This window comes from Meleagris gallopavo, chromosome 6 (genome assembly GCF_905368555.1).
Source record: "Meleagris gallopavo chromosome 6, MGAL_WU_HG_1.1, whole genome shotgun sequence".
NCBI classification, from domain to species: Eukaryota; Metazoa; Chordata; class Aves; order Galliformes; family Phasianidae; genus Meleagris; species Meleagris gallopavo.
Window position 1 is genome coordinate 394138 of NC_139409.1, and position 127129 is coordinate 521266.

At 61.8% G+C, this 127129-nt stretch overlaps 18 protein-coding genes and 1 long non-coding RNA gene across 32 annotated transcripts in view; 9 read left to right on the plus strand and 10 right to left on the minus strand.

Annotated features, from left to right (window-relative positions):
* The first annotated feature begins 1008 nt into the window (after window positions 1-1008).
* On the plus strand, window positions 1009-7863 carry LOC104914585 (uncharacterized). The gene is made up of 11 exons (XM_085226932.1): window positions 1009-1100; window positions 1539-1665; window positions 1965-2060; window positions 2474-3314; window positions 3499-3572; window positions 4076-4580; window positions 5162-5259; window positions 5352-5483; window positions 5583-5681; window positions 5900-5992; window positions 6147-7863. Exons 1-11 carry the CDS (start codon window positions 1092-1094, stop codon window positions 7508-7510), a joined length of 3438 nt encoding a protein of 1145 aa, XP_085083058.1. The 5' UTR covers window positions 1009-1091; the 3' UTR covers window positions 7511-7863.
* Window positions 7864-8902: 1039 nt separating this feature from the next.
* Window positions 8903-11377, plus strand: LOC104914582 (GTPase IMAP family member 7-like). Of its 2 annotated transcripts, XM_031557057.2 has the most exons (3): window positions 8903-9623; window positions 9917-9968; window positions 10236-11377. In XM_031557057.2, exons 2-3 carry the CDS (start codon window positions 9947-9949, stop codon window positions 10880-10882), a joined length of 669 nt encoding a protein of 222 aa, XP_031412917.1. In that variant the 5' UTR covers window positions 8903-9623; window positions 9917-9946; the 3' UTR covers window positions 10883-11377. The 2 variants fall into 2 exon arrangements, with proteins under 2 accessions (XP_031412917.1, XP_085082921.1); XM_085226795.1 differs by lacking the exon at window positions 8903-9623 and having other exon boundaries at window positions 9700-9968.
* A 3601-nt stretch (window positions 11378-14978) lies between these two features.
* On the minus strand, window positions 14979-17212 carry LOC146544037 (GTPase IMAP family member 7-like). The gene is made up of 2 exons (XM_085226933.1): window positions 17166-17212; window positions 14979-16458 (listed from the first exon to the last, which is right to left on the minus strand). The coding sequence occupies exons 1-2, from the start codon at window positions 17210-17212 to the stop codon at window positions 15591-15593; spliced, it is 915 nt and encodes a 304-aa protein (XP_085083059.1). The 3' UTR covers window positions 14979-15590.
* A 279-nt stretch (window positions 17213-17491) lies between these two features.
* LOC100543547 (GTPase IMAP family member 8) lies at window positions 17492-25177 on the minus strand. The gene is made up of 5 exons (XM_085226791.1): window positions 24934-25177; window positions 24599-24646; window positions 21345-21976; window positions 18555-18606; window positions 17492-18270 (listed from the first exon to the last, which is right to left on the minus strand). The coding sequence occupies exons 2-5, from the start codon at window positions 24618-24620 to the stop codon at window positions 17624-17626; spliced, it is 1353 nt and encodes a 450-aa protein (XP_085082917.1). The 5' UTR covers window positions 24621-24646; window positions 24934-25177; the 3' UTR covers window positions 17492-17623.
* Window positions 25178-26647: 1470 nt separating this feature from the next.
* On the minus strand, window positions 26648-28325 carry LOC146544038 (uncharacterized). Its single transcript, XM_085226934.1, has 2 exons — window positions 28136-28325; window positions 26648-28050 (listed from the first exon to the last, which is right to left on the minus strand). Exons 1-2 carry the CDS (start codon window positions 28323-28325, stop codon window positions 26771-26773), a joined length of 1470 nt encoding a protein of 489 aa, XP_085083060.1. The 3' UTR covers window positions 26648-26770.
* Window positions 28326-28342: 17 nt separating this feature from the next.
* Window positions 28343-30453, minus strand: LOC146544039 (GTPase IMAP family member 1-like). 2 transcript variants are annotated; one of them, XM_085226794.1, is made up of 2 exons: window positions 29775-30453; window positions 28343-29155 (listed from the first exon to the last, which is right to left on the minus strand). In XM_085226794.1, exons 1-2 carry the CDS (start codon window positions 29938-29940, stop codon window positions 28428-28430), a joined length of 894 nt encoding a protein of 297 aa, XP_085082920.1. In that variant the 5' UTR covers window positions 29941-30453; the 3' UTR covers window positions 28343-28427. The 2 variants fall into 2 exon arrangements, with proteins under 2 accessions (XP_085082920.1, XP_085082919.1); XM_085226793.1 differs by having other exon boundaries at window positions 29661-30453.
* A 494-nt stretch (window positions 30454-30947) lies between these two features.
* On the minus strand, window positions 30948-34473 carry LOC146544040 (uncharacterized). Of its 3 annotated transcripts, none has more exons than XM_085226800.1 (2): window positions 34449-34473; window positions 30948-33220 (listed from the first exon to the last, which is right to left on the minus strand). In XM_085226800.1, exon 2 carries the CDS (start codon window positions 33183-33185, stop codon window positions 32457-32459), a length of 729 nt encoding a protein of 242 aa, XP_085082926.1. In that variant the 5' UTR covers window positions 33186-33220; window positions 34449-34473; the 3' UTR covers window positions 30948-32456. The 3 variants fall into 3 exon arrangements, with proteins under 3 accessions (XP_085082926.1, XP_085082924.1, XP_085082925.1); XM_085226798.1 differs by lacking the exon at window positions 34449-34473 and adding an exon at window positions 33861-34157; XM_085226799.1 differs by lacking the exon at window positions 34449-34473 and adding an exon at window positions 33666-33822.
* Window positions 34474-35729: 1256 nt separating this feature from the next.
* On the minus strand, window positions 35730-56541 carry LOC100544421 (uncharacterized). The gene is made up of 10 exons (XM_085226935.1): window positions 56238-56541; window positions 55925-55989; window positions 55684-55782; window positions 55488-55586; window positions 53982-55359; window positions 44517-44789; window positions 42237-42396; window positions 41298-41574; window positions 40553-40666; window positions 35730-40288 (listed from the first exon to the last, which is right to left on the minus strand). The coding sequence occupies exons 2-10, from the start codon at window positions 55956-55958 to the stop codon at window positions 37539-37541; spliced, it is 5184 nt and encodes a 1727-aa protein (XP_085083061.1). The 5' UTR covers window positions 55959-55989; window positions 56238-56541; the 3' UTR covers window positions 35730-37538.
* Window positions 44948-48544, minus strand: LOC146544041 (uncharacterized). 2 transcript variants are annotated; one of them, XR_014884067.1, is made up of 4 exons: window positions 48416-48544; window positions 47486-47568; window positions 45727-45860; window positions 44953-45458 (listed from the first exon to the last, which is right to left on the minus strand). It is a non-coding gene; the product is annotated as an uncharacterized LOC146544041 (long non-coding RNA). The 2 variants fall into 2 exon arrangements; XR_014884066.1 differs by having other exon boundaries at window positions 44948-45860.
* On the plus strand, window positions 48546-50323 carry RARRES2 (retinoic acid receptor responder 2). 2 transcript variants are annotated; one of them, XM_085226801.1, is made up of 5 exons: window positions 48546-48812; window positions 49393-49497; window positions 49736-49840; window positions 49930-50056; window positions 50134-50323. In XM_085226801.1, exons 1-4 carry the CDS (start codon window positions 48648-48650, stop codon window positions 50041-50043), a joined length of 489 nt encoding a protein of 162 aa, XP_085082927.1. In that variant the 5' UTR covers window positions 48546-48647; the 3' UTR covers window positions 50044-50056; window positions 50134-50323. The 2 variants fall into 2 exon arrangements, with proteins under 2 accessions (XP_085082927.1, XP_010725285.2); XM_010726983.2 differs by having other exon boundaries at window positions 48547-48812; window positions 50157-50323.
* On the minus strand, window positions 50476-53981 carry LRRC61 (leucine rich repeat containing 61). The gene is made up of 2 exons (XM_019611151.3): window positions 52490-53981; window positions 50476-51555 (listed from the first exon to the last, which is right to left on the minus strand). The coding sequence occupies exon 2, from the start codon at window positions 51510-51512 to the stop codon at window positions 50736-50738; it is 777 nt and encodes a 258-aa protein (XP_019466696.2). The 5' UTR covers window positions 51513-51555; window positions 52490-53981; the 3' UTR covers window positions 50476-50735.
* Window positions 56542-58033: 1492 nt separating the features above from the next.
* Window positions 58034-92915, plus strand: LOC100542252 (SCO-spondin). Its single transcript, XM_085226765.1, is given in 107 exon segments — window positions 58034-58131; window positions 58221-58427; window positions 58515-58597; window positions 58684-58854; window positions 58925-59124; window positions 59259-59361; window positions 59523-59681; window positions 59783-59868; window positions 60016-60138; window positions 60208-60370; window positions 61140-61380; window positions 61471-61609; window positions 61677-61803; window positions 61883-62055; window positions 62128-62349; window positions 62420-62585; window positions 63418-63670; window positions 64303-64483; window positions 65042-65136; window positions 65201-65457; window positions 65526-65660; window positions 65748-65950; window positions 66031-66158; window positions 66252-66259; window positions 66262-66360; window positions 66537-66686; window positions 66759-66852; window positions 66936-67336; window positions 67458-67688; window positions 67766-67951; window positions 68141-68377; window positions 68548-68670; window positions 68756-68847; window positions 68995-69232; window positions 69858-70010; window positions 70090-70224; window positions 70318-70500; window positions 70571-70721; window positions 70828-70987; window positions 71088-71142; window positions 71231-71341; window positions 71467-71685; window positions 71797-71894; window positions 72225-72366; window positions 72448-72634; window positions 72723-72792; window positions 72881-72965; window positions 72968-73078; window positions 73300-73428; window positions 73509-73679; window positions 74270-74434; window positions 74943-75122; window positions 75259-75381; window positions 75474-75603; window positions 75693-75818; window positions 75894-75985; window positions 76103-76276; window positions 76444-76608; window positions 76680-76932; window positions 77008-77054; window positions 77146-77316; window positions 77699-77827; window positions 78155-78300; window positions 78382-78476; window positions 78548-78600; window positions 79163-79321; window positions 79414-79493; window positions 79574-79743; window positions 79860-79906; window positions 79989-80189; window positions 80269-80439; window positions 80552-80734; window positions 81421-81517; window positions 81627-81850; window positions 82366-82518; window positions 83174-83340; window positions 83525-83685; window positions 83792-84012; window positions 84090-84125; window positions 84212-84385; window positions 84466-84675; window positions 84778-84945; window positions 85260-85391; window positions 86004-86244; window positions 86334-86486; window positions 86910-86956; window positions 87052-87240; window positions 87308-87454; window positions 87742-87872; window positions 88262-88386; window positions 88478-88524; window positions 88798-89019; window positions 89093-89254; window positions 89327-89443; window positions 89531-89669; window positions 89789-89991; window positions 90063-90227; window positions 90303-90430; window positions 90501-90646; window positions 90746-90792; window positions 90873-91037; window positions 91283-91491; window positions 91573-91668; window positions 92199-92259; window positions 92359-92489; window positions 92572-92722; window positions 92793-92915. Coding segments are annotated over 107 exon segments (15780 nt in total). The 3' UTR covers window positions 92816-92915.
* Window positions 92916-93363: 448 nt separating this feature from the next.
* Window positions 93364-95101, plus strand: LOC146544042 (GTPase IMAP family member 1-like). The gene is made up of 2 exons (XM_085226792.1): window positions 93364-93785; window positions 94288-95101. The coding sequence occupies exons 1-2, from the start codon at window positions 93506-93508 to the stop codon at window positions 95022-95024; spliced, it is 1017 nt and encodes a 338-aa protein (XP_085082918.1). The 5' UTR covers window positions 93364-93505; the 3' UTR covers window positions 95025-95101.
* A 17-nt stretch (window positions 95102-95118) lies between these two features.
* LOC146544043 (uncharacterized) lies at window positions 95119-96805 on the plus strand. The gene is made up of 2 exons (XM_085226936.1): window positions 95119-95308; window positions 95394-96805. The coding sequence occupies exons 1-2, from the start codon at window positions 95119-95121 to the stop codon at window positions 96671-96673; spliced, it is 1470 nt and encodes a 489-aa protein (XP_085083062.1). The 3' UTR covers window positions 96674-96805.
* Window positions 96806-99282: 2477 nt separating this feature from the next.
* On the plus strand, window positions 99283-101976 carry LOC116217484 (GTPase IMAP family member 1-like). Of its 2 annotated transcripts, none has more exons than XM_031557054.2 (2): window positions 99283-99440; window positions 100317-101976. In XM_031557054.2, the coding sequence occupies exon 2, from the start codon at window positions 100375-100377 to the stop codon at window positions 101137-101139; it is 765 nt and encodes a 254-aa protein (XP_031412914.1). In that variant the 5' UTR covers window positions 99283-99440; window positions 100317-100374; the 3' UTR covers window positions 101140-101976. The 2 variants fall into 2 exon arrangements, with proteins under 2 accessions (XP_031412914.1, XP_085082923.1); XM_085226797.1 differs by lacking the exon at window positions 99283-99440 and adding an exon at window positions 99497-99593.
* A 2382-nt stretch (window positions 101977-104358) lies between these two features.
* LOC104911307 (GTPase IMAP family member 7-like) lies at window positions 104359-106377 on the minus strand. Its single transcript, XM_010712204.4, has 2 exons — window positions 106188-106377; window positions 104359-105501 (listed from the first exon to the last, which is right to left on the minus strand). Exons 1-2 carry the CDS (start codon window positions 106222-106224, stop codon window positions 104855-104857), a joined length of 684 nt encoding a protein of 227 aa, XP_010710506.1. The 5' UTR covers window positions 106225-106377; the 3' UTR covers window positions 104359-104854.
* A 161-nt stretch (window positions 106378-106538) lies between these two features.
* LOC100545886 (uncharacterized) lies at window positions 106539-115433 on the plus strand. 4 transcript variants are annotated; one of them, XM_085226788.1, is made up of 6 exons: window positions 106539-106832; window positions 107790-108423; window positions 111651-111777; window positions 112448-112558; window positions 113144-113245; window positions 113325-115433. In XM_085226788.1, the coding sequence occupies exons 2-6, from the start codon at window positions 108367-108369 to the stop codon at window positions 114536-114538; spliced, it is 1611 nt and encodes a 536-aa protein (XP_085082914.1). In that variant the 5' UTR covers window positions 106539-106832; window positions 107790-108366; the 3' UTR covers window positions 114539-115433. The 4 variants fall into 4 exon arrangements, with proteins under 4 accessions (XP_085082914.1, XP_010710510.1, XP_010710507.1 ...); XM_010712208.4 differs by having other exon boundaries at window positions 106539-108436; XM_010712205.4 differs by having other exon boundaries at window positions 106539-108423.
* A 4906-nt stretch (window positions 115434-120339) lies between these two features.
* Window positions 120340-121970, plus strand: LOC146544044 (uncharacterized). Its single transcript, XM_085226802.1, has 5 exons — window positions 120340-120511; window positions 121183-121254; window positions 121437-121496; window positions 121603-121671; window positions 121784-121970. Exons 1-5 carry the CDS (start codon window positions 120407-120409, stop codon window positions 121829-121831), a joined length of 354 nt encoding a protein of 117 aa, XP_085082928.1. The 5' UTR covers window positions 120340-120406; the 3' UTR covers window positions 121832-121970.
* Window positions 121971-122879: 909 nt separating this feature from the next.
* KRABD3 (KRAB domain containing 3) overlaps window positions 122880-127129 on the minus strand; it is a 4838-nt gene continuing 588 nt past the window's right edge. Inside the window, exons 2-9 of one of the 4 annotated variants that reach the window (XM_085226786.1) lie at window positions 126083-126209; window positions 125760-125951; window positions 125572-125679; window positions 125168-125311; window positions 124548-124712; window positions 124080-124196; window positions 123769-123906; window positions 122880-123683 (exon numbers count right to left, since the gene is read on the minus strand). In XM_085226786.1, the coding sequence (XP_085082912.1) occupies window positions 123085-123683; window positions 123769-123906; window positions 124080-124196; window positions 124548-124712; window positions 125168-125311; window positions 125572-125679; window positions 125760-125951; window positions 126083-126209 (1590 nt within the window). In that variant the 3' untranslated portion in view covers window positions 122880-123084. Of the gene's footprint in view, window positions 123684-123768; window positions 123907-124079; window positions 124197-124547; window positions 124713-125167; window positions 125312-125571; window positions 125680-125759; window positions 125985-126082; window positions 126210-127129 lie in introns of all 4 variants that reach the window. The other 3 variants (XM_085226784.1, XM_085226785.1, XM_085226787.1) reach the window with 3 other exon arrangements.

The following is a 127129-nucleotide window of genomic DNA, read 5'->3' on the forward strand; positions in this document are numbered from 1 at the left end:
CCCAATGCATTCTTGTCCCAATTCATCCCTGACCCAATGCATTCCTGTCCCAACTCATCCCTGACCCAATGCATTCCTGTCCCAACTCATCCCTGACCCAATGCATTCCTGTCCCAACTCATCCCTGACCCAATGCATTCCTGTCCCAACACATTCTTACCCCAATACACTCCTGCCCCGATGCATTCCTGCTCCCTGTCCATGTCCTGCTGTCACCCCACTGCACCCTAGGAGCACCTGCCCAGCTGCGTGCCCATCACCCACCCCCCATTGCCCCAATAACTGTGCACCCCAATACCTCAGTATTGAGGCTACCTCAGTAATGAGGCACACAAACAGCCTGGCATCCCAATAACTAAGCAGCCCATTAACTGGGCTCCCCAATAAACCAGCTTCCCAATAACAAGGGCACTCCAATTACCTGAAGGCCTCAAGAACCAAGCACCCCAATGATCAGGAATTACATCAGTGGGGCACCCCAGTAACCAGGTACAGGCCATATATAAACCGAGAACCCAACAGCACCTCAGTCGGTGGTGCACCACAACAACCTGGCACCCAGTAACTTTGCATCCCAGTAACTGGGCACCTCAATAGCCTCTGATCCCAATGACTGGGCACTCCAATACCCCAATAACTGGGCAACCCAATAACTGGGCGCCCCAATAGCTGGGCACCCCAATAGCTTCTGATCCCAATAACTGGGCACCCGAGCAACTGGGCGCCCCAGTGGTGGCACGATGATAACCTCACCCACCAATCACCCGAGATTCCAACAACCCGGATACCCCAATACATTTGCACCCCCAAAAAACAGACACCCCGTGGGGCTGCGTGCCTCAGTTTCCCCATTTGCTGCCCCTCGCCCGGCACACAGAGCCCGGCGGTTCTGTTCCCCCAGCACTGCTGGGGGGAACCGCCTGATCTCTGCAGCCATTGCCCGCAGACGGCAGATCCGAGCGCTGCCACCGCCCGCGATGCTCCGCTCCGCCCCGTCCCGCCCCCACCGTCACCTTCCGGGCCCACCCCGGCTGTGGCTCCGCCGTCATCGCAGCGGTATCGCCCTTCCCCGGCCCCCAGCGCCGGCAGCGATGCAGCGGGTGAGAGCCAAACGCGCCCCATCCCAGTACCCACACCGCATCCCGATACCGACACCCCATCCCGGTACCCGGACCGCATTCCAATACCTACTCCCCATTCCGGAGCACGTATCCCATCCCGATGCCCACACCCCATCCTGATACCGACATCCCGGCACCCACACCCCACCCCGGCACCCACACCCCAACCTCATACCCATACCCCATCCCTATACCTGTGCCCCATCCTGATAACCACACCCCACCCCAGTACCCGTACCCCATCCAGATACCCACACCCTATCCTGATGCCTGCGTCCCATCCTAATACCCACATCCCATCCCAGTACCCCCACCCCATCCCAGCACCCACAGCTCTACACACCCCAGGCCACAGGGCTCTGGGCACCGTGGGGTCCCGGTGCCAGCCGTGCCCTCAGCCCCCCCAATTCCCCAAAGGCTGCGGTGGCATTTGAAGACGTGGCCCTGTATTTCTCTGCTGAGGAGTGGGCGCTGCTGGCGCGGTGGCAGCGGGAGCTGTACCAGGAAGTGATGATGGATAACTACGACCTGGTGGCGTGTCTGGGTAAGGAGCAGTGCTGCACAGCCCCCCCCAGTGCCCCTGGCCACAGGTGTGCCCCTGCTCCCACTGCATCCCAGTTTGCTGCCACGACTGGGGGTGGCACAGCAGCATCCTGCACATGGCAGTCCTGTGTGGCACTGCAGTCCCCAGCTGGCACCTCATGGGCACCTCGGTGATGGTGACACCCCCAGGGCACATCCCCAGTGTCTCAGTGACATTTCTGAGGGCAGCTCTGAGGTCCGGGTGATGGTGATGTTCCTGTGGGTGTCTCTGGGGGGTGCTGAGGACTCTCACTTCCCCAGACTCTCTTGACATCAAACCCCCCAATGTCTACGGAACGGACCGTGGGGAGACGTCAAATGGAGGGGACACAGAGACACTGGATCCTGCAGGCAGCGGTGAGTGCGATGGGGCAGAGCTGGGGGCAACAGGATGGGGACTGCAGGGGGGTGTTGGGCACATAGTGGATGTGAGCCCTATGCTGTGCCATGAGCCATGCCATGAGCTGTGCCATGAGCTGTGCCATGAGCTGTGCCATGAGCTGTGCCATGAGCCGTGCCGTGAGCTGTGCCGTGAGCTGTGCCATGAGCCGTGCCATGAGCTGTGCCGTGAGCTGTGCCGTGAGCTGTGCCATGAGCCGTGCCATGAGCCGTGCCATAAGCCGTGCCATGAGTCATGCCATGAGCCGTGCCATGAGCTGTGCCATGAGCTGTGTGCAACAGGGAGTCCTACAGGAACTCCCCTGCTGCGTGCCCACCCATGGCATACCCACGGGGATGTGGCCCTGACCCAGCGTCTCCACTCCCTGCAGCCCCGTGGGATGAGGACATACCGGGTGATGCCATCCAGGGACACCATGTGCCGCTGGAGCCGGGATGCCCCAAGCTGCATCCCGAATGGGGGGAGCGGGAGCCGGCAGGGGCTGTGGGGCCGCAGATCCGCAGGGTCTGTGGGCAGAGCTTTGAGGACGCGGCGGCGCAGAGCGCACACCGGGCAGAGCACGGGGACCCGATGCCCGGCCACGAGTGCGTGGCATGCGGCAAAGTGTTCCGGCACCGCCGCAACCTCCTGGCGCACAAGAAGCAGCGGGGCCAGCAGCGGCACTCCTGCGGCGAATGCGGCCACAGCTTCTGCCTGAAGGGCGACCTGCTGCGGCACCGGCACCGGCGCGACCCGCAGGAGAACGGCGAAGGGCAGCCGGCACGGCGGCAGTGCCCAGAGTGCGGGCGGCACTTCGAGGATGAGCTCAGCCTGAGCCAGCACTGCGCGCAGCACGGCGAGGAGCGGCCCTTTGCCTGCGGGCGCTGCGAGCGCCGCTTCTCCTGGAAGGAGAGCCTGCAGCTGCACCTGCGCAGCCACGCGCCCGAGCGCCGCCACAAATGCCTGCAGTGCGGCCGGACGTTCAGCCGCAGCAGCAATCTGCTGCTGCACCAGCGTGTGCACACGGGTGAGCGGCCCTACGCCTGCACGCAGTGCGACAAAGCCTTCAGCAGCAAGGCCAGCCTCACCACGCACCGCCGGCTGCACCGCCGCTGCAGGACCTTCGTCTGCGCGCTGTGCCGCCTCGGCTTCGGCTCCAAGAGCAAACTGCGACTGCATCTGCGCGGCCACAGCGATGGCGGCGGCCTCGGGGTGGGGAGTGGGCAGCCCTGACCCCAAAGGGCCTTATGGGATGTCCCAGAGGACCCCGTGAAATCCACTGAAGGACCTTATGAGGTGCCCCAAAGGACTCTGTAGGGTCCCCAAAGGACGTTGTGGGATCTCCCAGAGAATCTCATGGGATCCCCCAAAGGACATTTGGAGTTCTCCTGAAGGACCCTCTTGGATCCCCCAAAGGACATTGTGGAATCCCCCAAAGAATCTCATGGGATCCCCCGAAGGACCCCCTATTAGATCCTCCGAAGGACTCAGTGAGACTCCTTGAAGGACCCTATGCGATCTCCTTAAGAATTCCATAGGACATTTGGAGTTCTCCTGAAGGACACTACTGGATCCTCCAAATGACACTCTGGGATCCCCTACAGAATCTCATGGGATCCCATCCCAGAGGACATTTGGAGTTCTCTTGAAGGACCCCATTAGATCCTGCAGAGGACCCAATGAGACTTCTTGAATGACCTTATGGGATCTCCCAAAGGACCCCAGGAGACCCCCTGTAGGAGCTTATGAGGTGCCCCAAAGGACTCTGTGGGATCCCCCAAAGGACATTTGGAGTTCTCCTGAAGGACCCTATTGGATCTTCCAGAGGACCCAATGAGACTCCTTGACGGACCCTATGGGATCCCCCAAAGGACTCTGTAGAACATTTGGAGTTCTCCTGGAGGACTCTGATTTGGATCCTCCGAAGGACATCGTGGGATCCCGTAAAGAATCCTATGGGATCCCCTGAAGAACCCCATGGGGCCACCCTAAGGACCCCAGTGGGGTGTGTGCCATGGGGCGGAGACAGATGTTGGTGGGCTCCTGCCCCACACCCGTGCCCTCGGCCCGCCCCATCCGCTCACCCCGCAGTACGGGGGTCTGCTGAAGCCCCTTCGTTTTGGGGGCCATTCTGTGGCTCAGGACAGCCCTTTTGGAGACATGCAAAGCCGGGTGCGGTGCCCATGGGGTCTCTCTCCAGCTTGGAGGACCCTACAGAGACAGGGATGGGGCATCCCTTCCCCGGGTCCCGTCCTCGTGCCCTGTGCCCCCTCGTGCCCTATATCCCTCTTTGCCCCGTGCCCCCCAGTATCTCCTGTCCTCCCCGTGCCCTGCGGTGTCCCCGCATCCCGCACCGGGCGCTGCGGGCGGGGCGCTGCGGGCGGACTACAGCTCCCGGCACGCACCGGGCAGCCTTTGTCTGCGCTCCCGCACCTCCCGCACCTCCCGCACCCCGCGGCCGTCGGCGGTGCCCCGCGGCAGCCCCCCGAGCGGCGCCGGTGAGAGCTGGGGGGGGCTCGGGAGCGAGGGAGGGGGGTCACAGCGCGGGGGGGCAGCGGAGGAGGGGGAGGGGACGGGGCGGGGGAGAGCGGTGCGGTGCGGGGGGTGCGGTGATGCTGTGCGGTTGTCACTCTCCCCAGAAATGGGACCCCCGACCCTAAAGCACGGACCCAAATAAAAGTGCCGCTCCTCCCTCCCTCCCTCCGCTGTGAGTTCTGGGTGTGCCCCAAGGGGTGCGGACAGGAGTGCAGAATTGAACAAATCGCGGTTGGGTTGGAAGAGACCCCACAGTCCCACCCCTGCCGTGGGCTGAGTGCCCCCCACGCCCTCAAACTGCCCAGGGTCCCCCAGGGCTGAGGCTGCTCCGTGTCCTCCATTCCAGGGGGTGGGGATGGGATGGGGGTGGGGGTGGGGTTGGGACGGGATGGGGATGGGTTCAGATGAGGATGGGGTTGGATGGGATGGGATGGAAAGAGGGGAATTGTGGTCAGCATTGCAAAAGGACCATTCCTGAAATATCCAGAGCCCTGTTGTGCCCACTGCCCAGCTGCTTATGCCTGGGCTATTGTTGCATTCCCAGGGCCCAGGTGGAGATTTCTTGTTGCCACCCTGCAATGGAGGCAGGGGAGGACCCCCAGGATGGGAGGCATAGGGGATTCACCACTCCCCATGGCACAGGTGAGCTGCAGGATCCTCGGGTACGGGTTCATCCCCCCATGCCCAGCATAGTTCTCACACAAGGAACCCAAGAGTGGCTTTCTCTTCCCCAGGAAAGAACTGGGCTGGTGTGAAGCACGAGATTGTGGTGAAGATGGAGCCAGAAGATGAGTCCTACACTGGGTACCTGCAGGACCTGGGGGCACGGGCCAGCATCCCCAGTGTCCCCAGTGTTCCCAGTACCAGTAAGTGACCACAGCAGGCAGCTGGGCAGGGCAATCCCATGCACTGTGAGGTGTTCCATGGGGACGTGGATGAGCTCCACTGCATCTCTCCTTCCATAGGAGTAAAAATGGAGGTGGTGGTCAAAGCGGAGCCTGAGGATGACTCATACAGCAACCACTGCTACCAGGAGGAGAAGAACCGCTCCGACCCCACTGCTGGTGAGCAGGGCTGGGTGCCCACAGTGGCTGGGGCCGTGTTATGGGGTTCCTGCATGTGCCCACAGCCCTGTGGGCACCCTGGGGATGCTGACGCTGTCCTGGGGATGGTGGCACTCTGCCCTGTGCCAGCACCCTGGGGATGGTGGCACCCCCTGGGGTCACACAGGGCCCAGCCCGCTCCACAATAGCTGGCACAGATGCACTCTCTGCCCATGCAGGCGATGCCAAGCCCGAGGTCATTGTGAAGGTGGAGCCGGGGGAGGCAGTGTGCATCTTGTGTCCCCAGGGCCCAGGTGACAAAGGCGCTCTGGGTGAGTGCAGCTGTATCCTGTGGGGCTGCGTGGGGATGGGGGGCTCCGGGTCCGGCAGTGATGTGCTGGGCTGCCTTGCACTGTGGATCCAGCTGGGTGCCCGGGGTGGCCCTATGCCATACCCACGACACACAGCGTTCCCTTCTGCGGGCAGATGGCGAGAAGCATCCCAAGGAAGAGCTGGAGGATGTGGAACCAGAGAGGGCCCTGCAGGCTGTGCCTGGGCACCGCATCATCCACGTGGGCATGGGCACAGTGCCTGTCCCACCGGCGAGCACCGCTGGGCACCGACCCACCACGTCCCCCAGCACTGAGCCGGCCCGGCGGCCCTGTGGCACCGAACGTCCCTTCGGCTGCGGTGAGTGTGGGAAGAGCTTCCAGCACAGAGGGAACCTCATCACCCACCTGCGTGTGCACACCGGGGAGAGGCCATTTGCATGCGGCGTCTGCGGGAAGAGCTTCAGCCAGAAGGGCGACCTGATGCGGCACCAACGCACCCACACGGGCGAAAAGCCCTTCGAGTGCACCGTCTGCGGGAAGAGCTTCTGCTCCAAGCAGACCTTCGTGCTGCACCAACGCATCCACACTGGGGAGAAGCCCTTCTCCTGCGGCGACTGCGGGAAGAGCTTCAACCGCAAGGCCAACTTGGTCACGCACCAGAAGATCCACCGCGGCGAGCGGCCCTTCGTCTGCGCCGAGTGTGGGAAGGGCTTCTGCGCCAAGAAAACCTTCATCCTGCACCAGAAGATCCACGTGGGAGAGCGGCCCTTCGGCTGCTCCCAGTGTGGGAAGAGCTTCAGCCGCAACGGCGACCTGACGCGGCACCTCCGCATCCACACCGGCGAGCGGCCCTTCGCCTGCGCCGACTGCGGGAAGAGCTTCAGCCACAACGGGGAGCTGATCAAACACCGGCGCATCCACACGGGCGAGAAGCCCTTCGCCTGCACCGAGTGCGGGAAGAGCTTCAACCGCAAGGGCACGCTCATCACCCACCGCCGCATCCACACCGGCGAGCGGCCCTTCGTCTGCGCCGAGTGCGGGAAGAGCTTCAACCTGAAGACGACGCTGATGAAGCACACGCGCATCCACACGGGGGAGCGGCCCTTCGCCTGCACCGACTGCGGGAAGAGCTTCAAGTACAAAGGCAACCTGCGGACGCACCGCCTGACGCACGCGGTGCAGCGCGTCTACCCCTGCACGGAGTGCGGCCAGGTCTTCAGGCACAGGAAGGAGCTGAGCGGGCACCAGGGCGCGCACGCTGGGCAGAGGGTCCCGTCCTGTTATCGGGACGGGGAATCCTTCCGACCCTTCATCCCCGCACGCCCGCTGCTCGTGCCCCGCACGCAGACGCAGCTGCCGCTCTCCGAGTGCGAGGAGGGGGAGCGCACGGACGGAACGGGGTGCGGGAGCGGCAGGAAGGAGCCGCGCGGCGGCGGCGGTAGTGGGTGCGCGCGGAGCGCAGAGGGACGGTGCCCTCCGGTGGGCATCGCGCGGCGCTCTGAGCGGTGTGTGCCGTAGTGTCGCCGAGCGGTGGGCGCAGAGCCCTCCGAGCGCACGTCTCCTTCCCGCAGCCCGACGCCACATCCAACCCGACCTTCACCGCCTGCGGGGATGGGGACCCGCGGCGCGTCCCACCCCCCCAGCGCGAAGAGACCCTCCGTACCCCCGAGCTGCCCGCGGAGAGGGGCCGCGCTCCGGGAGCTGCGGTGTAAGGGAGCCCCCCTGGAGCCTCGGGGACCGGGTAAACCTCGGGGACCGCGCGCCCTTAACGCCCCACTCGCTGTCTTTTTTCTGAGCTGGAAAAGAATAAAAAGCGAAAGCGGCCGCGGGGAGCGGATCTGCCGGCAGGGTGTGCTGCTGCCCCGGCGAAGGGACGCGCGAGAAAATCGCTGCAGCTGCACAACGCAGGCACACGTGAGCTCCGCTGCAGCTCCACACCTCGGTCGCGCTCTCCAAATGCCGTGCGCGTTGCTCACCGCCAGACACCGTGTCCCCCGGCTGCGCGGTGTCCCATGGCCACCAGAGCTTGGTGAGAAGCCGTGCCAAAGCCCTGCGCCCTCACACTGGGTCGCTCATCGCCAGGCTTTCAGCTCCCGTCCATCCCAAACCTTTCCACGATCCCAAGGTTTATCATACACTCTGTAAGGGCGGTGCTGCCCCGGTGCCCTGCCACTTCAATCAATGTCCTTCCCCAGTTCAGGAGCACAGGAGGCCCTGTGACCTCAGTCCCTCCAGCAGAGCCGCCCCAGGCACTGCAGCACTCGCTGGCCCCGTGCTGCTCTCTCCCCGGTGTGCCCCAGGCTGTCCTGTGCTGGGGGCCCAGGGCTGGACCCAGTGCTCTCTGTGCAGCCGCACCACTGCCGAGCAGAGGGCAGGATCCCACTCGTCCCACTGCTGGCAGTGCTATCCCAGCACAGCCCGGACAGCCTCAGCCTTTGGCCGATGGCCACAGCCACTCCGTGTCCCCTCGGAGCCCAGCGGCACCCAGAGCCCTTCTGCAGAGCTGCTCCCAGCACAGGCCCTGCTGTGCCAGCACGGAGCCGCGCTCCCACAGCTCCTCTTCCTCGGCACGGCACCGAGGTGGGCTGGCAGTGATGGGGGCCGGGACACACAGCCTGGTGAGGAGGGGGTGATGGGGGCTGCAGAGAACGGGCTGTGGTGGAGCTGCCCTTGGTGCAGAGCTGAGGCTCTGCCTCCCGGCGCTCTCAGTCTGGTTCTCTGCAGTGCCCGGAACGCGGTGCGTTTACAGGAATAGCATTTTGTGCAGCCTTCGGCCTCACCCTGCGTGTCTGTGTGTGATAGCGTGCTCTCCTGGCTCGGGGCACCCACAGGGCAGCACAGGACGAGTTTTTGGGGAGGATCCAACCTGCCCCTCCCCTGGCGCAACCCGAGGCCACAGGCACAGAGAATGGATGTATTGCTTTGGTATCCCCTTCCGAGAGGAGCCCTCCCCAACTGCCCTGGGCTGACCGAGGCTTTCCCTGCTGCTCCCTAAGCTGGCAGTGTCCCCCGGCCCCTCTCTGTCGCTCAGCAGCCCCCGCTCAGTGCTGTCCCATCGCTGTCCCCATCCCGCTCTCCTCAAAGTCTGTCCCACAGCCCCGAGCGCTGCCTCACGCACGCACTGCACTCCTTCCCCTGCTCCCATCTCCTCCTCCTTCCCGGCTCCCCGTCCCCAGATGGGAGGACAGAGGACAACACTGCCTGCATTCCCGATCCCTTGCACATCGTTCCCAGGGACAAAAGCTCTCTCTGCACACTTCGCTGTGCCCACATCGCAGCCTCACGCAGCCCTGCATGGAAGGACAGCGATGGGCAGAAGTCCCCATTCAGACCGAGCCCCATCCCCTCATCCAAAGGAGATCTTTGCCCCCCAGCTACGTTTGCTGATGGCTGTGCGGTTTCCACACTCGGCCAGCAGTGGCTCAGCACAGGAGCTCCTGCAGCACTTTGCATTGGGGCTGTTTGTGGAGCAGTGCCATCTGTGATCCCAGCACCGCCCTCCTCCTGAGCTGCCTCTAAAAGCGCTGCTGAGCTGCACAGCGGTTCCAGCCCCGGCCCTGCTGTGCAGGAGGAGAGCAGGAGCAGCACAGTGCAGCAGTCAGACCTGGGGACACAGCGCAGCGCTGCTTCGGTGAGTTGCCTGCAGCTCTGCTGCCACTACCGGAAGAAATTCCAAGGAAGCAGAATCTGCTTCCGAGGAGTGGGCTCTGACTTCCACGAATGAGGGTCAGCCAATATTTCTTACCTAACATGAAGAGAGTGTCGATGGAGATGGGTAACTTCAATGCCATTTGGCTTTCTCCACGCACACACGGCTGTGGGACAGACCTGAGTCCCCAGAGATCGTCTGTGTCACCTTCATTGGCACAGGGAGGGAAGCAGGGGAGGTTTGTGCCGCTCTCACTGAAAATCTCTCTCCTCCAGGCTCCCGGTGTGAGTGTGAGCGCTCTCCCGATGGCAGGACGTCGCAGAACAGGTGAGTGTCTGCCCTGTTCCCTGGTCGTGTGTGTCCTGAGGCTGCCTCCCATCTCCCCGCTCTGAGAGCTCGCAGAGCGAGGCTGAGGGCGGATGGGGCCGAGCGAGCCCTGTGTGCCTGCTGGCAGCCGGCTCCAGCCCGTGCCCCGTCCCGTCCCCGCAGTGCACAGCGTGGCTTGGGGACACCTTTCCTCGTGGCCCCGGGCACTCCGTGGTGAGCAGTGCCTTGGCACTGCAGGGCTCACACGTGTCTCTGCTTGTTCCACAGGGTCCCAGCTGGGGATATTGCTGGTGGGCAAGACGGGGAGTGGGAAGAGTGCGACAGGGAACACCATCCTTGGGAAGGAGGCATTTCATTCTACAGTGTCAGCACAGTCGGTAACCCAAGACTGCAAGAAAGCTGAAGGCCTCTGTGCTGGAAGACCAATTGAAGTTGTTGACACTCCTGGCGTATTTGATACAAGGGAGGCCAATGAAAAAACAGCTGAAAAGATTAAGAATGCCTTTCAGTTCCACTGTGCAGGGGTCCATGCCATCATCCTGGTGATGCAGCTGGGCCGAATCACTAAGGAAGAGCAGGAAGTGGCTGAGTGGGTGACCAAGATTTTCCATACTAAAGCACAGAAGTACACAATCCTGTTATTCACCCGAGCAGAAGAGCTGCAGAACCCAGAAGACCTGGAGGGTTTCATAGAAGGGAGCCCATACCTCAAGGGGCTGGCAGCCAAGTGTGGAAATCGGTACATCGGTTTCAGCAACAGAGCCACTGGGGAGGTGAGGGATCGGCAGGTTGCAAAGCTCATCAACATGATTGATGCCATGGTAGAGAAGAATCGTTGTGCTCCACATTACACGCGAGTAATGCTGGAGGAAGACACACGGACCTTCTTTGAAAAGTTTTGTACCATCCTGTAGGCAGCGAGGGGTTCGGACTGGGAGGCGACGTCTCCCCCGCAGTGCCGTCCCTGCTGTGCTCTCCTTCCTCGCTTGCAGTTCCCATCCTTCCCCCCACGCCCTGCGCTTTCCCCCGCCCTGCGTGGCCTCTTTCCCCACGGGCTGCAGGCGCTCCACGTGTGCGCGCTGCTGCGGCGCCCCGCTCTGCCGCTCTCGGCTCCGCCGCGCTGCTCCCCAGCTCTGCGGGCGCGGATGAGCCGAGACGAACGGGAGCGCGGGGCTGCGAGATGCGCCCCTCGGGAGGGGGCTCGGCACGGAGCGCTGCTGCGGGCCGGAGCCGTCGGCATCCCGCCGAGAGCCGGGGCTGGAAGCAGCTCTGCGGGGCCGGGGCTCGTGGTGCCGGGGTCCGTCCCGCCGCAGCGGGGGCTGTGCCTGCAGGGGCGATGCGGGGCGTGCTGTGCTGCTGGGCCGGAAGGAGCTCTCAATAAACGCTGAGCTTGGCTGTGCGGTGGAGAACCTGTCCCAGATCCATCTGTCATCCACACGGGGCGTGGGAAGCGGCTGTGAGCGGGCAGGGACTGCAGACCCGCAGAGGGGCTGAGGATGGGGACTCAGCCGAGCCGGGCTGGCAGCGATGGGGGCCGGGACACACAGCCTGGTGAGGTGGGGGTGATGGGGGCTGCAGAGAACGGGCTGTGGTGGAGCTGCCCTTGGTGCAGAGCTGAGGCTCTGCCTCCCGGCGCTCTCAGTCTGGTTCTCTGCAGTGCCCGGAACACGGTGTGTTTACAGGAATAGCATTTTGTGCAGCCTTCGGCCTCACCCTGCGTGTCTGTGTGTGATAGCGTGCTCTCTTGGCTTGGGGGCTCCCACAGGGGCGGGCTGCAGCCCCAGCACCACACAGCCCCAGGCTCTGCCCTCCTGCTCCCCTCAAGCAGCCCAGCACCACGCTGCTGCTTGCAGGCACTGCCCATCTGGGTTGTTGAGCAGTGGGAATGGCAATGGTGCGAGGCTTTGTTCTGGATAATGGTGGAACCATTTAACTGCCAGGGTTGGAAAAGACCTCTCATATCACCCCATCCAACCGTTCACCTTTCAGCAGTATTTTCATAAACCATGTGCCTCAGTGCAGGACGTCAAAGGGCAGTGACCTCCCACCTCCATGGGCAGCCTCTTCCAGCACCAGGGGAAGTATTTCCTGACATCCATCCTGAGCCTTCCCTGACACATCTTGAGGCCATTTCTTCTGGTCCTACCACTGTCACCTGGGAGCAGAAGCTGACCCCCACCTCAACACCACCTCTTGCAGGAGTTATAGAGAGAATTAAGGTCACCCCCGGGACAGGGACAGGGATGTGGTTGTCCCTCTCTGCTCTGCCCTCATGTGTCCCCATCTGCAGCACTGTGCCCAGCTCTGGAGCCCCCAGTACAAGAAAGACAGGGAGCTGTTGGAGAGGGTCCAGAGGAGCCACAAAGATGAGCAGGGGGCTGCAGCAGCTCCCTCCAAAGCCAGGCTGAGGGAGCTGGGCTTGTTCAGCCTGGAGAAGAGAAGCTGCGGGGTGACCTCAGTGCAGCCTGCAGGACCTCAAGGGAGCCTTAAACAGGAGGGGAGTCAGCTCTTGGAAAGGGGAGAGAACAGCAGGACAGGGGAATGGTTGGAAGGTGAGGGAGGGCAGATTTCAGTTGGCTGTCAGGGGGAAGTTGTTTGGTGTGAGAGTGGGGAGGTGCTGGAACAGCTGCCCAGAGAGGCTGTGGATCCCCGTCCATCCCTGGAGGTGTTCAAGGCCAGGTTGGATGGGGCCCTGGGCAGCCTGGGCTGCTGTGAGATGTGGAGGTTGGTGGCCCTGCGTTGGTGGGGGTTGGAGCTTCGTGATCCTTGAGGTCCCTTCCAACCCAAGGCATTCTGTGATGCTGTGATGTTGAACAGGACAGGCCCCAGTACTGATTCTCAGGAGGGAAGGTGAGTGGTTACCAGCTGGATTTAAAACTCCATTCCCCAAAACTCTCTGGGCTCAGCCTTGCAACCAGCTCTTTACCCAGCAAGGGGTGGATCTGTCCAAGCCCCGGGTTACCAGCTTCTCCAGGAGAAAGACAGAAAAATTGGTAAAGCAAAATCAAAGCCTTCAGCTAAGCAGGAATTGCAGCTTCTTCACCTGTCTTCAGCAACAGTGACCCACTAGATTGGGTTTGGGGACCCTCAAAGAACGTGTGAAAAAGAAACTCTTCAGTTTCAAGGCACTGCTATCAACAAGAAGGAAAGTATCTTGTGAGTGTCTGTTGGGCTCCTGAAGGGATAATTACAGACTGCAAACCACCTCCATTGCTGTGGAAGGGAGATTAAAATGAGACAACTGCTATCCTGTCTCAAATACAGATCTTGGTGGGCTATAATGTGCCTGCCCAGCAAAGATTATAGCAATCTATTATGCTTTTGTCCCTGGGAACGATGTGCAAGGGATCGGGAATGCAGGCAGTGTTGTCCTCTGTCCTCCCATCTGGGGACGGGGAGCCGGGAAGGAGGAGGAGATGGGAGCAGGGGAAGGAGTGCAGTGCGTGCGTGAGGCAGCGCTCGGGGCTGTGGGACAGACTTTGAGGAGAGCGGGATGGGGACAGCGATGGGACAGCACTGAGCGGGGGCTGCTGAGCGACAGAGAAGGGCCGGGGGACACTGCCAGCTTAGGGAGCAGCAGGGAAAGCCTCGGTCAGCCCAGGGCAGTTGGGGAGGGCTCCTCTCGGAAGGGGATACCAAAGCAATACATCCATTCTCTGTGCCTGTGGCCTCGGGTTGCGCCAGGGGAGGGGCAGGTTGGATCCTCCCCAAAAACTCGTCCTGTGCTGCCCTGTGGGTGCCCCGAGCCAGGAGAGCACGCTATCACACACAGACACGCAGGGTGAGGCCGAAGGCTGCACAAAATGCTATTCCTGTAAACGCACCGCGTTCCGGGCACTGCAGAGAACCAGACTGAGAGCGCCGGGAGGCAGAGCCTCAGCTCTGCACCAAGGGCAGCTCCACCACAGCCCGTTCTCTGCAGCCCCCATCACCCCCTCCTCACCAGGCTGTGTGTCCCGGCCCCCATCGCTGCCAGCCCACCTCGGTGCCGTGCCGAGGAAGAGGAGCTGTGGGAGCGCGGCTCCGTGCTGGCACAGCAGGGCCTGTGCTGGGAGCAGCTCTGCAGAAGGGCTCTGGGTGCCGCTGGGCTCCGAGGGGACACGGAGTGGCTGTGGCCATCGGCCAAAGGCTGAGGCTGTCCGGGCTGTGCTGGGATAGCACTGCCAGCAGTGGGACGAGTGGGATCCTGCCCTCTGCTCGGCAGTGGTGCGGCTGCACAGAGAGCACTGGGTCCAGCCCTGGGCCCCCAGCACAGGACAGCCTGGGGCACACCGGGGAGAGAGCAGCACGGGGCCAGCGAGTGCTGCAGTGCCTGGGGCGGCTCTGCTGGAGGAGAGAGCTGGGCAGGCTCAGGGGGATCCACTGCAACCACAAATCCCCGCAGGAGCCATGAGGGTACGGAGCTGCGCTCTGCTCAGTGCTGCCGGGGCAGCGCGCGGCGCTGGGCACAAACTGCAGCCCAGGAGCTCCCTGCACACAGCTCCGCACGGGGACAGCGGCTGCGGGCTCTCCTCCTTGGGGATCTCCCACCCCACTGTGCTCTGGGGGGCCCCATCTTCGCCCCCTCTGCGGGTCTGCAGTCCCTGCCCGCTCACAGCCGCTTCCCACGCCCCGTGTGGATGACAGATGGATCTGGGACAGGTTCTCCACCGCACAGCCGAGCTCAGCGTTTATTGAGAGCTCTTTCCGGCCCAGCAGCACAGCACGCCCCGCATCGCCCCTGCAGGCACAGCCCCTGCGGCCGCGGCACCGGCTGCGTCCCACGGCTCCTTTCCAGAGCGCAGCAGGAATGGCACGATGGAGGAGACGTCTCCTCTCTGTCGGAATCCTTGCTGCCTGTTCTGTGGCAGGAGAGGCCCAGCCTCCTTTACTGGTGCACTACGAAGTCCTTTATTGTAGGACCTTTAGAACCCCTTGGTCACAGGCACAAACCAGGCACGTCGTGTGTGCTTATGTCTGGCACAAGTTGCTGCCGAGCTCATTTATTCTTTTTCAAGGTCTTTTGTTCATTATGTCTTTCTTTTTCCCACTATGGGAGGCAGAGAGATCTTCTGCTCTCGCTCGAAGAAGAACGATGCAATTTATTGAGCTTCCTGTCAACAACCGATCAACTACTTTGAGGCAAAATGAGGCAGCTTTCTAACAGTGATTAGTAAGCATCATGGATAAGGGTGTTGGTGTAGGCTCCAGTTCCTTATCAACTACTTTAAGGGAAAGCAAATAAAAGAAAATGGAGAAGAAAAAGAGGGAGAGAGATTTGAGGCAGGTATATTTCACCACTCCTGCATCCAGCGCAGCCCTGAGCATGGCAGCCCAGCTGGGTCTAGAAGATCTGCGAGCTTTCCACAAGGGTCTCTGCTGGTCGTCTTTACCAGCTGTGAGGGGCCGTGAGAGGAAGTGAAGATAAGCTGTCTGCCACTCTGCCTCCGCAGAACGAGGGCCCGCAGACCTTACAGCTTCCAGCTTCTGCTGGTAAGGCTCCATGCAGTCCAGTTGTTTGAGTCAACCCGTCCCTTGCTGGTCCCAGACGGCCCGTCACCACACACCACCTCCTGCATCGGCACGCCAGGGCAGCAGAGATGGCGCAGAGGAGAAGGTGTGTCCTGATTGAACTCTTCTTCCCTAGAGAACAGCACAAGGCTTCTCAACAACATTAGGTAAACCCTTCAGCAGCATTTGTTGTGTATGACGTGGAGCATCGCCATTCTGCTCCACCATGGCATCAATCATGTCGATGAGCTCTGCAACCTGCCGGTCCCTCGCCTCCCCAGTGGCTCTGTTGCTGAAACCGATGTACCGATTTCCACACTTGGCTGCCAGCCCCTTGAGGAATGGGATCCCTGCTATGAAACCCTTCACATCCTCTGGGTTCTCCAGCTGTTCTGCTTGGGTGAATAACAGGATTGCGCTCCTCCCACCTTCAGTATTGAATACTGTGGTCACCCACTGAGCCACTTCCTTCTCTTCCTCAGTGACTCGGCCCAGCTGCATCACCAGGATGATGGCATGGACCCCTGCATAGAGGTACTGAAAGGCATTCTTAATCTTTTCAGCTGTTTTTTCATTGGCCTCCCTTGTATCAAATAGGCCAGGAGTGTCAACAACTTCAATTGGTCTTCCAGCACAGAGGCCTTCAGCTTTCTCATACTCTTGGGTTACTGACTGTGCTGACAGTGTGGAATGAAATGCCTCCGTCCCAAGGATGGTGTTCCCTGTCGCACTCTTCCCACTCCCCGTCTTGCCCACCAGCAATATCCCCAGCTGGGACCCTGTGGAACAAGCAGAGACCAGTGTGAGCCCCGCGGTGCCGGGACAGTCCTGCTCACCACGCACTGGCACAAGGACCCAGAGACCCTTGTGGGTTCTCCTCCTTGGGACATGAGTGTCTGTAGGGCCATGAGGAGCTGTAGGGCCATGAGCCCTCCCCTCAGCCTCCTCTGCTCTGGGCACAACAAACCCAGGGCCCTCAGCTCTCCTCACACCCCTTGCCCTGCAGACCCTTCCCCGTCTTCACAGCCCTCCTTTGGATGCTCTCTAACAGCTCCGTGCCCTTCTCACACAGCAGCACCCCACGCTCGAGGTCAGGCTGCAGCACAGAGCGGAGGGAATGGTCCCTTCCCTCACCAGCACCGCTGGGCCTGCTGCACCCCAGGGGATGGGGCCCTTTTGCCTGCAGGGCGTACTAATGGCTCACATCCACCGGGCTGTCCCAGAGCCCCCATAGCCCTTCTGTGGGGCTTCCTTCCAGCCTCTCATCCCCCAGTCTGTACGTGTATCCAGGGCAACCTCATCCCAGGTGCAGAATGGAGCTCTTGCTTTTCTTCACCTCCATTCAGTTGAGCACTGCCGGGCCATCCCTCCCACCGCTCAGGGTCTCTCCGCAAGGCCTCTCCACCCCTGACAAAGTCAGCAGCTCATCGCGTTGCAGTGTCATCCACAACCTTCCTTACTGCACCTTAGAGACAGTATTCCAGTCATGGAGAGAACACTGAAGAGAATCAGCCCTGACATGGAGCCCCGTGGAACCCCCCATGACTGCCACCAGCACAGTGCCCCCCCGTCCCAGATCCTGGAGCCCAGGTCTTCACCCGCAGCACTGTGTACGTGTGTAGCTGTGTGCTGAACGTTTTATCCTGACAATTCTTCCAGGAATATGCTGCCCGTTCTGCTGCTGCCTCCGAGCTGCAGATCACCCACATCACCTGCACACATGCCAGGTGAGGCTGATGGTCCCACAGACGCATTTCCCGTAAGTGTGCTCCATTCCAAGCAGTGCAGGTAACACATCTAAGAGCAAAGGCTGCTGGAGAACCTCAGCTCTCGCACCAAGGGCTGCTCCCACATCCCCACCATCCTCCAGAACAGCCTGCATGCCCACAGCCACATGCACCAGCCCTCCACATCCCATCCCCCGCAGGCACAGCCGGCACTGGGCCTCGTCCCGACTGCACCGTGTGTGCGACCACCTCCTGCCAGCACTGCTCAGCACAGCAGAACCCAGAGCACAGATGGACGCTCGCCAAGACAGCAATGCTCAGTGTTTATTGACAGCTCCTTCAGGCCCATCACCACACACCGTGCCTCCCGGAGCCCCATAGAGACAGCAGGAACGCACAGCAGAGGAGGTGCCTGCTCTGGGACCGACCCCTTGCTGCCTACAGGATGGTACAAAGGTTTCCACGTAACGCCTGTGTGTCTTCATCCATCATTTCCTCTGTGTAACGCGGAGCACTGCAATTCTTCTCTACCATGGCATCAATCATGTTGATGAGCTTTGCAACCTGCCGATCCCTCGCCTCCCCGGTGGCTCTGTTGCTGAAACCGATGTACCGATTTCCACACTTGGCTGCCAGCTCCTTGAGGTATGGGCTCCCTTCTATGAAACCCTTCAGGTCTTCTGGATGCTCCAGCTGTTCTGCTCGGGTGAATAACAGGATTGTGTAATTCTGTGCTTTAGTATGGAAAATCTTGGTCACCCACTGAGCCACTTCCTTCTCTTCCTTAGTGACTTGGCCCAGCTGCATCACCAAGATGATGGCATGGACACCTGCATAGAGTTTCTTAAAGGCATTCTTAATCATTCCAGCTGTTATCTCGTTAACTTTCTTAGTGTCAAAAAAGCCAGGAGTGTCGACAACTTCAACTGATCTACCACTGAAGAAGCCTTCTTCTTTTTCATACTGTTGGGTTACCGACTGTGCTGACAGTGCAGAAGTGAATGCTTCCCTCCCAAGGATGGTGTTCCCTGTCGCACTCTTCCCACTCCCCGTCTTGCCCACCAGGATGATGCTCAGCTTGGATCCTGTGGACCAAGCAAAGACACGTGTGAGCCCTGCAGTGCCAAGGCACTGCTCACCACACACCGCCTCGCGGGCGGAGGTGCCCAGGGCCATGAGGAAAGGTGTCCCCGAGCCACGCTGTGCACTGCGGGGACGGGACGGGGCACGGGCTGGAGCCGGCTGCCAGCAGGCACACAGGGCTCGCTCGGCCCCATCCGCCCTCAGCCTCGCTCTGCGAGCTCTCAGAGCGGGGAGATGGGAGGCAGCCTCAGGACACACACGACCAGGGAACAGGGCAGACACTCACCTGTTCTGCGACGTCCTGCCATCGGGAGAGCGCTCACACTCACACCGGGAGCCTGGAGGAGAGAGATTTTCAGTGAGAGCGGCACAAACCTCCCCTGCTTCCCTCCCTGTGCCAATGAAGGTGACACAGACGATCTCTGGGGACTCAGGTCTGTCCCACAGCCGTGTGTGCATGGAGAAAGCCAAATGGCATCGAAGTTACCCGTCTCCATTGACTTTGTCTTTGGAAAGAAATGTTGGCTGACCCTCATTCATGGAAATCAGAACCCACTCCTGGAAGCAGATTCTGCTTCCTTGGAATTTCTTCCGGTAGTGGCAGCAGAGCTGCAGGCAACTCACCGAAGCAGCGCTGCGCTGTGTCCCCAGGTCTGACTGCTGCACTGTGCTGCTCCTGCTCTCCTCCTGCACAGCAGGGCCGGGGCTGGAACCGCTGTGCAGCTCAGCAGCGCTTTTAGAGGCAGCTCAGGAGGAGGGCGGTGCTGGGATCACAGGTGGCACTGCTCCACAGTTGGCCACATCTGAGCTGCCCCACTGCGGGGACACCGCCCACTGTGCCAAAGCCACATCCAGCCTGGACTCCGGCACTGCCAGGGATGGGACAACAACAGCTCTTCTGGGAAACTTGATTTACAGCCTCACCACTCTTGTCTTGAAGAATTTCTTCACGATACCTACCGGTTTCTGATAGCCTTATTTTTCACTTTCTGGCATATTACACATCCCCTACAGACCTGCTTAGCCAGAGTATACATCCCTATGCTTACTATTTTTGTAGCACAGCATCACACATGGCTTGTATTCCCCAATGACAAATGGAGTCATTGGTGTGGTTTTTGCTCAGCGTGTGACTTTTGTGAATGGAAAGCTTGCCCAGGGTGGGGGCATGGAGCATCCCTGCGCTCCTCCTGGGTGCCTTGACAATGCTGAGATCACAGAATATATGCAGTTGTAAGGGTCCCCTGGCTTCACCTTCTGCAAGCCAAACCCAAACCAAGCGTCCTGAGCAGGTCAAAGTCCGCCCTGTTGAAGTTCAAGATAGCAGTTTTGCTAGTCACCCTTCTGATATCTGCAAGAATAGAGAATTCTACAATTCCATGGTCGCTCTGCTCAAGACAGTCCCCAGCCTTCACATCTCCCAGCAGTCTTTTTCTGTTAGTGAAGAGCAGGTCTAGCAGGGCATCATCCTTGGTAGGCTCTCCTACCAGCTGCATAAGGAAGCTATCTTCCACACACTCTAGAAACCTCTTGGACTGCTTCCTCTGCGCTGTATTGTATTTCCAACATTTATCAGGGAAACTGAAGTCTCCCATGAGAATGAGTGCTGGCGACCGCGCGACTTCCACAAGCTGCTCATAGAATGCCTCATCCAACTCTTCATCCTGCTCTACAACAGACCCCACCAAGATGTCGCCCCTACAGGCCTTATCCCTGACCCTTACCCACAGACACTCAACTTTATCATTCCCAACCCCAAGCTCTTCAACATCAAAACAGTCTTTAATATAAAGGGCCACTCCACCACCCTTCCTTCCTCGTCTATCCCTTCTGAAGACCTCGTAGCCATCTGTCATAGCACTCCGGTCATGGGAGTGGTCCCACCGAGTTTCGGTAATAGCAACTAGGTCATAGTTAGCCTGGCACACAGTCGCTTCTAACTCCTCCTGCTTGTTGCCCATGCTGCACTGGTGTAGATGCACTTCAGCTGAGCCCCTCGCCTCACTCCTGATCCCACTACCACTCCCCCAGGCTCATTTCTAGTGGGCCTGGTTTTATCCCCTTCCCCCTTCATATCTAGTTTAAAGCCTTCTCTTCAAGTCCCGCCAGCTCCTGGGCAAGGATCCGTTTCCCCCTTTGGGATAGCTGATACCCATTGGCAGACCTCATGCCAGGTGCTGAGTAGACTGCCCCATGATCAAAGAGCCTGAAATTCTTGCGTTTGCAAGAAGTAAGAAGTAGTATGGAAGGCACTGCAGAAACCCAAGACGGTTACATCTACAGGCTCCCCTTGGTCTACTCAGTGAGTGAGATGTCCCAAAGGAGATGAAGCTGGCGAAGAGGTGAGCTGGCAGCACAGTCCTATCGGCCTGCAGGTCAGAAGGTGGCTCCTCGAGCAGCAGCCCAGCATCAGGTGTGGGGCTTTGCATCCCAAGAGCTGCAAGAGCAACCAGTGCAATGTGCACATTCTGCAGGTGCCTCAGAGCTGGGGAGCTCCCATTCCTGCCTACAGACATGGAGAGGCTGCCAGTGTGGGGCCAAAGATCCCACAAACATAGCATTCCCATAGATACCCTTGGGGCTGATAACAAAACTAAGAGCAAAGGGAGAGAGCATCTCAGCTCTCACACCATGGGCATCTCCCCCTCACCATCAAGGACTTGCCGCATCCCTGCACCACAGCAGGGCAAGGGCTGATGGCCCCAAAGGGACTGTGCTGCACATTGGGCCGCCCACCAGACTTTCCCTGCCGGCTGCTCTCACCCAGCGTGGAGCGAGGCCTTGTGCCACACACAGCTCAGCACCAGCTCCATGAGACCCAGCATGAGGCAGCCAGCACTGGTCCTAATTACATCAGCTGTGTGACCACCTTCTCCCAGCACTGCCCAGCACAGCAGAACCCAGGGCATGGGCAGACACTCCTCCAGACAGCAAGGCTCAGCGCTTATCGAGAGCTCCTTAAGGCCCACCACCACACAACATGCCCTGAGTGTACTGTAAGGGCAGCAGGAACAGCATGGTTGAGGAGATGTTTCCTCTCTGACCGACCCCTTCCTGCCTACAGGATGGTACCAACCTGTTCAGGAGATTTCTTTTCATGTTTCTCCAACATCTCTCGCGTGTAACGCGGAGCACTGCGATTCTTCTCTACCATGGCATCAATCATGTTGATGAGCTTTGCAACCTGCCGATCCCTCGCCTCCCCAGTGGCTCTGTTGCTGAAACCGATGTACCGATTTCCACACTTGGCTGCCAGCTCCTTGAGGAATTTGTTGTCTTCGATTAAACCTTTCAGATCTTCGGGCTTCTGTAGATCTTCTGCTCGGGTGAATAACAGGATGGTGTACCTGTGTGCTTCAGCATGGAAAATCTTGGTCACCCACTCAGCCACTTGCTTGCATTCTTCAGTGACCTGGCTCAGCTGCATCACCAGGACGATGGCATGGACCCCACCATAGAAATTCCGAAGGGCATTTCCAATCTTTTCAGCTGTTTCTTGTAGAGTGACTCCTCTAGTGTTAAAAAGACCAGGAGTGTCAACAACAACAATTGGTCTTCTCTGGAAGTCACTCTCAGCTTTTTCATAGTCCAGGGTTATTGAACATAGCGAAACCGTAGATTCAAATGCCTTCTTCCCAAGGATGGTGTTCCCTGTCGCACTCTTCCCACTCCCCGTCTTGCCCACCAGCAATATCCCCAGCTGGGATCCTGTGGAACAAGCAGAGACCAGTGTGAGCCCTGCAGTGCCGGGACAGCCCTGCTCACCACGGAGTGACCGGGGCCACGAGGAAAGGTGTCCCCGAGCCATGCTGTGCACTGCGGGGATGGGACGGGGCACGGGCTGGAGCCGGCTGCCAGCAGGCACACAGGGCTCGCTGAACTCTTCCTGGCCCTATCATAGAATCTTAAAATCCTAGAACAGCCTGGGTTCCAAAGGCCCACGGTGCTCATCCAGTCCCAACCCCCTGCTGTGTGCAGGTCACCAACCAGCAGCCCAGGCTGCCCAGAGCCACATCCAGCCTGGCCTTGGATGCCTGCAGGGATGGGGCATCCACAGCCTCCTTGGGCAACCTGTTCCAGTGCCTCACCACCCTCTGGCTGAAAAACTTCCTCCTCACATCCAACTTAAACCTCCCCTGTCTCAGGTTAAAACCATTCCCCTTGTCCTATCACCACCCACCCTCACAATCAGCCGTTCCCCTTCCTGCTTATACACTCCCTTCAAGCACTGGAAGGCCACAACCAGGTCTCCTCGGAGCCTTCTCTTCTCCAGTCTAAACAAGCCCACTTCCCTCAACCTTTCCTCACAGCAGAGCTGCTCCAGCCCTCTGACCATCTCAGTGCCTCCCTTGGACCCACTCCCACAGCTCCACGTCCTTCCTGTGCTGGGTTCCCCAGGCCAGGACGCAGTGCTGCAGGTGGGGCCTCACAAGAGCTGAGCAGAGGGGGACGATCACCTCCCTGTCCCTGCTGCCACCCCTTTTTAATGCAGCCCAGAACACAGCTGGCTGCATTCCGGGCTGCAGGCGCACACTGCCGGCTCATGTCCAGTGTCTGGTCCACCAGGACCCCCAAGTCTTCTCTGCAGGGCTGCTCTCAAGGAGATCTTCCCCAGTCTGTATCAATACCTGGCATTTCCCCGACCCAACAGCAGCACCCTGCACTTGGCCTTACTGAACCCCATTGGGTTCACATGGGCCCACTTCTCCAACCTGTCCAGATCCTTCTGCATGGCTTCCCTTCCTTCCGTGTATTGACTGCACCGCTCAGCTTGGTGTCACTTGCAAACTTGCTGAGGGTGCACTCGATGCCATCGTCTGTCACTGATGAAGATGTTGAAGAGCACCGGTCCCAAGACCGACCCCGAGGGACACCGCTTGTGGCCAGCCTGCACCCTGACACAGAGCCATTGATCACAGCCCTTTGGCTGCATCCAGCCAGCCAATTCTTAATCCATTGATCAGTTCGTACTTCAAACCCACACCTCTCCAATTTAGAGAGCAGGATGTGGTGAGGGATCACGTCAAAGGCCTTGCAGAAGTCCAGGTAGATGACATCCACCGCCCTTCCCCCATCCACCAATGTCGTCACTCCATCATAGAAGGCCACCAGCTGGTCAGGCAAGATCTGCCCTTGGTGAAGCCATGCTGGCTGTCTCAAATAACCTCTTATCTCATATGTGCCTTAACACAGCTTCTAGGAGGATCTGCTCCATGATCTTCCCAGCATAGAGGTGAGACTCACCAGTTCCCCGGATCATCCTCTCTCTCTTTCTTAAAAATGGGAGTAACGTTTCCCTTTTTCTGGTCACCAGGGACTTCAGCAGACAGCAATGATTTTACAGATATGATGGAGAGCAGCTTGGCAACCACATCAGCTGTCTCTCTCAGAACCCCAGGATGGATATCATCTGCCCCATGGACTTACGCACATTCAGTTTCATGAAGAGGTTCTCGGACCACTTCCACCATTACCGTGGGACGAAATACACTCCTCTCACCCACACCTGGAGCTTCAGGATCTGGTAGACATGGGAAGGAGCCTCACCACCAGTGAAGACATCTGTCAGCTCTCCCACAGGAAAACAGATCGTGCCCAGCAGGAAGCCAAGCCCAAACAGAAGGTTCTGACCAAAGGATCCTCTGGAAAAGGGACACGAAGCCCCACGGCTGGACGGAAATGGGCACAGCACGGCTCCCACCGACACCTTCCCCACACCATGGAGAAGCAGCTGGGAACTGCGGCCAGTGGAGCAGCTCCTCTGGGTTTGGTACCAGACAGCCAACAGTGGCACCCACTGCCCCAAGATCTGCTCCAGCTTCAGCCCAGCGCCAACAACATGCTGTGGGCAGCCCAGCTCCCCTGCCCCAGTAGTGGTCCTCAGGGTCAGCCCTAAGGGTGCCCAGGGCTGTCCAACTCCAGGCTTCTTAAATGGCTGCACCCAGGGCTCTTCTGATAGAAGAAACAGAAATTGAAAGCGATCTCACGGATCCCCAAGTCCCAGGGATGCACGGGGTAAACAGAAACCCAGGCTGAACTCTCCCTTTCCAAGCAGTCACACACTGAGCAGATAATGCAGCAGTGTTTGTGAACGTTGTCCTTTCAGCTCCTTCCTGCCCTGCACAGCTTCAGCTGGGCATGGCTTCCATGCAAAGGTCACAGAGACAGAGAGGTTTGGGGTACGACTTTCCCTTCTGCACTGCATCTCAGGCTGTATCCACCGCACACCACTGCTCCATCTGCCTCAGCCAAAATCTGCGCAGCTCTCAGAGTGGTGAGATGGAAGGCAGCCTTGAGATACACAAACTGTGCAGTAGGTGAGACACTCACCTTTGATTGGGATTCCAGCCATTGGAAAAGCTCACTCACACCGGGAGCCTGGAAGGAGAGAGATTTTAAGTAAAAATGACAAAAATCTGCCCTGCTTCCCTCCCTGTGCCAATGAAGGTGACACAGACGATCTCTGGGGACTCAGGTCTGTCCCACAGCCGTGTGTGCGTGGAGAAAGCCAAATGGCATCGAAGTTACCCATCTCCATTGACTTTGTCTTTGGAAAGAAATGTTGGCTGACCCTCATTCATGGAAATCAGAACCCACTCCTGGAAGCAGATTCTGCTTCCTTGGAATTTCCTTCAGTAGTGGCAGCAGAGCTGCAGGCAACTCACCGAAGCAGCGCTGCGCTGTGTCCCCAGGTCTGACTGCTGCACTGTGCTGCTCCTGCTCTCCTCCTGCACAGCAGGGCCGGGGCTGGAACCGCTGTGCAGCTCAGCAGCGCTTTTAGAGGCAGCTCAGGAGGAGGGCGGTGCTGGGATCACAGATGGCACTGCTCCACAGTTGGCCACATCTGAGCTGCCCCACTGCGGGGACACATCCAGCCTGGACTTGGGCACTGCCAGAGTTGGGGCATCAGCAGCTCTTCTGGGAAACTTGATTTACAGCTTCACCACCCTTCCTCTATTTACGTCAGTGCCATTCACCTATGACCTGTCACTACACTCTCAGATAATGAAAGCACTGTTGTGCCATGCAGTGCTGCAGCACTGGCAAAAGGACCCCGAGGCTGTGGGGTCTCTTCCTTGGAGCATAAGGAACTGTAGGGCCATGAGCCCTCCCCTCAGTCTCCTCTGCTCTGGGCACAACAAACCCAGGGCCCTCGGCTCTCCTCACACCCATTGCCCTTCCCCACCTCCACAGCCCTCCTTTGGACGCTCTCTAACAGCTCCATGCCCTTCTCACACAGCAGCACCCAACCTGCACTCTGTGCTCGAGGTTAGGCTGCAGCACAGAGCAGAGGGAATGGTCCCTTCCCCCACCACCACTGCTGGGCCTGCTGCACCCCACAGTTGGCCACATCTGAGCTGCCCCACTGCGGGGACACCGCCCACTGTGCCAAAGCCACATCCAGCCTGGACTCCGGCACTGCCAGGGATGGGACAACAACAGCTCTTCTGGGAAACTTGATTTACAGCCTCACCACCCTTGTCTTGAAGAATTTCTTCACGATACCTACCGGTTTCTGATAGCCTTATTTTTCACTTTCTGGCATATTACACATCCCCTACAGACCCGTTTAGCCACAGTATACATCCCTATGCTTACTATTTTTGTAGCACAGCATCACACATGGCTTGTATTCCCCAATGACAAATGGAGTCATTGGTGTGGTTTCTGCTCAGTGTGACTTTTGGGAATGGGAGCGGCTCAGCCCGGGCTTTGGTTCACCCGAGGGCCACAGGAGCAGCAGGACTGCTTTCACTTTCTGTTGGGACAGAGCCCAGAGCTCAGCAGCCCCGCGATCCCTTGGGGGCTCCAGTTCCTCCTGACGGCTTCAGGGAACAACAGCTGCAGTTCCTCCTCCCTTTTCCAGAGGCCCCTCGTGGGGACGGGCTGTGTCCGGGCACTGATTCCCGCTGGTTTCAGAACAGTGCTGATGCTGCTGACAGCATCCTGGGTCACTGGGAGCAGTAGGAAGCAATGATGCATGCAGAGTGCTAATTAAAACACAAATATTACACTAATTACCGTAATTATCCTTTAGTCCCTCCATGTGCCGTGCTCAGGGATCTCCCCAAACCCTGTGGGGATGTGAGGGCAGTGAGGGCCCTGTGACCGACCCCATCCCCACCCTGAGCTGAAGTGGGATGGATCCCTTCCCGTGGGTGTAGTCCCCATCCCGTGGGCACTGCTCCCATCCCATGAGTGCTGCTTCCTCTGCCCGGACACTCCATGCTCTCCCAGCAGCATGAGGGCATTGCCAGACACCCGCTGTCCATCTCTGTCCCTGACACAGACCCAACACAGCCAGGCCACACTGTTGGCTACAAACGGGGACGAAGCCACAGCACAACACGGCAGGCTCACACTTGCTGATGCTGTATTCACACCGAGATGCACAGCCCGGATGGGGCTGCAGTGCCGTCGGGAGGAAAAGCAGCTGCGTGTTTGTGGGGCAGCACTGCAGCGTGCCTACCAGGGAAAGGCAGCACAGCACAGCTCTGCTGGCTAACGCACAAAGCGGTGGTACAGCCAGAGAACGCTCTGCCAGCCCCATGAGAGCACACGGCGCAGGGTGCGCCCGAGGGCCAGCAGTGCTGCAAGGATGCAGCGGCAGCAGAAGCACACGCACCGCGCACACCGCGTGCTGCGCAGCCACCGCACGACAGCGTTGCGCCGCGGCCGCTCCGGGAGCCGCGTGTGCCACCGCCCCCGCAGCCGCCGCTCCACGTCCTCGGCCAGGAGATCGCATTTCTCCTCCAAGTCGACGTCCGGGCGCTCCAGGAGTCGCGCGGCGCGGTCGTAGAGCTCGTTCCGGTAGCGGGCGCTCAGGTCTCCCCCCAGCACGCCCAGCACCGTCTCCAGCAGCTCCCCGACCCGCTCCTCCCCCGCCGCCCCGGCCGCCCGGTTGTCGAAGGCGCAGCCCCGTCCCCCGCAGTCCCGCAGCAGCTCCCGCAGCGCGGCGGTGCCGGTTTCCTCCACGTGCCGCCGCGGGGAGCCGCCCGTCAGCTCGTCCCCGCGCGTGAAGACCACGACGGTGCGCTCGGCGGCGCCGCGCCCGAACAGCCGCCACACTTGCCGGACGGCCGCCTCGTCCTCCTGCGTGAAGCGGCCCAGCTGCGTCACCAGCAGCAGCGCGTGCGGCCCCGGCGCCGACAGCAGCGCGCAGCGGGCGATCTCGCGGCGGCACCGGGCGCTGCGCTCCGGCGAGGCGAAGGCGTCGGGCGCGTCCACCACGTGCACGCTGTAACCCCTCCACCAGCCGCTCCGCCGCTCGCTCCTCTGCGTCACCGCGCGCGTGGACAGCCGCGACTCGAAGGCCGCCCGCCCCAGGATGCTGTTCCCCGTCGCGCTCCTGCCGCCGCCGCTCTTCCCGACGAGCAGCAGCCGCGGCTCCGGCGGCCGTTCGGCAGCAGCGGCGGGAAGGGCTCTGCGGGGGAGCGGCGGGGCGCGAGGCGCCGTCCGGGGGCACCCGCAACCCCTGGGGCCGCCCGCCCCGCGCCGCGCTCCCGCGGACCCGGTCCCGTTCCGGCCCCGCCCGCCCCGCCGCCCCGCGCTCCCGCGGCGCCGCGTCCCCCGGCCGAGCTCCTCCGCGCCGCGCGGCCCCGGGGGTCGCCGCCCTCCCTGCCGGCCCCGCCCGCGCCCCGCACCCGGGCCGAGCTCCCGGGGGCTCCGGGGTGGCCGGCCGCTTCCCGACCCGCCGCGACGCGACGCGCTCCGCTGGGGCTGCCGGCACCGGGGCTGCTCGCGGGGCGGCTCCGAGCCGGGGCGGCTCCTCGGTGCCCGCACTCAGCCGGCGGCGTTCGGCCCCGCCCGCAGCAGCGCAGCCGTCGCGGTTTCGTGGTTTTTTCGTCGTTATTCCACATTCCCTGCGTCGTGCAGCGATGGGAGTTAAAGAGGCGATGCGGCGGCTCCGAAGAACGCTCTGCAACTCCCAGAACGGCACAGCGCTCCCACAACACTTGATTTTGTTATTTCCATCTTCCAGGGGGAGGCAGTGATAGCAGAACTGAAAGCTCACAGCAGCGCTCTCCTTTGCTCCCTGTGTGTCACAGCTGCTCATAGCATCAGCATAAGAGCTTTGGGTTTTGGAAACTCTCGTTTATTTATTAGCTTCGATTCCAATTAAATTGCATTTCGCTAATATGATTAGAAAACTAAGCATTTATTTCCTTAGCTCGTTGCTGTTTCTTCCCTTGTCTGGGTCCGTCTCCTCCCCCCCCCCCTTTTTGGGCATGGACCCGCGGGTCTTGTCATGGACATCAGTCTTTGCCCTGAAAACCCTCCGATACCACTTGCGCCGGGACCCCTCGCGCTTCCCGCGTGCGATGCTCACAGCCTTCTCCAGCACCTCATCAGCCTGCACATCCCGGTCCTGCCTCGGCGCTCTGTTGCTCACAGCACAGTACTGCTTCCTGCACGCCTTCACCAGCTTCCGCAGCGCTCCGTTCTCGGCCGCCTTCACGTATTCATCCAGCGAGCCGCCCCCCAGGTCTTCCTTCCTGGTGAACACCACCATCATGCGCTTCTTAGCGCCCTTCCCAAAGAGTTTCTGCACGCTCTTCTGCACCTCCCGGTCCTCCCGTGTGTAACGGCCCAGCTGTGTCACCAGCACCAGCACGCAGGGCTCATGAGCGGCGAATTCGAGGCAGCGCTTGCGCTCCTCGGCCAAATGCTGCTTGTCCCACTGTGAGCCCCCGAAAATCGCCGGGGTGTCCACGACCACCACGCACCACTGGCGCCAATCCCGCCTGCCATCGCTGCATGTGGTGGTGACGGGTTGGGACGCCAGGTGGGACTCGAAGCGCTCCTCGCCCAGCAATGTGTTGCCGGTGGCGCTTCGCCCCGCTCCGCTCCGCCCCAGCAGCACAACGCGCAGCTCCTGGCGCTCACCTGCGGGGACAGCGGGACACGGGTTGGACGGGGCGGACAACAACTCCTCCCGGAGAGCGGCCGGGCGGTGGCACGGGCCGCCCGGGGAGCGGGGAGCGGCATCCCCACGGGGGCTCCCCAACCACGGGGATGCGGCGCTGCAGGACCCGGTCAGTGGGCACCGCTGGTGGGAGGTGGACGGCCGGAGGCGGTGACCTCAGAGGTGTTTCCCAACTTTAAGGATTCAACAGCTACCGTGATTCTACGGCCGCAAGTGGAGACGCTGCGGGAACGCCTCCTGACGGGGAGTGAGGGCGCTGTGGACCCCCGCTGGGGAGTGAGGGGCTGGGGAGCCTGTCCTGCAGGGAGCGAGGGCAGCCGTGACCCCATCCCGGCTCCCCAGCGCAGCGCAGCCCGGTGTGCGCCTGCGGGTCGGATCCGGCCGCTCGGACACCGCCCGCCATCTAATCGGGGCCGCCCGCGACTCTCCGCTCCCCCGTGGTTCCCGACTCGCGGCCGCGCTCACCTCCGCCCCCGGGCGCGCCGTCCGGCGGCTCCCCGCTCTTTTCCGCCGTGCTCCCGCACGCCCCGTCCCCGCTCTCGTCCCCTTCCCTCCGCCCGGCGCTCTCGGCTCTCGCACCGCTTCCCCTTCGCTTCGACTCGCTGCCGTCGCGGCCGCCCTCCCGCCGCGGCTCTTCCCCGCCGTCCTCCTCCCGCCCCGGCCCGGCCGCCTCTGCGGGGGACTCGGAGGAGGTACGACCCCGGGGGGGAACCGCCGCTCCCGTCTCCGCGGCGCGGTCCGCCATGGGCGCGGAGCTGCGGCCGCCTCGGTTCCGCTCCCTGCCCGCTCCGGCACCGACGGCTCCGCTCAGCCCCCGCTCAGCCCCCGCTCGGCGGACGGCCGCGCTCTGCGGGACGGGGACCGCCTATGGGCGGGGAGGGGCGGCCGCGGAGCTCTTGGGGCGGAGCCGCGGTCCCCGGTGTCGGTGCGGGGAAGCGCGGAGCCGGGGCGGCGGGGAGGAGGGGGACACGGGGACGTGTGGACACTGGGACATTGGGGCAATGGGACAATGGGTGTCAGGGACACGGGGATACAGGGATTTTGGGACATTGGGACTTCAGATCACATGGGCTGCTGACACAGGGACGTCGGTAACGTGAATAGCGGGACTATCGGGACACATTGGCACGGGCAGCTCGGGCCATCGAGCGACAACGATGCCGGGACCACAGAGATCGGGGGGTGCTGACACTGCAGAGAGCTGAAAGAAACCGGCGTGAGAGCTGCGGTCTGCAAACGAGGCGCTCCGGAGCAAACCGCGATCTCTGGCCGCTGACCTCCGGCTCCGGCTGAGCCCGGCGCTGCCCGTCGCCCCTTCGGGAGCTCGGAGGTCGCAGCGGCACCGCAGAGCCCGCGCGTGTCCGGGCCGGGCGGGCGCAGAGCAGCGGCTCCACCCGACGGGGCTGCGCGTCCCCCCCGTCCTCAGCGCTGCCTGCGGAGCTCCGCACAGCGCACGGGTCGCGAACGCCCTCTGGAGCACCGAGCGCGTTCCTCCTGCCACCCCTTTTCCTGGGGGAGAACGGCGAAACGAGCCGAACCCGACGGAACCCGACGGAGGCGGAAGCGGCCCCGGCTCTCCTCGGCCGGGTCTCATCAAAACCCATCGCAGCCCGAGGGGGACGGAAGCTCCTGGACACCGGCCCGGCTCTGGAGGCGGCGGAGGGCCCCGTGGCCGTGTGCCGCTGACCCCGGTGTCGGAGCCGGCCGAGCCGCGCGACCCTCCCGAGCTCTTAGCAAGACGGAGACGCGGCGTTTTCCAGGCGTTCATTAATTTAATTAATACACATCGGCAGTGCCTGCATTTCCACACACACAGCGGCAGGGGGACACGCGGGCGGACGCGGGGCGGGGATCGCTCGGCACGGGTGTTTGCGGGGGGCTTCGCCGTTCGCGGGGCCGCGGGCACGGGGCGGGGAGCGGCGGGACGGGGGGAGGAGGAACAGCTCCCTCGGGGGTCGGGAGGAGCCGTCACCGGGAGCTGCGGCGGGCCGGGTGTCAGCTCCCCCCGCAGCCGCGTCCCGACGCACCGCATCACCCCGAGGGGCAGCGCGGTGCGGTGTGAGCAGAGTCGGCAGCGGGAAGCGTCGGCAGGGAAAGCTGGTTTTCCCCTGCAAGCGGCGGGGCAGCAGCGGTGCGGGTGAGGGGCGCGCAGCCTGGATGCAGCCGTGAGTTTGCCTCATCCCAGCTCACCGAGCGCCGTCCCGGCTCAGAGTGCAGGACGGCGCGCACGGATGGAAGCCCCGCGGATGGCGGCCGCCGTCCCGCAGTGGCACCCAGGAGCGATCCCAGAACGCTGCGGCTTACACGGGGCACAGAGGTGATGCGGGATTTGCACCATCCCACGTGCCGCGGGGCTGCGGTGCCGCCTCTTCCCCTTCCCCGGTGCTTGGGGACCGCAGAGCGGGACAAGGGGCAGAGACGTCCCACCCCAACCCTCGCTTCTCCCGGCCGTGGCTGAGCACCGGCACGTCTTCACCCCGCCGGGTGCCCACAGTGCTCCCATCACCACGCATCCACCCCCGGTTGCACCGCCCAGGCCGGGCTCTCTGCTGCTCCGGCCGCAGCCCCCGCCTCGCCACAGTCCCTCCTCCAGGCTGGAGCTGCCGCTGCCCTTGGGAAGCAGTCTGCACCTGTGAGCTTTGCGGTTTTGTTTTCATTTTGCATGATTTCTCTGTTTCAGGACTCTCTGCAACACTGCAGCAGCACCAGCCTGGATGGGGGATGGGGTTTACGGGAGGAATGGGGGGCACGAGGGGCACGGGGGGCACACAGCAGTGCTGTAGGAAACCCCCCCCGCTGCTCCTCACTCAGGGGTTCCACCTGTGGCCCCAGTGTGCACCCAGCTGCAGTGCTGAGGTGCTGGGAGTGGAGGGGAGGAAACCCCCCAGAGAACTCTGTCATTTCCAGAGGCGGCTGCCTCGCTCAGCTCCTCCCAGTGCCCCGGGGGGTGGCAGAAACCCAACAGGCGCCCAGCAGCCCGGGAGCGCCTGAGGTGAGGAGCAGGGGCAGCTGATGGGAGAGACCTCGTGGTGATCAGGAGAGAAGCTCTGTGGAGGGAGCACGGCGGGTGCCTGGGGGAGCTAAGGCAGAGCTGGCACCGACCACGCCGTCACAACAGCACCGAGGGAACGGCGCCCACTGAAATGCCCAGCGGCCCCGAGCCCCCATGCAGCGCTTGGAGCCACAGAGCAATGCTGGGGGGGCTCAGGGCACGGAGAGCCCCGCGGGGCAGCCGTGGGCGGGGGTCCGGGGCGCGGGGGCTCACGTGAGGGCGTTCTCGGCCCTGTGGGTGCGCTGGTGGAGCTTCAGGGAGCCCTTCTGGCTGAAGCTCTTCCCGCACTCGGCACAGGCGAAGGGCCGCTCGCCGCTGTGGGTGCGCTGGTGTGCGGCCAGGCTGCTCCGGCAGCCGAAGCCCTTCCCGCAGCGGGTGCAGGAGAAGGGGCCACCTGCTGCCGTGGGACCACCGGCTTCTTCATGCGGCTCCGAGCCCGGCGAGCGGCTGCAGGCGGCGGCGCTGGTGGCCCCGGGTTGGTCCTCGGCGTGGGTGCGTTGGTAGTTGAGGAGGAAGCGCTGCTCGCGGAAGCGCTTCCCGCAGCTCCCGCAGGAGAAGGGCTTCTCGCCGCTGTGGATGCGCTGGTGGGTGAGCAGGTTCTGCTTCAGGCTGAAGCTCTTCTGGCAGACGTCACACTGGTAGGGCCGCTCCCCGGTGTGGATGCGCTGGTGGATGATGAGGTTGTGCTTGAGGCTGAAGGCCTTGCCGCACTCGGCGCAGATGAAGGCGCGCTCCCCGGCGTGGTGCTTCTGGTGCCGGGCGAGGCTGGGCTGCTGGCCGAAGCACTCCCCGCACAGGATGCACTTGAACTCCTTCCCCGACGCCTCCTCCTCCGCCTGGCTGTGGATCACCAACGCCTTCTCATCCCCAAAGCCCTCCTCGCCGCCGCCGGGAAAGGCGAAGCTGTTCTCACCCGCGGGCGATGCCAGGTCCGTCATGGGCGCACAATGCCCGGCTCAGGGCGCCCGCATCCCTGGGGGGCACAGAGAGGGGCGGCTGCAGCTCCCAGCCATAACCCGGCGGGGTCCAACGACACCCAGCACTACCCGCGGCGCCGCTCCGGGTGGCTCCGGATGCCCTCATGGTGGGTGGGTTCCCCCCTGCGAAGCTCCACGACCACACCTGACCGTGAGGGGCTAGAGGGGGCCCGGGGCCGGGGCCGTTCTACGGCATCATCCCACCGGGGAGCGGCGCTGGGGCTGCAGGCTCGGGGCCGGGGGGGGGGGCGCGACGCGATCTCGGCGGATGGGCACGGGATGGGGTCCGGGTGGGGCCGAGACGGTCCGGATGGGGCTGCGACAGAGCCGGGATGGGGCCGGGCCGCGCCGCATTGCGCTTCGGCTCCGCGCTGCCGCACCGCCCCCCCGGGCCGGGCCGAATCGAGCCGTTCCCCACCCCCCCCCCCGGGCCGCCCCTACCTGCCCCCAACGCTGCGCTCCGGGCCCGGCTCTCTCCGTGCGCTCCGTGTGCTCGCTGCGCATCCCCCGCCCCGCGCGTGACCGCGGCGCTCCTACGCTCGGGGCCGGGCCGGGCCCTGCGCGGTGCCGCCCCCAATCCGCGATCCCCCCCCCTCCATCCCTCCGCCCTCCGCTGCCGTGCCCCCCGGTGCCGACCTGCCCCGCTCCGCGCTTTGTGCCGCCCGCTCCGGCCCCGGCTCGTTCCTCCGCCCGCGCTCCCGGCATCGCCCCGCGGCCGCGGTCACGCGTGGGCTCAGCGCCCGCCCCGCAGCCTCGGCCCCAGCGGAGGGAGGGACGCCCCCCCGGCGGGATCGGGTCGGGTCGACCCGATCCGCCCACGAGTGGAATTTCTGCTCTTTTGCAAAGGGAAACCCCGAGCGGGTGGAAAACAAAGGGGTTTCCACGCTGCAGCCCGCGCTGCTGGGCCGGGAACAAAGGGTTCTAGGGAGGTTCTGCGGGTTCTGCCGGGAGCTGCAGTCCGTGCCGTGAGGCTCTGTCGGCACCCTGCGATGCACGGAGCTCCCTCATCCCCCCCCCCCCCCCGCTGACCCCCGAGGGCGCAGCCCCCGCCGCAGCTCCCGGCGCTGTGTTGGCAGCGCCGGTTGGCACCGGAGGACGGTGGCACATGGCAGAGGTGCTGCCGAGCGTTGGGGTGCACAGCGGGAGCAAAATGGAGATCCCACGCGTCAGTGGGAAGGGCCCTATAATTCGGTGGGACCGGCACGAGGCTGCAGCAGGGCTCACCAGAGCAGCCAGGGCCACGAGCAAAGCGCAGCACTCGGGGTCCCATGTAGGATGGGCATTGCTGGGATCAGGCCTCAGGCGCCCGGTGCATGCAGGCTGTGGCTTGCCAGCACTGCTGCACCCTGCACAGCTTCCTGTTGCGCTGTTGCCCAGACCTGCCTGGCCATGCAGGCCTGCATTCCTGGAGCAGCTGCTGACACTTCCCCAGCACAGCACAGCGGCAGGACGAGCCTTTGTGCCACCAGCGTGCTGAGTTGGCTGCTTTGCTGCCGTGGGGATGGAAACAGGAACTCAGCTCCAAGGATCTCAGGCTGGCAGCAGGAGCCTGGGAGCTGGGGCACAACGAGGGACACGTAGGGTTGGATATTAGGAAAGTTTCAGGTTGGATATTGGAAGGATTTCCTCTCCAAAGAGCAGTTGGACACTGGCACAGCTGCTCGGGGGGTGGGGGTCACTGTCCCTGGGGGTGTTCAAGGACCGTGGGGATGTGGCACGGGGAATGTGGTCGGTAGGCATGGTGGGGGTGGGGGGTTAGACTCTCAGAAGTCTTTTCCACCCCCCCCTTTTTCTACGACTCCCCTTCCCAATGGGATTGTGACCACAGCCAGACAGGGGTGGCAGTTCAGGGAAGGGTGAGGATAGTGTGGATACGGAGCACAGCCCAGGTGTCTCCTGCCTTTTGGTGGGAGGTGGAGCAGCAGGATGGGATGGGGAAGGAGCAGCGTGGGACAGGACAGGGCCTGCACGTCTCCACACACCCAACGAGCAGCATTCCAGCAGCTCCGCACTCCAGGATCCCATCCCAGCCACCCAGCAGGGACTGCAGCCAACAGAATGGGAAGGAGAGCAAAGGCCCACGGCGCTCAGAAGGCTGCAGTGGCAGGGAAGTGAAGGAGCTGCTCATGGGCAGGTGTGTGGGGGACCAGGGCCTGCCTTGATGTACATCTCACAGAATTACAGCACTGGGGGGGTTGTCGACTCTTGGTGGGAAATGATGGGGAGAACAAAGCACAGCCCTGTGAGGGGCAGCCCCAGCTCAGCTGCTGGGAAGAGTCCCGGCTTTAAAAAGCACCACACATCCAATGCAGCTTTACTGACAAACTGCTGCCTTCACCTCTTCGCTACGTGAGACTTTTGCTAAGAGATGCAAAAGCCAAGAAGGCCTCTGCAAGCAGCTCTGCCAGCAACATGGTCATAAACTGCACCAAAAGGGATGGACGAGTGGCTCCCACCCCGAGGGCTGGGGCACAGTGCTGCCCCAGGAAGGAGGAGGCAGGAACCTGCTGTGAGTAAGCTTTTATTTTAAATAACCTCAAAAAAATAGTTGCAAGGACCTGCAATGTCGCTGGAGCGTGATGGTGGGTGAGCGGGGCTGAGTGCTGGAGGGAGCAATGCCCACTCCCTGCCTGGGGATGGAGCCAGGGACCCCAAGCCAGGATGCCACCATCCCTCGTGTGGTCGTGCCACCAGCTGGGCGCTTTGCTAACGGAAAACATCCTTACCCAGCATGCAGGGACCATCCCGGTGCGCCCTCCTGGCTGCTCCAAGTCCTGGGGCTGAGCAGCTCTGGTTATCGCCTGCTCCATCCCTGCCCACTGGGGCCACCGCGCCCACTGCCCCAGGCTGTGTCCCTTTGGGTGTTGGACATCTCCAGGAATGGAGACCCCACCTCTGTGCTGGGCAGTCGGTGAATGCTTGCTGACTGCACAGCAAGCAGTGCTCCCTTACGCTGTGCCCCGAGGTATGCCCCAGAACACAGGGGAGGAGGCGGTGGCAGGCAGAGCGCACCCAGGACGGCGCCGCACCAGGCACCGCTAACAGCATCCCGCATGTCCTCAGCGAAGGTCTGTGCCAAACCATTGTAGCAAGGAGGCTCTGCAGCTGAGCGAAGCGAGACAGGGGTGTGCTGCTAGGGCTGGGGCTGGCTGCACAGCTCACAGCACGAGGGGAGCAACGGCAAGCCGGCCTCTCTGGACACAGCAGGCAAGATTTGCTTCCCCTTTTATGCGAAGCGCGTTTCCAAGCAGGAACAGCTTCCAGGCCAGCGGTTCCCATCCCTAAAGCTCTGCCCCACAGCCCTGCCCCAGCCAGACAGCTCCACACTGCTCGCCCACGAGCACGAGCGCAGCTGTGGGCAGTGCAGACACCACAGCCCAGCACTCCTGGTTATCTATGCAGAAGTTAGGTGAGTACCAGAAAGAGGTGCTAGTCAGAAAGGTTATCCATAGAGCAAGTACAGAAGCAGAAGCTACATTCCCCATCCCCACCCCCCATATTCACCCTGTATTACCCCTCCCGGCTCGGAGGAGATACTCAGCTGTGATCCTCAAGGGTCCTCGAGGCAGGAAGGGACCCATCGCTGCCCTCTGCAGCTCACTCATCCCCCAGCGAAGCTACTCCTTCTCTGCCCACGCTGGTGGGCAGCCAATAGCAGGGGCACAGCTCCGGCCCTCAGACATTTTGTGGAGGGACATCAGTCTGGATGATGAGGACAAAGGGCTCCAGCAGAAGCTCCGAGCCCACCAAGGCCCCTCTCCGCCCCACACCAGGTCTGCATGTTGCACGACTGCAACGCTCAGCCTGGAGCCAGGCCCCAGCAGACATGCCTCTGCCCGGCCCCCTGCACAGCAGAAGCGATCCTTAAGTCAGCATGCAGGATCCCGAGCTCCTCCCCACCCCTCACAATCCAACTCTCCACAGGCAGGTGTTGGCAGAAGTGCTGCAGACCCATGATCCAGCACCTGCTGCCCCTCAGCTCCACCTGCCTTATAAATTTGGTATGTTCAAAACACAGAAAGCTCACGCGTTGTGTCCAAGTCCATCCACTGCCTCATGACCAACCTGCCGCATCTCACACCCCACCTCCAGGGTGCTTCACTTGCAAGTGTCCTGTTCACAAGAACCACCACGGTCCTCCTGAGCCCCGCAGGCTTGGACTCGCAGCCTGCCCTGCCTCAGACTCGCACAGGTCCGCAGTAGGTCAGCAGTTGGCTCTTGGCATGAGCTCCCACCTAGCCAGGTTTGGTGTCCCTACTGCAGGAGCAACAAGGTACAGTCCCCTGCTTGGGTGGGCTCGTGGCAGCTGGCGTGTTACAAGCAGCTCGGGCACGGCGAGGTTTTCTCTTCGCTGTGCGCTCTCTCAGGCACTCTCAGGACTCTCTTGTCCTCAAAGCTTCTTCCACAGCCACCGTACTTGCACCAGATCTCAGCACGGCAGTCATGCTGGGGCTTCAGCAGCAGCTGCCTCTGGGTCACGCAGTCGGCGCAGCAGCACTGCGGCTGCAGGCTGGGCTTCCCAGCCAACCCTTCCCCACCCTCGGAGCACTTGCAGGGGCACTGCCCAGCGGGTGCCTCCTGTGGGTGCTGCGAGCCGGACACCAGGTGCTGCTCTTCCTGCATCAGCTGCAGAAGGATGTCTGCGGCCCCGGACGGGCTCTCTGCTCTGTTTGGGCCGGGCTGCGCTCCCGGCCGCAGCTCTTCCCGCGGCAGCGATCCCTGCACGGCTCCACGGGAGCAGGGCGGCAGCAGCGTGCCAGGCGGTGCGGGGCCCTTCCCCAGGGCAGCGTTGGCGTCCGGCTCGTCGCGGTGTGCCGGGCAGGTCCCCTCGCAGCAGGAGGGTGGCACACCACCGGTGTGCGTCCGGCGGTGCCGGAGGAGGTGAGCCTTCTGGCTGAAGCCCTTCCCGCACTCGGCACAGTGGAAGGGCCGCTCCCCGGTGTGGGTCCTCTGGTGCACAGCCAGGTTCACCTTCTGCCGGAAGCGCTTGCCGCACTCGGCGCAGGCGTGAGGCCGCTCGCCAGCGTGGCCCTGCCGGTGCAGCTGCAGCTCGCCGTGCTCCTCAAAGGACTCCCCGCAGAGCGAGCAGGGGTACGGGCTGCCGGGGTGGCTCTGCAGGCTGGGCGGTGTCTGGCCGGGGCCCGGCTCGCTCTGGGGCCGCTCCACCACGTGCACGCGCTGGTGGACCCGGAGGGAAAGCTTGCTCTTGAAGCGCTTGGGGCACTCCAGGCAAGTGAAGGGCTGCCTGCCCGAGTGGGTCTTCTGGTGGGCGATGAGGTTGGGCTTCTGGGCGAAGCGCTTGCCGCACTGGGTGCAGGCGAAGGGGCGCTCCCCGGTGTGCGTGCGGTAATGCGTCACCAGGTTGCCCTTCTGGTTGAAGCGGCGGCCGCAGACGCCGCAGGTGAAGGGCCGCTCGCCGGTGTGGATGCGCTGGTGAGTCACCAGGTTGGTCTTCAGGCTGAACCTCTTCCCGCAGACGTCACAGCGATAAGGACCCCGGCCCCGGTGGTTCTGGCGGTGCTTTACCAAACGCTCATACTGCACAAAACTTCTCCCACACTCAGGGCACAGCCAGGCTCTCCCCTCCATGTCTTTCTCCTGGGGAGATTTGGTGGACAGCTCATCTCCGGAGCTCTTGTCGTGCTCAGGGCACTGGTAGGACTTCTGCCCCACGTGAGTCTTCTGGTGAGCAACCAAGGAGATCCACAGGCCAAAGCTGTTGCCACACTGATTGCAGATAAAGGGCTTCTCCGCTCCGGGGGTGGGCGGTGTGGGGGCCGTGCCGTCCCCGAGGACGGGCTGCACCCCGAGGTGCCCCAGGAGGTGCGGGCCGGGGCTGAAGCCTGCAGTGCAGCCAGCAGGAGCCTCTGTGGCGGGGCCATGCTGCGGCCGGAGCAGAGTCACCTTGGGGCAAAACCCCTCCCCACACTGCACGCAGGGGAAGGCCTGCTCCCCTAGATGGGCCTGCTGTGTGGGCAGCAGCTGCTCCTTCGAGGGGAAGCCCTTTTCCGTGCACGAGTATAGCTCCTGGCCTTCGGGGATCTTCTGAACAGGCAGCGGTGGCATGGAGCTGAAAGGAGCCTCCTGCTCCAGGCTGCCTGGCTGCAGCAGTGTGGGTGCAGCCCCGAAGGGTAGGGTGGGAGCTGGACCCCGGCCCGGGCACCTCCGCTGGCGAGGGGCGTGTGTCTTCTGGTGGGCTTTGAGGGACACCTTGTCCTTGAAGCACTTCTGGCACTGCCCGCAGGGGTAGGGGCGGACATCAGTGTGGGTGCTCTGGTGTGTCACGAGGTTGGTTTTCTGTGTGAAGCGCTTGCCGCACTGGGTGCAGGCGAAGGGGCGCTCCCCGGTGTGCACGCGGTAGTGCGTCACCAAGTTGGTCTTCTGGTTGAAGCTCCTGCCACACAGGAAGCAGGTGAAGGGCCGCTCGCCCGTGTGGATGCGCCGGTGCGTGATGAGGTTGGGCTTCTGCCGGAAGCTCTTCCCACACTCAGGGCACACAAAAGGGGTGTCGTCCTGGTAGCTGCGCTGCGTAGCCCGCAGCTTCGGTTTGCCGGAGCCACCGTCCTCCTGCTCACCCCCTGCCAGCGCCTTCTCGTTGGCGGCGTGGATGCGCTGGTGGGCCAGGAGGTTGGCCTTCTGGCTGAAGCTCTTGCCGCACTGCGTGCAGGGGAAGGGCCGCTCCCCAGTGTGCACACGGCGGTGGGTCAGCAGGTTGGGGCGCTGGCTGAAGCTCTTCCCGCAATCCCCGCACCTGTAGGGTTTCTCCCCGGTGTGGATCCTCTCGTGAGTGATGAGGCTCTGCTTCTGGCGGAAGCCCTTCCCGCACTGGGCGCAGCGGAAGGGGCCATTGCCAAGCTGGGGCACCCAGCAGCCCACCCTGGAGGGCAGCGGGCTGAGGCCGGCCGCGCCGTCCCGCTCCGTGCCTGCCCGCTCGGGTGCGCGCTGCCCGCCATGGAACCAGCGGCTGGAGCTGCTGGCACCGGTGGGGTACAGCTCCAGAGAGCCTGCAGCAACCCCGGGCTTCTCATCAGGCTGCTCCACCTTGTTCGTTCGGACAGGCTCAACTAGATGTCAAAAAGATTCAGGGCGTTAACGTCAGTGTCTTTCGCTTGGCTTCAAGCACCCTAATTAACCAGGGGGTTTAGGACCCTTTCCAGAGCCCTATTCCCCCGTGTCTTGGTGAGTGCAGTGCTGGCAGACAGCAGTAATGGCAAACAAAATCCCGTTAGCTGGCCTCAAATGGCTGCAAGCAGCTCTCCAACAAGACCATCATTCCCCCGCCAAGGCCAATTTCCAGCAGCCCCACTGAGGACACACGCAACACCTACCTGCACAGGGGCTCACGAGGATCTTGCTGTCCTCCTGCATCTGCTGGCCTTCAGGGAACGGCTCCTCCGACTGTTTAATACCGAACAAGCCACCGGGCTTGAAAAATCTGTAGCCTGGTTGAAGGGATAAGAGCTGGTCACCATGAACTGTCACACTGCAAAACACGCATTTGGCATACACATCATTATGCTGGAGATGCCTGCGTTAATTCACAAATAAGCTAAAATTAACTAAGCCTCAGGGCATCGCTTTCATCTATTTTAAGCTTCTGCTGCCTGAAGCATAATTAAAGATAAAAAGAAATATAAGCTCCACGCTCCCTCCTCCTGGCAACGTGTGCTCCAGTGAAAGGTGAGAGAGAACACCGTTCCTCAGCAAACAATGTTCTTTCCAAAGTCTTTCACAAACTCGCCCAAGTATCCTTAGATCTTACCTGATGCTTTTATGACAGGATTTCAAAGGCTACCACAAAAATGCAATTAATTACAACAAGAGCCTCCCAAACAGAAGAAAAGGCTACATCTGTACAAGAAGGAGCCCCGCTGCCAGAGCGGCTGCAGTGCAGGTGGGGGGTTTCCTCCCTGGGTGCCACACTTGCACACATTTATGTATGGTTTCTACTCCTCCCTCTGCTCCTTCCACCCCTGCTGCAGCCCCTCCACCAACTGCACTCCAGAGAATGCAGAAACGCAGCACCAAACTCACTCCCTTGTGGGTGAGCCCCCACCAGCCCTGAGCCCTCACCTGTGCAGGGGTCAGAGGGGATCTCTGCACCCGCAGAACCCAGTTCATGTCCAGCCCTGGGCACCTCGTTCAGCCTGGGGTAAGGCAGCAGGTTCAGGATGTGGGCAGGCTGCTCCAGGAGAGAGGAGATGTGTTTCAGCAGCTGGCCATCGCTTTTCTGGTTTGGTTCGGTTTGGTTTTCTCTGTTCTCTGGGTTTTCACCACGCACAGAAGTGCTTGGCAGCATCCTGGCACCCTGAGCGCTTCCTTGGTCTTTCCCTCGTGCAGGAGTCGGGTGCTAGGAGGTTTCACAGGACCCTGTGATATTTCCCACTGTGCCTCTGACTTGTTTCAGCACAACACAGCTCCCTCAGCTTCCCTATCAGCAGAGCATTGCTTGGCACAGATCCTCAAGAGGAGCTTGCTCTGGGCTGATGCCCCGTGCCCACCGCCCTCCTGACCTGGGGTGATCCACCCAGGCTACCTGCAGCTGTGACCGCTGAGCCTCAATTCCCAACCAACCCAGGGTCAGGACCAGAGGAGGAGCCCAAAGCATCTCTCCTGCAGAGCTCAGCACCCATCCCACCCACCTTCCCTCCCCAGGACTCCTCTCTTCCTCCCTCAGAGCTCTGCTGCAGTTTGGCAGGAACACAAGGAGAACAGATGGCACAAGGCACTGAGACCAGCCAGCGCTCCGATGACTGTCACAACTTCAAGAAGTGACAATTTAAAAGGAAAAGTCTTGCACAGGACTAGCGGTGCTTCCTTGGGTTACAGCATTTCTAAACGACAAGAAAAGCAAGAAACCACCAGGGGGGTTTCCAGCCCCCGGGAAACCACCAAAAAGCCGCCACCATGGAAGCGCCGCAGCACAAAAGAGGATCAGCAGCTCAGCCTCCCCCCAGCGCGCTGCAAGCGGCCCTCAGGGATGGAGCACGCCCCGCCACCGCCACGCCGTACCTGGGGAGCCCCCCCCGCAGACATGGTTCCCCCAGGGCCCAGATGGCACACGGACGGGACGCAGACTCTCGGGGTGACGCGGGGCGGCGGCTGTCCTCTCCTTCCACCTTCCAGTGCCGGTTTGGAGCTTCCCCAACTTCCTCCAAATGGCTGCGGGTCCCTGCGAGAGCAGAGCAGTGTGAGCGCGGCACGGAGCGGCGCGCAGCGGGGAGCGGCTGGGCGGGCGCCCGGACCCTCCTCCTCCTCCTCCGAGCTCTCCGAGGGGAAAGGAAGGAGCCAGCGGCGGGGTCTGGCCTGAGTTCAGAGCCTCTGTTTACAGTGCAGCCTCCCGCAGCCCATGGTGCTGCTGGGATTTGTAGGCGCAGGGAGGGGGAAGCCGCAGCTGAACGGCCCCGCGGAACGCGGCCATGCCTGGCCAGACTCGCTCTGCTCAGAGCCTGGCACCAATGCTGCGTGCCCCAGCTGCAAGGCATGCCTGGCTGCAGGCTGAGCTGCCTTCATTCCATCTCACGGGGTGATGCTGGTTTTAGGGAAGCCTCAGACAGAAAAAAAATACATCTGCTTTTGCTGAAGGGCCGCAGGGCTCGCTGCTTCCTCCAGTGGCAGCCCAACACGACACAGTCCCTGAGGACACAGTGACAGCCACAGCGCTCCCACGAGTCCCACATCACTTTACAAAGACTCCAGGGTTCACACATGTCCCCGCCCAGGCCCAGCTAGCACAGGACCCTTGATTCAAAAGTGATGCTGTCAATTATGGAACATGATGGCATCAAGAAACCACTGCAATCTCACAGCCTGGGAAACTTCGCGTTTCCAGCCAGCTGCCCAGCATCCAAGGCAACACCAGTGTTCCCAAACAGTGCCCAGGGCCGGAGCAGAACAACACTGTCTCATGTTCAGTACTTCCTGGGCCCCACGTCTGTGCTGCCTGTGCCCTACAGACATAATGTGGTGAGAAACCCGAGTCCTTGTGAGGCTTTGTGTGAAAACACCATCTTATGAGCAAACAAGGCCACGTCTGGAAATAGTGCAAGGTGGGTGTGTGACTCTCTTCCTGCTCAATGGTTACAGCAATCTTGTCCAGTTCTGCAGGGCCACAATTACTACAAGGAAATACATTCTCTTGAGCCCCAGCTGTGTTGGGGATGCCTTGATAAGCACCTACCCTTAATTAGGAGGGCTATTTGGGGAGATCTGCTGCTGCGAGTACTAGTGGTTCAGTGTGAAAGAAGGTTGGGCTATGAGCTGCTTTATGCAGTTTGCTGTAACTAATGGCTCCGAGTCCTCGAGTGCACCTGACTGTGCCACTCAGCTAAGAGCTCAGAAACTCTGCATCCTGTGGGCATTGCCACTCAGACATTGTGACACCGCGATACTCTTAGCCACATCCATCAGGTGTCAGCCATCACAAGGGGACCAGCCCAGCAGAGGTGAGTGCAATGGGGGTGGGGGCTGGGATCCCCTTGTTCAGGACTGCTTTGTGGGGCTCTGAGGCCTCTTGGCAAGCCTCTAAGTATCCAGGCAGATGCGTCTGCCTCTCAAATTAAACCGGATAGCTTCTTAATCTCGAGGTCTATCGATCTCTATACGTCTCTATGCCTTGTACCAGACCTACCTCTGGGTCTGCATGCCTCTAGGTCTCTTGGCTGGACTGTGGCCTCTCTCCAGGCCTCCCGGCCATCCTCTTGGTTTTACACCCCCTGGCCTCCCTGTGTGCTACGAGCCCTGTTTGGCCTCGAGATCTCCCTTTGGTCTGAAGGCTTTAAGGCCTTCTGTCTGCCTTCCTGCCTCCCCCCTTGCTCTTCAAGCCTCCAGGCCTCCAGGCCCGCGCTCCACGTTGCTTGTAGATGTCTCAGCCTTGGGACAGATGGAGAAGAGAGTTCTGAAGCGTGGCAGAAGTTCGTTCGCGACGGCCCCGCGGCCGACGCCCGCGTTTCAGCCTCGGTGCCGCGGCGCGGGGGCACCCACACGACATCTCCTCAGCGTGCCCATCCTCGCGGCGCGGGGCGAACGGGACGAGCGGCGAGAGCGGGCGAGGCCGGGCCTCATTCTACGGGCGGCCTGCGGAGGGCGCCGGGGCGGCCCGCACCGGGCTCGGTCGCTGCCCCCCACCCCTCCCGGAGCCCGGCCACCGCCCCGGCCCCCTCCCGCTCTCCTCAGCGAGGCCTCGCCGCCCCCCGGCCCGCCCCCCTCACCCTGGATCCGGCCGGGCCCTCGCGTTGCCGTGGCGACGCCCCCCTCCCCTAGGCCCCGGGCCGCCTCCCCGGGGGAACTCACGGCCGCCGGCGTCCCGCGACGCGCTGACGTAGACGCGGCGGTGACGTCAGCGCGGCGGCGACGCCGGGAGGCGCGCGCGCGACTGCGGGGGAGGGGGGTGGGAAGGAAGAGGCGGCCGTTGCTCTCCTGCAGTCTCGCGAGAACGCCTCGCCCCGCACTTCCGGCTCAGCGCGCCTGTCCTGCGGCGGCACTCGTAGACCCGGGGGGAGGGGAGGAGCGGAAGTAGCGCGCGGCACCATAGACAGCAGAGCGCTGCCAGAGCGCCCGGAAGTGCTACCATAGAATACCGGAAGTGGGCCAGAGCGTCCCACGCTCACCCCCCTCATTGCCCACTACCAATGGGAGTTTCGGCCTGTTTTTGGGGATCCCCACAGATGTGTCCCGGGGGCTCGGATGAGCTTAATTCAGGGAACCCGACGATCGCCCTTATCAACCTGAGCCGTCTGCTGGGTGGTTTTAGGAGCTGTTCTGATCCCACAGCTCCCACGCCACCCCCTCAGGTGTCCGCCTCGCCCCGAGGCAGCACACAGGATCCCCCCGCGGTTCTCTTCGTTTATTTCTGTAGGGAACTCTGTGCATTTACACAAATAAATGAAGGGTAGGAGGAGTAAAGCTGGGGTTGCAAAGTCAGGGAGTGCAGCCCCGGAGCAAAGTCCGGCCCTGAGCAGGCATTCATGCTGCTCCAAGTGCAGCTCGTGTGTTTCTTTTCATTTTTATCCTCAGGAAATCCATCTCTCCAGCTCCCCATCTCTCCCGTGGCTCTGCCTTTGTCCTGGTGCAATGAACCCACGAGTCAATCCCTTTTGCTGCCATATCTGTTGCTAGGAGTACCAGATCCTGTCCCTCTCTGGGCCAAAGGTTTGTTGTTCCAAGCTCAGAGATGCCCTCGGTCCTCCGTTTAAAGGAACGTCCAGAGCTCCTGGAGCACTTAATTGCACGTATCTGTGGAGGGAAGGAAGAAGTCTTGCCAAAGACAAGAGATACTCAGTATTTGATCACCAGCCATGTGCATCTGATCACCTTTTCCAGTCAAATTTGTAGGATATGGTTTCCCATACAAGACTTCAGAAGGACCAGCTCATTCCCTAACTCTGGGGGTTGTTTGAATTCTCAGCCAAATGCCAAAAAGAGAATTTCCACCTGTTTCAAATTTTTTTCTTGGCATAATTTTCCAGTCTGCCCTTTTTAATGTTTGGTTCCTTCTTTCTACCTGATCTCCCGACTGCTGTCTCCATGGGGTACGTGAGTCCCTCTTCATTTGCAGGAGCCCAGATATTCCTTGGGTGATTTCTGCTACGAAATGAGGTCCTCTATCTGATGATAGTCCTCCTGGAGTGCCAAATCCTGCAATAATTATTTCTTTCAGTAAAACTGTGGGTATTTCTCATGCTTTGTTGGTTCAGCACAAGAGTGCCTCAAAGCACCCAGAAAGGTATCAGCCAATACTGATATTTACACTCATTACACTTCAGTAATTCAGAAAACAAATCCATTTGCCAATATTCCCTGCATACAGAACCTCTTTTTAACTCAACTGGGGAAGATCTACTCATAATTTTATCACATAAATCCTGTGCCTCTGGACAATACTTTTAGCAGTCAATAACACTGATTCCTACAGCATGTCTTCAGCACGAGCTTCTGTCCCCATATGAATGCTCTTGTGTGTCCTTTCCATTTACTGTTTCATTGTGGGAGGGGTCGCTACTCACTGTCCATCAGGTGTTGCCCACCATCCTTCAGCTGTTGTAGCACACCTTAACAGCTCTGCTAACTCAGCCTGTGTTTTCATACAAACAGGAGTCTTAATACTTTGGAATGTCTCAGGAAGTGAGGCTCCTCGTTACTGACAGTGACGTTTCCTTGGCAGCTTCATCTGCTCCTCTCTTCCCTTTGATGACTTCGGTGTGTTGGACTGGTCGGCCTTGCAGTGAATCACCACCACTTCTCTTGGTTTGATAATTGCATCAACTAATCCCATAATTTCTGCACTGTGCTGTGTAGGATTGCCTTGAGATGGTAGTAACCCACTTTCTTCCCACGTAGCTTCTCGCACACAACAGTGCCAGGTTTAGAAGGCTCAGCATTTGTAACGTCACATCATTAAAGTAGCCACATCTTGTTCTTATCATAAGTTGTCTGAGGTATAATTTGTTCAACAAATCCCATCCCATGAGAGGTGAAGGGCATTCTGGCATTTACAAAAACTCACCTGTTAAAATCTAATTTCCAGTTTCACATCTATTTGATTGCAAAAAGGTTTAAGCTCTTGCTTTCCCATGGCCCAACTACCAGCACAGAATACTTCAATGTCCTTCAACACTTTACAGCAGAAGAAGTAGCTCTGGTATCTGCTAAGAAGACAATAACTGAATTCCCTGAGACCTCTACATGTTCCTCTTGTTCCTCAGCTTATGGCTTGCATTATAGCAGCCTGGCTGCATTCTGCTGCTGTTCAGTTTCTCTCTTCGTTCCTTCCCTACTTCCCCATTGTTATTTACCCTATAGACCATTTCACTCCATCATGAAGCAGACATCCCCAAAATCCCATCAGCTTTCCGCCGGGTCTCCCAGATTTCGGGGCCGACTGCCCAATGAACAACACATCCAACAACACAGTTTTATTCCCTTGCCCTTCCAGATGGAGGTCAGCCCATAACGCGCTCGGCCCCTTGGCTGAGCCCTGTGTCACCCTCTGTGATTTGGAGCTATTTGGGTACCCCATGTTGTACCCCATACATTGTTGAGTATTAATGCCGTTTCATCGTTAGCCCCCAAGCTCTTTCCACCAACTTACATTTCCATCTGATATCATCACCATTTTGTAACACAAATCAACATGCTGAATTTCATCCCACTCACCTACACAACAACATGAATTACAGTATTGCATTATAATTCCAAGTTCCCATTTCAGCCCCCATCACCCACTGTATCCACTGCCCAGCGCTGCAGACAATAGCACCCACCTTCAAAGACAACTTTAGTCATGTTGTGACTAAGACTTCCTCTAATTAATCACTTTGGCAGTTGTGAGGGTGGTTGTCCTCACCTGCATAGAAGCACAAATTGCTGTGTGAGGGTACACATATGAAGAGTTGGCTAAAGATCAGTTCTTGGCTGACAATGACGTGAGGTTGTTTTGTTTCTATCACAGCAGTGGTTAAAACAAGTCAGCCAATTAATTTCCTTACAATCCAGCTGTCTGCAGGGGTTGGCACTGAGCTGCTCTGGAGGTATTTGGACACTGCTTGTCTGTGCATGGTGTAACTCCTGTGTTGCCCTGTCCGGAGCCAGGTTGGACTCGATGCTGGACCCAGTGATGCTGCTGGGTCCCCGCTTTGCCCTGCAACCCTACCCCATCCTCACAGCCCCCCATGGGTGCTCTCTGATGGGTTTATGGCCTTGTACTGTGATGCCCCATCCGTGGAGGCATTGAAGGCCATGCCGGATGTGGCTCTGGGCAGCCTGGGCTGCTGGTTGGTGACCCTGCGCATCGCAGGGGGTTGGAACTGGATGATCTTTGAGGTCCTTTGCAACCCAGCCATTCTGTGATTCTGCTGCAATGCCCAACCTGCACACAGTGCTGGAAGAAAGCACTGCTGCCTCAGAGACAAACTCAGCCCTTTCAATCCAGAAAAACTATGGAAAGCAGCCAAAAGCGGAGAAAAACTGTAAGCCGTGGGACTGCTCGGAATGGCAGAACCCAGAAAGTGCCCCAAAAGTGCCAACTCTGTGCTCTGCTGCTTGCAGGGCTCCTGAGAGTGGGGGGCTTTGAGCTGTTGTTTGCCGTCCCATCCCCACCGTGGGGCTCAGTTTGGGGGCCCCCAGCAGCCCCAGAGCCATCGCTGCTGTGCTGCCCGAGGACAGATCTCCGCCCTGTCTCTGCTCCCCTTCACCTCTCCCCACTGTGCCGTGCTGTGCTGGGGACGGAGCTGACGACGCCGATGGGGTCAAGGCTGCCGCCATCCATCCTGCGCGCCTCTGGCCACCGCTGCGGCCCCTCCTCTGCGGGGGCTGTGCAGGGCCGTCCGATGGGCGGAAAGGGGCAGTTCCCAGGAAATTGGTTAATGAGAGACCAAAATCAACAAGCGGTGGTGGGCAGCAGGCTGGCCGGGCTGCGCGGCGGGGATGAAGCGGCTGCTGGGCATCGCCGTGGCCGTGCTGGCGTTGGCGGCCGCCGGGCAGAGCCCGCTGCAGCGGCGCGTGGTGAAGGATGTGCTGGACTACTTCCACAGCCGCAGCAACGTCCAGTACCTCTTTAGGGAGCAGTCGGTGGAAGGGGCCGTCGAGAGAGTGAGTGCTGGGGAGGCACGGGGGTCCTCATCCTGCTCCAGGCTGTGGAATTGTGTGGGGTGAGGGGCGAGCTGTCACCGAATGGGGGGGATGGGGGTGGCATGGTGTCACTGCTGGGGATGCAGAGCACCACGGGTCCCTGGTGGGCTGGCACGGTGGTGCCTGCTGGCACGGCATGGGGCTCAGCTACTCATTAACCACACTGTGGGTAGGACTGAACAGCGCCTGGTGCCCCGCTGTCCCCTGGCAGGACACGGCGTCCCGTTCCTGTCCTCTCCCCAGCAGGCAGCTGAGGGCTGTAGGGTGGGTTTGTACTGAGGGTTGGGAGCCTCACTGCGGAGCCTGGGGTTACTTTTTGGGGCTGGCGTCACTTTTGGGTACTGGGGTCCCTCTATCCCTACTCCTGGTCCTGCTGGCACGCTGGGGCTGGGTTTGGTGCCATCTCATCCTTGCCCATCCCAAGGCACTGCAGCAGCTCCTCCGTGGACACCCCAATAATCCTGTGATGAGCTCTGGTGAGCCAGGCACAGCCCTCAGCCCGTCCCCCCACACCTCTCATGGGACATTTCCCCTGCACCAGGTGGACTCATCGGGGACGTTCGTCCAGCTGCGCCTTAACCTTGTACAGACAGCATGCAGGAAGCAAACACAGAGGAGACAGAACTGCAGGATCATGGAGAACAGGGTGAGGTGGGGGCTGCACCCCCTGAGCCAGCACCCCATCTCCAGACATGGGGGCAGGGTGGTTTCATCCCTTCTCCCTCCCTCCCGCCCTGGTTGCCATCTGCCCATCCTGTCCAGCAGAGCTGCTGGTGCTGGGGGTGATGAGAAAGCCATGCTCCAGGGGTGTGGGGGATGTCCCCAGGGCTGGTGGTGGGGTCTGGATGCTGGCACCGGTGGTGATGGCCGTGTTGTCTCCGCAGAGAAAGCCAGCCTGCTTGGCCTGCTACAAGTTTGACAACAGCGATGTCCCCAAGGTGCTGGACAAGTACTACAACTGTGGCCCCAGCCACCACTTGTCCGTGAAGGTGAGCTCTCCCCAGGGGTGGGCTCAGCTCTAAGAGGTGCTCTGGGAGCCGGCACATCCCACAGTGATGCCCTGTGCTCTGCCCTGCAGGAGATCAGACAACGTGACGAGGCTGAGTGCAGGGCTGTGGAGGAGGCCGGCAAGGCGAGCGATGCCCTCTATCTGCCTGGCATGTTCGCTTTCTCCAAGGGGCTGCCAGCCTAGGTGCCCACGCGCAGTAAGTCCCACCTGGAATGTTCCTCTGGGGTGAGCACGGGGACCTGCAGGCAGCGGGTTCCTGCAAACAGCCCTCAGCACCCCCTGTCCCCTCTTTGCAGTCCAGCAGCCACCACATCCCCAGCCCAGGAGGAGGATGCTGACACGGGGCCCCCCAGCCCCCAGCTTGCCGCCCCTCAGCGCTGTGCAGTGAAGGGAAGGTCGTCCGCAGTGCCCCCCAGCTCCTGACAGTGTCTGCATGCACCATTAAACCCCAGCTCTGCCTCTGTTTCTCTGCTTCATTCCTACCCAGGATCTCTGTGTGCGGTGCGATGGGGTGGGCTGTGCCACCCCCAGCCTGAGCCACGCTCCGCTCTGTGGGCACACTGGTGGGAGGAGGGATGGGGATGCTCAGAGGCTCGGAACAAAGCAGCAGAGACCTCAGGGACAGCACATTTACTGCACAGCTGCTCCGGCAGCAGGACCCCGTGACCCCCCTCGGTCCCCACATGCAGCCCCCAGGTCCGCATCCCTCTTTGCGGGATGGTTGCCTGGGGTCAGTTCCAAAACCTGCCAGCGTTGGTGCAAAGGCAGGAGTCCATTCCCCACATCCGAGGTCCCCGTGGATCCCCCGAGCTGGGAGCCCGCGGAGGTCTGTCCTGCACACGCGGGAGCGGCGTGGAACGGAGCGGAACGGCCGCTCAGAAGACGAAGGATCCAGGGTCGGCGCGCCCGCTCAGCGCCCGCTCAGCCTGCGCAATGGTGTCATCGGCACGGCGGCCCAACTCGCGGCACTCCCGCAGCGCCTCGCCGAACTGCCGGTACGCCTCCTCCACGATGGAGCCGCGGCGCAGCGGCGGCGGCTCCCAGAACCCCGCCTGCACCCAGGGCTGAGCGGCGCGCGGCGGTGCGGGGCCGGGGCCGCGTCCCAGCGAGCTGTCGAGGTCGCGGCACAGCTGGAAGAGCTCGCTGCCTCGCCCCGACACGCGCTCGCCGTCGATGTCCCGCAGGCCGGGCAGCAGCTCGGGCAGCGCGGCGCGGTAGGCGGCGGTGGCGCAGACGGGGTTGCTGAGCTGGCCCAGCGCGTCGCGCAGCCGAAGGCTCTCCAAGCGCCGCAGGCCGGCCAGGCAGCGCAGCTGCTGCAGGCTGCTCACCTGGTTGCCCGCCAGGTTGAGGCTCTGCAGGCTCTCGCAGGAGCCCAGCGGCTCCAGGCTGGAGATGCGGTTGCGCGAGAGGTTGAGGACGGCCAACGATTTGAGGCCGGCCAGCGGGCCCAGCTGCGAGATGGCGTTGCCGGAGAGGTCGAGCCACTCCAGGTTGGTGCAGTCGCCCAGGCAGCCCAGGTCGGCGATGCCGCGGCCGCGCAGCTTCAGCAGCAGGATGGACTCCAGAGCAAACTCCCCGGTGCTGGCCTTCAGCAGCTGAGCCGTGATGCGCGCGCCGTCGCCCTCCTCGCCCTTCTCCGCCCGTGTCTCCATGTCGGGTTGTGGGGATCTGCACCAGCACTGCACCAGCACAGCTCTGCGGGGACACCAGGGGAGGCTGCTCAGAGATGGACACTCTGGGATGGACGCCTGGGGTGGATGCTCACAGATGGATGCTCAGGGATGGACAGTCAGGGATGGATGCCCCGGGAGAGGTGCTTGGGTTGCTCAGGGCTGGCGAGACCCCCGTGTGCACGCACAGATCGCCCACCCCTGTGCTCCTACTCCTCTCGGGTGCCCCCGTTTCTCACCCCCCCCCCTCCACCCGCACACAACGAACGGCGGCTCCCGGCCGCCCCTCGGCTCCGCCTCCCGTTGTCACGGCGACCAGCGGGCGGAGCGAGCGGCACCGGCACGCAGCGGCATTGCGCGAGCGGTGGGGCGGGGAGACAGACAGACAGAGGGGGGACAGTTGGATGGATGGAAGGGAGGGAGGGAAAATGGGGGCCTGGATAGACAGACAGCTGGACAGATGGGTGGAGGGATGGATGGTATAGATGGATAGATGGGATGCATGGACGGATAGATGGGACAGATAGAAGGAGGGGGAGATGGGCAGATGGGTGGAGGGATGGATGGATGCATGCATGCATGCATGGATGGATGGATGGAAGGAAGAGGAGTGAAGGGATGTGTGGATGGATGGGATAGAGGAAGGAAGGGAGTAGCAGGCAGACAGGCGGACAGATGCATAGGACAGAAGGTGGTTGGTGTCCTCCAGCTCCCACGGCTCTCGCTGGCTGGGCACAGCACGTGGGGCAATCAGGCACTGCTCCCAGGGAACAGCAGCTGTGAGAGTGCAGCAGTGCTGTGGTGGTACCAGGGCTGCTCCCATGGCACTGAGCACCCGGGGGCCCACAGCCCTGCAGCAGTTGGAGCTGATGTCCCTGCACTACAACTGTGCCCGCGGCCTCACCACAATCAGAGTCCCTGGTCACGTCTCCATGTCACAGCTGTGCACACAGACTCACCGTGACTGATGTCCCAGTGGTGTCTCCGGTCCCCAAGCTCACCAGAGGCGATGTCCTTGATCACGTCCCCATGCCACAGCCATGCACGTAGCCTTCTCGTGATGAGTGTCCCTGGAGATGCCCCTGTCCCATAGCCGTGCCCACAGTCTCATCGTTGCCAGTGTCCTTGGTCACATCCCCATGCCACAGCAGTGCCCACCACCGGTGTCCCCGGTCCCACTACCACGCCACGGCTGTGCCCACAGCTGTGCCATCACCAGTGTCCCTGGTCACGTTGCCGAGCTCACACCTCACTCTAACTGGCATACCCAGTGATGTCCCTGCTCCCAAGCTCAGCAAGCATGTTGCAGAGCCCTGGTAGCAGTGCCTGGATACGCAGGACATCCCCTGGCTCTAGCTCAGTGCAGATTCCAGGGCCAGCCCCCCATGTCCCCTCTGCCCCCAAGCGACCACTCCAGTCCCCCATTACCAGCAGCCCCACACTGTGGCCCCTCTGCACCTCCCTTCCCCCGGGGGCTGCACCCATCCTGGGGCCGGAAGGTGCCCGGCTGCCAAGGGAAGGGCGGCAGCAAGCACAGCCCCGGCCCCCTCCCTTCCGTGGCCACCGGCCCCCCGGCATCAAAACGCAATAACAGGAAACGCAGCCGGGAGCCCCACAGCCCTGCAGAGAAGATAAACTGGAGTCCAGGGGCTGCAGGGCTGGGCCCGCAGCCACAGCCGCACCAGGGGTTCTGCGGGCAGTGACGCATGGAGCGAGGCCTCATCCTGCACCCGGGGGCTGCGTCTTGCTCTGCCCCGTGCCAATAAAAGCCCAATTCTACGTGTGCTCCTGCACAGCTCCCGCTCGCGGTTCCACAAGCAAACAAGTGTGGATTCAGCTCAGCATGCCGCACAACATGGGGAAAACAGCCCTAGGGCACACAGCCACTGCTGCACCACCAGCAGCCAGGGGGCCCTTGGGACCCCACACGGTTCCCGGAGTCCGCCCTGGGGACGCTGCGTGCCGGTTGCCCCACAGCACCAACACTGCTCAGCCCCTGTCCCCTGTGCCACCCCCTCCCCGTGCAGCTGTCCCTCCGGCAGGACGTCCCCAAGAAAAACTTAGCAAAGGGCATTTTATTGGCATTTAGGACTGGCTCCTGCCACAGTGGAGCCAGCCGTGCCCTGGCAGGGTGGGAGCCCACAAGAGCCACCAGTGGTGCTGCAGTCAAGGCGCCGGAGCCACTGAGCTGTACCCCACGTAGAGAGGGGCTGCACCGGCACCGAGCCCACACCCAGCATGCAGGGAAAAGGCATCTGAGAGCATCGCCGTGCCCGGAGGCAGCTGCCACCTTCCACCGTGCCACAGGAGCACATCGGCTCTGTCCCCACCCGTGCCACGATGCAACACAACTCCTGGGGTCTACGGTGGGCGGCAGCACCAACAGCGCCCATCCCACGCCGGAGCTGTCAGATCCTTCGCCCGCCTGCGGTGCCGGTGCAGGACGGTGCTCAGGGGCAGAGCGTGGTGGGGGCCGGTGCTGGTGCCACCCAGCCCTGCTGCGGCGCAGGCGCGGCGCTGTGGGTGCGCTCGTGGCGCAGCAGGTGGGTTTTGCGGCTGAAGCTCTTGCCGCACTGGGTGCAGATGTAGGGCCGGTGGCCGGTGTGCACGGCCTGGTGCCGCACCAGGTTGGTCTTGGAGCTGAAGCGCTTGGCGCACTGGGAGCAGCCGTAGGGCCGCGTGCCGGTGTGCACCGCCTGGTGCCGCGCCAGGTGGGACTTGCGGCTGAAGCCGCGGCCGCACTGCTCGCAGGCGAAGGGGCGCGCGCCGGCGTGCGCCTTGGTGTGGGCGATGAGGTTGGGCCGGGAGCTGAAGCAGCGCCCGCACTGCGGGCAGGCGAAGGGCCGCTCGCCCGTGTGCACGCGCAGGTGCCGCAGCAGGTGCTGGTTGTGGGCGAAGCCGCGGCCGCAGTCGGGGCAGGCGAAGGGCCGCTCGCCCGTGTGCGTGCGCTGGTGCGTGGCCAGGTTGGGCTTGTGGCTGAAGGTCTTGTCGCAGTGCGGGCAGGCGTACGGCTTCAGCCCCATGTGCCCGCGCAGGTGCGCCGTCAGGTGCCGCTTGTCGCTGAAGCCGCGGCCGCACTCGGCGCAGGCGAAGGGCCGCCCCTCCAGGTGCAGCCGGCGGTGCGACGTCAGGTTCTTCTTCCAGCTGAAGCTCTTCCCGCACTCGGGGCAGGGGAAGGGCTTCTCGTCAGCGGGCGGCTCGGCATCGGCGGGCGGCTCGGCGTGCAGGCGTTGGTGCCGCAGCAGGTGCTGCTTGTGGGCGAAGCCGCGGCCGCAGAGCGCGCAGGCGAAGGGCCGCTCGCCCGTGTGGGTGCGCAGGTGCCGCACCAGGTGCGTCTTCTTGCGGAAGCGCCGCCCGCACTCGGAGCAGGGGAACGGCCGCTCGCCCGTGTGCGTCTTCTGGTGCGAGCGCAGGTGGATCTTCTGGCGGAAGCGGCGGCCGCACTGCGCGCAGGGATAGGGCCGCTCGCCCGTGTGCACCCGCAGGTGCCGCGTCAGGTGCGCCTTCTTGCCGAAGCCTTTCCCGCACTGCGCGCAGGCGAAGGGCCGCGGCGGGCCGGGGGCCGGGGGCGCGCACTGCCCGCACTGCGCCGCGCAGCAGCAGTGTTGGCAGGTGCCGGCCGGACCCTCGCCCAGCAGCGGCCACGCGAAGGCGGGCAGCGTGCCGTAGCCCAGCTCCCCCGGCTCCTCCGGCAGCTCCGGCTCCTCCATCGGCTCCGGCTTGCAGGCGCTGCCTGGGGGCTGCCCCGCCAACAGGGTCTCGGTGGCCAGCCCGGCCACCCACTCCTCATCCTCTTCCTCTACCTTCACCTTCCGTACCAGCCAGTCCTCTGTGGGCACAGAGCGCTGCCGGTGTGTCCCACACCAAGGAAAGGCGGCACCACCGCGGGTGCCAAGCGGCCGTCACCGCGACCAGCTCATCAGCCACGGCGTGCCATGTGCCGACACATCCCCTCACCTGAGCAGCCGAGCTCCGGCCCTTGCGTGGCACCCGTTGCACCGCCACCATCGGCATCGCCCTCCGGCAGCACCTCCTCCTTGGGTACCAGCAGCCTCGCTGGGGGACACACGGTAAAGCTGAGTGCCGTGCGCTGCCCCGGCCCCACGCAGACCCCGGTGGGGGGTGGGCGCTCGCCCACAGCCCTGGCACCCACCTGAGCCGGCACAGCCCGGTGCCTCGCCGTCCTCCAGCTGTGCCCCGGCACACGGCTCCTCCGCCTGCGGCACCGGCTCCGGTTTGGCGATGGGAACACCTGCGCAGGATGGGGCCGAGCTGAGCCACAGGAAACCAGCGGGACCCGCACCATGAGGGTACCAGGGTCGGTGCCGTCACCCTGCTGAGCTGTCGGGTGCGGGGCACGGGAGCACAGCCCGCAGCGGGCAGCAGAGCCTTACCCAGGGCCAGCAGGGCATCGAAGTTCTCCCTCATGGTGCTGCTGTTGGCCTCACAGATCAGGGGGCTGCAAGGGAGGCAGGAGGGAGGGGGGGAAGGGGGCAACGGGAAACACACAGCTCGGAACCCCCCCAGCCTGGATCTTGGACCCCACCCGCCGCACACCGCCCCCCGCCGCCTCCCGTCACCCCACGTCCCGCACAGCCCCTCCCGTCCCTCCCACCCCCCGCAGCCCCCAGCCTCCCCCTCCCACCCTCCCCGCTCTCCCCATTGTCCGCAGTCGCCGCCGCCACCTCCCGCCCGTCCGTCTCTCACCGCCGTCTCGGGGCGGATCTCGTCCCGCCGCCGCTCCTACCGCCGCCGCCGCCGCCGTGGGGCCCGGCCCCGCTCCCCGCTCCCCGCCGCCCGCGGCGCTCCGCCGCCCGCCGCCCCAACGCCCCGCCGGGACCGACCGCCGCCTCCGCCGGGGCCGCGCCGGACCCCGCGCAGCGCCCACGGGGCTCAGCCGCCGCCGCCGCACGGCCCTGGCCCGGCCCTGGCAGCGGGAAGCGGCAGCGGCAACTACAGCTCCCGGCGACCGCCGCGCAGCGCCGTGCGGGGCGGGATGGGACGGGCTGGGCTGAGCGCTCCGCCCCGAGCCGAGCCGTGCCGAGCCGAGCCGTGCCGAGCCGGGCCGTGCCGAGCCGGGCCGTGCCGAGCCGGGCCGTGCCAGGCCATGCCACGCCGTGCCATGCTATCCCATGCCGTGTCAAGGCAGTCCTGCCCCTGCCGTGCTCGGCCGTGCCCAGCCGTGCCAAACCAAGCTGTGCCGTGCCGTGCCAAGCTGTGCCACACTGGGTTGTCCTGTGTCAAGCTGAGGCGTGTTGTGCCCAGCAGAGCTGTTGTGTGTCGTGCCGAGGCGTGCTGTGCTGAGCTCAGCTGTGCCCGGACAAGCTGTGCTGCCCTGTGCCGTGCTGAGCTGCTCCAAGCCGTGCCAAACCAAGCTGTGCCGTGCCGTGCCAAGCCATACCAAGCTGCCATGTGTTCTGCCAAGCCAAGCTGCGCCGTGCCGTGCTACATTGTGCCGTGCTGAGCAGTGCTGTGTCCCTGGAGAGCAAGGCAGCCCAAACTGAGCACAGCATGCGGAGTTGGGAACAAGGATACGGCGGGTGGATGGGGATATGGGCTCAGAGAGGGGCACAGCAGCCTGGGAGCTCTGGACTTGGAACTGGGCAGAGGGACACGGAGGGGAATGCGGCTATGAGGACACAGGACTCAGCTGTAGGGTTCAAAGACAGGGATGGGGCTGATGTGGGGCAGGGAGCAGGCAGCACAGAGCTTGGGGTGGAGTACCCAGGGACAGGGCTGTGTGTGTAGGGACATGGGGGTACACGGGGCTGCACGGAGCAGGGAGTGGGGCCAGGGCTGCCCCAAGTGACCCCAACTTGTGGGGCTGCTTTCTGTGGGTCTGAGGGCTGAGTGCCCCCACACTGGGCAGAGTCCCCTCATACATTCCTGGCGGGGATGAGCGGGACCAGGACATGGGGATCAGGAGCATCCTGTCTGGGATGAAAGGGACACAGTAGGGGCACCAATCCAGAGCATTGTGCCCTGGAAACGGCACTCAGCTTCCCAGGGGCTGCGGAGGGGGAGGGTCCTGCTGGCAAGCAGCTGGGACCAATCAGCGGTCCCACAGCTGGCCCAAGTCAGATGGAACCACCCCATAAAAAGCCACTCCTCGGTGTGGCTTTGGGGTTTGGAGAGGTCTGGGGGTGGAGGATAGAGTGTTGTGGGTCTGGCTGGCTGGCTGGCCCCAGGTAAGGGGCTGGGAGTGGGGACATGGGGCACTGTACCCCCTGAGCTCCAGACTTGACATGGTCCCACCAGGCAGGGGGTGTCCCGTGGGCAAAGCTGTAGGCACTGGGACATCCCCATTCCTGCCATGCCCACCCCGGTGTGTGCCTTGAGCTGGGGAACCTGGAGCTTAAGTCATGAAGAGGACCTCCTGGGGTCCCTGAATGACATGAAGGAGTGGGGCTGGAGCTGACAGTGGGGCTGCCTCTGGGCACTGTGAATTCTCCATTAACACTGCCACCAAATCTCCTTCTCTGGAGGCTGGGAAGTGGCGAGCGATGGTGAGGACGGTGCGGCGGCAGTGGCATGGGCCCCCCACGGGTATGGACATCGTGGCCATGGCGCTGCTCTGCGTGGTGACTGAGGCTGCCAGAGGGTGAGTGCTGCGTCTCCGTGGGTCCCCACACCAGGATGGGTGTGCTGAGGGTCCCAGAGACACCGGTTGGGTGGTGGGTGCCACTGCAGGAGGTGGTGTGAGCAGACAGAGCAGGTGACAGAGGAGGAGGTGGTGACACCCCGGCGTGAGGACGTGGTGCCGTGCCCCAGCATGTACCAGTACAGCCTGGCAGGTTGGCGCATTGACCTCAACCGCATGCGCCACGTGTATGGGGGGGAGCACGGCGTGCCCCCAACCAGCGCCCATCCCGGAGCTGCCATGTGCTACATCTACAGGTGAGTGCAGGGGGTGACATCTGTGGGTGGGGAGCACATCCGTCCCTATGCCCTCTGCCTGATGCTGAGGCCGTGCCCACTCTGCAGACCCCCAGAGACGCAGCTGGTGGTGCGAAACCGCACGGTGCGTGCCTGCTGTGCTGGCTGGAGTGGGCCCCACTGCACGGAAGGTAGGGGTTGGGGGATGCAATGACACTGTGATGATGCAGTGGGGCTGGGGAGCACCACAGTACTGAGCTGCATCCCTGTGCCGCAGCGGAGGGCTCGCTGGGACAATGCCACGCCAGCTGGCAGTGCCAGGACGCACTGGGTGCCCACAACCTCTCCGCTGTGAGCATGAGCGAGTGCTGCCGCCTGCCCTGGGGGCGCAGCTGGAGGAACGGCTCCTCCGCGCTCTGCTTCACCTGCAGCCGCCAGCCCCTCACCGGTGAGTGCAGGGCACGGGGATGTGGGGTGTCATTGGGTGCCCACTGAGCAGCACTCGCCCCCCGCTGCAGGTGATGTACCCCTGCCCGCAGCGCCGCGGGGTCCTGCTGCCCGGCACCGTGGACCCACTGCCAGCTGCACCACATGGGCCGGATCCCGGTACCGCAGCTTCGACGGGCGGCACTTTGGCTTCCAGGGCGAGTGTGCCTACAGCCTGGCCGCCTCCACTGACAGCACCTGGGCTGTCAGCATCACCACAGGCAGCGTGCCGGTACCCACTCCCCCGGGGGGATGAGGAGGTGTCAGGGGGGCTGGGTTACCCCATGGATCATCGCTCTGGAGCAGAGGGGCTGTCCCCATTGCTGTCCGCTCACCTGGTTCCTGCTCACGGCTGCTGTCCCACAGGTGCTGCACATGACGTTTGGGCTGGACACGGTGGTGGCTCGGGGACTCAACATCTCTGTGAATGGCGTGGCGGTGCCGGAGGGACAGCCGCACCTGCATGGCGGTGAGGGCTGAGGGGCGGCTGCCTGTTCCCATCCCCACGTGCCACCGCCACTGGGGACCCAGTGGTTCGGGGTGGCACAAACAGACAGTGCCAACCTCAGCCCCCACCATTCCCATCGTTATCTCTGTGCCCTGCTGAGTGCCCTGGTTGTGTCCTTGCAGGGATCAGCGTCTCCTGGCTCGGGGACTTCGTGGCCGTGGAGAGTGGGCTGGGTGTGCGCCTCAAGTTGGACGGGCGCGGGACGGTCTATGTGACGGTCAGCGCGGAGCTGCGGGGCAGCACGCGGGGGCTCTGTGGCCCCTACAATGACGACCCGACTGGTAACACCCCGTGTGTCACAGCACCACTGTTGGGTGATGGGGAACGCGGGGTGGCTGTGCTGAGGGCACACGCCGTGTCCCCAACCCCACTTTGCCCACAGATGACTTCCTGCGGGTTGAAGGGGACGTTGCCCCGTTGGCTGCTAGCTTTGGGAACTCCTGGAGGATCCCGGATGCCGACCCTGAGGTATGGGGCTGGGCAGAGCACGGACAGGGCTCAGATGGGGACCATCCCAGCACCCTGTGGGGCTCCCTTGGGGCTGTGTCCCCACCCCACTCCCAGCACAGCCCTACAGTAGTGGGATGTCTCTGATCTGGTTCCATCCTGGCGCAGCTCTCCTGCAGTGATGCAGCAGAGCACGGTCCCAGCTGTGCCACGGGCAGCGCAGCACAGCAGGCGGCCGAGGCCACATGTGGGATGCTGCTCACCGACCCCTTCCACCAGTGCCACGAAGCGGTGAGCCCTACAGCTCTGTGGCATCGAGGCGCACGGACCCCCATGCCCTGACGGTCCGTCCCACACCAGGTTGACCCCCGTGGCTTTTACGAGGCCTGCCTGGAGCTGCACTGCAGGGAGGGGGGAACGGGGCCCTCACCACCCGCTGCTGTCTGCGACACGTTGGCTGCCTACGTGCGGGACTGCGCCCAGCGGAGAGCCTACATCGAGTGGCGCCGGCCGGGCCTCTGCGGTACGGGCTGCATCCCACCCTGCTGGGACCCCATCCCTAGTGCCTCATGTGTGGGACCCCCAGTGGGTTGTATGTGCACCCCTATGGGGTGTGGGTGCCCCGACGGCTCCTGTGGGTGCCCCAATGGCTTTTACATACACCCTAATCGCTTTTGCGTGCACCCAATGGCTCACGTGTGCACCCCAATGGCTCACCAACGGCACTTGCGTGCACTCCAGTGGATTGTGGTGGGACATGGGGGGGATGTGGTGGGATGGGGGCGGTGGGATGCAGTTGAAATGGTGGGATGGATTTGGGTCATGGGGGGATGGGTGTGGTGGGATGTGATGGCACAGGTTTGGGATATGATGGGATGGAATGCTGTTGAGCGGGTGTGGCTGAATACCATGGGATGGATGTGGTGGGATAGAGTGGGAGAGATTCTAGATGTTTAGGATGGGCCCGGTGGGATGTGGTGGGATGGATTTGGGATACGGTGGGATGGATGTGGTGGATGCAATGGAAACACAGTGGGATGTGGTGGGATAAATGCAATGGGATATGGTCAGAAAGATCTGGGACATGGTAAGATAGAGATGCAAGTGGGATGTGATAGGATGGACTTGGGACACGGTAGGATAGAAGTGGTGTGGTGAGGTGGAACATATGGGGATGTGGGGGGATGGATGCAGTGCGTCGTGGTGCGATGTGGTGGCCAGCTGCGGCGGACATGTTGGCGATCTGTGAGCCACTCTGTGGCGCAGCAGAGCTGAGCCCTGGCAACCCGCAGAGCGGCAGTGCGGCCAGGGGCAGCGCTACTCGGACTGCGTGTCCTCCTGCCCCGCCAGCTGTGCGGCTGCAGGCACTGCCGAGGAGGGGCACTGCCGGCACGACTGCGCCAGCGGCTGTGAGTGCGCCCCGGGGCTCCTCCTGGACGGGGGGGCCTGCATCCCACAGAGCGCCTGCCCCTGCCTGCACCGCGGCCGCACGTACGCCCCAGGGCAGAGCATCCGCCAGCGCTGCAACCGGTGGTGAGCACGGGGGGAACGGGGAGAGCGCTGCGGCAGGAGAGACCCCGTGTTGGGGCTGAGCACCCCCTGTGCTGTTCCCTGCCCCCGCAGCACGTGCCAGGGGGGACGCTGGCTCTGCACCCAGGACCGGTGTGCGGCAGAGTGCGCAGTGCTGGGGGATCTGCACTACATCACCTTTGACCGCCGACGCTTCTCCTTCCCTGGTGCTTGCGAGTACACCCTGGTGCAGGTATGGGGGTGCCGGGCTGGGGGCTGTGGTGGGGGTACCCGGGGCTCAGGGTGCTCCCTGCCCACAGGACTTCGTGGAGGGGATGCTGCGGATCACAGCGGAGCAGGAGGTGTGCGGTGGCCACCAGCCCCTCAGCTGCCTCCGGGCGCTCTCCATCACAGTGCCGGGGGCCTCAGCCCACCTGCACAGCACAGGTTACCCCAGGTTGGGCAGGGTGGAGGGCACCGAGCAGGGTCCACGCTCCCCTTACATCCTTTCCTGCACCCCACACAGGAGAGGTGGTGGTGGACGGGCGCGTGGTGCCGCTGCCCTTTGCCAGTGCTGCGCTGACTGTACGCCGAGCCTCCTCCTCCTTCCTGCTGCTCCAGACCTTTGGGGCCCACCTGCTGTGGGGACTGGAGACCCCTGCAGCGTACATCACCTTGCAGCCTGCCTTCGCCAACAAGGTGAGTCCCGCTCAGTTCCCCACGCCCTGCCCCATCTCTGCACTGTGCCCCAACGCCATCCCTGTGCTGCAGGTGCGTGGGCTCTGCGGGACCTACAACCGGGACCAGCGGGACGACTTTGCCACGCCGGTGGGTGATGTGGAAGTCAGTGTCACTGCCTTTGCCAACAAGTACCGGGTGTCCACCGACTGCCCCGTGCTCGGCCCCGTCCCCTTTGAGCCCTGCAGCGCCTACGCCCCGCGGAGGGAACTTGCTGCTACCGCCTGTGCCATCCTGCATGGCCCATCCTTCCAGGTGCCGAGCGGTCCCACAGTGTGTCAGTACTGTGGTGTGCACTGCTCTGCACGTCCCCTCCTGTCCGCAGCCCTGCCACCACCTCGTGGACTGGGAGCCCTTCCACCAACTCTGCCTCTATGATGTCTGTGCCTGCCCAGCTGGAAAGCAGTGCCTGTGCCCTGCGCTGGCTGCCTATGCTCGGGAGTGTGCCCAGGAGGGAGCAGCCCTGAGCTGGAGGAATGAGAGCTTCTGCGGTGTGGAGCCTGGGGATGGGATGGGGTGGTGGGGAAAGGAAGGGTCAGGACAAGATGAATGGGGTGGATGAGATGGTATGAGGTGGCCTGGATTGATGGGATTGGGATGGGATGGGACAGGATGGGGTGAGTGGGTTCTGATGGATGGGACAGGGTAGGTGGAATGAAATGGGATGGGATGAAATGCAATGAGGTAGGATAGAGTTGGTCAAAATTGATGGGGTGGGGCAGGATCACGTGGGACTGATGGGATAGGGCAGCACTAGATGTGTGAGATTGGATGGAATGGGATGAGATGACACAGGATGGATAGAATAGGATGACATAGGACAAGACTAAGGAGGGGAATGGAATGGATGAAACGGTATGGATCAGGATAAGATGTGTCAAGATAGATGGGGTGAGGTGTGACAGATGAGGTGGGGTGAGATGGGCCAGGGTGCTGAAGGATGGGATAAGATGGGGTAGAATGAAACAAGATGGAATTGATGAGATGGGCCAGGATAGGATGGGATAGAATGGGATGGGACACGATGGAATGGGGTGGAATAGGATAAGACAGAATGGGATAGCTAAAGATGGGATGGAATAGATTAAATGAGATGGGTTGGACAGGATGGATGGGACAAAATGGCTGAGATGAGATGGAACGGCTGTGGTGGGAGGAGTGGGACAGGAAGGGATGGAACAGGATGGATATGATGGGATGGGCTGAGGGGCATGGGGCAGAACAGGATGGGTGTGATGGATAGGGCCAGGCGCGGGGTGCAGGGCTGTTCAGGGCAAAGCAGGGTGACTGCTGTTGTTCCCTGCACCGTGTCCATCCCTGCAGGCACTCAGTGCACAGGGGGCCAGGTGTACCAGGAGTGCAGCAGCCCCTGCGGCCAGACCTGTGCCGACCTGCGCCTGGACGGGGCCAGCTCCTGCCCCGGCCTTGACAATATCTGCATCTCCGGCTGCAACTGCCCCGAGGGGCTGGTGCTGGATGATGGTGGGCAGTGCGTCCCGCCGGGCGTCTGTCCCTGCCAGCACGGTGGCGAGCTCTACCCAGCAGGCGGCAAGATCTGGCAGGGCTGCAATGCCTGGTGCGTGCGTGGGGCTCTGCCTCTTGGGGCTGGTGGGGCTGGGGTCTTCCCAGCCGAATCTCCTGGTCTGAGGGTGATGGGCTGCAGCAGGAGGTGGCTGTGGGGCAGGTGGGCCAGGATGCTGCTGGAGGTGCGGGGTGGTGGCAGGAGACGTCTGATGAAATCACCCTATGGCCTGTTTGTGGTGGTACTGCAGGATAGGTGGGTTTCATTGAATGTCTGTGCCACGTGGCGGCGATGCAGCTTCCAGACGTGCTGTCACCATCCCTCTGGTGGGACTGGGGGCCAAGACAGTGGTGGGAATTGAGCACTACGGTCCAATTGCCCTCCAGGGGATCAGGACAAGCCCATAGCTGTGTGAGGACCTGGGTGCTGCTGGAGGCCCCCTCCCTCCTTGGGGACAGCATCTCAGGGAATCCTAGGAGTGCTGGGGATGCATGGGGCTGTCTGGGAGGATCCTACCCATCCCATTTGCCCCGTCTCAGTTGTCTCATCCATCCTACCCATCTGACCCATTCCAACTGTCCCATGCCATACCATCTCATCCCATCCCAAGCATCCCACATTCTCCAAAGCCCATGCCCTGCGCAGATGTGCAAGCCCTCACCACAGCCCCCCTTATCCACCCCCAGTGTCTGCACTACGGGCACCTGGAGCTGCACTGATGCCCCCTGCCCTGACACTACCTTCTGCCCTGGGGACCTGGTCTATGTTTTTGGGTCCTGTTTGCGCACCTGTGACAGCGCTGAGCCCAATGGAACGTGCGCAGGGATCGTTGATGGCTGCGTCTGCCCCCCAGGCACTGTCTTCCTGGTGGGTTCCCCCAGGCTCCATCCTTGCCTGGGCACGTGTTGGGAGGAGGGGTTGGGGGAACCTGGGTGTCGGGGAGCTGGGTCGAGGCGTTCTGAAACCTTAAGGAGTAGGGTGGAGGGGGCTCAGGGAACTGGGGAGCTGAGTGTAGGGGCCATAGGGAACTGGAACTGTGGCCCAGGGGCTGGGAAGCACTGGGGAGCTGAACGTGGGCTTACAGGGAACTGAGTCAGGGTGCTGTGGAGTACTGGATTGCGGAGAGTATGGGACTTGGAACGGGGTGTAGGGGACTTAAAGTACAGTGGAGCTGGGGATGTGGAGCCTTGGGGAGCTAGGTTTAGGGGATGGGGTCATCTGGGACATGGGATTTTGGGGAGCTGGATCAGGTGGAGGTGGGGCACTGGGGAGCTGGATGTATGGGTTGTTGGGCACTGGGATATTGGATTAGGGAAAGGCCTGGGTGCACTGGGAGCCAGGCAGGTTCCCAGCCCGTCTGCTGGTGCCTGTGCTTCAACATTCCCACGCATCGCCCTGGGGCTCACACGGGTCTGATGTGTGCAGGACGAGCGCTGCGTGCCCCCGGAGCAGTGCCCCTGCCAGCACAGCGGGCGGCTGTACCAGCCCAACGACACCATCGTCAGGGACTGCAACACCTGGTGAGCCTCGGCACACACGGCAGGCGGTGCTGGCACAGCCCCGGTGCTCAGCCCCGTCCTGCAGCGTGTGCCGCCGGCAGCACTGGCAGTGCAGCAGCGAGGACTGCGTGGGGACCTGCGTGGCCACGGGGGACCCCCACTACATCACCTTCGACGGGAGGGCCTTCTCCTTCCTGGGGGACTGCGAATATGTGCTGGTGCGTGAGGTCGATGGGCTCTTCACCGTCACCGCCGAGAACGTCCCCTGCGGCACCAGCGGCGTCACCTGCACCAAGTCGGTGGTGGCGGAGCTGGGCAGCACCGTGGTGCACATGCTGCGGGGTGAGGGCACGGGGACACGGGGGGACGGGGGCAAAAGGGGAGAGCGCTCACGGTCCCGCTGCCTGCAGGAAGGGACGTGACGGTGAATGGGGTCTCGGTGCGTCCCCCCAAAGTGTACAGCGGGACCGGGCTGGCGCTGCAGCGCGCCGGCACCTTCCTGCTGCTGCTGTCCCGCCTGGGACTGGCGGTGCTGTGGGACGGAGGTGAGACCTGGGGATGTGACAGCCGCGTGGGGATGTGGCACCCAGCGCGGGGACAGCCCCGGCTCACCCGGCGCCGGTGTCGCGCAGGCACGCGGGTGTACGTCCGGCTGCAGCCGCAGCACCGGGGCCGCGTGGAGGGGCTCTGCGGGAACTTCGACCGCGACGCGGAGAATGACCTGACCAGCCAGCAGGGTGTGCTGGAACCCACCGCCGAGCTCTTCGGCAACTCCTGGCGAGTCAGCCTGCTCTGCCCTGAGGTGGACGGCGCGGCCGCACGGCACCCCTGCACCGTACGGACGGGCACTGCGTGGGGGGACCCACGGGTAATGCAGGGGGGCTTCCGGCGCTGATGGTGACAGCTTCCCACCAGGAGAACCCGCACCGGGCAACGTGGGCCCGCAAGCGCTGCAGCATCCTGACGCAGCAGCTCTTTGTGCCCTGCCACGATGAGGTGCCGTGCCAGCGCTTCTATGACTGGTGCATCTTCGACGCCTGCGGGTACGTGCGGGGCTGCAGCCACCTCAGGGTGGGGGTCCCTGAGTCCCTGCCTGTCCCTGTCCTGGACATCATCCTGCTGTGCCCTGCCCGCAGCTGTGACTCCGGGGGGACTGCGAGTGTCTGTGCACAGCCATCGCCACCTATGCTGAGGAGTGCAGCCAGCGCGGCATCCACGTCCGCTGGAGGAGCCAGGACCTGTGCCGTGAGTTATCCACAGCGCCTGGGTTGTGCTGGGGGTTCTGGGATGGGGTCCGGGATGAGTCTGGCCTGTGTGTTCCAGGATGTGGGGTGCATGGTGGGGTCTGGGATGGGATCTGGGCTGTGCAGGCTCGTCCCAGGGCTGGCACAATGTGACTTCAACGCCCTGTGCCTCTGCAGCCATGCAGTGCGATGGGGGGCAGGAATATAGTGCCTGTGGCCCCCCCTGCCCCCAAACCTGCCGGAACTTGGGCCTGGAGCTGCCCGAGCACTGTGACACCATGTCCTGCCTGGAGGGCTGCTTCTGCCCCGAGGGGAAGGTGCTGCACGGTGAGCAGAGGGCTGCCGGGAGGGCTTCCCCTTGCCACCCTTTCTGACTCCTCCATTCCTCCCCGCTGTCAGAGGGCAGCTGTATCGACCCCGCCGAGTGCCCGTGCTTCATGCAGGGCATCGCCTTCCCAGACAGCGCTGTGGTGCAGCAGGGCTGCAGGAACTGGTGAGCACGGCCGGTGCCTGTTCCCCGCCCCTGCCCGTCCCACCCCCTACCTGCAGCCCGTCCTAACTGCGGCTGCCCCGCAGCACGTGCACCGCAGGGCTGTGGCAATGCGCACCCACGGCAGAGCCCTGCCCGGCGCAGCCCCGCTGCCCGGACTCGGAGTTCCCGTGCCGCACTGGCGGGCGCTGCGTGCCGGGCGCGTGGCTCTGCGACAACGAGGACGACTGCGGGGACGGCTCGGATGAGGTCTGTGCCCCGCGCTGCGCCCCGCACCAGCACCGCTGCGCTGACGGGCAGTGCGTGCCCTGGGCTGCCCGCTGTGATGGTTTGTCCGACTGCGGGGACGGCTCGGATGAGCGCGGCTGCCCACCCCCGCCCTGCGCCCCGCCGGAGTTCCGCTGCGCCAGCGGCCGCTGCATCCCACGGGCACGTGTCTGCGACGGGGAGCTGGACTGCGGCTTCGCCGACGACTCAGACGAGGCAGGCGAGTGGCCCCAGTGACACCGGCTGTGGGCAGTGAGCACCCCGGGTGGTTTGGGGACTGTTCTGCATGTTCCCATCCCTGGGGCTGTGCCCGCGGCGGGCTCTGACCGCTGTCCCTGCAGGCTGCAGCCCGAGCTGCGGTGCGGGTGAGTTCCAGTGCGCGGCGGGACGCTGCGTGCCGTACCCACACCGCTGCGATGGACACGATGACTGCGGGGACTTCAGCGATGAGCGGGGCTGCGTCTGCCCGGCCGGCCGCTTCCAGTGTCCTGATGCATTGTGCCTGCCCCCGGCTGCCCTCTGTGATGGGACACAGGACTGCGGGGATGGCACTGATGAGGCGTTCTGCCCAGGTGAGGGGCTGTGGCTGTGGCGAGCACGGGACAGAGCGTCTGGTGACATCGCCCAGGGACTGTCTCTTTCCCCACAGACCGCATCACCTGTGCCCCAGGACAGCTCCCCTGCCCCGATGGCTCCTGTGTCAGCCAGGTGAAGCTTTGTGATGGCGTCTGGGACTGCAGAGATGGATGGGACGAGAGCTCTGTGCGCTGCATGGTGTCCTGGGCCCCCCCTGCACCCACCCACCTGCCCACAGTGCCTGCTAATGGGACAGCAGGTGAGGGCACAGGTGTCCCCTTCGCTCCCCACATCCCCAGTGCCATCAGTGGGAACACTTTGCTCTTTGCTGGAGAGGCCCGAGCTGTCCCCTACCCCTGCTGGGGTTCTGCAGGGAAGGGGGAGACACGTGGGGACCATGTCTGGGGTTCCTTCTCACTGTATCACCCCATGGTGACATCTTCTCCAGCACCTGCGTGCGGACCCTACGAGTTCCCATGCCAGAGTGGGCAGTGCGTGCCGCGGGGCTGGGTGTGCGACAGCGAGGCCGACTGCCCCGACGACAGTGACGAGCTGAGCTGCAACCGGAGCTGTGCACTGGGACACTTCCCCTGCGCCCTGGGTGCCCACTGCATCCACTACGACCACCTCTGTGATGGCATCCCTCACTGCCCCGACCACTCTGATGAAAGTGACGACAACTGTGGTGAGGCACAGCGTGTCCCCTCGTGTCCCTGTGCCCAGCCCTGGGATGCTGCCTAGGGAGCAGGACCCTCAGAGAGGGTCACCAAGGCTGCACGCCCCACTTGGTGCCCCACACCATCCCAGGGATCCCCCCTGTGTGTCAGATCTGATGGGATGCTGTCCCCACTGCAGGCTCTACCCAGATCCCGCCGTGCCCGGGGCATTTTGTCTGCAACAACCGTGTGTGTGTGAATGCAACCAGGGTGTGTGATGGGGCGATCGACTGCCCCCAGGGCGAGGATGAGCTGGCCTGCGGTGAGGGGGGACCATGGGGGTGACAGAGAGCAGCAGGACTGGGGGACACGTGTGGGTGCTCATGGCACCCCTGTCCCTGTTGCAGAAGGCCACGTCCCCACTGGCGAGAGGAACCAGACTGTGGGTCCCTGTGCCGAGTACAGCTGTGGGGATGGCAAGTGCATCGCCTTCAAGCAGGTACGGGCATGGGATGGGGATTCATTGATGCCATGGGATGGGGAACCCAGTGATGCCCACTATCCTGTCCTGGTGCCCTGTTGGAGTCCCTGCGGTGTTCCTCCATCGCCCTGCCTGCTGGGGGCTCAGCATTGCTCTATGCCACAGGTGTGCAACGGGCTGCCCGACTGCAGGGATGGGGATGTGGCCTCAGAGTGGCTGCCCACAGATGAGAGGGACTGCGGGCACTGGGGCGCCTGGGTATCCTGGGGGATCTGCAGCCGCTCCTGTGGCCTTGGCCAGCAGCTGCGGGCACGGAAGTGCAGCCAGAGAGCCCCAGGTGTGCTGCACCAGTGCCATGGTGAGGCCACGCAGGCAAGGCCCTGCTTCATCACTGCCTGCCCTGGTGAGTGGGCATGGGACTTGGATGAGGCTGCATGTGGGATTCAGGGAGTCCCAGGACTGCGGATGTCCAAGAAGTCCCATTGTTCCCAGGGCTGAGTTCCTGGGAGATTTAGGGATTTCTATGGCTGGGGGTGCCCAGTGGATTTGGGGATTCCTGTTGCTGGGAGTTCCTGGGAGATTTGGATATTCCCATTGCTGGAGAAACTAATGGATTTGGGGATTTCCATGGCCAGAGCTTCTGGATGCACAAAGGGAATTCCCACCACCAGGTCTGTTTTTGGGATCTGGGGGCAGTTCCCCAGGCTGAGGCTGCCCTGGGAACTGGGGAAGGTCTCCTACCACCAGATCTGCCTGGGGGGTTTGGGGCTTCCCATGGTTGGGGCTGCTAGGGGGAACTGGTGGGGGTTGCATGACTTGGGCTGCTTGTGGGATTTGTGGGTTGCTTGGAGTGCCCAGGGGGAAATCCCATTACCAACTGCTGCCTGGGGGAGCAGGAGAAGTTCCCAAAACTGGAATTTATGTGGGAAGTGGGGTCCTCTCATCAGGGCAGAGCTGGCTGTGCTCTGGGGCAGGGGGTACACGGTCAGGATGGTGCCCTCCACCCTCACTTCTCCCTCTGCCTGCAGTGGACGGTGCCTGGAGTGAGTGGACGACATGGTCCAACTGCACACAGGGCTGCGAGGGGGTGGTGGTACGGCAGCGGCACTGCCAGCCCCCCCGGGACGGCGGCCGGCCCTGCGCCGCACTGCCCGCCACAGCCCACACCACGCTGGAGATCGGTGGGTGACCCCCGCCCTGAGAGCCCCCAGTCCCACGGCCGGGGGCTCACACACCCTTGACTCCTCACCTGTGCCCCAGGCACGTGCCAGCAGGACGGGTGCCCCCCCGCCTCCTGTCCCAGGGGGCTGCAGCCCCGGCCCTGCGCCCCATGCCCCGCATCCTGCGCCGACCTCGCCAGCCGCGCACCTTGCAGCCGGGAGCAGTGCACCCCAGGTGAGGCCATGCGCTGGCATCCTCCCTGCTATGCGTTCCATCCCCTACGTGCCCACAACCCACTGGGCTCGGGGGTCTCGGTGGTGCCCGCAGGGTGCTGGTGTGCAGAGGGGTTGGTGCTGGATGGCGAGCGTGGCTGCGTGCGCCCACGGGAGTGTCGCTGCCAGGTGGATGGGATGCACTTCTGGCCAGGGCAGCGCATGAAGCTCAACTGCCGCCTCTGCACCTGCCTGGATGGGCAGCCCCGGCGCTGCCGCCACAACCCTGCCTGCTCTGGTGCGTCCTGCTCTTGTGCCCACCCGCTGGCACGGTGCCGGGGCTGCTCTCACCGCCTTTGTGCCCACAGTGAGCTGCAGTTGGTCTGCCTGGTCACCCTGGGGTGAATGCCTGGGGCCCTGCGGCGTGCAGAGCATCCAGTGGTCCTTCCGCAGCCCCAGCCACCCCAGCAAGCACGGCACCAACCGGCAGTGCCGCGGCATCTACCGCAAGGCACGCAGGTGAGGTTGCCCATCGTGTTCCTTGAGCCACACGATGTGCGCCATGTGCCGTGTCCTGTGTGCCACACACCGTGTGCTGAGTCTCTGCTGATGTCTCCTCTCGCAGGTGCCAGACGGAGCCGTGCCAGGAGTGTGAGCACCAGGGCCGGAGCCGTGCGCAGGGGGACCGCTGGCGCTGGGGGCCCTGCCATGTCTGCCAATGCCTGCCTGGCCCCGAGGTGCGCTGCTCGCCATACTGTGCCCGCAGCGCCACGGGCTGCCCGCAGGTGAGGTGCTGGGGGCTGCACTGGGATCTCCATGCAGGAGGTGGGATGTGGCAGTGCCGTCGCGGTGCTTGGGTGATGACAGGGTCTTCTCTTCACTCAGGGCCAGGTGCTGGTGGAGGGAAAGGGGGATTCCTGCTGCTTCTGTGCAGAGATAGGTGAGCCCGGTGTTGGGGTGTGGGGGGCATGGCCTCGCTGGATTCCCACTGGCACCTGGGTGCTGCACAGAGACTGTCTCCACTGCAGGTGACAATGTGACAGCCGTCCCCACGGCACTGACAGTGGAGCACCCCAGCACCATGCCAGGAGAGCCCCCTGGCAGCCCACTGCCCACATTCCCTCTGCCTCCCCCGGGCGGTATGAGAGCTCTGCTCACAGTGTGCTGTGTCCCCATATCTCCTCCCTCTCTTGGGAACGGGACCTTGTGAGGTCACCCCCTCTCTGTAGGAGGATGCCTCCAAACCCACTCCTTTTGCCCACAGACCCCTGCTACAGCCCCCTGGGCATCGCCTCCCTGCCCGATAGCAGCTTCACCGCCTCAGCCGAACAGCAGCAGCACCCAGCCCAGGCTGCCCGCCTGCACCACGTCTCCCCAGGGCTGAACCTGCAGGGCTGGGCCCCCCCAGCTGACACCCCTGCAGGGCTGCCTTCCCAACCACCCTTCCTGCAACTGGACCTGCTGCAGACCACCAACCTCACTGGTGGGTGCTGCGTGCCACATGGCATTGGCATGGCCACGCGGTGGGCACTGTGCCGGCAGTGGTGCCAAGCAGGCAACTGCATGCCCACACGTGCCATATCTTCCCCAACAGGGGTGGTGGTGCAGGGGGCCGGGGCTGGGGATGCTTTCATCACTGCCTTCCAGCTGCAGTTCAGCACTGATGGGAACCACTGGCACGACTACCGACAGGTCTCTGCCAGCAGCTGGCCGGAGCCCAAGGTGCTGCTTGTGCCATGGGCACCTGCATGGGGATGTGTGTCGGGGGGAGGGGGTGGGGGGGCTGCACAGGACTGTCCCGAAGTTCCACGACTGTCCCTTTGTGGCCAGTAACACGATGACCCCATGTCCCCTTCCCTGCATGTGTGCCTGGGTGCAGATGCGCTGGTGCTGTGCGAGTGGATTTGAACCTGGGTTTGTGAGTGGGTTTGCACACGGGTGCATGCATGGTGTGCACATGGGGGTGTGCATGGGTATGCACCCAGGTGCACAACCCTTCATACTCATCACTGCCCTCCACAGCTCTTCCAGGGCAACTGGGATGCCACCACGCCGGTGGTGCAGCTGCTGGACCACATGGCGCAGGCACGCTACGTCCGCATCCTCCCTCGGCGCTTCCACAACGCCATCTTCCTGCGGGCCGAGCTGCTGGGCTGCCCAGCAGGTACCCTGTGCTGTGCTGTGCTTTGCTGTGGGGGTTACCCCAAGACCTCTTCTCTCTGCCCACCTCTCCCTCTCCCCAAAGTGCCCCTGGCCCTGGCCGTGACGATGGCGGTGACACCAGCATCCTGTGGCATGGAGGAGTTCTGGTGTGGGGTCAGCTGTGTCACAGCATCCCGGAGATGTGATGGTGTCACAGATTGCCCTGGTGGTGCTGACGAGGCCGGCTGTGAGCCCCCCAGCAGCACCATGCTGCCCACCCACCCTGCCAGGTACTGGTACCAGTGGGGGTTGGGTGTGCCTTGGGGGTGCCACATTTGGGGCACACAGCCCCTCACTGCCCAGCTCTGCATCTTCCAGCCTCACAACCCCTGGCAGTGCCGGCATCCTGGGGCTGACCGCAGAGCCACCTGCGGCCTCTCCAGCAGCGGTGAGCCCTGGAACTTGGGGACAAGCGGGGGGCAGGAGCCATGTGGCACAGAGAGCGGCAGTGGTGACGCTCATCTCCCCGTGTGCAGGTGCCAGCAGGGACAAGCACTGTTGGCTCCACCAGCCCTGCTGTGCCATCTACCACCAGGCTGCCAGGTGTCCCCACCACCACCATCATCCCCGGGGGCCACCCTCTCCTAGTCCCCCCATGGCAGCAGTAATGGTGTCACGCCCTGTGACAGGACCGCCTGTGCCCCCCACTGAGGTCCCCACTCCAACGTCTGCTGGTAAGGAGGCATGACCTGGCACCAGGCCTGTGTGGGGTCTGAGGGGGGGACGACTTCCCCAGCACCTGGTACCATAGGAGTGAGGATGTGAATGTCCCCAGGGTGACATGGGGACAACGTACATCTTGCTGCCGGCTGGGTGTGCCATGAGGCGGGCAGTGATAACCCACGGCTCCCACTTGTCCCACCAGCCCCCACCACAATCCCTCACTTCCCACCAGAGCCACCCCTGCCCCGGCTCCTGTGCCTCCCGGACCAGTTCCTCTGTGATGCCTTGGGCTGTGTGGATGCAGCCATGGTCTGTGATGGGCAGCAGGACTGCCTGGATGGCTCTGATGAGGCGCACTGCGGTGAGCCCCCCAGCACCTCCCTGCCCCCACAGAGCCTGGGATTGCTGAACACCAGCTCAACACAAGGGCTTGTCCCACAGGAGCCCCCCCGGCCTCCAGCAGCCCCCCAACACCCCTGGCCTGGCCCAGCGGTCCCCCACCCACCTGCTCCCCCAAGCAGTTCTCCTGCAGCACTGGGGAGTGCCTGGCCCTGGAGAAGCGCTGCGACCTGAGCCGCGACTGCGCCGATGGCTCCGATGAGAGCAGCTGTGGTGTGTGGGGGGAATGGGGAAGGGATGGGGATGGGATGGGGATGACAAAGGGATGGAGAGGAGGTGAGATTGGAATGGGGATGGGATGAGAATGGCAGAGGATGATATGGGCTTGGAGATGGGGATGGGAATGGAGTGTAATAGGGGTGGGATGGAGAGGGGATGGGAATAGGATTGGGATAGGATAGGCGGGGATGGAGATGTTAACAGTGAAGAGAATTGAATGGAATGGTGATGGAGCTGGGGATGGGAATGCATGTGGGGTGGGGATAGGGACAGTGACAGGAATGCAGAAGACATGAGGAACGGGGATGGGGATAGGAATGTGGAGAGGGAAGGGGTGGGGGTGGGGATGGGGAAAGGGCATCCCTCCATCACCAAGCGTTCTGTGCTGACCAGCTCCAGCCCTCTGCTCCAGTGGGAAAGTGAGGGGGCAGGTGTTGGGAGTGCCAGGGCTGGTGACACCAGAGCTGGAGGGCACCAAGAGGGGCTGAGCAGAGATTCCATCCCTGTGGGCCTTTCCAAAGGGGATAAGCTCTGGGCATGGGGAGGCCCCCAGGGCAGCCCTCACCCATCTCCATCCCCGCCAGCCGACTGCATCCTGTCCCCATGGGGTGGCTGGAGCCAGTGCAGCCACTCCTGCGGGTTGGGGGTGACATCTCGCCAACGAGTCCTGCGGCGGGGTGCCCTGCCGGGGGGCACCTGCCACACCCCCCACCTTGATACCCGCTCCTGCTTCCTGCGTGCCTGCCCAGGTAGTGACCCTGCGCCCCACACTGTGGCGGGGTTTGTGATGGCATGGTTGGGGGGTGGGCATCATGGCAGGGTATGGCACGGTGGCACAGCGTGGTGGCATGGTGCGGTGGTGGGGGACAGTGAAAACACAGTGACAGGGCATGGTGGTGGTGTTGTGAGGGGGCTCAGTGGTGAGGGGGCTCAGTGGTGGGGTACAATAGGGGCAGGATGACGGGATATGGTGACAGCTCATGATGATGGGATATGGTGACAGGACATGGTGGTGGGGCATGGTGGCACAGCAGTGTGGCAAAGCATGATGGGTGGCACATCCCTGCTCACAAGCCCCATGGGCATGGCCATCCCTGCAACTGTAGGGTGGAATGGGGGGCTGTGAGGGGGGATTGTGTGGGGTCCCCAGCCTGCACCAGAACAGCATAGCCCAGCTGAGGGGGGGCAGGGCCAAGCGGGGCCACATAGGCAGGGGACAGAGGGTGCCCACACTGCCCCTGTTCCACTGCCCCCCAGTGCCTGGTGCCTGGACAGCCTGGAGTCCGTGGTCCTCCTGTGATGCTGAGTGTGGGGGGGGCATGCGGAGCCGCATCCGGAGCTGCACCGACCCCCCACCCAAGAACAGTGGCCAGCCCTGTGTTGGGGAAGCCCTGCAGAGTCAGTCCTGCAACCTACAGCCCTGTGGGGCCACCCGAGGTACGGCAGCAGGGACATTGGGATGGGGACATGAAGGGTGGGTGTGATGGGATGGGGGCACGGCGCTGTGGGGACTCTTGTGGCACCAGGGTGACACGGGGAGCATTCTGTCCACATAGCAGCCCTCTGTCCACAGAGTGCAGCCCTGGGATGGTGTTGGTGCAGGAAGGGGACTGCGCGCAGGGCCTGGTGCCACCCTGTCCCCAAATCTGCGGGGACCTGAGCGCCACCAGCAGCTGCCAGAGCCCCTGCCAGGACGGTGAGTGACAGGGTGACAGGGTGGGCACAGCACAGGGTGGGGGCTGGGTGCCGGTGTTGGTGTACTGGTGCTGATGCCGTGCTGCTGGGCAGGCTGCCGGTGCCCGCCGGGGCTCTTCCTGCAGGAGAGCACCTGTGTCAATGCCAGCCAGTGCCACTGTCACCAGGGCCAGCAGCGCTGGCTGCCCGGCCAGGTCTTCCTGCGGGACGGCTGCAGCCGATGGTGAGCAGTGACGCCGTGTCCCCCTGCGGCCAAGGCCACCCCGTGCACTTCTCCCTGTCCCCATGGCTGAACCCGGCTTCTGTCCCCAGCGTGTGCCAGGATGGGGTGGTGACATGTGAGGACGTGGCCTGTCCCATCGCCTGTGCCTGGTCTGCCTGGTCACCGTGGACCTTCTGTGACCGTAGCTGCGGTGTGGGCATGCAGGAGAGGTTCAGGTGTGGGTCTGGGGAGGGGACCTGACTGCACGATGCTGGGTGGGGATGTGGGACAATGCAGTGTTGTCCCCACAGGTCCCCATCCAACCCCGCAGCAGCCAATGGTGGAGCCCCGTGTGATGGGGACACCCGGGAAGTGCGTGAGTGCCACACACTCTGTGCCACCAGTACGTGTACTCCACCACCCAGGGGATGGGACATTTGCTGTCCCCTCCACACCCGCTGTCTTGGGCTGTCCGGTGCCCGCTGTGGCTGCTCCAGCACCATGCATCCATCTGTCCCAGCTGAGCCAAGCAGTGGTTGGAGCTCCTGGACCCCGTGGTCTCCCTGTTCCCAGAGCTGCTTCCACCACGTGGACCGGCGCGGCCACCGGCACCGCTTCAGGCACTGCGAGGGGACGGGGACCTGCCCAGGGCTGGGGGTGCAGGAGGAGCCCTGTGACACAGCTCCCTGCCCAGGTGGGTGCTACTGGGGGGCTGCAGGGCTGGGCGGGCACAACCCATCACTGGGACCCTGTTATGAGGTTTTGTGGGGTGCAAGGTGAGGGGGTGCCTCAAGGCAGAGTGGGTGCCCATGGTGAGGCAGGGTCCCATGGCCAGTGGAGTCCCAGCCCATCTCCCTGCAGTGGCAGGTGTCTGGATGCCTTGGTCTGCCTGGTCTGAGTGCTCCGCTCCCTGCGACGCTGGTGTGCAGACACGCAGCCGAACCTGCACCCCCCCGGCTTTCGGTGGTGCTGAGTGCATGGGACCCCTCCTCCAGACCCGTGACTGCAACAGCCAGCCCTGCAGAGGTGAGCGCCACGTGGGACACGGGGTTGCAGCATTAGCACTGACACCAGCCCTGCACCTGCTCTCCCTGCAGCACAGTGCCCTGACACTATGCAATACTTCACGGCTGAGGAGTGCCAGCGCAGTGGGGAGCAATGCCCACGGATCTGCCAGGACCTGGGCACTGGTGTGGCATGCATTGCACAATGCCAGCCTGGCTGCCACTGCCCTGCTGGGCTCCTGCTGCAGAACGGGACCTGTGTGCCACCCAGCCACTGCCTCTGCCACCACCGTGGCCACCTGTACCAGCCTGGGGACATCACTGCACTCGATACTTGCAACAACTGGTGCGGGGGGCACTGGGGATGGAGCCGGGGGGGTTCCCCCCACCTTCACCCCTTGCTTACCGCACCTTTCTACAGCACCTGTGTGGCCGGGCAGATGGTGTGCAGCGCAGAGATCTGCCCAGGTAGCACTGAGTGACAACTGCAGGGTTGGGGGGGTCCCAGGGCCTCCTGGTGCCAGGGGGCTGGGTGCAGTGAATCTCCGTGTCTCACCAGTGCCCTGCATCTGGAGCAACTGGACAGCCTGGAGCACCTGCAGCCACAGCTGTGATGTGGGGATGAGGCGGCGGTATCGGGTGCCCATTGTGCCCCCCCTGGCCAAGGGGGATCCACCTTGCCAGGGACCCAGCATGGAGGTGGAGTTCTGCAGCCTGCAGCCCTGCCGTGGTGAGCAGCCCCCACCCCAGGGACTATGGGAGGGTCCCATGGAATGAGTTTCCTTAGGGAGGGTGCTGTTGGGTGGGTGTCCCTGGAGAGAGTGCAATTGGGGTGGGTATCCCTAGGGAGGGTTCCGTGGGGTAGGGCCATAGGGTGGGTGTCCTTAGGACAGGTGCCAAGGGGTGGGTGCTGCGGGCTGTCCTTGGGGAATGTCTGCACGTGGGAATCTCTTGGGGCCGGCACCCATGGGGTGGGTGTCCCTGCACTGGGTGTCCCTGGGGAGGACACCCCCAGGTGGCTATCTATGGGATGGGGGTGTCCCTGGGGTGGGTATCCTGGGGGGTTCCTGGGGCTGGTTGCAGCACCCAAAATCCCCCTGTGTGCACAGCAGCTGTGGCACCATGGGGTCCGTGGTCGGGGTGCTCAGTGGCCTGCGGGGGCGGCTACAGGAACCGCACACGGGATGGTCCCCCCCTGCACAGCCTGGAGTTCAGCACCTGCAACCCCACACCCTGCCCTGGTGAGCCCCCATCCATCTGTCTGTCCACCTATCCTTCCCTCCATCCCTCTGTCCATCCATCCCTCTGTCTGTCCCTTCCAGCAGCCCCTGTACCAGCAGCTTCTGTTCCCACCCCCCGTGGTTCTCACCCCTGTGTCCCCACCATGCCATCCCCAGGCTGTCCCAGTGCCCCGTGCGCATGGTGGGGGCTCAGAGCCGTGTCCACCCACCCCGCAATGCCCCGCACTGGGGTCACCCCAGCTGTCCCACGGTGGGCAGACGGCTGCGTATCTGTGCCGCCAAGCACGGTGACCCAGCTGGGGGTGCTCGATTTTGTTCCTTCCCCAGGCAAGGAGCCAGGGGTCTGCCCTCCCGGCAAACAGTGGCGGGAGTGCGCCCAGGGCCCAGCCTCGTGTGCAGAGCTGAGCACGGCCCCCCCGGCTGATGGGGGCTGCCACCCCGGCTGCTACTGTCCTCCGGGGGCACTGCTCCTGGTGAGTGGGGATGAGGGTGTGGAGAAGGGGGGGCTCTGCGCAGGCACCCCCGAACGGCAGCACAGCACCGTGTCCCTGCAGAACAATGAGTGTGTGGCCGAGGCCGAGTGTCCCTGTGCCGTGGATGGTGTCCTCTATCAGCCTGGGGATGTTGTGCCACGGGGCTGCCACAACTGGTCAGTGCCATTCGGGGGGGTGAGTCTGGATAATGCTGGCCCCCCTGCCAACCACTGACCTCTGTCCACAGCTCCTGCATCTCTGGTCGGGTCACCAACTGCTCTCAGGAGGACTGCAGTGATGGTGAGAGTGAGGTCCCCGCCAGCCCCATGCTGCAAGGACAGTGCCAACCCCAGCCCTGGTGGCACTATGGGTCCCCTCCTGCTGCCCCTGTGGCCCTGGTGGCCATGGCTGGGCAATAGGAATGGGGTCTCACTCGTGGACCTCTTTGCCCGGGGACCTGGCCCTAAAGGGAGGGAACTGCCCCAAAGGGAGGAACGTTCCTCAAAAGGGATAGATTTACTCTAAAATGGTGCAAACCTGCCCAAAAGAGAAGAGTGCGCCATAGAGGGAGTGATGTGCCTCAAAGGGGAGTGATGTGCTCCAAAATGGATTGGGGTATCCCAAAATGGGGGACCTGTGCTGAAAGGGAGAGATTTGCCCTACAGGGGACAGATGTACCCAAAAAGGGAGAAACTGACCCTAGATCGGGGAGACCTGCCCCCGAAGTGGAGGATCTGCCCCAAAAGTGACAAATCTGCCCCAAAATGAGGGGACCTGCCCCAAAGCAAGTTCCCAGTCACCCCATCTATCCCCATGCCAATGCTATGGGTGGGCTCATGCTGACACCCCATGCCTGGGGCAGTGGGTGGGCCCTGGACCCCCTGGACACCCTGGAGTGAGTGCTCAGCCTCCTGTGGACCGGGCCGCCAGCGCCGGTACCGCTTCTGCTCTGCACATCCCGGGGTGCCCTGTGCAGAGCCACAGCCCCAGGAGCGTCCCTGCACCCGGCAGCCCTGCCACCGTGAGTGCCCAAAGCTGAGAGTGGGGATGGGAGGTGGCGGGGATGGTGATGGGAGATCGTCCTGTGCTGATGGTCCATTCCCCAAAACACAGCTCCCGACTGTACCACTGTGCCAGGATCAGTGTTCAGCCACTGCGGGCCCCCCTGTCCCCGCTCCTGCGATGACATCTCGGTGAGTGGCAACCCCTCATTGTCCCATCCCATCCCCTCATCATGTCCCCAGCGCTCACCGGGGCCGTGTCCCCATGGCAGCACTGCACGTGGCACTGCCAGCCCGGCTGTTACTGCACCAACGGCACGCTGCTGGATGCAGCAGGCACAGCCTGCGTGGCCCCTGAGAACTGCACCTGCCTGGATGCGCGCAGCGGGCAGAGGCACCAGCCTGGGCAGAGCGTGCCACGTGGTGATGGCTGCAACAACTGGTGAGTGGGGTGGGGTGAGGGCAGTAGGGCACAGCATCCACCTCATCCCCCATCTCATCCCCATCCCTACCTCTTCCCCATTCCCATCCCTGCCTCTCATTGCTCTCTGCCTGCAGCACGTGCACCCAAGGGAGACTGCTGTGCACTGGGCTGCCCTGCCCCGGTGAGTGCGGGGGTCCCCCATGGAGGGAACACGGTGTCACAGTGCAAAGAGATGCTGCCAACTGCCCCCACCCCACCCACAGTGCCCGGTGCCTGGTGTGAGTGGTCCCCATGGACGCCGTGCTTGAGGAGCTGTGGGGATGAGGTTGCCACGCGGCACCGTGTCTGCTCCTGCCCTGCACCACAGCAGGGGGGGCCAGGCTGCCCCAGAGGACAGGAGGGGCACGGGGACACCGGGATGCAGATGCAGCACCAGAAGTGCCCCCCCGTGCCACCCTGCCCTGGTAGGTGTTGGGAGAAGGTGTCTGGGGATGCTGTTCTGTGGGTGTCCCATGCTCAGTGCCCACCTCTCTCCCCTCACAGAGGACGGGGCCTGGGGTGCCTGGGGACCCTGGTCGGGCTGTGGGGGCTGCGGGGGGCAGGCAGTGCGCACCCGCTCCTGCTCCAGCCCCCCTGCCCGCTTTGGGGGGCTGTCCTGTGCTGGGGAGGCACGCCAGAGCCGGGCCTGCCCATGGGCCACCAGCACTTGCCCAGGTGAGGCTGCTGCAGGGTCTTGGGGTCACAGTCCCCTCACCGCTATGTCCGTGTCCACCCCCTCCCATCCGCACCCCTCCCATCCGCCCCTACAAACTGCTGCTCCCTGCAGAGTGTGGTGGCGGTCTGGTGGCCTTTGCCTGTGGCAAGCCGTGTCCCCACACCTGCGAGGACCTGCGGGAGGACACTGCCTGCATGGCCACCCCCCGCTGCCTGCCCGCCTGCGCCTGTCCCCATGGGCAGCTGCTGCAGGACGGCGACTGCGTGTCCCCGGAGCGCTGCCGCTGTGCGTGGGGTGCGTGCTGGGGACATGTGGGGACGTGCAGGGTGGTGGTCTGGGTGTGCTGGGAGCAGTGGGGTGGTTGGGGATGGGGTACGGGGTGCAGATTTGGGGTACAGGATGAAATGGGATTTCAGGGATGGAGTACAGAGTGCTATGGGGTGATGGAGTTGCAGTGTAGGTTGCATTGGGGTGGCGGAGATGGGGTACAGGGTGCAGGGATGGGGTGTATGGTGCAATCGGATTGCAAGGAAGGGGTGTGTGGTGTCATGGGATGGCAGGAACAGGGTGCAGGGTGCAAGGAGATGATTGGGATTGCACAAAGCATGCATGGACGGCGAGCAGAGTGCTATGGAATGGCAGGGATGAATGTAGGGTAGTGTGGATGGGATGTAGAGTGCTATGAGGTTGCAAGGGTGAGATGCAGGATACCATGGGTGGTGGGGATGGGGTACAGCATGCAATAGGGTTGCAAGGATAGTGTATGAGGTGTTGTGAAGTGATTGGGGTACAGGATGCAATGGGATGGCAGGGTTGGGATGCAGAGTGCTGCAGGGCTGCAAGGATGAGATGCACCATGCAATGCCATGGCAAAGAATGCAGGAACGGGGCTGTGCCACGACACGAGCAGGGCACTGGAGGGGGACTGGGGTGAAGGATGTCATTTTGCATCAGGTGATATGTGTCTGTGCCCCCCATAGGACCCTCCGAGAATGGAAGCATCTGGGAGCAGGACGGGGCTGTCCCCATGCAGGAGCTGCAGCCCGGTGACACCTTGCAGAGACACTGCCAGAACTGGTGAGAACCCCCATACCCGTGCCCAGCCCCAATGGAGGACCTGTGGGACCATCCTGGTGCACAGGGATGGTACGTGGGCCCCCCCCTCACCTTGCTCCCTGTCCCCCAGCACATGCAAGGCTGGCACACTGCAATGCCGTGCAGAGCCCGGGTGCCGTGTGGATGGGGGCTGGAGCCCCTGGGGGCCGTGGTCCCCCTGCTCCCCCGGCTGTCACGCCGGCACCCAGCTCGCCTCTCGCCGATGCAACAACCCCACACCCCAACTCGGGGGTCGGGGCTGCTCCGGGCACAGCCAGCGCCAGAGACCATGTCCTGCCACTGAGGGCTGCCCAGGTGGGGGCTGCGGGGCACCCGGGGGGCATGGAGGGCACAGGGTGTATGGTGGGCATGGAGTAAATAGGGTATATAGGGGCATGGGATGTGTGGGGCATGTGGGATGGATGTGGTGTCAAGGGATGGCCCCAGGGGTGGATGGGGTGCACAGGGTGTGCGGGATGCATAGGGTATGTGATGTTTATGGGGTGTACAGGGTGCATAGGGTGCATGGATACAGAGCATTTGTGGTATGGGTGAGGTAGAAGGCACTGGCACAGGGTGCCTGGGAATGATGGGGTGCCATGGGGTAGTACGAGGTGGGGGAAACATGGATGGCATAGGGTGGGGTGGGGATCCCTGCAGGGCACCCTGTGGCATGATGCCATGCTGTGCTGTGCAGTGCAGTGCAGTGCAGTCCTGCACAGAGCAATGCAGTGCCGTGCAGTGCCATGTGGTGCCACTGCTGCCACAGCCCCACTGCCACGTGGGTCAGGGTCCCTTGTCACTCCCATGCCCCTTCTCCTGTCCCACAGAGGAGGAGCCATGGGGCGAGTGGTCCCTGTGGGGACCTTGCAGCGTTTCCTGTGGTGGGGGGGAGCAGCTCCGCCATCGGGACTGCCCCCACCCGGCGGGATGCCCGGGGCTGGCCCTGCAGAGCAAGACCTGCAACACCCACGTGTGTCGGGGTGAGTGCTGCGCCCTGTCAGTGGCACAGGTGGCATGGTGTGTGCAGGGTGACATGGGGTGGCACAGATTGGGTGGAGTGACATGGATGGCACGGGGTCCTTGGGGTGGTACAGATTAGATGTAGTGGCATGAGGTGGGTGGTGGGACATGAGATGGGAGGGTATGCATGGGACAGTATGGTGTCCTCGGGGGTGGGACTGGTGTGGCAACAAGTGGATGGAGGGGCATGAGGTGGCGTGGTGTGCGCAGGATGATATAGGGTGGCATGAGGTGGGAGGGGGCAGATGGAGTGGCATGATGTGTGCGGGGCAGCACAGGTTGAATGAGATTGCACAGGATTGCACACAGTGGATGAGGGGACGCAGGGTGTCATGGTGTGCACAGGGTGGCACAGAGCAGCAGGGAGTGGGTGGAAGGATCTGGGATGCATGGAGTGGGACAGGGTCCTCAGGGTGGATAGGATTGGACAGGTTGGTGCCTGGTGGATGAATGATGTGGTGGATGGGGTGGCATGGCACGCGCAAGGAGGGCTGGCACCCGCAAACTATTTCCCTGCACATGAGCCAGAGCCGCAGGGGACAGAGCAGTGGGGGGTCCAGAGGCTCCAGGACCCCTCCCTGGGTCCAGCCCACACTCAGCCCCATCCCTGCACAGAGGCGGGCTGCCCACCGGGACGGCTGTATCGCGAGTGCCAGCAGGGTGAGGGCTGCCCCTACAGCTGTGCCCACCTCGCCGGCCGCATCGCCTGCTTCCCCGGGGGTTGCCAGGAGGGCTGCCACTGCCCCGCCGGCACCCTGCTGCACCACGGCCGCTGCCTGCAGGTGAGCACCAGGGTCCCACGCACCCGTGGGTGCAGCCTCCTCCTTGCACGCAGCCTGGCTGAGCGGTCTTTGCTTGGTCCTCCTGTGCTCGGGGGAGCTTTGGCATGGGTGCTCCCTGGAGCTATGGGTGCTCCCTGCTCCCATGGGTACTCCCTGACGGATGTGTCACTGGTACACGGTGCAGGAGTGCCCCTGCGTGCTGACAGCCGAGGTCCTGCGGGAGCTCCGGAACAGCTCTGCCGACCCCCAGGCAGCCTCCCTTCTCCTGGGCTCCCAGGGAACCCCCTTGGCACTGGACCAGGAGGTGCCACCCGGCAGCACCATCCACTCCGCCTGCACCTCCTGGTGAGCGCCCGGCCCCGTCCTCACTCACTCTGTCCCCCAACTCCCTACCCCGTGCCCCCACTCCGCTCTCACCCCGTGTCGTCCGTCCCTCTATCGCCCCCCCCAGCACCTGTCTCCACGGCCGCCTCAACTGCTCGGAGCCCGTGTGCCCGCGGGACGGGGGCTTCTCGCCCTGGGGTCCCTGGAGCAGCTGCTCGCGGAGCTGCGGGGGTCTGGGGGTGATGACGCGCCGGAGGGGCTGCACCAACCCCGAGCCCGCCCGGGGGGGCCGGGACTGCGCCGGGCCGCGCTCCGACAGCAAGTACTGCCAGAGCCCCGAGTGCCCAGGTGCGTGACGGCCCCGCGCCCCGCCGTGCCGCGGCTGTGGGATGCGGGGATGACACCGCGTGCTCTGCTCCCCGCAGCCGTCCCCACGACGGAGCCCGGCCCCGGTGTCCCAGGTGAGGGCTGTGCTGCCGGGGGGCATCTGGGACAGGGAGGACCTCGCAGGGCCCCCCCCCGCTGCCAGCCCCCCGCTCCCGGGCAGGTGCGGAGGAAGAGGAGGGTTTCGGCCCCTGGTCCCCCTGGAGCCCCTGCTCCAAGACGTGCACGCACCCCGAGCGCCCGGCCACCAAGACCCGCGAGCGCCCGTGTGTCGGGACGGCCGCCTGCAGCGGGGACAGCTTCCAGGAGCAGCCGTGCAACCTCCCCCTCTGCTCAGGTCGGTGCTCGCGTCTTCCGCACGAGCTCCGCGCTGCGTGGCACGGCCGGCAGGCGCTGCCACCCCCCGCGTCCCCGCAGACGTCCCCCCGTGCCAAGGCGAGGACTGCGCCGGCCTGAACTGCTCGTGGGCGCCGTGGGGGCCGTGGGCCGAGTGCTCCCGCAGCTGCGGCGTGGGGCGGCAGCAGCGGCTGCGGGCGTACAGCCCCCCCGGCGCGGGCGGCCGCTGGTGCCCGGGGATCCTCAGCGCCTTCGTGCAGCGCCGCTTCTGCAGCCTGCAGGCGTGCAAAGGTGGGGGGCGGCCGGGGGGTGGGCGGCACCCCGAGGGGTTTTGCTGAGCTCCGGGTGGCCCGTGGGAGTGACGCCCGTCCCCTCGTGTCCCGCCGGCTGCAGTGGACGGCGCGTGGTCGGCATGGAGCCCCTGGATTCGCTGCGACCGCACGTGTGGGGGGGGGCGAACGGTGCGCAGCCGGTCCTGCACCCGGCCCCCCCCCAAGAACGGGGGACAGCGCTGCCATGGAGAGAGACACCAACTGCGACTCTGCAACGCCCAGCCCTGCGGTGGGGGCGAGGGGTGGGAAGGGAGAGGGATGGGGATGGATATGGGGACGGAGATGGGGTCTAGATGGAGATGGGGATGGATATGGAGACAGGGGTAGAATGGGGATGGAGACGGGAATGGGATGGGATGGGATGGGATGGGGATGGGGATGGATATGGGGATGGGGATGCGATTGGGATGGGGACAGGGGATGGAAGTGGAGGGATGGGGATGGAAATGGGAACAGAGATCCAGACAGGAGTGGGGATGGGGATGAGGATGGGGATGGAGTGGGACCTCAGCACTGGTGCCGCTGACAAGTGCCCCCTCCCAGGTGACAGCTGCCCCCCTGGCATGGCCTTGGTGACCTGTGCCAACCGCTGCCCCCGGCACTGTGGGGACCTACAGGAGGGCATCGTCTGTGGGGAGGAGGAGCGTTGTGAGCCCGGCTGCCGCTGCCCCAACGGTGAGTGCCACTCTTCTGTTGTCACTGCACGCCTGAGGGACCACAGCCTGGGAGATGCCCAGGGGTTTTGGAGTGCCGTTGGTGGGTGTGGGTGGCAGCAGGGCTCCATGCTATATGCGTGCACTGCAAATGCCCACAGTGCTGGGAATGCATTGCAAGCACACTCATGCACTGCAAGAACACTTGCAGGCAGAGCTACACATGCACTACAAGCACATGTGCTCTGCAAACATGCCCAGAGCTGACTGCAGTGTCAATGTGCTCGTATGGCTGCACGTGCACTGCAAAGCCACACGGTGCTGGGAGTGCACTGCAAAAGTGCTTGTGGGCGTTGCTGTGCATGGTGTGCAGTGATGTGCACTGCAGGTGTTCGGTGCTGGGAATGCAAACGTGCAGAGCTGTACGTGCATTATATGCAGAACTGTGTGCACACTGCAAATCCAGTGCTGGGCATTAACTGCAAATGCATGCAGAGCTGCGTGTGCACCGCCAACACACGTGCATGTACAGCTGCATGCGTGGGGCTGGCTGCATCCAGCTGGAAGTTGAGCCAGGCGTGGCACAGTCACATGTGCACGCACAGACTTTCATGGTGACGCTGCCCTCCCGCAGGCACACTGGAGCAGGATGGGGGCTGTGTGCCCCTCGCACACTGCGAGTGCACAGACGCACAGGGCCATGGTTGGGTACCAGGCAGCACACATCACGATGGCTGCAACAACTGCACGTGTCTGGAGGGTCGCCTGCGCTGCACCGACCGCCTCTGCGCACCGCTGCGCTGCCACTGGAGCCGCTGGTCCCACTGGTCTCCATGCAGTGTCACCTGTGGGGACGGCCAGCAGACGCGCTTCAGGTGGGGACGTGGAACTGCCACTGGATGGCCAGGTACCATGGGCCGTGAGGACCTGTCAGCTCCACATCCTCCGATTTGTGCCTCGACAGGACACCCGTGGCGGGCTCATGGGACGAGGAGTGCCAGGGGGAGCAGATGGAGAACCGGGGCTGTGCCACGGGACCCTGCCCACCCCTGTGCCCCCAGGGCAGCTGGGAGAGGAGGCTGGGGGACACGTGGCTGCAGGGCGAGTGCCAGCAATGGTCAGTGCCCCAAAGAGGGGATGTGGGGTGTGCGGGGCTGCTCCTGCATTGCCTGCAACCCATCACCTACCCCATGGGTACAACCTACCCTTTGGGCGTCACCCATCCCATTAGCATCACCCACCCCATGCTGCCCAATGGGCGGCACCCACCCTACAAGTGCAACCTACTCCATGGGCACCACCTACCCTGCAGGTGTTACCCACACCATTAGTTACCTATCCCATGGGCATCACATGCTCCTTGAGCATCACCCACCCCATTAGCATCACCACCCCGTGGATACCACCCACCTCCTTGGGCACCACCTGCCCTACAGGCATCTCCTGCCCTATAAGCATCACTTACCTCTTTAGCATCCTGCACCCCATTGCCATCACCACCCGCCCCATGGTCACTGACCCTTTTTATCCCCTCCCACAGCACCTGCACGCCAGAGGGCACTGTTTGCGAGGACACCGCCTGTGCCGGTGGGTGCCGTGCAGTCCCAAACATCCCCAGGCCTCTGGGGATGGAGGGGACCGGGTGACACTGTGACCCGTGACGTGCCGCCTCTCCACCCCAGAGCCCGAACACTGCACATGGGGCACATGGAGCCCCTGCTCCCGGAGCTGTGGCACCGGCCTGACCTCCCGGGAGGGCTCCTGTCCTTGCCCATCCCCGGGTCCCTCTGGTGTCCTCTGCAACGCCAGCACCGGGGATGGAACCAGAGCTCACCGGGAGGTGCAGGCCTGCTACCTTCGCCCCTGCCCAGGTAGGGGATCAGCACGGGTGAGGGGCGGTGGGGCCATACCCACTCCTCACCCTCTGCTCTGCCACAGCTGAGTGCTCCTGGAGTCCCTGGAGCTCCTGGGGCAGCTGCTCCTGCAGCTCCCCACTGCAGCACCGGCATCGGCACCGGCACGGCACCAGCCTCTGCGTGGGGTTGGACGTGGAGCTGCGCCCCTGCAACACCTCGGGATGCTCCGGTGAGGATGGGGATGGCAGGGATCTTCCTGCCCCAGCACAGCCCTGCCCACATCCTGCCCATTCTATGTGCTGCCTGCCTGTCTTAGTGACACTTGGGGTGCCCCTGCCCATCCTGTGTGCCCCTGCCCTGGTCCTGTGTATCCCCATGTGCTCACAGGGGTGTGCCTTCATCCCTTCCAATCCCTGTGCACTCACTGGGATGTCCCTTCCTGCCACCACACACTCCCTGCCCACACCCTGCCCTTCCATGTACTGGGATGTCCCATCCCCACACTTGTCCCCACAGAATCCAGCTGCGAGCCCCCCTTCGAGTTCCATCCCTGCAGCCCTCCCTGTGCCCAGCTTTGTTCCACACTGCAGCATCCAGAGCTGTGCCCAGCCCAGTCCCACTGCCTGCCTGGCTGCTTCTGCCCTCAGGCAAGAGGGGCACGGGGAGGGGGGGCTGGAGGCAGCCTGGTGGGCTCTGAATCTGCTGGGGGGGAGGGAGGGCTTAGAAAGAAGCGCTCATGGAGGGTGCTGGGGACAAATGGCCAAATGCTACCAATGGGACAGGAGAGGCTGCAGGGATGCCATGGGGACACTGGGGGGACAACACTGGGGAGAATACTGCAGGGACATTGAGGAGACACTGCATGGACAATGGGGGGCACTGCAGGGGGGCTATGGGGACACAGTAGGGACACTGCAGGGATATGCTTTGGGGACACTACAGGGAGTTGATGGGGATGCCGTGGGAATGCTGTGGGATGCTCAGGGATGCTGTGGGGATGCACCAGGTGCCTCTCCACATCCTGTTGTCCTGGCAGGGGCTCCTGGAGCAGCGTGGTGCCTGTGTTCCCCATGAGCAGTGTGACTGCCTGCACACCAATGGGTCAGGCGGCCTGGTGACACTGTCCCCAGGGGACATCATCCTGCTGGGATGCAAGGAGTGGTGAGTGGGGCTGTGGTGCGCCAGGGGGGTGTCCCCCACTTGAGGGACCAGGAACAGCACCTGGAGCTCAGAGCTGTTTGTTCCCTCACAGCGTGTGCCAGGACGGAGCCCTGCAGTGCAGCAGTGAAGGCTGCCATGGTAAGTGCATCCCCCTCCTGCCCCATGGCTTCCATTTGCCTGCAGTGCCATGTCCCCATGCCCCCTGACTGCCTCTGTGTGGCAGTGCCATTTCCCCCCGTCCCATGGCTGCTGCTATGCTGGCAATGCCATGTCCCCGTGCCCCGTGGCTTTTATTGCATGGCAGTGCAACGTCCCCATGCCCCACGCCTTTCTGGTAGTGCCACATCTTGTGCCCCAACAATGGAACATCCCAGCATCTCCAACCCACCTAGCAGTTCCATATCTCCGCAGGACTGCTCCCGCTGAGCCCCTGGTCAGAGTGGACACCTTGCAGCACCTGCCTGCCCTTGTCCCCATCCCACCTGGGGAATGTCACACCCCACGTGTCAGTGCAGCACCGCTACCGAGCTTGCCTGGACCCACAGAGCGGCCAGCCTTGGTCTGGAGATGCAGCTGTGTGCTCAGCTGAGCTGCAGCAGCAGCGGCTCTGCCCAGACCCTGACATCTGCCAAGGTACTGCAGTGCCGCAGGGCATGGAGGTGAGGGGCCCCCTGTGTCCCCCCCGAATGACACCAACATCCCATAGAGCTGTGCCTCTGGAGCCCCTGGGGGCCGTGGGGGCCCTGCCAGCAGCCCTGCAGTGGGAGTTTCCGCCTGCGGCACCGCCAACTCCGGCATCTGGCAGGCAGCAGGCAGTGCCGGGGGGCAGACACCCAGAGCGAGGGCTGCAACACGGCCGTGTGTCCAGGTAATCCCCCATCCCTCCCCCACCCCGGGACCCCCACCCAGATGGGGCCTGACACCAGGCTGCCGTGCACAGGGGAGGATTGTGAGGAGCAGGGAAGGATATTCACTGCCACCTGTGCAAACAGCTGCCCCCGCGCCTGCACTGACCTCTGGCAGCACGTGGAGTGCGTGCAGGAGGGCTGCAAGCCAGGTATGGCCCCCCACCCACTGCACCCTGCGCCCGTCCCCACAGACACTCGCAGCACCACGGTGCCTATCCTACCCCCCTGCCCCGCAGGGTGCCGGTGCCCACAGGGACAGCTGCTGCAGGACGGGGTGTGCGTGCCCACAGCCCAGTGCCGCTGCGGGCTGAGCGGGGACAACGGCACCCGGGAGCTGTGGCCAGGGCAGGAGGCCATTATTGAGTGCCACAACTGGTGGGTGCCATGGGGCTCACGGCACGGGCAGGACCGTGCTGTGCCCACCACTGAGCCCCAGTGAGTGGGGGGCGTTGGGTGTTCTGGTTGGGCTGCATCCTCATGCAGCCGCTCCGCAGCACCTGTGAGAACGGCACCATGGTGTGTCCGGCGCTGCCGTGCCCATCCTATGGGCCCTGGTCCACCTGGAGCCCCTGCTCGAGCAGCTGTGGCAGCGGCCACACCTCTCGGCACCGCATCTGTGAGCCGAGCCCCGGCGGGGTGCCCTGCACAGACAGCGGGTTGCAGGAGACTGCTGAGTGCAGCCCCCAGCCCTGCCCTGGTGAGTGCCCAGCATCGCCACCATCAGCACGGGCACTCCTCGGGGTTGGCACTGAGCCCTGTCCCCCTCAGCTGTCTGCCAGCTGAGCCCCTGGTCCCCCTGGAGTCCCTGCAGCAGCAGTTGTGGAGGGGGCCGCTCGGAGCGCAGCCGGGAGCTGCTGGGGGGTGAGGAGGAGCCGTGCCCCATCCCAGCACTGCGGCAGCACCGTGTCTGCAACGTGCACAACTGCACACAGGGTAAGGGCTGCACAAAGCAGGGAGCCTCGAGATGGGGGGGATAGGGCTTACTGATGGCTGTGTCCTCGCCCGCAGACTGTCCCCACAGCCAGGTGCTCAGGGAATGTGCCAACACCTGTCCCCACGCCTGCGCCGACCTGCGCCCACAGACACAGTGCCTACCACAGCCCTGCCAGCCTGGCTGCGCCTGCCTGCCCGGACAGGTGGGGCTGTGGAGTTGCACGGGGCATGCTGGGGATGGGGCAGCAGCCTCAGGGTCCCCATCACCCGCAGGTGCTGCAGGATGGTGCCTGCGTGCCCCCTGAGGAGTGCCGCTGCACGCTCGACCCCACCATGCCCGGAGTGCGCAACCTGTCACGGGAGGAGCAAGAGCAGGAGCACGCACCAGGCAGCCGCCTGCAGCACCGCTGCAACACGTGGTGTGTGCCCTCAGCCCCACAGCATCACCCCACAGCAGGGGACTCTGAGCTGGGTGGTGCTGGGTGCTGGGTGGCTGCTGAGCTCCTCTCTGTCCACAGCGTTTGCATCCGTGGCACCTTCAACTGCTCGCAGGAGGAGTGCAATGGTGAGGGCAACCCGTTCTCATCCCCGTGCCCGCACTGTAATCCCTGTGCCACAGCCAGGCCTTGCTTGCTCCCTGTGCAGTGGATTGCCTGTGGTCCCCGTGGTCGCCCTGGTCACCCTGCTCGGTGACGTGTGGGATGGGTGAGCAGCTCTCACACCGGCACCCGCTGCGGCAGCGCCTTTATGAGGGGGCTGAGTGCCTGGGGCCCCCCGTGCGCCGGGCCGCCTGCCACCTCCCTGACTGCGGTGAGTGTCCCCGGAGTCCCCAGGTATGGCTGCGGCTCATCGAGCTGCAAAGCAAAGCATGGGGCAGGGGTGATGGGGTGGGTGGTGAGGGAAGGGCGCAGGCTGTCACCATGGGATGCTGAGGCTCTGGGGGTGCAGGAGCACCCGGGCAGGTTTGTCCCCCACCGCCACCCTGGCCACTCCGGTCTCCACATGCTGGGCTGCTGCACGGCCGGTGCTGGTGACACATCCCATGCTGCCGGCAGCCTGCCCAGAGGGGGAGCGCTGGCAGGGCCCCGGGGTGTCACCAAGCTGCGAGCAGAGCTGCAGGGACATCCTCGATGAGGCTCCTCCAGGCTGCACCCCTTCCCCATCCCCTGGCTGCACCTGTGAGCCCGGCCGCTACCGCAACAGCAGTGGCCACTGTGTGCCCTCTGCCCTCTGTGAGTGCCTGCACCAGGGGCAGCTCCACCAGGTGAGCAAGGCACAGCACCTGGGGGTGCCCAGGGGTGCCTAGAGGTGCCCCCACCTCACTGGCTGAGCTCTCTTCCCCCAGCCTGGCAGTGAGTGGCAGGAGCAATGTGCGAGGTGCCGCTGTGTGGATGGCAAAGCCAACTGCACCGATGGCTGCACGCCCCTCTCCTGCCCCAAGGTACAAGCCCACTGTCCCCCGCTGCACACCATTGCCCCTTCCTTCCCCCTCCCGCCCCCCACTGCCCCTCAGGTCCCTGATGCCTGAGGGTTGCAGCACCTCCCCTATGAGGACGGGCTGAGGGAGCTGGGCTTGTCCAGCCTGGAGAAGAGAAGGCTGTGAGGAGACCTCATTGCAGCCTTCCAGTATTTAAAAGTGGATTATAAACAGGAGGGGAAGCAGCTTTTTACAAGGGTAGGCAGTGACAGGACAAAGGGGAATGGTTTTAAGCTCAAAGAAGGAAGGTTTAGATCAGATGTCAGGGAGAAGTTCTTTACTATGAGAGTGGAGGTGCTGGAACAGGCTGTGCAGAGAGGCTGTGGTGCTCCATCCCTGGAGGTGTTCAGAACCAGGTTGGATGAGCAACCTGGTGTAGTGCCAGATAGAGATTGGTGTCCCTGCCTGTGGTGGGAGGGTTGGAACTTGATGATCCCTGGAGTCCCTTCCGACCCAAGCCATTCTATGATTCTATGATGCTGCTCTATTCACAGGGTGAGGTGAAGGTGCGGGAGCCAGGACGCTGCTGTCCCGTCTGCAGGATGGAGTGGCCGGGTAAGGGCCTCAAGGGGAACCCCCACTCTACTCCCTCTCCTGGGGACCCTCCTGGCGCCACCCATGGGGGTGTCACTGCTCTGCCCCCGCTCCCCACAGAGGAGCCATCCTCCATGTGCCGGCGCTTCACCGAGCTGCGCAACATCACCAAGGGTCCCTGCTCACTGCCCAATGTGGAGGTCAGCTTCTGCAGCGGCCACTGCCCATCCCGCACCGCTGTCACCCCCGAGGTGGGTCCCTGGGCACCGGGTGCCGCCCCCGTTCCATGGGCACAGCACACAAAGTCAGTGCCACGGTGCTGTGCCCACACAGGAGCCGTACCTGCAGACGCTGTGTGAGTGCTGCAGTTACCGCCTGGACCCCGGCAGCCCCGTGCGCATCCTCAGCCTGCCCTGTGCGGGCGGCACGGCCGAGCCTGTCGTGCTGCCCATCATCCATAGCTGCGAGTGCAGCAGCTGCCAGGGTGAGCAGGGATTGGGGCACCCCCTGGCTCTTGTTGCGTCCCCGGCCTCGCCTCATTCCCTGTCCTGCAGGTGGGGATTTCTCCAAGCGCTGATGCCTGGAGGGAAGTTGTCCTGCTGCGTGCCACAGTGGTGGAGGACCCCGAGGCATCCCCCTTTCCCTCTGTACTGCAATAAAGCTACGAGCCTCTGCCTAAGCTGTCCCTTGGTGGGAGCGAGGATGGGATGAAGAGGTGGCAGGGGACAGGTGGGGATGGAGATGGCTGCAAGGTGAGGGTTGGGAGTGCTCGAGGGGCTCGGGGGTCCAGGGCAGGATCAAGAGAGAACAACATGGCCAGGGGTCCTTGGTGCCTCCTAGCAGCGTGCCCTGCCATGCCGTGGTGCTATGCCATGCCAGGGTGACCTGCCATGCTGCAGTGCCATGCTGTGCCACAGTGCCATGCCATGCTGCAGTGCTGTGCTGTGCAGCAGTGCTTTGCTGTCCTGCAATGCCTTGCTATCCCATGGCACTGTACTGTGCCTCAGTGCCATGCTGAGCTGCAGCACAGCAGAGCTTTGGCTGAGCCATGGCTGGTGCTTGGGCAAGGTGCAGGTGCTTCCCGCACCGACACCGGGGACCGCGGCTCCGCCCCAGGAGCTCCGCGGCCGCCCCTCCCCGCCCATAGGCGGTCCCCGTCCCGCAGAGCGCGGCCGTCCGCCGAGCGGGGGCTGAGCGGGGGCTGAGCGGAGCCGTCGGTGCCGGAGCGGGCAGGGAGCGGAACCGAGGCCGCCGCAGCTCCGCGCCCATGGCGGACCGCGCCGCGGAGACGGGAGCGGCGGTTCCCCCCCGGGGTCGTACCTCCTCCGAGTCCCCCGCAGAGGCGGCCGGGCCGGGGCGGGAGGAGGACGGCGAGGAAGAGCCGCGGCGGGAGGGCGGCCGCGACGGCAGCGAGTCGAAGCGAAGGGGAAGCGGTGCGAGAGCCGAGAGCGCCGGGCGGAGGGAACGGGACGAGAGCGGGGACGGGGCGTGCGGGAGCACGGCGGAAAAGAGCGGGGAGCCGCCGGACGGCGCGCCCGGGGGCGGAGGTGAGCGCGGCCGCGAGTCGGGAACCACGGGGGAGCGGAGAGTCGCGGGCGGCCCCGATTAGATGGCGGGCGGTGTCCGAGCGGCCGGATCCGACCCGCAGGCGCACACCGGGCTGCGCTGCGCTGGGGAGCCGGGATGGGGTCACGGCTGCCCTCGCTCCCTGCAGGACAGGCTCCCCAGCCCCTCACTCCCCAGGGGGGGTCCACTGCGCCCTCACTCCCCGTCAGGAGGCGTTCCCGCAGCGTCTCCACTTGCGGCCGTAGAATCACGGTAGCTGTTGAATCCTTAAAGTCGGGAAACACCTCTGAGGTCACCGCCTCCGGCCGTCCACCTCCCACCAGCGGTGCCCACTGACCGCGTCCTGCAGCGCCGCATCCCCGTGGCTGGGGAGCCCCCGTGGGGATGCCGCTCCCCCCTCCCCGGGCGGCCCTTGCCACCGCCCGGCCGCTCTCCGGGAGGAGTTGTCCGCCCCGTCCAACCCGTGTCCCGTTGTCCCCGCAGGTGAGCGCCAGGAGCTGCGCGTTGTGCTGCTGGGGCGGAGCGGAGCGGGGCGAAGCGCCACCGGCAACACATTGCTGGGCGAGGAGCGCTTCGAGTCCCACCTGGCGTCCCAACCCGTCACCACCACATGCAGCGATGGCAGGCGGGATTGGCGCCGGTGGTGCGTGGTGGTCGTGGACACCCCGGCGATTTTCGGGGGCTCACAGTGGGACAAGCAGCATTTGGCCGAGGAGCGCAAGCGCTGCCTCGAATTCGCCGCTCATGAGCCCTGCGTGCTGGTGCTGGTGACACAGCTGGGCCGTTACACACGGGAGGACTGGGAGGTGCAGAAGAGCGTGCGGAAACTCTTTGGGAAGGGCGCTAAGAAGCGCATGATGGTGGTGTTCACCAGGAAGGAAGACCTGGGGGGCGGCTCGCTGGATGAATACGTGAAGGCGGCCGAGAACGGAGCTCTGCGGAAGCTGGTGAAGGCGTGCAGGAAGCAGTACTGTGCTGTGAGCAACAGAGCGCCGAGGCAGGACCGGGATGTGCAGGCTGATGAGGTGCTGGAGAAGGCTGTGAGCATCGCACGCGGGAAGCGCGAGGGGTCCCGGCGCAAGTGGTATCGGAGGGTTTTCAGGGCAAAGACTGATGTCCATGACAAGACCCGCGGGTCCATGCCCAAAAAGGGGGGGGGGGAGGGAGACGGACCCAGACAAGGGAAGAAACAGCAACGAGCTAAGGAAATAAATGCTTAGTTTTCTAATCATATTAGCGAAATGCAATTTAATTGGAATCGAAGCTAATAAATAAACGAGAGTTTCCAAAACCCAAAGCTCTTATGCTGATGCTATGAGCAGCTGTGACACACAGGGAGCAAAGGAGAGCGCTGCTGTGAGCTTTCAGTTCTGCTATCACTGCCTCCCCCTGGAAGATGGAAATAACAAAATCAAGTGTTGTGGGAGCGCTGTGCCGTTCTGGGAGTTGCAGAGCGTTCTTCGGAGCCGCCGCATCGCCTCTTTAACTCCCATCGCTGCACGACGCAGGGAATGTGGAATAACGACGAAAAAACCACGAAACCGCGACGGCTGCGCTGCTGCGGGCGGGGCCGAACGCCGCCGGCTGAGTGCGGGCACCGAGGAGCCGCCCCGGCTCGGAGCCGCCCCGCGAGCAGCCCCGGTGCCGGCAGCCCCAGCGGAGCGCGTCGCGTCGCGGCGGGTCGGGAAGCGGCCGGCCACCCCGGAGCCCCCGGGAGCTCGGCCCGGGTGCGGGGCGCGGGCGGGGCCGGCAGGGAGGGCGGCGACCCCCGGGGCCGCGCGGCGCGGAGGAGCTCGGCCGGGGGACGCGGCGCCGCGGGAGCGCGGGGCGGCGGGGCGGGCGGGGCCGGAACGGGACCGGGTCCGCGGGAGCGCGGCGCGGGGCAGGCGGCCCCAGGGGTTGCGGGTGCCCCCGGACGGCGCCTCGCGCCCCGCCGCTCCCCCGCAGAGCCCTTCCCGCCGCTGCTGCCGAACGGCCGCCGGAGCCGCGGCTGCTGCTCGTCGGGAAGAGCGGCGGCGGCAGGAGCGCGACGGGGAACAGCATCCTGGGGCGGGCGGCCTTCGAGTCGCGGCTGTCCACGCGCGCGGTGACGCAGAGGAGCGAGCGGCGGAGCGGCTGGTGGAGGGGTTACAGCGTGCACGTGGTGGACACGCCCGACGCCTTCGTCTCGCCGGAGCGCAGCGCCCGGTGCCGCCGCGAGATCGCCCGCTGCGCGCTGCTGTCGGCGCCGGGGCCGCACGCGCTGCTGCTGGTGACGCAGCTGGGCCGCTTCACGCAGGAGGACGAGGCGGCCGTCCGGCAAGTGTGGCGGCTGTTCGGGCGCGGCGCCGCCGAGCGCACCGTCGTGGTCTTCACGCGCGGGGACGAGCTGACGGGCGGCTCCCCGCGGCGGCACGTGGAGGAAACCGGCACCGCCGCGCTGCGGGAGCTGCTGCGGGACTGCGGGGGACGGTGCTGCGCCTTCGACAACCGGGCGGCCGGGGGGGCGGGGGAGGAGCGGGTCGGGGAGCTGCTGGAGACGGTGCTGGGCGTGCTGGGGGGAGACCTGAGCGCCCGCTACCGGAACGAGCTCTACGACCGCGCCGCGCGGCTCCCGGAGCGCCCGGACGTCGACTTGGAGGAGAAATGCGATCTCCTGGCCGAGGACGTGGAGCGGCGGCTGCGGGGGCGGTGGCACACGCGGCTCCCGGAGCGGCCGCGGCGCAACGCTGTCGTGCGGTGGCTGCGCAGCACGCCGTGTGCGCGGTGCGTGTGCTTCTGCTGCCGCTGCATCCTTGCAGCACTGCTGGCCCTCGGGCGCACCCTGCGCCGTGTGCTCTCATGGGGCTGGCAGAGCGTTCTCTGGCCGTACCACCGCTTTGTGCGTTAGCCAGCAGAGCTGTGCTGTGCTGCCTTTCCCTGGTAGGCACGCTGCAGTGCTGCCCCACAAACACGCAGCTGCTTTTCCTCCCGACGGCACTGCAGCCCCGTCCGGGCTGTGCATCTCGGTGTGAATACAGCATCACCAAGTGTGAGCCTGCCGTGTTGTGCTGTGGCTTCGTCCCCATTTGTAGCCAACAGTGTGGCCTGGCTGTGTTGGGTCTGTGTCAGGGACATAGATGGGCAGCTACTGTTGTTAAACGTCCTTATGGTGCTGGGAGTGCATGGAATGTCTGAGTAGAGAGAGCAGTGCCCGTGGGACAGGAGCAGCACCCACAGAATGGGAACAGCACACACAGAATGGGAATAGTGCCCGGGGCTGGGAACTTCACACATGGGATGGGAACAGCACCCAGAGGACAAGAGCTGCAACCAGGTACTGCACACATCGGGTGGGAATAGCACCCATGGGATGGAAATAGTGCCCAAGGGATGGGAACTGCACCCACAAGAAGGGGCCCATCGGCAGCTCTGGTGGCAGCAGGGTGGGGATGAGGTCAATCATGGGGCCCTCACTGCTGTGGTCTGAGCACTCCTCACATCTCCACGGGTGTTGGAGTGGGCGCGGAGTTTGGGGAGATCCCCGAACGTGGCACATGGAGAGAGTGGAGGATATGGGCCAGGTGCCAGCTGGGAGCAGGAATCCCAAGGGACTCAGCCCTCCTTCCCACTGCCCTGCAGGATTTCAGGGATTTTTGCCACGTTGCTGCCATGCCTGAGCCATGCTGAGGGACCCGTGGCACCTCCTGCATTCCATGAACACGTGAATCTTGCTGCTGGTGTGTCGTGGGCTGCGAGGTGCTGCTGGTCCCAGAGGACACGTGTCCCTGGTGGGGGCCGGGGCATCCCCACCCCCAACGCAAGACCCAGCAGGCGGGGGGGGGGTGGCAGGGGTGGGAGGAGGGTGCCGGGGTGAGTTGAGTTGTTTACAGCTGCAGCTTCTGCTGCTCCTTCACATCTCGCTGGTGCTCAGGAAGTCGCTCTGCTCTGCGCCTCAGCTTGCTTCTGTTTTTGACTGAGCTCATCCAGATGTCAGCCTGAGAAAGTGAAAGTGATCGCGTTGCACTCCTGGGGGTGAGCCAAAGTCTGGGGTGAACCAAAGTCTGAGGTGAGCCAAAGTCTGGGGTGAACCAAAGTCTGAGGTGAGCCAAAGTCTGGGGTGAACCGAAGTCTGAGCTGAGCCAAAGTCTGGGGTGAACCGAAGTCTGAGGTGAGCCACTCCCATTCTGAGAAGTCACAGACTTAGCAGAAACCACACAGTGGTGTTGGCACAGCGCTGCTCATTGGGCCCCATCCTGCCCCTTGTGCTTCTCTTCTTAAACCCCATCCTGTTCCTCCTTGCCCAGCTCTCAGCCTATCCAGGTCTTGCTGAATGGCAGCACGGCCTTCAGGTGTGTCAGCCACTCCTCTCAGCATTGTGCCATCACCAAACTTGCTGAGGATGGACTCCATTCCTTCATCCGGGTCGTTGAGGCTGATGCTGAACAACACCGTACCCATACCGACCCCTGGGGAACACCACTACTCACAGACCTCCAATCACACTGCACTGCTGGTAACATCAGGCCATTACATGGTGAGGATGGGCACCTCACAAACAGAGAGATAGAGCAGAGGTATTTCATGCCTTCTTCAGCCTCTGATTTCATCACAAGTGATGGGATGTGGGACCCTTGGAGCTCTGAGTTGGAGGACTGTGACTGCAGTAATGATGAACTCCCAACCAGAGCACAGCTGGTGCAGGGTTTGCTGCTCCAGGTGGATGCATGTCAGTGTACGGGGCCTGGATGAGGGACTAGAAAGTGTACAAAGCAGTGTTGGAGGTGACACTGAACTGGGAGGAGCTGTTGGCTCCCTTGAGGGCAGAGAGACCTTGCAGAGAGACCCCGACTGATGGGAGGGCTGGGCAATGCCTGACCACACGAAGGTGAACTGGCTCATTCTAACCTTTCCCTTGCGATGGGTGTGGGTGTTAGGATATAATTAGCCCTTAAGGTGCCAAATGGACAATCACAGGACGCTGCCTTCTCTTCTTGTTGACACCCTATGGCCCTGCAGTCCCTCATGGCCCTACAGCTCCTCACAGGGAGCGGATAGGCAGCACTGAGCTCTGCTCTGTGGTGACATGGACAGCACCCGAGGGAACAGCATGGAGCTGTCAGGGGAGGGTCGGGTGGGAGTGAGGGAAAGGCTGTGCCCAGAGGGCGGTGAGCATGGAGCAGCTCCCCAGGGTAGCAGGCACAGCCCTGAGCTGCTGGGACTCGTGATGCTCAGCACTCTCAGACATAAGGTTGGGGTTCGGGTGCTCTTCTCTGAGGCCAGGGGTTGGATCGGCTGATCCTTATGGGCTCAATAGTCCAACTCGGGATATAGCCAGAATATAGAGGCAACCTCAGGACATCACGGAGTCACAGCATGCCTGGGGCTGGAGGAGATCTCAGAGGAAATCCTGTTCCCTGTCCTGGCTGTCAACCTGTCGCGGGCTGTCAGCCTCCCATGGGCACACCCGTGGGTCCTCTGGTGATCTGCATTACTGCTTATTATAGGCAATCTGCCTATGGGAGCAGTGCCACGGGGCAGAGGCGGTGCTGGCTGGGACGGTGATAACGGCGATATCGGAACCAGTCGGGGCCACTGCGTCAGTGCCGCACTTCTCACTGCCGGTCCGGACTGACCTGAGGCTGCAGCGTCCAACCCTGGAGGAGCCCAAAGAAAGGGTGAATGTCGCACGGAGCGTCACCGCGCGGGGCAGCGCCGGGGGGGGGGCGGGAAGGGGGCGGGAGGAGCCGCGATCGCTGCGCCTCCAGGCGGTGCGCGGCCCCGCGGGGACCCGGCTGTGCCGGGCGGGGTGAGACCGGAGCTGCGGGAAGGTACGGCGGGGGGCGGGGGGGTTCCGTGCCTCCGGGAGGGGCTGCGGTGCCCGGGAGCCGAGGCAGGGGGAGCGGGGCAGGGAGCGGCTCTGTCCCTCGTCCCTTCTTCCCGTTTCTCCTTGCCCCTTTTTTCCCTGCTGCCCGTTCCCCCCTTCTCCCTTTTACACCTTTTTCTCCGTCCACTCTATTTTCCCTTCTTCTTTTTCCCCTTTTCCCTTCTCCCCTTATCCTCCCCTCCCTACATCCTTTATCTCCTTTCTCTGTTTCCTCTCCCCATATTTGTGCTTCCTTTCTCTTCTCTCCGTTTCCCTTCTCCCCACTCCTGCGCTCACAGGAGCACAGCGCAGACCTGACCCTGTCCATCAGCACAGCCACAGCCCCGGCATGGGGAGACCCTCGGCACTGCACTCAGCCCCACGCCAACCCCAGCCGCACAGGTGTCACTGCCCAGAGGGATCCGTCACCTCCCAAGGGGGTTCCTGTCACCACCCAGAGTGGTCTCTTACACCTCCTGGGGGGTCCCTGTCACCACACCACCGTGCCCCTGCACCCTGAGCTGTCGCCGTCCCTCTGCTCTGTGCCACCCCAGCACGTGGTGTCACGCCTCTCTTTCTCCTCTCTCCTTTCTCTGCTGCCCTCCGGGCCCTGCTGGAGCTGTCTGTGCTGCAGCATTACCGGCTGAGCAGCTGATGGAGCCCTGCCCCTCCGCTTCTATCCCTGCAGCACAACCACGGCCGTTCGACGTGTCCCTGTGCTGCCCGGCGACGGCAGAGGCTCCACAATGCGGCTGCTCCTGGTTGGAAAGACTGGAGGGGGGCGAAGCGCCACGGGGAACACCCTGCTGGGGCGACGCGTCTTCGAGTCCAAGCTGTCCACCACGCCGGTGACCCGCAGCTGCAAGTCAGCAACTGGGCACTGGGATGGAGAGGACATTGTGGTGGTCGACACGGCCGACATCTTCCATTTGTGGAATGGCAGCAATGAGGCGTGCAGGGAAATCACCCACTGCATCGAGCTGTCCTCGCCCGGCCCCCACGTGCTGCTGTTGGTCACCCAGCTGGGCCGCTTCACCCAGGAGGACCAGGAGGCCGTGCGGGGCGTGCAGGACATCTTTGGAGTCGGTGTGTTCAGGCACATGGTTGTTGTGTTCACCCGGGGAGAGGAGCTGGTGGGGGGATCTCTGCATAACTACGTGACCCACACTGACAACAGAGCTCTGCGCAACCTGATCCAGAGCTGCTGGAATCGATACTGCAGCATCAACAACCGGGCTTCCGGGGCAGAGCGGGACCAGCAGGTCCAGCAGCTGATGAATAAGGTCCGCGAAACCGTGCGGGAGAATGAGGGAAGGTACTACAGCAATGAGTTGTACCTGGATCCCTTTTTAACAGAAGAGAAAGTGAGGTATCACATGGAGAAAGCAGCCAGACCGTGGGGTGTGCTGCTCGACTCCTTGTCATACAGGAGAGTCCTTACAAAATGTGGGATAATTCTCATTGTCATTGCTTTGATTTTCATCTTTGTCCTTATTTGGTGGAAGAGATGAATGGCTGAATCCCATAATCCACAGCCCCCCAGTATCAGAATCCCAGAACCCTGCAGCTCTTGGGGCCGCAGGCATCGCTCCATCCCCACCCACTGCCATCCCCCAGCACCCGCTCCCCAGGGCTGCGTCCCTTTGGCAAAGAGCCCGCCATCACGCAGTGCAGCCGCTGTGGTGCTCACCCACCCACACAGCACCCCAAAACCTTCATAGTGTCCCCAGTTGAAGGGGACCCACAAAGACCACTGAGTCTTCTCATGACTCCCAAACCCCAACCCTATATCTGAGAGAGATGTCCCAGTGCTTCATGAGCTCCGGCAGCTCAGGGCTGTGACTGCTGCCCTGGGGAGCTGCTCCATGTCCACCGCCTTCTGGGCACAGCCTTTCCCTTACCCCCACCCAACCCTCCCCTGACAGCTCCATGCTGTTTCCTTGGGCCCTGCTGCTGTCACAGAGAGCAGAGCTCAGCGCAGCCCCTCTGCTCCATGTGAGGATCTGTAGGGCCATGAATTGTCATCAAGAAGTGAAGGCAAAGTGTCCTGTACGTGTCCCTTGGGTTCCTTGAGGGCTGATTACATGCTGAAACCAACACCCATCTCTGCAGAAAGGTGATTAGAATGAGCCAGCTGCTATCCCCTCCCAAATGCAGAGTCTTGGAGCCCCTTGTATGCCTGCCCAAAGATGTATCAGAGTACCCAATTAGAGACTGTAGAGAGATGTAATTTTGTAAACTGCCATGTAAGGAAAACTGCACTTCTGTTTGGGGCTGTGCTTGCTTTTGGGAAGGATCACCAAACACCTGATTGTGCACAGAAATAAAACAGAGACCTCTGTTCTGCATCACAGCTGTGTTTATGTCTTATGGGCACAGACCCATTAGGGGTAACAGCTCCGTTCTTACTATTATTCAGCACACCTCCAAGTCCTGGATCCGGGCACTGAAGAGAACATTGAAGGGAATGGGAGACTGAGTTGGCGATACACACTGGGGGTGTAAGGGTGGAGCACAGCCCTATGGAAAAGGACCTGGGGGCCCTGGAGGGGCAGCAGCACGAGGCAGGACTGTGCCCTGTGCCAGCCAACAGCACCTTGGGTGCGCCCGGAGCTGTGCGGCCAGCAGGGAGAGGGAGGGGATCTGCACCTCTGCTCTGTGCTGGGAGACCTCACCTGGAGTGCTGTGTCCGGATGGGGAGTGCTCAGTGCAGGAGAGACGTGAGCTGTCGGAGAACATCCAGAGGAAGGCGCAAAGTGACCCCGGGGGGGGAACACCTCCCTGCAAGGACAGGCTGAGAACTGGGAGGCTGCAGGGAGGGCTGAGTGAGGCTTCAGTACCTACAGAGGCTGTAAGAGGGAAGGGGACCGATTCTGTAGTGGGGTCTGTGTGATAGGACAAGGGGAACTGAAGAAAAAGAGCAGAGGTTTAGTTGGATATAAGGAAGAAGTTTTGTACAGTGAGAGCAGTGGGGCACCGAACATGTTGCAGTAAGATGTGATGGTGTCCCATCCCTGCAGACACCCACAGTCAGGATGGGCTCTGAGCACTGATGGAGCTGTGAGTGCCCCTGCCCATTGCAGGCAGTGGGACCAGGTGGCCTTTAGAGATCCATTCCACTCAAACCACTCTGTGACTCTGTGAGAAGATCTCTCAGTTTTCCCTTCTGCAGCTGAACAACCACGGGGCTCTCAGCCTTGCCTCAAAGGGCCCATTTCCTCCAGGCCCCAACCATCTCTGCACCCTCTGCTGGGAGGGCAGAGCCCAGGGCTGTGCAGTGCTGGGGCTGTGCTGCCCTGTGGGTGCCCTCGAGCCAGGCAGCGCCCTGCCCCACCTGCAGACACACGAAGTGAGGCACAAGGTCCACAAACAGACATTTCCTGTAACTGCACTCAGTTCGGGGAAGTGCAGAGAACAAAACTAAAAGCAATACTTGGGAAAGAGGACCTTGGCTCTTGCGCAGAGCAGTTCCCCCTACCGCAGAACAGCCACCCGCCAGAACACCCAGAAGAACACCCTGCATGCCCCACAGCCTCAGGCACCATCCCTCTGCAGCCCACCCCCATGAGCCACATGAAGAGAGAAGAGTTCGTGAAGGATCACATGGGGAGGTACAGAGCTGGCAGGGAAGGAAGGGAATTCTGCTAACTTCCCCATCTGTGCCATGTCCACCACACTCTGGGGCACAGCCTATCCTTCACCCTCTCCCCCCGACCCTCCCCTGACAGCTCCATGCCTTTCCCTTGGGCACTGTTACTGTCACCAGAGAGCAGGGCTCAGTGATACCCCTCTACTTCCTGCGATGATCTGCAAGGCCGTGGGGGGCTGTAGGGCGATGGGGGGCTGCAGGGTCAGCATGAGGACTGACAGAAAAAAGGAGTGGACCCAATGGATGTACTGTCTCAAAAGGAGGAACTGTAGTCCACCAAGGTGAAACACAGAAAGAGATGATCACAAATATTCAAAGAATGTGTGAAAAAGAAACTCTTCGGCCTCGAGGTGCTGTTGTCATAAAGAAGGAAAGGCAAAGTGTCCTGTGAGTGTCTGTTGGGCTCCTGAAGGGGCAACTACAGACTGCAAACCCCTTCCATTGCTGTGGAAGGGAGATTAGAATGAGACAGCTGCTATCCTGTCTCAGATACAGATCTTGGTGGGCCATAATGTGCCTGCCCAGCAAAGATCAGTCAGAGGACCCAATCAGAAGCTGCAATTGGAGAAAATGTTATAAACAGCCATGTGAAGATAACAACACTTCCATTTGGAGGTGTGCGCTTGCTTTGTTAGGGATCGCCAAGCGCCTGATTCTGTGTAGATTGGATGGGGATAACAAGGTGCATAGTGTGGCATTTGCTCTAGTTGTATTTCACGTCTCCGTGCTGCCATGCTGAGCTGAGGGAGTGCCCAGCCCCACCTGAAGGCATACAGGGTGAGGCCGAAGGCTGCACAAAACCCTATTCCTGTAAACACACCGTGTTCCGGGCACTGCAGAGAACCAAACTGAGAGCGCCGGGAGGCAGAGCCTCAGCTCTGCACCAAGGGCAGCTCCACCACAGCCCGTTCTCTGCAGCCCCCATCACCCCCTCCTCACCAGGCTGTGTGTCCCGGCCCCCATCGCTGCCAGCCCGGCTCGGCTGAGTCCCCATCCTCAGCCCCTCTGCGGGTCTGCAGTCCCTGCCCGCTCACAGCCGCTTCCCACGCCCCGTGTGGATGACAGATGGATCTGGGACAGGTTCTCCACCGCACAGCCAAGCTCAGCGTTTATTGAGAGCTCCTTCAGGCCCAGCAGCACAGCACGCCCCGCATCGCCCCTGCAGGCACAGCCCCCGCTGCGGCGGGACGGACCCCGGCACCACGAGCCCCGGCCCCGCAGAGCTGCTTCCAGCCCCGGCTCTCGGCGGGATGCCGACGGCTCCCGGCCCGCAGCAGCGCTCCGTGCCGAGCCCCCTCCCGAGGGGCGCATCTCGCAGCCCCGCGCTCCCGTTCGTCTCGGCTCATCCGCGCCCGCAGAGCTGGGGAGCAGCGCGGCGGAGCCGAGAGCGGCAGAGCGGGGCGCCGCAGCAGCGCGCACACGTGGAGCGCCTGCAGCCCGTGGGGAAAGCGGCCACGCAGGGCGGGGGAAAGCGCAGGGCGTGGGGGGAAGGATGGGAACTGCAAGCGAGGAAGGAGAGCACAGCAGGGACGGCACTGCGGGGGAGACGTCGCCTCCCAGTCCGAACCCCTCGCTGCCTACAGGATGGTACAAAACTTTTCAAAGAAGGTCCGTGTGTCTTTCTCCAGCATCTCTCGCGTGTAATGTGGAGCACGACGATTCTTCTCTACCATGGCATCAATCATGTTGATGAGCTTTGCAACCTGCCGATCCCTCGCCTCCCCGGTGGCTCTGTTGCTGAAACCGATGTACCGATTTCCACACTTGGCTGCCAGCCCCTTGAGGTATGGGCTCCCTTCTATGAAACCCTTCAGGTCTTCCGGGTTCTGCAGCTCTTCTGCTCGGGTGAATAACAGGATTGTGTACTTCTGTGCTTTAGTATGGAAAATCTTGGTCACCCACTCAGCCACTTCCTGCTCTTCCTGAGTTATTCGGCCCAGCTGCATCACCAGGATGATGGCATGGACCCCTGCATAGAGGTACTGAAAGGCATTCTTAATCTTTTCAGCTGTTTTTTCATTGGCCTCCCTTGTATCAAATAGGCCAGGAGTGTCAACAACTTCAATTGGTCTTCCAGCACAGAGGCCTTCAGCTTTCTCATACTCTTGGGTTACCGACTGTGCTGACAGTGTAGAATGAAATGCCTCCTTCCCAAGGATGGTGTTCCCTGTCGCACTCTTCCCACTCCCCGTCTTCCCCACGAGCATCACGCTCAGCTGGGATTCTGTGGAACAAGCAGAGAGGATGTGAGCCCCGCGGTGCCGGGACAGCCCTGCTCACCACGCAGTGCCCGGGGCCATGAGGAAAGGTGTCCCCGAGCCACCAGAAGTGTCCTCAGGACAATCAGGAGGAAAGTGTGGCCCTGAAGGACCCCACTGCTGCTCAGTTCCAGGCTTCCTCAAAGGGCTGTTATCCAGTATTTTTCTGATAGCAAAAACAGAAAGCAAAAGAGATCTCACAGCTCCCCTGAGCTCCAGGACTGCACAGGGTGAACAAAAGCCTGGGCTGCACCACTCTGTTTCCATGAAGTCATGCACTGAGCCGAACTCGCAGTGGTATTCATGCAGCATTGTCCCCTGGGCCATTTCCTGCCCTTGATGGTGCCAGTGTGGCATGGGCTCTACGACACAGGCACAGGAACAGCGAGGTTTGGGGTACAGCATCGCCCCCTGTGCTGTGTCTCACACTGTACCCACCGCACACCACTGCCCTGTCCGCCCTCAGCCTCGCTCTGTGAGCTCTCAGAGCGGGGAGATGGGAGGCAGCCTCAGGACACCCCGAGGCCACGGCCTCCCACAAAGCCCACACGTGCACCAGGCTGCACGAGGATGCGAACCCCCCGTGCTTCCCCAGCACTCAGCCAGGAGCCCGGTGGGGCTGCGGCTGCCTACGCGCGGAGCTAAGGCTCACCTTTGCTTTGATGTCTTGCCATTGGGAAAGCACTCATAGGGCGAGCCTGGAAGGAGAGAGATTTTCAGTGAGAGTGGCACAAACCTCCCCTGCTTCCCTCCTGCGCAGCAGTGCCAGGGCTGGAAGCGCTGTGCAGCTCAGCAGCACACTTAGAGGCAGCATCAGGAGAAAGGGTGTGTGGTGATTTGCAGATGGGTGCTGCTAAGCAGGCATCTGTTAACTGTGTGAGGAGCCACTTCCTATTCAAAACCACAGCCAACGATCAGAAGAAAACACACAGCAACCACAGAAAGCATCAAGCGGGGTAAATATCTCCTTTGCATGAGGAAACGGGATTCAGTTTGAGTTGGGGACTTCACCTCGCTGGACAGGCTGGATAGTTGAGCTGTGGCCAACGGGATAAAGATCAACAAGAACGAGTGCCAGGTCCTGCACTTCAGCCACAGCATCCTGGGCAGCACTGCAGGTGTGGGGCAGAGCGGCTGGAAGGCTGTGTGAAAGAAACAGACCTGGGGGTGTTGGTTGATGCTGGGCTGACTGCGAGCCAGCAGAGTGCCCAGGGGCCAAGGAGGCCAACAGCATCCCAGCTGTGTGAGCAGCAGTGCTGGCAGCAGAGAAGTGATTATCCCTCCGTACTCATCTCTGGTGAGGCCACACCTTGAGTACTGTGTTCAGTTTTGGGTCCCTCACTACAAGAAAGGCATTGAGGCCCTGGATTGTGTTCAGAGGGGGCAGCAGAGCTGTGGGGCTCTGGAGCACAGTGCTATGGGGAGTGGCTGAGGGAGCTGGGATTGTTCAGTCTGGAGAAGAGGAGGCTCAGGGGAGACACGATTTCTTCTCCAAAAGAGCAGTCAGGCACAGAAACAGGCTGCCCAGGGAGGCGGTGGAGTCGCTGTCCCTGGAGGTATTCGAGAAACGTTGAGGTGCTGAACAGAGGAATACGGTTTAGTGGGGAAATATTGGTGATAGATGGATGCTTAGACTGGATGATCTTGGAGATCTTTTCCAACTTTGTTAATTCTATGATTCTACAATTCACTGCTCCATGCCCACAGCCCTCACATCAGCTGCTTCCTCCACACAAAAGCAGGGCTGGCAGTTCTCCGGGCTTTTACTGCAGCCCAGCTGAGTGTCCACAAACCAAAACAGAATGGCTCCAAATTGAAATCCATGCATTACCTGCAGCTCCAGTAATAACCATGCTGGAGAACCACCCGTATTGGAACTGCTGACACGAAAAACATGTGAAGAATGTTGATAATTGGAGACTCCATGCTGAGAGACGCTGAAGAACCGATTTCATAGATTTACAGAATCATAGAATTGTTTGAGTTGGAAGGGACCCTTAAAGGTCCCATTCCCTGCAGTGCACAGGGACACCCACAGTTCCATCAGTGCTCACAGCCCATCCCCTGACTGTGGGTGTCTGCAGGGATGGGGCACCACCACATCTCACTGCAACCTGTGCAGCACCTCACCACCCTTAGTGTATGAATTTCTTCCTTATATCCATCTAAATCTCCCCTCTTTTAGATTGAAGCCATTTCCCCTTGTCCTACCATACTGATCCTCCTACAGAGTCAGTCTCCTTCCTTCTTACAGCCTCTTCAGATACTGAAGGCTGCTCTCCACCCTCCCTGCAGCCTTCCTTACTCCAGCTGCATAGCCTCAGCTCTCAGCCTGTCCTCATCAGGAGGTGTAGGGAGGTGGACCACTGCTCAGACTCTGCAGGTCCCTCTGATGGCATCCCATCCCGGCATGTGGACAGGACCGCACAGCTCGGTGTCAGCCACGCTGCTGAGGGTGCCCTCAGTGCACTGCTGATGTCACTGATGGAGATGGGAAAGACACAGATCCCAGCACTGAGCCCTGAGGGACACCACTGTCACCGCTCTCCGTCCGGACGTGGAGCTGCTGACCACAGCTCTCTGCGTACATCTCACAGCAGTGCCTCATGCACTGAACGGTGCCACCCATCAAGTCCACGTCTTTCCCATTTGGAGAGAAGGACGCTGTGGGAGACCGCGTTGAAGGCCTCACTGAAATCCAGAGAGGTGATATCTGCAGTTCTTCCCTCACTCACTGCCACAGTGATGCCATAACAGAAGGCGGTGGGTTGGCCAGACAGCCCCTGCCCTTGGTGAAGCCGTGCTGGCTGTGCCGTGCCACCCCTTCTTCCATGTGCCATAGCACAGCTTCCAGGAGGAGCTGCTCCATGATCTTCTCCAGCACAGAGGTGAGACTAACAGGTTGGTAGTTCCCTGCATCATCCTTTCTGTCCTTCTTAAAAATGGGTGTGATGTGCCCTTTTTTCCAGTCACCAGGGACTTCAACTGGTCACCATAATCTTTCAAATACCATTCAGCATGACTTGGTGACTACATCTGCTAGTTCCCTCAGGACTTTGGGATGTATTTCATAGGGACAACAGACCTGTAGATGTTCAGGTACGTCACGTGGACACGGACCTGTTTTTTGCTTATAGCAGGAGGGCCATTGCTTCCTCAGTCCCATCAGCTAGATCGGTGCGTGAAGAGCAGTCACCAGCAGAGACTGAGGCAAAAAAGTTATTCAGCACCTCAGCCTTCTCTTTGTCTGTTGTTACCAGCCTGCCTGCATTGCTCAGTGGGGGGAGAATACCCTTTTGCACATTCCTTTTCTGATTGACACACCTGTAGAAGCTGTTCTTGTTTTTCTTTGTGCCCCTTGCCAAGTCCAGTTGGGCCTTGGCCTCCTTCACCCCAGCCCTACACAGCCCAACAGCATCCCTATACTCCTCCTACGCTTCCACTTCCTGTGCATGTTCTTCTTGCTCTCAAGTTTGACAAGCAGCTCCTGGCTCAGCCATGCAGGTCTCTCGCCTTCCTTTCCTGTCTTCCTACATCTCGGGATGGAGAGCTCCTGCACCCTGAGGAAAGCTTTCTTAAAGATCTGCCAGCTCTGCTCTGCTCCCTTGACCTCGAGGACAGATTCCCAGTGGGGGTTGTTGACAAATTCCCTGCAGAACTGGAATTTGGCTTTCCTAAAATTAAGCTTCTGGTTTTACTCCTTGCCTGTAAAGTATCTCTCAGGAGTGTGAACTTCACCATTGCTGCCTTTGAGAAACATCCATGAGCAGGTTGAGAGCTTGTGGGTAAAACTGAGGGACGGAACTAACAAAGGACATCTGGTGGTTGGTTATGGGGAAAAAAAAAAATAAAGCAGAAAACAGGGCTCTGCTACTGAAACAGGATATTTGATAACTTTTAGAATCATGGAATGGTTTAGGATGGATGGGAGCTTAAAGCCCAGCTAGCCCCACCCATGGCCAGAACCCTATCCATGGGCCTGGGCACCAAGGGGATGGAGCGAAGCAGCTCTGGGCAGCAGTGCCAGTGCCTCACCACCCTCATAATGAAGATTTTATTTCTGATGTCTTATCTAAACATACAGTCTGATAGCTTAGAGCTGTTCCCCCTTGTCCTATCAACTCCCTGACAAAGAGTCCCTCCCTGTAATGCAGTCCCTTAATGAACTGGAAGGCCACAATGAGGTCTACCCAGACTCTTCTCTTCCCCAGGCTGAACACCCCCAACTCTCAGCCTGTCTCCATATCAGAGGTGCTCCAAACTCTGAGCCTAGTGCCAGCTTGTGTTCAGTATTTAATCCAAGAGCCCCAAGTCCTTCTCATGGTTGCTCTCAATTCACTCACTGCCCAGCCTGTCTCTGTGCTTGGGATTGCCTTGACCAAGGTGCAGCACTATGCACCCGGCCTGGTTGAACCACAGGCAGTTCACAACACACCACTCCCAGCCCGGCCCAGGTCCCTTGGAATGGAATCCCTTCCTTCCATCAATCACACCAGGCAGCTTGGTGTCATCAGAAATCATGGACTTCTGTGTGAAGAAAAGTACAATCGTGTGAAGACACAAAACCTACATAAGGACAGATAAGGACAGTGAATTGTTGCCCTCTACTCTGCCCTTTTGGGACCCAACCTGCAGATCTGTATCCAGGTCTGGGACCCCCAAAACAAGAAAGATGTGGAGTGGGTCCAGAAGAGGCCATGAAGAGATTGGAGCACCTCTCCTAGAAAGGCAGACTGAAGGAGCAAAGGGGGTTCAGCCTGGAGAAGACTGTGGGGAGACCTCATTGTGGACTTTCTGGTACATAATGGAGCTTATAAATGGGAGGAAAAGAGACTTCTTATATGGGCAGATCACTACAGGGCTAGGGGAAGCAGCTTTAAACTAAAAGAGGGGAGATTTAGGTGGGATGTTAGGCAGGGATTCTTTACCCAGAGGTGATGAGGTGCTGGCACTGCCCAGAGCTGCTGTGCCCACCCTGGAGGTGCCCGAGGCCATGGCTGGGCTCTGGGCAGCCCGAGCTGTGGGACAGCCAGCCCATGGCAGGGTGGGGCTGCGGGTCCCTTTCAATCCAAACTATTCCATGATGCTCCAACTGTGTGTGTCTCACCACCAAGGAAACATGCTGCTTTCCTCCTTCCCCCACAGGCACCCACTCCTTTGAGATCCGCCCCAGCACCTGCACCCCCAAAGCCAAAACGCTGGGAGCTGGGAGGTGGAAAATCGCCTAGTCCAAATTTCAGCATAAATCAGGAATAATTAATGAGATGAAACAGAGGGGCCGGGCTCCAGGAGCTGAAGCCGTGCCGCGCCCCAGGCCGGCACCAATGGCAGCGCAGCCAGCGATCACGTGAGCTGCGGCACCACTCAAAATGGCGGCGCCCACACCGACTCCGTGTGCGCTCACCCCACTTCCGGTCGGCTGAGTGCTTCCGCTGGAGGCGGGACCACGGCCGGAAGTGCGTATAAGGATGTGTAGGGTGCAACCTAGCGTCATGTGGCCTGCTTCCGGCGCAGGTCCTGCTTCCGGCGCGAGGCCTGCTTCCGGCGCGGGGCCTACTTCCGGTGACTGCCCGCCGGAAGTGGAGAGTAGAGGCTTGCGAGGCCTTCACGGTTGTCACGGCCTCGCACATGGAGGTAGGATGTGGGACCCGGCGGAGTCAGGCCCTGCCAGGCCTGCTGTGCCCTTCGACACCCTGTGCCTCCTGGCTCCTCTGTGCCTCGCTGTGCCTCTTGCACATCTTTTCTGCAACACTGCATTCTGCACATATTGCCTTTCTTCCTGTGGTGTGGAGATCAGGGTTCCCAGAGCTCACTCCCACCCACCTGCAGACCTCGGTGCAGACAATGCAGGTGGTCAGGCAAGCGGTTCTGGCTCTCAGGACACCGCTGACTGCCTTGAAACACAGGGGAGCCCTGGGCAGAGCACCTGGCTGAGGCATCATAGGGAGATCTACAGTCATTCCAGTGGCACGCAGGCTCCTGAGAAGCGCTGCTCATCGGTTCTTTGAACCTCACCCAGCGATAGCTTTCCCAGGGGTGGAAATAATGTTTGGAAAGCAAAGCATGTTTTAAATGCTGTGGGCACGTTTCCAATGGTACAGTGCTTGCTTTGCAGGAGCCCGTGACCTTTGAGGACATCGCCATCTACCTGAGCCGTGCAGAGTGGGACATGGTTGCAGAGGAGCAGAGGGAGCTGTATCGCAGCGTCATGCTGGACAACTATGAGCTCTTGGCATCACTGGGTAATGTGCAGCTTCAGCTCCTGGAGGGCTGCAGCAGGGGTTGGGAATTCCATCATACTTGGATCCATCGATTTGGGTGTCTTTCTGCCAGCATTGGTTGCTTCTGAAAATATAACTGCAGTGATCTGCACACACCTTAATGTCAGGCAAGGACCTGCCTTGGTCCACTACTTCAGTCTTCTTTCTTTCCTGGTTGCTGGCGCAGGGACACTATGTGTGAGTCAAGGAATTGTGGTAAGCAGCAGAGTAGGAATAGCTTGTAGGTGACAGACCCACTGTGAGGACAGCTGGCAGGAGTCACTCAGCCAGCGAGTAGACCTGGAGATCATCAGATTGTGATGGCAGTTGCTGTTTGCTGATTGCAAGCTATTTGCATAAGGGCCTGGGACAGGCCTTGGAGCACATCCTACACCCCAGAGCTGCTCCTGGGACAAGCAGCTGATCTCCATGGCTAGGAGTGCTGCCAAGCACTGCCCTTGGTTATGGGGTGAATTCACTTGACAGCTGTGCTAGCTATGTTTTCTTTTTTTTTTTTTTTTTTTTTCACCGTGGTTTCTACTCAGACTTTTCTTACAGCAAAGCACAGTTTGAGGCATCAGAGAAGATGTTTCATTTCCTGTTATTTCTACAGCCAGCATTTTGTAATAGAACATTTATCTCTGCTTCATAGGGTACCCAGGCCCCAAACCTGACATTCTACATCGGCTGGAGCATGGGGAAGAGCCATGGGTCAACGCACCACAGAGCCCAGTGAAGTGGGATGGACCTGACAGGCTTTTTGGTGAGAAGTTGCAGTTCAGCTCTCTCGGTACTGCTTACCTGGACGAGGAACACACCCCAGGATCCTCACCAGGGTCCTTCTTCTATGTGGTTAGCACATCTCTGTGCTTCCCACTTGCTCTCCTGTCCTGATCCCTTCTCTCCATGCTACCTGTATTGAGAGCATCTCCTCTATTTCCCTCTGGCCATGCAGCCCTTTTTGCACTTGCTAATGATGGCTAATGGAGGCTGTCATCCGCTGCACAAGGGCTTCAGCTCAGCAGGGTTGTTGTAGATCTGCTGCTGCACCCAAGGAGAGTGCTCCCTCCCAGTGCCCATGAGCTGGGCAGTGACCGCTAGCAGCAGATGGGACATACCCAGAGAGGCTGTGGAGTCTGCTTGGGGATTTCCAACCCCACTGTGATGTGGGGCTGGGCACCCTGCTCTGGGTGGCCCTGTTGAGGCTGTGGGGGAAACAGAGGGACTCAGATGTGCCTCCAGCCTCAGCCAGGCTGTGATTTTGTAGGGCCTTTTCCTCCAGCTAGGTTGCTGTATAGCAAAAGGGCTTCTCCCATCAGGAAGGAACATCTTTCTAGTTTCCCTGCAGGATGCAATGGGGACAAGAGATGGCTACCAGAGTCGTGCTGCAGCAGGTGGCTGGATGTTGACAAGCACAAGGTGCTGGAGAAGAGACACACCCCTAGCCATGGTGAGTGCTGGTCCTGCCCCAGGCTCTGCAGCTAGGAGCCTGATGGAAGAAGGCAAACTGTCCTTCTCTCTCTAAACAGGAGAACAACGTGAGCCGTGGCTGCTGCGGTCCAGCAGACTGCTAAAGAAGTTTGGGTGTCTTGAAGGTAGGAGTGAGTTGCGGTCAGAGGCAGCCAGCAGCCAGCCAGTGCCAGAGGGAAGCCAAGAGAAGGCACAGATGGGCTGTTTGACCAGGAATTCAGAAACAGAGCATGAACGAGGGGTCAAGACAGAATTAGCACAAAGCATGGGAAATGTGACTTCTTGCAAACGTCTGCACAATAACTGCATAGAGACGTTTCAAGAGACTTTACAAAAACCACATAACGTTTTAGAGGAAGTAAGTGTTTTCCAGGCAAACAGGGAACACGGGAAATCTGCTACTAAGGATCTGACTGAAACTGTTCTGGAAGACCACTGTTACTGTGTGAGTAATACATTGCACCGCACTCAATTTCCACATGCTCTGAGAGACCATGACTACTGCGGGAACAGTAATAGTGGTGTCTCAGTGCTCAGAGACCACGAATACTGTAAGGTACAAAGGTTTTCTTATCAGGACAGAGTCCGTAAAGTTATTTGCCGTACTTGTAGGTTTCGTGCCATAGCTTACAGGCTATCAAAGCGAAAATCCTATGTAGAGCGTATCATCTGGAAAGCTAAGCGAAGCGTGCGATTTCTCAAACCCACCTTCAAAAATTTGCGGTTTTCTCGAGCTTTATTCTGCACAAAATGTCTTTCTGTATCTCCTGTGTCATCTGTTCCTCTGGCTAGGGCAGATGACTCCACAAAGGAAACTTGTGGGGCATTTTGTCCTCCTGCAGAGCAGGTGACTGTGCCCCAGCAGTCTCAGAAGAAAGAAGACTCCCAAGAGGTGACTGTGCTCCCACAGCCTGAGAAGGACTCTCAGGAGGAGATATCAGAAGCACCCAGTGACCCTGCAGCACCTCTTGAATCAGCAGCTGCATCTCCACCCCCCAGTGAAGCTTGGAAGGTGCAGGGTGTAGCAGCACAACCTGAAGCGCTTGTGCACCAAGGGATGCAAGAGGCAGAGTTGATCCATGAGCCTGACACTCATCAAAACACTGAAGGATACAAAATTGTTAATACAAATTATGTGTTGCTGCACGATGCTTATGAAATGGTCGTGTGGACTGTTGATCACATGCTGGAGTCTTCATGCCAGGCATTTGAGCTTGGTGACTATACTCAGTGTAAGGAAATGCGGTCTGTGATTACCCAGTCTGACAGCTGACCACCAGAACGTGAGCAGCTATGCCTGCTCTGCCATGCTGAACAGACAGAACCCTGCAGCAAAACCTACTAATGTGGCTTAGCAGGAGAAACTGAAAGGTGTACTAAGGGATCAGTGTATAAATGGATACTACCACATAAATGGATGCAAAACTTGGTTTGTAATGCCCGCTGGGAAAAGTGTGATCACCTAGGAGGCTTCAGGGAAAAGGCAGAGGAAGAGAACAAGCAGGACTGGTGCAAGTAAAACAGGAAGAAGCCTGGGAAAACCTGGAAGAGATGGGAGAGTAAGGGCAAATGTGTGTTAGCAGTCTGCTGACTGGCTTACTCTCTGGCTGAGCTGTGTGCGATCACTGTGGACTTTCTCCTTGTTAAACCATTGCCATCTGTTTGAGTGAGCACATGCTCACATGTACGTCAGCATGCGAGCTGTGCTCGCTTGCCTGGGCTGGACCTGGCAGAAGGGGATCTCAGGGTGCTGTGCACAGCTCTGCCTTGGTGCAGGCAGCGTGTGTGGTGTCCTGGGTTCTCCCTCTCATAATTTAAGCTTTTTGACCATAGGGGAATTTTTAAGATGGAATGATAATCTCATTGTTTTTAAAGAGACACTCATATCCCACTGTTGTGAAAGCAGGGGAGGGCGTATCGTGCAAAGCCTTGTTGCGTTCCCATGTGAAAGCTATTGGAAAAAAAACATTGCAATGGGAGGTGAGGTTCTGATACTGAGAAGGCTGAGAAGAGATGCTGGGGTTGCTTTGTGCCAATGCAGCCACATCCAGCGGCCCTGCCACAGGGCTATGGCAGATTCCAGCAGCTGAGATGGCGGTGCCTTTTAGTTGGTCTCTGTTTCTCATTACTCAACTGTATTTTCATCATCAATAAATGAATTTTCCCCATTTTCTTGAGTGTAACCAATGAGTAACATCTGTGCCTTACTTCCACTGTGGAGCTTTTCAAACACGTGATACCCAAACTACATCTGCCCTTTGAGCTCAAAGCCATTTCCCTTTGTTCTACCACCACAGACCCCGCTGAAGAGTCTGTCCCCTCCTCTCCTGTTGCTTCCCTTTAGATACTGAAGGCTGCCCTCAGGTCACCTCACAGCCTTCTCTTCTCCAGGCTGTGCAGCCCAAGCTCCCTCAGCCTGCCTCACAGGAGAGGTGTTCCAGTTGGAGGCGCAGTCCTTGTGGCAGCACCGAGGAGCCGCAGGACACCAGCAGTGCTGGGCACACACTGTCAAGTGAGAAAATGGCCGAACTGCAGCTCCAAGACGCGATCCCGAGGCCTCTGAGGGCCAGGCCCAGCACCTCGGGTCACGTGGGGCTCTGTGCCAATCCCGCAGGCTTCCGTCCAGAAATGGCGCCAGATCAACCCAACCTGCTACCGCCACAAAATGGCGCCGCCGAGACCAACAGCCAATCGCGCGGCCGGCACCGAGTCACGTGGCTGCGTGGACTAGACGCGCGCTGCCGCATGGAGTTGTGGGTCTGAACATCATTTCCGGGTCACGGGGCGCGGCGTGCGTGAGGCGGTGCTGCTCCGGAAGTGCGTCTGAGGATGTTTACAAGGGCAGAGATCTCCTTCCGCAGTGGTTGCCGTGGCAACGCGGGCAGCGGCGGGGCCCGGGGCCACATCCGGCTGCACGGCGCGGGGCCCTCCGCGACCCACGGCCTCCCCCTACCCCGCTGTGCCCACGAGTTTGTAAATGCTCTGACATCACCCGGCTTTATATTAGAATGGCGCGCGAGCAATAAAATCTGCTCCGCTGACGGTGCCCGAGTGTGTGAATGCCGCAGCCGCCATTTTGGCGGCTGTTACCACAACAGCGTGGTGTCCGTTGTCGTGCAATGAGATCGCCGCCCTCTGGAGGACATTTTGTAGTTCACATCGCCAGCCCAGCAGTGCCACGTTCCCAGCCGTGTTCTGCCCGTTCCCTCCCACGCTCCCATCACTGCACACGCATCTGGAGCGCTTTATTTGCTTTAGCAAAGACAAATTCTCTAGAAATCCGTTCTCCCATGTGTGGTTCCTCAGCTGTACACTCCTCCATGACACGAAGTTGTTCTCTCTTTTTATTCTCTATTCAGTCAACTTTGCTGGCACTCCTCTTTGTCCTGCCGATAGTTCTTTCCAAGCCTCAACCAGGCAGCTTGAGATGTGGCCCGTCTGAACCAATGAGGCCCAGTGCAACGTGCTGCCCTTGAGTCAGGGCAATCCCAGATACGAGTAGGAAGCACCGAGAGCAGCCCTGCGGAGAAGGCCTTGGGGGTTCTGTGGGAATGGAATGTTGTTTCTGCATTAGATATTAAAAAGGGCAATTGATCTGGAGAAGTAGAACATAATGTATTTCTATTCTGTAACTTATCCTTAGAAATAGTTGGTGCAAAAAGTAGGAGTGCCGTATATGTTAGTAACATGTCTTAGAAACATAGTTGCTGAATTATGTGATTAATTCTTTCTTGCAAAACTGCAATAGTTTTTAAATGTTCCAAACGATGTGGGTGTAGTATTAGGGACTAGAAAACATATTGTAGGGTCGTTCTGTTAGGATAAAAGACTCCCAGCAAAAGAAAAACGGATTTAACAAACATCAAAGAAGCCAGGGCCTCTACACAAGGGCGGACTGTTTGTCTCTGTGGGAAGGTTGAGATGCAACAGACAGGCATCCAGATACTCCCCTCTACCCTCCTTCCGAGCTTATCTCTGTGCAAGGAAGGACAAGCAGATGTCCAGAAACAATGACCAAGTGTGAAGTAAGTGTTAGAATTTAATTAAATAATTAGAGGTTTATGCTTAGCCAGCAAAGATTTATGTTTATCCAGTATCTTTATGTTTAGTGAAGCGTCAAGAAGACAGAGAACCTGAAGTACTCAGCCAACGAGGAACTAGGGGAGGAAGAGATAAGCATCGAGTAATAGGGCATAAAAGATGTAACACTGTTTTCTGGGCGCTCTCCTGCTTACAGGAGGCCTGCCATTACAATTGCAAATAAAATCTGCTTTATCAGTGTGACCGTCCTGAAAAATTATTTGGATATTTCCAACAGTTCTGATGGTACAAATCTGCACATGATCCAGCAGTGTACACTCACAACCCAGAATGCCAACAGTGTCCTGGGCACAGAGGGGTGGCAGTGGGCAGGGAGGGGATTGTCCCTCTCTGCTCTGCCCTCATGGGACCCCATCTGCAGTACTGCTTGCGGAGCTGGGGCCCCCCGTGCAAAGAGATGAAACTCGGGAAGCAGGTCCAGAGGGCCATGAAGATGCTCAGAGGCTGCAGCATCTCTCCTGTGGAGAAAGGCTGAGGGATCCAGGAGTGTTCAGCCTGGAGAAGAGAAGACTCAAGGAGACCTCATTGCAGCCTTCCAGTACTTAGAGGGAGCTTATAAACAGAAGGGAGAGTGACTTTTTAAATGGGCAGACAGTGACAGGACAAGGGGGAACGCATTTAAATTAAAAGAGGGAAGACTTGAGTAACATGTGAGAGAAAAATTGTTTACTTAGAGGGTGGCGTGGTTCTGGCACTGCTGCCCAGAGCTGTGGTGCCCCATCCCTGCAGTGCCCGAGACCATGAGGGGTATCCCTGCCCATGGCAGGGGTTGGAACTGGATGGACTGTAAGGTCCCTTCCAACTCAAGCCATTCTGTGATTCCATGACTATGCGTTCATCCTGGCAGCAGCTCCAGCCTCATTCCGTACATTGGTGTGGTGTGTGCCTGAGTTCTTAGAGCGACAGCAAGGCACAGCTTGGGGCATCACAGCGGAGTCCTTTAGTTTTCAGTATTACAGACCATCAGCAATAGGAATAGGAATATAGCAGCACTCTCTTGTCCTCCCCAGTCCTCAAACCCAGCGTTCTCTATCAGGCAGATCGTGAGAAAGAGCCATGGGATTGTTATAAATGTAGGTAAGCACGTATTGTGCAGAATGCTGCAGCCTTCCCCTTCCAAACCTTTCCAAAGCGTCACTGCAGTAGAAGAGATAAGAAATCCTTTTACAAGTATGTCAATGGTAAGAGAAGAACCAAGGAAAATTTCCATCCTTTACTTGATGCAGCTGGGAAAGTGACCACTAAGGATAAGGAGAAGGCTGAGGTCCTCAACGCCTTCTTTACATCTGCCTTTAGTAGGCAGATCAGTTATCATTAGGGCATTTTACGCCCTGATCGGGAAATCTGGGATGCTACGCAGAGTACACCTCCATCTTGGGTGAGATCGCATGGCACGTGCGTGGTGTCCAGGGGATCAGGCCCAGCCAGCACAGGTTCATGAAGGGCAGGTCGTGCCTGACCAACCTCATCTCCTTCTATTACTGGGTGATGCAGTCTACCTAGACTTCAGCAAAGCCTTTGACACGGTCTTTCACAGGCTTCTTCTGGGGAAGCTGGCTGCCCTTGGTCTGAACAGGTCTACCCTTCTTTGGGTAAGGAACTGGATGGAGGGCCGCGCCCAGCAGGTAGTGGTTAATGGAGTGAAGTCCAGCTGGCGACACATCACGAGTGGTGTCCCCCAGGGGTCTGTACTGGGCACATCTTGCTTAATATCTTTATTGACGACCTAGATGAGGGGATTGAGTGCACCCTCAGAAGCTTGGAAATGACACCAAGTTGGGAGGTGGTGTCGATCTGCCTGAGGGCAGGGATGCCCTACAGAGGGATCTGGAAAGCTGGATCACTGGGCTGAGGTGAATGGGATGAGGTTCAACAAGGCCAAGTGCCGGGTCCTGCACTTTGGCCACAACAACCGCATGCAGCGTTACAGGCTTGGGGACGAGTGGCTGGATGACTGTGAAGAGGAAATGGACCTGGGGATGTTGGTTGGTGCTCGGCTGAACACGAGCCAGCAGTGTGCCCAGGTGGCCAAGAGGGCCAACAGCATCCTGGCCTGCATCAGAAATGGCGTGGCCAGCAGGAGCAGGGAGGTGGTCATCCCCAGTACTTGAATACCCCTGCACCTTGAGTGCTGTGTTCAATTTTGGGCCCCTCACTACAAGAAAGACATTGAGGCCCTGGAACGTGTCCAGAGAAGCGCAACGAAACTGGTGAGGGGTCTGGAGCACAAGTCTATGAGGAGCGGCTGAGGGAGCTGGGATTGTTCAGTCTGGAGAAGAGGAGGCTCAGGAGAGACCTCACTACACTCTACGACTTCCTGAAGGGAGGTTGGCGTGAAGAGGGGTTTGGCCTCTTCTCCCAGGCAACAAACAGGACCCGAGGAAATGGCCGCAAGTTGTGCCAGAGGAGGTTTAGGTTGGACATAAGGCAGAACTTTTTCTCTCAGTGGTCAGGCACTGGAATGGCTGCCCAGGGAGGTGGTGGAGTCGCCGTCCCTGGCAGTGCTCAAGAGGCGTCTGGATGAGGAGCTGTGAGATGTGGTTTAGTGCTTGTGGTAGCAGCGGTGATGGGAGGGTGGTTGGACTGGATGATCTTGCAGGTCATTTCCAACCTTGTGATTCTATGGTTCTATGATTCTATGATTCTGTGATTCTATGACTGGGGTAAGTGCCATGGGAGACTTGCAGCATCTACGGTCGCCCTGCGCTGATCACTGGTGCCTGGGATCACAGAGACGGGATGAGGTGGTGTAGAGGGATTGAAGAATGCAGGAGGTGGAGGAGACCCAAGACACCACTCCGGGCAACCATCACCTTCCATCATCCAACCCCAGCGCTTGAGGTGGCAGAGGGGGAGCTGCCCCATGTCTTGCTCAGAGGGAAGCGGCCTCTTTGCACTCCTCCAGCCCCTCACAACGGCCCTCCCCAAGTGACTGACCGCAGTGGGAGGCCCCACAGAGAGCTGGCCAACAGCAGGGTCAAGGTCCAGGCAGGGGGAGCTCAGCAGCACCGGGCAGCTGAGCTGTGCCCCACGCAGCGCCATGAAGCTGGGGCTGCTCTGCGCCCTTGCCATGGCCCTTCTGGCCCTGGCCATGGCTGACCTCAAAGACTCCAAGAAGGGGAAAACGCTCACATGGAACAGAGAGGTTGGTGGTGGGTGAAGGGAAGGGTTCAAAGACAGCAAATAACGGTCAGGAAGGGAGGGAGGCTGTAGGGAGATGCCATGAGGAGTGGGACGGCCCCAAATGTGGTACAGCACTGCAGGAAACAAGCCCCCCACACCACACCCCAAGGGACACCATCTGCTGTCACCAGCACCCTGAGTTGGGCAGGTGAGGGCCCTGGAAAGCTGCTGACTGCATCCCGGTGCCCTGTGCTGCTCTGGGCAAAGGTGGGCCCCAAGGATGGGCTAGGGGCAACAACGTGTGGCCAAGCCCTTCACCCTGAGGGGCTGCACTGTGGGGGGAGCCCTGGAGTGTCCCAAGGCCCTTTGCTCCCCACAGCACCGTGACCACTTGCACAACCAGCAAACATTTCATCAGGGCTTGGCAAGGGGCTGAGAAGGGGAAGGAGGGCTGCTCTCTGGGGTCCAGAAAGTTATCATCCCCTTCTCTTCCTCCCCATCCTCCTCTTCTCTCTCCACCATCCATCCCACTCACTGCCATGCAGCTCAGTTCTGCTCCAGTCCCACCACGGGAGAACAGCACCACACAGGTGCCAGTGCTCCCACCACTCCGCATGATTGTCCCACTGCTCCGAGGGCCCCGCAGTGCCCCCACTCGGGTCCCCATGGGGAGCTGACTCCTTTCCTCTGCAGGCAGGGACGCGCGGCGGAGGCCGACGCCGACCACACCAGCTGTGCTCAGGGTGCTTCTCTGTGCTGAGCGAGGTGAGAGAGGGGCTGGAGACAAAGGGGGGGGGACCCCACACACCCCAACATGGGGGCAGTGGGGGGCTCTGTCCATCCCCAAAGGCTCAGCTCTTGAGTGCCCCTTGAGAACCCCCCAAGAGAAACACCGGGGGCACCCAAGACATGCTTCCCCCACATCACTCTGGACATCCCCTCTGCAGGAGTCCATCGCAATGTCCCGGAGCACTGGGGACGTGGACGAAGCTCAGGCAGGCAGGCAGGTAGGTGCAGGGACACCCCATGCCACCGGCTTGGCTGGCAGACACAGCACTCCCTCCCCATCGCCCCATGGCTCTGACATTGCACTTCTCCCCGTGCTGTGTCCAGGAGCGCACCAGGAGGGAAGTTGAGAAACCTGCACAGCAACGCCGCAGTCACTTCCCAGAGCCCGGGCAGGTAACAGTACAGCAGGAACCCGGCATCCCTCGGTGACACTGAGCCCCTGAAAGGGGACCCCTACAGGGACCCTGTGCCATGTCCCCACAGGTGACCATGCTGTGTCTTGCAGGACAGGAAAAGAGGAGCAGCAGTGGCCAAGCACAGCCGTGCACCATGATGGAGCTGGGGGTCCCACCAGCCCCTGACTGCACCACAGCCCTGAGGAGAGCCAGGGGGCCCCGCCACCCCAGAGTGCTCCTGGGGGGCAGCACCCCCACCCGCCACATGAAGCTGCCAAATAAAACCACCAAACCAGCCTGAGGGTGTGTGTCTGTGGAGTGGGGGTGATGGAGAGAGCCGTGTGCAGGCACAGAGCCCCCACCTGCCCCCCTGCTCAGCCACTCGGCTCCTGCTTTGTCCCCATCTCTATGGGTAACGGCTACAGAGGGCACTACACTTCCTCTCCATCCATACCAACAGAACCGGGCACCTTCATCTGTGCTCCCCACTCAGCCTCCCCCCAGCCTGCCCTCTTGCAGTGTCCCAAAGACAAGGAGGACCTGTGTGCCCTGTCCACCCCCATGAAATGAGGTTTATTTGCTCAGTGGGGAGAATGAGGAACAGGAGAGGACAAGGAGAGGTAGAACACCTCCCCAGTTAGCATTAATGAAGGCAAGCAGCAAACCCATTCAGCTGCAGTCATTGTTGGGCTGTGAAACGCTGCCTCAGAGCTCTGCAGCGGATGGAAATGTTGGCCAGGAGGCCAGATGGTGGGGGACACGGCTCTGGAACTGCCCAGCCCTGGGGCAGGAATGGTGCACAGCCCCAAACGCACACCAGAAGACTGGGATGAGTGAGGGGCACTGGAGTGTGATGCTCTGAACACCCTAAATCAGGGTATGGATGCGTCCTGCAGCAGTCCAACAGCCTGGGGGGGACACATGGGAAATGTCACCAGTGTCACTCAGCGGTGAGGCATCGGGGGTGATGAGCCAGGCAATGCCTGACGGTGCTGCGGTGGGCTCAGTGCCAGCACTGGGATGAGGACATGGGCTGTCCGAGCCAAGAAGCTGCCTGGCACTGAGGGGCAGAGGTGGGAAGTGGTGGGGCCCGTGCGCTCTCATGCACAGGTTTCCTTCTGCTCAAAGGGAACTGAGCTCCCCCTGTCCTCCCCAAACTGCACAGGGTCTGATCCTGTCCAGAGCCATAGATGAAACCGAAGCAGCTTTACCAGCCCCGCTTTATTGCAGCACGGATCCATGCACACTGCAAGGCAGGGGGTCTCGAACTGCAGGCAGGAGACAGGGGGTACAGGAGTGGTTGAGCTCACCACGGCCACCTGAGGAGTTGGGGACGGCTGTGTATCCCCTGTGGAGGCCCTGTGAGGACCAGCCAGCGGCCAGGTCTGGGTTAGGGAGCAGTGCACCGCTCCTATCGTAGAGCCCCCAAATCCTGTGGGGCCGCAGAGCTGTTGGCCGCTCCGGACCCACAGCGAGGCAGCGCCAGGCCCAGCACCGCCGGCAGCACCATGTGCAGGATGGTGACAGCATCGGAGCCGTCGGGCAGTGCACGGCTGCCACGCCAGGCCCGGCTCTCCAGGCGCCGGATGGCATCACGGAGGCGCCGGCGGCTGCGGATGAGCGCAGCCACCTCCCGTGCCCTGCCCCGCGCCCCCTGCTCCAGCCGTGCCAAGCGGCTGCGCACACCCAACACCTCCCGTTGTGCAGCGCCCACGTCCCGGCGCAGCCGGTGCAGTTTCTCCGCCACAGCAGTGCGCAGCTGTGCCACCTCCGCCCGCAGCTCCAAGGTTCCCCCACAGCCACCGTGCTTCCGCGGGGACGCAGGGACCCCCCCAGGACAAGTCCTGGGATGAGCGCTGGAGCCCAGAGCGGACGTGGCCCTGAGTGCCCCTGTGGCCGTGCTGCAGGAGCTGCAGGGTGAGCGCTTGGTGCCGCCCGAGGAGGGTCTCTCGGTGCCATCAGTGCAGCTGTCCCCCAGCACACAGTTCTCTGCAGGGCTCACCGTGGTCCCTGGAGACCGTAAGAGACCTGTTAGTGGGATGTCCCCAAAACAGCCCCACCCATACGTTAGGATGGCACCCGGTGCTGTGCTCACCTGCACTGGGGCAATGTCGAGGTGATGCCTCAGCACCACTCAGGGCCAACGCAGCACCCACAGGGTCCCGGCATGGCGCCTGCACTGCCACAGACCTCAGACACCGGAGCAGACTGCGCAGCGGGGCCTCGTCCAGCACTGCAGAGAGCAGAGGGGACAGATGTCCATCAGGGCCACCCCGCCCAAACACCACGTCTGCTGTAGGATGGATCCATCCCAGCACTATGGCACCAATCCCTGCCCCCCACCCGTCAGGCACCTCCTGGCCCCAGTAGGTGAATTTGTGATGTGTCCTGGAACAGTTCACTCACCAGGACTCATCTCCAGCCCCTTCTGCTCTTCTGTCCCAATTTCCCCAGTGGATGTGTTCATGCTCGTCCACTTTGAGATCTCCATTTGGTGGACGCATGATGTCACCTGGGCTTTGCCTGCAGAGACAAACCAAGCACTGAACACTGAGATATCCCCTGAGCACCCTGCTCCCTCAGCACAGGGGTAGAGGTGAGCACTGTGCACCCCAAAAAGGTGCCAGTCTCAAGGCCTTGTACCCCACCCATCCCCACATCCTGAAAACCCTTCCTCTGCCACCATTGCATCCTCCTAAAACCTGCAGCCCAGAGGCGCCCTGCTGCACCTTAAAACCCCAACCTGACTATGGGGCTGGGATCCTGCGACCCACAGGGCAAACGTCACCTGCAACCACAAATACGCCACAGCACACCGAGTGGCAGATTTGTGCAGTGCCCCCAGAGAAGTGTGCCATCAGCTTACGCACCCACCTGCTGCAGAGGGGCTCTGGCCCCCACTCCTCAAGGCACTTGGCTCCACAGCCTCCCACTTGCCATGGGAAGCCCCCAGTGGGGAATGGCACGATGTTGTTGGGATGGTGATGGCCCTCAGACAGTCGAGCAGCCCTTGCAGGGGACTGTGCCCAATGCTCCCAGCTGAAGAGAGCACACAGCATCAGCAGAAGGCACATTAGAATGGGGGGCAGCAGAAACCCTCAGGGACACCCCCAGGGACTGGTCCCACAGTGACAATGCAGAATGTACTTGGGGATTTGACCGCACAGGGATGCCAAGGGGAGTCTCTCTCAGGAGCCAGACTCCCCCAGGATTGTCCCCATATCCAAGAGGCCCCAGAGGTTCCACTCCAAATCACAGCCCTAGTTGTGACACCGAACCCCAAAGCCAGTGGTCATGGGGACCTGCAGTTCATCCTGCTGCCAAGAGCACTGGTGCCCAGCCCAGCTTTGCCATGTCATGCTTCAGTGTGCCATGCTGTGCTGTGCCATGTTCTGCCATGGTGACACCACGCTGTGCCATGACGCTGTGCCATGCCATGCTGTACTGTACCCCACCATGCCATGCCACGTGCGTGGATCCTTGCCATGCCTCACCTCCATGCGAGCACAGCCCCCCCAGCTCTGCCCGGTGCCTCTCGCTGCTGCTGGGGATCCTGGGTGGGTGGGGGTCCCCCCTCGGCAGCTCCTCCAGGCACCTCTCCAGGTTCCACAGCGGGGAGCTCTCAGCCAGCGCTTCTGCTTTAACCGCAAAAGCAAACGCTGTCCCCACACCCTGCTGATGGCTCCCCCAGTTCCCAGACCATCAGCCCCATGCCATCCACCTCCACTCCCCCAGCGTATGAAGAGTTCCCATCTTCATCTCTTTGCCTCCTCCCTTCCAGTGCACCCATGTGCGATCCCCCTTTTTCCATGACCCCAGTGCCCCCACCTTGCTCCCTAAACACCCCCATAATGCACCCGCACAGCACTTCCACTGGTACTGTGGTACCGGTACCGACCCCACTGCAGTGCCATGGGCGCTGTGCTGCTGGGGCTGCCATGCCACGGCGGTACTGCTCCCTCCAAGACATTGAGGTTGGAATTCTCCGGAGCTGCCTGTGCTTCACCTGTGCATAGGGAACATCCCCACGGTGGTGGCTGTCACCCACCACCATGGGCCCCTCAATCCCTCCGGCCCCACACTCACCACCTGCACCCAGAAGCTCAGATCGCAGTGCCATATCCCCACCAGCAGCAGCACGTGGCCCCGCACCATTGGAGCTGCCAAAGAGGAACTGGGGGATGTCCCTCACCAGGCGCACCAAGGCACAGAGGGACGCACTGCTGGGGGGTCCTCGCGGCTCCTGCCCTGCAGCTGCATCTTGTGGTCCGTCTGCATCTGCAGTGCCAGAGGGAAGCGCCATTTCTTCACCTGGAAGTGTGGGTGCTGGGTCTTGTACCGTACCACCCTCTTGTCCCCATGGCAGGGGACGTGCAGACGAGGCTGGAGCAGTCCCTGTGGTGCCCTACCAAGAGATGCCAGCAGCTGTGCCGTCGCTGCCGTCACCTCGCGGTGCAGCTCCCGCTGCCACTCCTCCAGCAGTGCCCACTCCTCCACTGAGAAGCACACCGTCACCTCCTCCAGCGTCACTGGCACCTGCAGACACAGATGGTGGCAATGCAGGGGAGGGGGATGTGTCCCTCCAGCAGCACCCGCTCTGGGCACGGTACAGGGACAGCTTGCTCCTTGAAGGGGACAACGCAGAGCTCAGCCTCGTGGGGGCTGCAATTGCACCACTGGGCACCACGTGTGGCCCAGATCCATTCAAGGCTGCAGGAGCAAGAGAGGATGTGCCCCTGGGGTGGGAGTTGTGGCTTCACTGGGGTACAGCAGAGCTGGTGGCACACTGTGACTCCTGGTACAGAAGTCCCTGAAGTGCCCGTGTCATAGAATCATCATAGAACCTGGATTGAAAAGGGGCACAGTGCTCATCCAGTTCCGACCCCCTGCTATTGGCAGGGTTGCCAACCAGCAGACCAGGCTGCCCAGAGCCACATTCAGCCTGGCCTTGAATGCCTGCAGGGATGGGGGATCCACAGCCTCCTTGGGCAACCTGTTCCAGTGCCTCTCCACTCTCTGAGTTGTGTCAGCTGTGATGCTGTGTGTCACACACACATGGCATGCAGAAACCCAGTGCCAAGCGCTGTGCCCTCCTAACACCCATTCAGCACTGCTTGGTGGAGATCTGAGGTCCCACACTCCACATCTGCTCCCAACCAATTGTCACTGCAGCCACAACCAGGAGTCCCACCACATCCCCGTGCACACAGCTGCGTGCACTTCACACTCCACCAGTGACATGATGCATTCTGACACGATGCTATTTGCAGAGGTGCTGCTGCCCAACCCCACGCTCTCTATGCCACGCGTGATGCTGGCAGTGCTCCAGCAGGGACGTGCCAGGAAATTAGCACAAATCGGCCAAAAAGGGTCTGCAGCCATCCCGTGGGGTTGGGGCTACGCAGAGTCCAACGCACCGCCCTGGGGGCTGCGGGGTGCAGGGAGTCCCTGCACGG

What these genes read in the sequence shown, in the direction of transcription:
- LOC104914585 (XM_085226932.1), top strand. An exon ending in CGACCTGGTGGCGTGTCTGG is followed by an intron (nt 1,666 to 1,964) that starts GTAAGGAGCAGT and finishes TCACTTCCCCAG; the next exon opens with ACTCTCTTGACATCAAACCC. An exon ending in GTGGGGAGTGGGCAGCCCTG is followed by an intron (nt 3,315 to 3,498) that starts ACCCCAAAGGGC and finishes GATCCCCCAAAG; the next exon opens with GACATTGTGGAATCCCCCAA.
- LOC104914582 (XM_085226795.1), top strand. Translation starts at nt 9,713, where the DNA reads ATGAGGGTCAGCCAATATTTCTTACCTAACATGAAGAGAGTGTCGATG. An exon ending in GGCAGGACGTCGCAGAACAG is followed by an intron (nt 9,969 to 10,235) that starts GTGAGTGTCTGC and finishes CTTGTTCCACAG; the next exon opens with GGTCCCAGCTGGGGATATTG.
- LOC146544037 (XM_085226933.1), bottom strand. Translation starts at nt 17,212, where the DNA reads ATGCGTCTGTGGGACCATCAGCCTCACCTGGCATGTGTGCAGGTGAT. An exon ending in CTGGCATGTGTGCAGGTGAT is followed by an intron (nt 16,459 to 17,165) that starts GTGGGTGATCTG and finishes AAGGGTCTGCAG; the next exon opens with GGCAAGGGGTGTGAGGAGAG.
- LOC100543547 (XM_085226791.1), bottom strand. Translation starts at nt 24,620, where the DNA reads ATGGCTGGAATCCCAATCAAAG. An exon ending in GGCTGGAATCCCAATCAAAG is followed by an intron (nt 21,977 to 24,598) that starts GTGAGTGTCTCA and finishes CTTGTTCCACAG; the next exon opens with GATCCCAGCTGGGGATATTG. An exon ending in AAAAGAAATCTCCTGAACAG is followed by an intron (nt 18,607 to 21,344) that starts GTTGGTACCATC and finishes TCTCTCCTCCAG; the next exon opens with GCTCCCGGTGTGAGTGTGAG.
- LOC146544038 (XM_085226934.1), bottom strand. Translation starts at nt 28,325, where the DNA reads ATGAGCAGCTGTGACACACAGGGAGCAAAGGAGAGCGCTGCTGTGAGC. An exon ending in AACTCCCATCGCTGCACGAC is followed by an intron (nt 28,051 to 28,135) that starts GCAGGGAATGTG and finishes CCGCCGGCTGAG; the next exon opens with TGCGGGCACCGAGGAGCCGC.
- LOC146544039 (XM_085226793.1), bottom strand. Translation starts at nt 29,940, where the DNA reads ATGGCGGACCGCGCCGCGGAGACGGGAGCGGCGGTTCCCCCCCGGGGT. An exon ending in CGGCGCGCCCGGGGGCGGAG is followed by an intron (nt 29,156 to 29,660) that starts GTGAGCGCGGCC and finishes CTGTCCCCGCAG; the next exon opens with GTGAGCGCCAGGAGCTGCGC.
- LOC146544040 (XM_085226800.1), bottom strand. Translation starts at nt 33,185, where the DNA reads ATGACGGACCTGGCATCGCCCGCGGGTGAGAACAGCTTCGCCTTTCCC.
- RARRES2 (XM_085226801.1), top strand. Translation starts at nt 48,648, where the DNA reads ATGAAGCGGCTGCTGGGCATCGCCGTGGCCGTGCTGGCGTTGGCGGCC. An exon ending in TGGAAGGGGCCGTCGAGAGA is followed by an intron (nt 48,813 to 49,392) that starts GTGAGTGCTGGG and finishes CCCCTGCACCAG; the next exon opens with GTGGACTCATCGGGGACGTT. An exon ending in GCCACCACTTGTCCGTGAAG is followed by an intron (nt 49,841 to 49,929) that starts GTGAGCTCTCCC and finishes TCTGCCCTGCAG; the next exon opens with GAGATCAGACAACGTGACGA.
- LRRC61 (XM_019611151.3), bottom strand. Translation starts at nt 51,512, where the DNA reads ATGGAGACACGGGCGGAGAAGGGCGAGGAGGGCGACGGCGCGCGCATC.
- LOC100544421 (XM_085226935.1), bottom strand. Translation starts at nt 55,958, where the DNA reads ATGAGGGAGAACTTCGATGCCCTGCTGGCCCTGG. An exon ending in GCCGGAGCTCGGCTGCTCAG is followed by an intron (nt 55,360 to 55,487) that starts GTGAGGGGATGT and finishes CTGTGCCCACAG; the next exon opens with AGGACTGGCTGGTACGGAAG. An exon ending in CTGCGGGGGGGGCTCCCCAG is followed by an intron (nt 41,575 to 42,236) that starts GTACGGCGTGGC and finishes GAAACCTCCTAG; the next exon opens with CACCCGACTCCTGCACGAGG.
- LOC146544042 (XM_085226792.1), top strand. Translation starts at nt 93,506, where the DNA reads ATGGCGGACCGCGCCGCGGAGACGGGAGCGGCGGTTCCCCCCCGGGGT. An exon ending in CGGCGCGCCCGGGGGCGGAG is followed by an intron (nt 93,786 to 94,287) that starts GTGAGCGCGGCC and finishes TTGTCCCCGCAG; the next exon opens with GTGAGCGCCAGGAGCTGCGC.
- LOC146544043 (XM_085226936.1), top strand. Translation starts at nt 95,119, where the DNA reads ATGAGCAGCTGTGACACACAGGGAGCAAAGGAGAGCGCTGCTGTGAGC. An exon ending in AACTCCCATCGCTGCACGAC is followed by an intron (nt 95,309 to 95,393) that starts GCAGGGAATGTG and finishes CCGCCGGCTGAG; the next exon opens with TGCGGGCACCGAGGAGCCGC.
- LOC116217484 (XM_031557054.2), top strand. Translation starts at nt 100,375, where the DNA reads ATGCGGCTGCTCCTGGTTGGAAAGACTGGAGGGGGGCGAAGCGCCACG.
- LOC104911307 (XM_010712204.4), bottom strand. Translation starts at nt 106,224, where the DNA reads ATGAGTGCTTTCCCAATGGCAAGACATCAAAGCAAAG. An exon ending in GGCAAGACATCAAAGCAAAG is followed by an intron (nt 105,502 to 106,187) that starts GTGAGCCTTAGC and finishes CTTGTTCCACAG; the next exon opens with AATCCCAGCTGAGCGTGATG.
- LOC100545886 (XM_010712205.4), top strand. Translation starts at nt 108,367, where the DNA reads ATGTGCCATAGCACAGCTTCCAGGAGGAGCTGCTCCATGATCTTCTCC. An exon ending in TGATCTTCTCCAGCACAGAG is followed by an intron (nt 108,424 to 111,650) that starts GTGAGACTAACA and finishes CTTGCTTTGCAG; the next exon opens with GAGCCCGTGACCTTTGAGGA. An exon ending in TGAGCTCTTGGCATCACTGG is followed by an intron (nt 111,778 to 112,447) that starts GTAATGTGCAGC and finishes TCTGCTTCATAG; the next exon opens with GGTACCCAGGCCCCAAACCT.
- LOC146544044 (XM_085226802.1), top strand. Translation starts at nt 120,407, where the DNA reads ATGAAGCTGGGGCTGCTCTGCGCCCTTGCCATGGCCCTTCTGGCCCTG. An exon ending in CGCTCACATGGAACAGAGAG is followed by an intron (nt 120,512 to 121,182) that starts GTTGGTGGTGGG and finishes TTTCCTCTGCAG; the next exon opens with GCAGGGACGCGCGGCGGAGG. An exon ending in AAGCTCAGGCAGGCAGGCAG is followed by an intron (nt 121,497 to 121,602) that starts GTAGGTGCAGGG and finishes TGCTGTGTCCAG; the next exon opens with GAGCGCACCAGGAGGGAAGT.